The sequence below is a fragment of the Lissotriton vulgaris genome, chromosome 3_1 (assembly GCF_964263255.1).
Source record: "Lissotriton vulgaris chromosome 3_1, aLisVul1.2, whole genome shotgun sequence".
Taxonomy (NCBI): Eukaryota; Metazoa; Chordata; class Amphibia; order Caudata; family Salamandridae; genus Lissotriton; species Lissotriton vulgaris.
Genome location: NC_141689.1, coordinates 757,145,653 through 757,289,831, shown reverse-complemented (window position 1 = coordinate 757,289,831; position 144,179 = coordinate 757,145,653).

Below are 144,179 nucleotides of genomic sequence, written 5' to 3'. Positions count from 1 at the left end.
AATGCCCTTCAACAGTTTGAAATGTGTGAATAATTTTGTGGTCAAGACTCTGCCTTTAATATTGGATTTATGTTCTTGGATTACAAACTTAATTTTGCTAATGGCAATTCCCACATATCTCTGACCCTCACTTAGTCAGAACCTACCAGTTATTTTGTCTGTCTATAGTACTTTGGGAGGCAGTACTGTTGTAGGATCTATGGTTCCCGTTTACACCCTATTTCATTAATTCCTGCAGGATCTTTCCTGCCAATTACCTGTTACATTCCGTTACTTTGGAGCCTTATGTGCTTTTACATTAGCTAATCAAATGATTTTCAGGAGTCTTTGATTTACAGTGGTGCTAATTATAATGGACATTTTGTGTTAGCACATACAGTTGTGTGTTAAATTATTGCATGTAGTACCTCTGAACATGATATTTTCCAAACATGGTATATTCCCTTTACCTCTAAATTAGCTGAAAAATAATTTTCATGCAATATTTATGTTCCAATGATTTTTTAGAACAGCTACGCTAATAAATTAACTAAAGAACTAAGGGCTGGATTTAGAATTTGGTGAACAAGGTATTTTCGACAAACATGTCAGTTTTCCAATGGTAGTTGTCCCTTTGGTTCTGCCATCGGGAAAGTTACTCCAACCACCCCTACTAGGAGTCATGGCTTTTTTGTGTTTGTCTGGTGGTCACGCAGAGAAAATTGAAATAATAATCACCCCAAACCCAGATAAAAAACTCCAGGGTGTGGGAGTCATTAATAATTTCTTTTTTTCTTAAACAAATTCCCATTTCTGAAGTTTGTTTTTGGAAAATAAGCAATCTGGTTGACAACTATCAAAACTGAAGGCAACCATTCACCTATCTTTTTAAGTTCAGAGGAACCACCTTGATGGAGGTGATCTTTACATTTGACGGTTGGTATTGGCATGACAGATATCCTGTATACCTTACTATAAGTGCCATAGGATATAATATACTTAAAATTTGGTGGGAGGCATATCTGTCATGCTTGTAATAGAGTAGCCTGTACATCTAACTCTAGATCAGACCCTAATTATTTTATCAGGACATGTCTGTGTTACAGCATTATCATCTATGTCTTACCATAGCAGTAGCTATCATATTTACATAACCTTCTATGTGCTTGGAATCAACAGTAGACATCCTACACTTGATTTAGACCTTGGAGGATATACTGCGATGATCTGAAGTGTTCGCCTACAGACAAGGTGGCTGATGGGCAGAATTCAGAGAACCATTCTCCGCCATTTAAAATATTGGCTCAGATGTCACAGAGTGATCTAATAATATGGTACAAATGAATGTTCTATTAGCACACCTTTGGAAAAAAGGCATATTCACTTTCCAAACCACTTTATTGAAAGATTTTTCATACGAATCAGGTGTACTGATAAGGATAGACCATGACTCTAGGACTTACCATAGCAGTAAGTATTCCATAGAGTCTTTTCCCTACTTTCCTACTTTGATCAATACGTGGGGCGGGAAGACAGGAATCCCAAGCACCTCTCACCCTCCCGCTCTTACACATTGCTACTGCAGACAGCAAACTCAGGGGCCACCACAGGAAGCAAAAGGTCTCGCTACACCACTGACTATACTACAAGCTATGTTCTTTAGATCACCTGCTGACCAGCTGTTCCATGGTTTTATCTCTATTCAAGCTGTGACTTTGGTCTCATGCATTTCTGTAGTTCATTGGATGTCCCAGTTTCACCTTAGCCTTAGTTCTGATCATGGATATGTTCTGCAGCTGTCTTAGAGTATATTTAGGTGCCATATGCCAAGATCAGGTGTCTATAGGGATATCACAAATTCATGATGTCCAGCTCACTCGTGGTGTGCCTACACAGACCCTTTCTCTGAGAGGGTACACTTTTAGAATGCAAGTAGTTGGGGAGGAGAATGGGGAGAGCGAGTGAGATGCCACCTTTGTAGCCCTATCAACACCTTCAAGGTAATGAAGACTATTAGTACTATTACGATTTTGTAAGGAGCTTTTTCCCCAATTAGTGTAGCTACCCTCATCCCTTCATATCAGATGGGCACTAGGTATCTCGTGAATGATCTGTAGCCCTGGTTCTGCAGTGAGCTGCTTCCTCTCTGCATCATACTCGATGTGTGTATACTCCATTCATTGCTTTCATCATGAGGCAGTCATACTGACATTGCTCAATGTCACTAAGCCGGAGTACAGCTCCAATGCACAATTGCTTGGACAGTCTTGCACTCATGTTTCAGAGACCTATGAAAATCCCTCCAATTAAATCTGGCAAACAACACATGGCCTAGGTTAAGTTTCAGGTTCTGGCTCATCAGACATACACAGGCTCTCGTCTTTCATCATGGCAGTCTCACACTATGGCTTTCCGCCCTTGCACTTCTGGCACTACAGTCTTGTATTTGGCGCACTCTGGTTATGAGCTCTTGCACTTTGGCCTCAGCGTGTAACGACCTCTGGTTAAAGTCTAACACTCTGGCCTTCTGCAACTATCTGGGTCTGCACTAGATGGACACATCCAGTTCCCTATGGTACAAGTTAATAGTGGAGACAATGTGTGCACTGACCTTGTTTTGGTCAAACTTGCTTATAACTGTGTGTTTATGCTCTTCCACTTCCACCAGATGTTGCTGAACAACCACCACTCCTCACATCCTCACGTTCTGGAGTGGGAACGCCAGTGTTTCTAAAGGCGTCGCTGGCATACTCTGGATGAAAGCAACAAGACAAACAAGTCCTCTTTTGGAAACCTATTAATCACAAGAACGATTAGCAATATTGGCTCCCCCAGTCTCTGAATTATCCAGCTGTTACTGGGTGTTTAATGAAACGTGTGAGAGGCCAATGTTAGGGCATGCATGACTGTAATGTGTGTGCAGCCACTGGAGGACACCTGTTATCCATTTATTGGACGGGGATACCTTGCAAGTGCATGAGACTGTCTGCACCGGTAGGGAACTCTGCCTGTTGAGCAGCGAGAGCGCCATCGATGACCACAACCCCGTCCCAAACAAATGTCATGAAACCCTATACAGCGCTGACATCAGAATTATATTATGGCTGAGCTAGGCCCATACATTCCTACACTGCTTAGCATACTTCTGCGAATTGCCTTTGCCACTCAAGCCATCAGCTTTTAAATCCATAACTCATTATGTTTAAATCAAAAGGGGTCAAAAGGCCATTGAGATGACATGTGGGAAACAGGGCTTCACCAGGATGATTAACCTTGAGAGGACCACAGAACACACAAAACAGCTGCGCTGTGTTGCGTGACAGGAAGGAAGCAGGAAAGCACTATATCTACAGAGATATGTCTCTCTTGCTCCCTCTCACTAGGGCCAGAGCTTATTTAAGCTGCAATGTGCCAAGCACATACCTTAGCGCCATAATGCTAGGCTGCGTGCCTGTGTCTAAGATAGGTTTTGTACAGGAAGGGTACCTTTCCTGTACAAAATACTATGCTTAGACACCCTTTAGAACTGTTTCTACTTTGTATGTGTGCTGCCTAGTGTACCACGCATGCAAAGTTGGAAAAGAAAGGAGAAATAAAAACATTTCTCCCCTTAACACCTCATTTCAAATGGTGTTAACTTTTTGCGCTTTACCCTGTCTACTAGTGTTTGCAGATAGGGTTTTGCCTCAAAAGACATGGATGGCAGCATGGGGGCGACCATGTACCACCCACGACACGCCCTTGGCACTAAGTAACACACAGCAGTGCTTCGCGCTGCTTTGCGTTATTTTCAGGGTATTTTCTGGTACAAAACATGTTTTACATTAGAAAGTAAATGAAGGAAAACCCTTTTTGTTTTGGTTTGTGCCACTTTTGTTACGCTAATCCAGGGAAGAAAGTTTGTAAATCCACGCCTTTCAATGACAGCGTGACTGAATCCCGCAGCTGCGCACTGAAAGCATCACAGACGAAGACAGGTCCTATCACCACTGAGCTAAATTCCCAGGAGACGCTGACATTTCCGGTTCCTGCTCCTTGTGCAGTATTGGTTTCTTGTCTCTTCTGTGGTAGCGGTGGCAGAGAGGATATTCATGAATATCAGTAACATGTTGCTGCTATGTGGGATTTTGATGCACAACCTGCAGTGAAGATGGCTGTGGCGTTTTCCTTTCCTTAGACTGGTAGCATGTATGTATTGCTGCACTTTCCTCTATGTTGCCTTTTCGAGGCTGCTTTGGGACCGTGGCCAGATTACTTAGCATATCACAAACCAAGATAGTTGCCATTATTGGTTAATAAGGAAACTTACTAAGCTAAGCTAAGACAGTTCCTGTCTGTGAGCCTACCTCCAGTTCACCGAGGTTCCTTCTGTGGCGTGTGGAGTGCCTGCAGGGACCGAGGGGGCGGCCGGGCCTTGCTCCGCCGCAGCGCTTCAGCAAACAGCACTTCCGGCTGGCCGGGCTTGGCTCCGCCGGTCGGGAGACCCATCAACTACAACCCCCAGCAGCCCTGAGGTGAGAGCGCCTCCCCCAGCGTCAGCGCGTAGCGCCAGGAGGCGCATAAGGGGAGAGCTCCTGCCGAGGACCGTGTGGCAGTTCCTGTCTGTGAGCCTACCTCCAGTTCACCGAGGCTCCTTCTGTGACGTGTGGAGTGCCTGCAGGGACCGAGGGGGCGGCCGGGCCTTGCTCCGCCGCAGCGCTTCAGCAAACAGCACTTCCGGCTGGCCGGGCTTGGCTCCGCCGGTCGGGAGACCCATCAACTACAACCCCCAGCAGCCCTGAGGTGAGAGCGCCTCCCCCAGCGGCAGCGCGTAGCGCCAGGAGGCGCATAAGGGGAGAGCTCCTGCCGAGGACCGTGTGGCAGTTCCTGTCTGTGAGCCTACCTCCAGTTCACCGAGGCTCCTTCTGTGGCGTGTGGAGTGCCTGCAGGGACTGAGGGGGCGGCCGGGCCTTGCTCCGCCGCAGCGCTTCAGCAAACAGCACTTCCGGCTGGCCGGGCTTGGCTCCGCCAGTCGGGAGACCCATCAACTACAACCCCCAGCAGCCCTGAGGTGAGAGCGCCTCCCCCAGCGTCAGCGCGTAGCGCCAGGAGGCGCATAAGGGGAGAGCTCCTGCCGAGGACCGTGTGGCAGTTCCTGTCTGTGAGCCTACCTCCAGTTCACCGAGGCTCCTTCTGTGGCGTGTGGAGTGCCTGCATGGACCGAGGGGGCGGCCGGGCCTTGCTCCGCCGCAGCGCTTCAGCAAACAGCACTTCCGGCTGGCCGGGCTTGGCTCCGCCGGTCAGAAGACCCATCAACTACTACCCCCAGCAGCCCTGAGGTGAGAGTGCCTCCCCCAGCGTCAGCGCGTAGCGCCAGGAGGCGCATAAGGGGAGAACTCCTCCCTCGCCCCGCGAGGACGCGCGGGGGACGCGCCGGGCTAAGCCCGGGCAAAGGGCGGGCCCTCTGAGGCCCTCAGAGACCGCAGGAGACCGGACCGGGCTACCCCCCTGCCATTTGCCACTCCCCGCTTCTCCAAGGTAATCACTCCTTCTTGCGGACTTATAAAGATAATAGTTTGTAACCGGCCTGATGGAGGTCAAAAGTAAAAGTCAAAGCAGAGTGGGGGATAGAAAAACACCTATGCATACACGCTCAACCACAAGGAAACAAACATTGGCGCCAATCCCTCTACCCACTTTAACTGCAATTGATAGGATGCTGCAACAAACAATTGGAGTGGTTGTTAACGCTATCGAAAATACGGAAAGAAGACTTTCTTTACCTGCGAGTATGTGTTTAATAAGTCAAACGCCAGAAATTATTAATACACATGTTAGCGTTACAAATGAAACAACTATGTCCCATGATTCACTTTTGTTGGAATCATTTGCCGGTTTGCCAAGGTATGACTTAATTCAATCAGATGTACCACAACCTTTAGAACCTACTGTTTCTTGTACTAGGGAGAGTAGACTGTCTATAACACCTGACTTGTCAGCTAGCATATTACCACAGCCCACAACATATAGTGATGTGCCTGTAAACATCAGGGAATTAGATGGTCGTGATACCAATGCCGTCATTCCAACTGTACAAATCAGTGATTTCAGTTTGTCAAGTAGTGAAACTGACTGTGAGCCTGCACCTTCTAAAAGGAAAATTGCCCAAAGTCGTAAAAGGTTAATAGTTAACAAACAGGCTAAAACACATAGAAGGAAAAAGAAGAGGGCTATACAAATTTTAGAAACCAACGAAAGTGAGGGTGAGATACAGCAGAACAGTGGAGGGAGACATGTAAAGGATACACAATTATTGGAAATACTAACTCCAACAAATATTGAGGCACTTACAGCATGCCTCGAGAAAGTGGTAAAAACCTATATTGCACCAGTGATGGTATCTCTAGAAACTCTAAGTAAAAAAATAGAGAACCTAGAGAAACTGGGCATAGCCAACTTGGATGTCCTAGAACATCTGGGCACGCAAGTTAGATCCCACACAACTAATGTAGATCCTGGGAATCAGAGCAAAAACAAATTAAGTACAGTAAATCGTACTTCAAGTGTGCCCACTGTGGCGGAAAACCCGGTACCTTCTACAAGTGGAAGGCAGAGGCCAACAACCATCATCCCTAAGATAGTAGGTGGGCAAAAAGTAGTTGGGGGCCAAAGAAACACCAATGGCCCCGCCTATAATAATAAGAGCCTACCTATGCCGAGGCGCCATATTAATAACGTCATTCCAGCCACTATTAATTTGCCACCTGATTGTAGACCTTTTGTAGCGATACTCGCTAATGTCCCCAAGTTGTTGCCCAACCAATTTGAAAATCAAGAAACCCTAAAAAATAAAACCCTGCACTGGTTGGCGAAAAACTGTGGTTTTCCAAAACGAGGTGCAGAAGAGATTATAACCACACAGAGGGTAGGTTGGGTGGGACCAAATAAAAAGGAGATAGATGGGGACTGTATAGTCATAAACTTTAGGACTACAGAATGGTCGAGAGATTCGAGCCATGAATATAACATCACGCTATTCCCACTAGACTACTTTTATTGGAACCAGTCTGGAAGACAAATCATTACACAGAACTTCCAACATCCAAGAGCAGCTTTTATTAAGTATCCTAATGTTGTACCCATCTGTCCCCCTTTACTCCCTAATCTATATGACAACTTCCTGGTCCCAACTTCTAATAGATACCAGTTGCTTAATTCACTTGAGGAGAATGATTGACTGAATGATTTACCCTTGACCCCGTACTCTGAAAGCATTGAAATGGGTGATACACTAACTTTGGGAAAAGAGTTGGGTGATGAAAGTCGTGTAAAAACTATAACTGTGCCACATTTATTTTTGCCAAATAATATGCTATGTACAGGCAATGTTACAGATAATGATATAGATAATAATGCAACCGCAACAAATGTTAATGATGACGTTATTCCGATTGTAAGTTTAGAAGCCTCACTTTTGTCTAATCACCCTGAAAGTATAGGAACCAGTCATGCTGACTCCCTTATAATTGGTACCTGGAATATAGCGGGAATTGCTTCGAAATTATGCACCCCATTTTGGGATAATTTCATCACATGTGGTTATGATATCATATGTTTACAAGAGACATGGCATACAGAACAAATAGAAGTTGAAGGTTATACCTCCTACAGTGTGGCAGCAGTAGCCTCCAAAGCTGGTAGAGCTAAGGGAGGCCTACTGACTCTGGTTTCAACTAAATTAACGGAATTTAACGTTGGGGGACACACTGTAGTTTTTCAGCATGCGTCTGTATTGCGACTAACACACAGCCACGGCAGAGACTTAATTATTGTACATTTTTATAATAATATTGTGGGCCCCAAACGAGATGGGATTGTCCCCGATGTTGAATGTGCTATTGAAGCTGCAATTGTTCTCTCCAAGAACAATTTTGCAATATTGTGGACAGGCGACTTTAACATTCAAGCCTGCAGACATGCTCGGAAGGGGATTTGTGGTCACCACGAGGATCATGCAGGGGGTGACAGCGTTTACGTTAATCATTTCCCGCACAGTAATTATGGCAGTGCATTGAATAACTTAATAGCCAAATTTAATCTGGAACTGCTTGAATGTACAAAAAACTAAAATAATGAAATATGCTCAACATTTAGGGGGAGAGATGCCCATTCTAATATTGACCATATTTTGGTGTCTAATGGTTTGGTTTTCTGCAATGTTTGTGTAATAATGCAGCCTGTGAGTGATCACAACAGCATTTCAGTGGAGTTAATGGGTTGGGGCCCAAAAACTGTTGTGCACGGTAGATCTGTCCATGGGATTTCTGCTGTGAGACCAAATGGTACGAGAATTAAATGGACTAAAATTGATCCTTACAAATTAACGAAAGATATTATTTGTAAATGTACCAGAGAGGTTGAATACTGCCTTGCATCTAATGTGATAGCGTCAGCCGTTCTCTCTAATTTTATGAAAATTACATGTACAGTTGAAAACTCCTTGTTAAAAAGAAACAGAAGGATTAAAAGAAACAAAACTGTGTGGTTTGACAAACATTGTGCCAATACTCTGAAAAGGTTTAAACGTGTACTTGATGTTAAACCCAGAGATAAAGAAAGAGTTAGAGAAGAAAGTTTAAATTATAAATTGGCCCTGTCAACTAGGAAAAGGGAGTTACAGAATGATGCCTGGAATAAACTTGATATGGCCGTTGCAACTAAAAACCATAAACTCTTTTGGGAAACTATAAATGGCCCATTCTTAAAGAATGAAAATATTCCTGAGGTCAGTTCCCACGTCAGCTGTCTTGCATGGATTGCACATTTCTCTGAGATTTTTAATTCTTATTTTAATATAGATGGGTCTATTTTATGTTTTAAATGGAAGAAAATGCAGTTGTTTTTAACTTTAAATGAAGTGACAGAGGCAATTAAAAACAGTAAGGGGGGTAAAGCACCTGGGCCCGATGGGGTACCCATGGACTTTTATAAACATGAAATATTATTATGGGCCCCAATCTTAACTCGCTATTTTAATTCAGCGGTGGAAGATAATTTACCACTGACATGGGGCCAATCAATTATTTTACCCCTCTACAAAAAAGGATCCAGGTCAGAGGCAAGGAATTATCGTCCAATCTCACTTCTGGACTCGACAGTTAAAATCCTTAGTCGAGCCCTATTAGTGAGATTGGAAGCCTGGGCCGAGGAGAACAACATCCTGTCCCCTGTGCAGTATGGGTTCCGTAGGGGAATAGGTACAATGGAGCAGTGCGTGAACCTGGAACTCATAGTTGGCAAGTATACTAAAGCTAAACCTGGTAACCTTTACCTATGCTTTGCCGACTTGAGTTCCGCGTTCGATCTGGTGGAACATGCACTGCTCTGGCCCACATTACTGGCAATGGGCGCCCCTACTGAAATTATCCACCTGCTTGCCCGCTTGTATAATAATCTAACAAGCAAAGTAAGGTTTGGAACAGATGGTGAGTGCACCCCTTTCTTTAAAGTTAAGAGAGGCATCCGTCAAGGATGTGTACTCGCCCTCCTACTTTTCTCTCTTTTCATTAATCATGTTGATACAACTTTAAGAAAGATTAATGCAGATGCACCAACTATAAATGGTAACCCTATCCCAGTCCTCTTATACGCGGACAACGCGGTCCTCCTTTCCAGGACCCATAATGGACTGCAGTATTTAATCAATCAATTCCACGTATTTATTGGAAATAGGAAATTGAAAATTAATAAAGGGAAGACAGTTACCATGGTGTGTGGTAAGAAACCAAGAAAACAGAGTGCCAAAATTGTCCAGTGGACGGAAAATGTGTTTTTAAAAAGATTAATCAGTGCCCAAGCTACGGCTTCAAAGGAGTTAATACATAAGGAACTAGATTTGTATTATGTTAATGACCTAATTGCCCTCCGTCCCTTGTCCTTATGGCGTTCAATATGGGCAAAGGAGGAGACAAAGTTTACACAGGACGTAATAACTGACTGTATTAAACTTGATCGCCGATCGAATATTCCTTGGTTGAATCATATACACCATTGGTATAAAACATTGTATGGTCTGGACATTTTTAATGCTTCTATAATGGATCCTATATCATCAAAGCGGGAGTTGAAGGTCTCGTTTTTGAAGTATGTAGCAGAGACTAGGATGGAAAAATATAATAAACAGAGTACATTCAATCTCTACCAACAATATAACATCAACCCAGGTTTCCAATTTTACCTTGTAATAGTTAGTATTCCCTCCCATCGATTTGTGTTAACCCGTCTCCGCCTAGGAATTGTGCATCACCTTGTGGCCTTCCCTGTGCCTAAAAAACCTGGAACTTGCCTGTGCCCATGTGATGGCAAATCAAAACAGAGCAAGTGTCACTTTATGTTATCTTGCACCTTTTATACCTCTTTTAGGAAATATTATTTGAAACCCATCTTTTTAAAATATAATACGCATAATTTACAAACAGCAATGAAACTAGTGTTTAATCTAGAGTCCCCAGATATATGCTTTTATGTGGCCACTTATATCTTAAAATGTATTTTTGCAAGAAAATCAATTATTACATGAATTCTCCCAGCTGCTAATTGTACTGCACTTTAAAACAAGATGCTGTTGACATCATGTATTATTATGCTAAATTGCACATATATGTTTGTTGGATTAATTGCTGCTAATGTATAATATCTATTGTTGGAATGGCCTAGCACTTGCACGTTGTTACACTTATTATCATTCCTTGTGAATAGCCAGACAAGGCGCTGCTAACTGCATATTGCACTTTTAGGAAGGATGCTGTCAAATTCCTCTTTGGAATTGCCAAATTTGCACATATACTAATATAGAGACGATACTTAGCACTTTAACTGCATATTTGCACACAATCAAAGGTCGTATAATTGACATTATTACAGTTAAATGCACTTTTTGAATGTCCTAATGATTTTGTACTATTAATGCTGCTAAATGTCTTTATTTTTTTAGAGCTATCTTGCTACATTGTTTTTTTGGGTAGCCTGCCTTAGTATTGTGTAAACTTTTATGTCTGTTGCTATATGGTTGTATTTTCTTTACAAACCGAATAAAGCATCTTTGAATTGAATTGAATTGAATACTAAGCTAAAACGGCTCCTGCGGGTTGCCTGTGACCTCTCGTCTTGTTTTATCACATATTAGCGAGTTGATGCTGGAATCGATTAATCCATGTGGAGAATTTTTCACTGCATCCGATGCCTCCTCTGCTATAATTTTTATCACTGACATTTTAATTGTCTTTTCTGCAACCTGATTTCTGTTGAACTACAGGATTCCAGTGTTTCACTAACTCATTGGGTCATGGAGAGAATTCAGTACCAAGCAATTTTTTCCAATTCTCATCTCCAATTAAAATGTCATTGTTACTTATTAATGGGAAAGTATATGCTTACATCTCACCTACTTTAATTTACCTCTTTCAATGTGTACTGCATTGTAAAGTATGTATGGAAAGAGGAAAGCACCAAAATGGATTGTTTTTGTTCATTAAGGTGTCCCTTCTTGATCAAAAGCAATGCACACATGGAGCAGACATTTGTGCACTTTGGTACAAGGGTGTCAGTGCAGGGCTATGTCAGCCGATTGTGTGACAACGCAGGCGCAAGGAACAAAAAAATCAAAATAAATTTGCTGCATCACTGTGCTTTGAAGGTGACTCACTTCAGCACAGCCAAATGGCTTGCAGAACTTTCATAGTGAAATGGGCCTAGATGTGCCATGCACAATCATGGAAAGTATCTATCATACATAATAAGTACCTAGTATCCCTTACACATTGCATGACCTCACACATTTCAGTCACCAATTCATGCACTGCAATGCACCATCCCCATTACATGATACACAGCAATTTATGCACTGCAATGCACCATCCCCATTACATGATACACAGCAATTTAAATGACATGTGCCACAAACAATGTGCAACTCTATCTTAAACACCCAATCTAATTTACCAAGCAGTAATCTGACTGAAACTGTTGGCAAACATGACATACACCACATGCCATGTATACTCAAGTATGTTCCAGCGTTAATACAGTTCATTAACTTGCCACCTCCCGCTGATCAAGGATATGGCCTACAGACGTGGTTGATAACATCATTTGGACATCCCCAGACTGATCATTCTTAAAATATCACAACCCTGTGATGTGACAGTGTTGCAGCGTGGCAAAGCCAAAGGGCTTGTGGTGGCACACTGCAGTGCTTTATTGTTAATGATTCTTATTGGTCTGTAAATGACATGCTTATGTAATGTCAATGTCTTGTGCTCAATGCATACACTGTATACAGGTCCAGCATTCACAAGTCATTGTACCTCTTTTTACATCTCCACGGTGGACCCCAGCCATACACACGGGGAGGTGGACTCGTTTGAGGACCCCAATGCTACCAGTGAGTATGGAATCTCAATGATTGTCATCATGATGGCCAACGCAGAAAAATATCTATGGCTGTTAACAATTGCACATGTCACAACAGACAGCAGTATGTTTGTTTCAAATTATAAGAATGCACATGTCTGGGTCAAATGTTTCAATACACAGTGCTGAACTCTAACCCACAATGAACGCAAACATGCACATTGAGTCCATAATACATGACATCACTCTAGTAAAGGTTGTCCTGGCATTGACTAGGTCACATGAATCTAAAGTTTCCCAAAAATGCAACCTAGGTTGCAAAGTGCCACATTGTCGGTTATGCCCCCAGTCATGTGCCATTTGATGTCGTTTGTCTGTGCAATGACTGATACAGCTGAAAATCACATTTGACAAATGTTGCAGGTCTGATGCACAACCAATCAGAAATGTGTGGCTCGTGCTCCAAAATGTACTCTGAGTAATCATGCATTTCAACAGTTGTTACCGGAAGCTAGACTCACTTATCCTTCCACAATGCTATTGCAACATGTGCTGCATTGTGCAGCACACATATCAAAATTACAATGACACCACAGTTTGATCATGAGCTAGAGGGTGTACCTACCAGCACTGACACAAAGTTTAGTACAGTGCAGACATCAGTCCTACATAGTGCATGCTTGTCAGCATTGACCAATGTCAATATCTTGATAAACCGTAAAGTGGTAAATCTTAGATTTGATGGCCTCATGGGGCTTGTGACAGAGTAACCATGTATGATGGTTCTAGCTCAGACAATATTTTAGTGTAAATGGATGGGACTTTACCTGATCAGTATGTGAGAACACGTATGTAGTGTGAGCAGGGGCAGAAAGCTGTGTGAGTGCCAAACCCAAACCTAAAATCCATTTGAAAATGCCTCTATGTAGTCACCTACAGCTGGGTGCTGAGCAGATCATTGTGCACCTTGCTGCCAGTGTGTGTAGTGACTTGCAGGGACATGGCTGCTCAGGTAGTATGTCCAACAGAAAATGTATCATGTTTTTCCTTTGGAGCATTAGCTCTGGGATCATACTGTTACTAACAATCTTCATGTTCTTCCAATGTCATGATCTGTCAGTGCACTGTATGTGGGCCTTTATGCTGGGCAGTTAACTCTGTTCCACCAGCAACGTTTGCTGCGTTTTGGAACTCCGCACTCCATTTGGAGTATGAAGTTTTCCAGAACTCCACAATGGCAGCGGATCAGAGTTGACATCTTAGTTATTGTTATGACTTTTTACACTCCCTGTGGCTATATTGATAAGTGAACAAGGAAATATGCTTCAAATGGCAGTAGTTGTACATGGTCTTGCAGCATGCACACTGTGGTCCTTTCAAAACATATTGAGTCATTCATTACACAAATGGTCACAGGTGCTTAAATGTATTTACATGTCTCAGTAAAAGAACAACGGGTAAGTTGCCATACACAGAATGGGACATGGATCTTGGAGCAGGACTTTGTATGCTGCAGTCATGTTTCCAGGGGTGAGATAAGTGACAAATCATGTGGTCAAGTAGTGGTGTAGTGAGGAAGTCAATGCGAGTGGCACAATGTGATGAAATTGAACTCAGAAGGACAGCCATGTTGGAAAGTTAAATGTATTCAAAGTAAGAAGAGAACATTGACTCGTGGTTCCAATTCTACAAAATTGTGGCCCAACTCCTATGTGTGTGTAATGTAAATGTTTTTGAGCTTGTAAAGCGCACTGCTACCCGTCCATAGGTCTCCTGGCGCTGTATAACTCTGGGGAACCCGTCCTGGCTTTCCCTGTGGGATGGTCCCTTGCTGGGAGTCCCCAAGGTGGAGCCAGGCATCCCCGGAATTGGTAGGGCCGTTGTGGAGATTAGGCAAGCTAATTCCCAGAGTTGCCGAGTGGAACCCCTGATTAGAGTAAGCACCGAAGCGAGAATTATCGAGTCCACTGACCACGGTCCACGACCCTGCCGCGTCGGGAATTGAACCCTGGTCCCGGGCCTACTTCTGCTCTTGGGTCTGCCGCCTCTAACCAGTGAGCCACACTACTCCATACTATTGGGCCACATGTGACACAGTGAAATGTTAGTGTCCTGTCTTATGCTGGAATTGTGTCTCAAAATATTTATCTTCCTCAGATGTGTCTGTTTGGTGCTCTGTTGGCTCCATAGTTGCTAATTGTGTGGGACGAGTGACACTAACACCGAGGCTCGAGGATGTTTGAGCCATGGCTGCATCAGCATTCCCCTGTGACAACAGGTTGGGCATCAGTGCACTGATGATTTTTTGCTGGTTGCTTAGGACAGCTACTACATCCCTGTCATAGGCATCCATTGTGGCACGGTTGGTATCCTGCTTCTACTGCATTGTCCTTAGGATGTCTACAATGTCCTCCAGATGTTTCTCCACCTCCCTGGTGGCATTTAGTGGGGGCATTTGTTCATGCCACAGCCTCATTACACCTGAGATGGTGGCCGGGGATTGAACAAGGCCAGGGGTTTGATTGTAGTTGCGTGGTGCATCCTTAAGGTTGTTAGCGTCTGAGTTGAGGCTTCTGAGGATAACCTGTAGCGAACCTCCCACACTATCCACACCTGCATGCACCTCTTTAAGAAGCTTGCACATTAATCCAACAGCAGTTTGCTGGAAATGAAGATGTGTATCCTCAGACTCCTGGAGGGGATGTGTTCTGACAGATGCAGTAGTTGCACTGGTTTTGGGTTCATCTTGAGCAGCCACAACATTAGTGCCACTCTCAGCAGGCGGAGTAGGTGACCTTATGGTGGACAGAATTTGATTGAGAGTATTATGATCAATAGTGGACAGGTTCTCGTCAATGTCTTGAAAATCAGGTGTTTAAACAACCTGTTCGGATGTTGTAGGTGCATCCTCTGCAGGGATAGAAATGTGTTACTACTACTTGCATGTTGATTTAGGGAAGAGTTTTCTCTACAGCTTCACAAGTGGTTTTCCAAATTTGATTGCTGTGGGCCAAACAGAATATTATTTCATAAAAACAATGGCTTCCCACCATGAGGGCCAGGAAGCTATGTATGCAATCACAACGTGGCATGAGAAAGCGCAAATTCAGACATCCTCTGCATCAGGATGCAGCCTACCCATTGGTTCCACTAATAGAGTGGGTGATTCAGATCCTCACGAGGCAGTATTGGGCTCTCCTCCTTAATAAGAGAGTATTGTCCAAGACAAGGCAGTCTTCATCACCCCCCTGAGAGCTACTCACACAACACTGGCCCACATCTTCACAATGCCACAAGATTCGTGTCTGAGGTTCCAAGTTAGTCACTGATATCACAGAAACAAGGACTTTACTCCTCCCCTGCTTTATTTATTGCACCTGCATCAGAGCTCTCCACCTTGATCACAGTATGTGAGTGCATGAAGCTGGTCTCCTCTTCTAACACCAAAGATCACCACACACCAGTTGCACCAGCCTCACACAGGTCAGGAGAGTGAGGTGGGGTTTAAGGATGCTCAGATGCACTTCCACAAGGTCATCATCCTCAAAACGACTTCAGCAAGATACTGTTTCATTGGCATATATCTTGTCCCCGGGGGGCTCACATCATCCAGGAAGTGTGGGTGACAGAATAAGTGTTTCAGTGGGGGCACCGTAGCCTGCAGCCAGCTACCAAACTACAAGTTATCCTAGACATACTGGTTGTCATGTAGTTCCTACTAATCTGTGGTATCTGCTCAATGTTTGGACAACATAAACTAAGGGTTTGGTGTCAAGATTGATTCAAGACATCCTTGCAGGATATGTTGTCCTAGGGACCAGCTAGCTCACAGTGCCACCGTAAGCCCGCTGACCTACTTGGGAGCCAACAGTTTCTGGCAACCACTGAACATGACAACTCTGAACACTCTGGGATCATGGAAACAGTAAAGAATCTTTCACTCAGTTACTCGTGCTTACTTGTTCTCATAGAAATATACAAAGAATACACAGTGGGACATTTTCAATAATATTTATTGAACCAATGTTATACTTGCATAAAATATGTGTGCTGCAATGAGTAGGAGACAGAAGAAAATAAAGGAGATTACAAGAATCAAAATAGTAAACAATAGGTACATTTCTACCAGGGTGCTAAGCAATGAATACAGATCACTTTACCTAAAACTGAGGCATGGGACCCTACCGGTGAATGACTTTTCTTCTGGGTGGAAAGATTCAGGTGTTCTACAAAAAGCCTGTTCCGGTTGTGCAGCCCCCAACGAGTGTGTGGCTCATTTTTTCTTTGCCTTCCCGGCATACAGGGTTCCCAGGAATATATGGTTAAAACCATTATGTAAGGGGTTGGGCCTTAGATGTCACAAAATGGCCCTACGGGTCCTCTGCACTGATACGTCCTCCATTGCTATGGTGTGTGGGGTAGCTAAATATTTGGGTAGTGCGTGGCAGACACGTACAAGGAGGTCCAAGTCCACCCCCCACCCTACCTAATCGCCAGTTGGCCTCATGGCAGGATGTGCCTTTTAATGGTTCTCATGACAACTGTTTATTGTATATTTATGTAATTGTATAAATTGAGTAGTATGTGATGCTGTATGTTTACATAGGATTGGTGGGTCCTTGCATTTTTATCTTTTTAATGTGCTGGACATTTATATCTTAGTAATTTTAAACAAAATTGAGCAGTATGGGATGATGTATGTTTATATAAGATTGGTGGGCCCCTGCTCTTTTCTTTTTTCTTTTTTTTAATGTACTGTATAAATTGTACACTTTTATGATGAATTTTTTATCGAATAAAGTAACCATATGCAGGCATATAGGCAAAATGGTCATCTAGCGTACTTCTACAATGCGAACCCTACTGTAAGTGTACCTACAGTGTGTGTAGGTGTAGAGCCAAGAATACCTCCTAGGGACAATCCAACCCCATTACCTGATAGGAGAAAGTAAAGGAACCCATCTTGGGTTTGAGTTTGACACCCCTTGCGGAATGTCAGACCGGTGCTTGGTGACTTCTCAGCATGCAAGGACCTTCGGGGTCAGCAGAATGCCTCCTCTAGCAATCTATTGGGATGCCTTTTATTTATAATAAAAAGCATCCTTCACAATGTGCACACTAGAGTATTGATGTTATAGATATGTGAATAGTGCTGTTGCCTCGTGGATGAAGATAGGGCGACTTTTGCACTTAGGGTGTAGAGAGGCCTAGTAAAGATGTTCAAGGCATTGTGATAATGTTGTGCGAAGCTGAATGTGAAAACAAAGTAGTATCAGATAAACCAATCCAACATTGTTTTGTATGCAGATGTATGCAAAAGGTCACAGCTGAAATTTTATTTTCTAGGACAATGTAACGAATAAGCTGCCTCCCTACAAGGGCCTAACTCTGGAATATAACAGGGGGCTTGTCTGTTACAGTTCCCTTTTTTCTTTTGCGGTTTCCTGTAATTGTAGAATTTGTGACTGAAATAGGGCTTACTCTAACTCCTATTTCTTCATAGGAGATCGGTTCTGCAAAAGAACACAGGAGTTTATACAATTGCAACTATTGTGCACGTTCAATACAGTTTATAATGGCATAAATTCCCCATAAAAATGCAGCAATCAATTTTGCCATGAACATCAATGAGCCGTAGATCACAACCGCTCTAAATATAATCATATTTCCATATGCAGGTGTATTTAAAATAGTGTCATGAGAGCCAGTAAAGCAGTGCTCGCTGTGCATCATCCAGTGAATTATCTTCAGCAGTTAACGCAGCCACATGTGGTGTTGAGTTACACTTCATTAAATAAGGAGGGAGTCGGCACACCTACTTTATCACTCTGCACTGCAAGTGGCTTGAAACAAACAGTAAAAACGTATTAACAACATTCGATTGCTCGATCAATTTCAGGGAAAACGATTGCCTGAATGTTGGGCTGTATGATATTGACATGAACTGCAATTAATGTACATTACATATGAATTTGTACGTATGTTATAGTAAGGCTCATGACATCAATTCGGTTTGACCTAGATATCAGATAAGAAAAGCCACATTGCTATTTCATCAGTCATGCTGCCCTATCATTTAAGGAACGTGTTGTTAGTTCTGCTACACAAAGCGAATGAGTGATCTAACATCTACGCTATTTCCAACTGCGAGTAAATTGCTTACAAAGAAATCGGCATTAGCTTTAAAATATGTTTCCAATTTCCGGGAATCTCTTCCAACTGACTTCCTCCCTACCACATTCAATCTGTGCCATTGCGCTGTGAACGTTGAGCTCAGCACATTTCTGACACGTGCAGACACAGTAGTGTTATTTCCGAAGCGGCAAGGAGATGGGTAGGGAGCGCGGACGTTATAATGGAAATACGCTAATTACTATCACACACCAGACCTGCACCACACACTCTAACAGGACTGTGTTTCTGCTGCAAAGGCACGCGCCCCGTGCAAAGGCTTGGCCCCAGTGCTTACGCTGTAAAAAAAAGTGTGCGTTGCCTGCAGCTCTGATCAATTAAACCTTGGCGCGCCAAAAACCAAGGCTGGTAGTTTTAAATCCACGTCATGCCTCTTTAATCCACTACCCTACACTCCATGACCCTTTATTTCGTGCCGCCTGTCTCTGATTTCTCCCTTTATGACAGTTGTTGTCTTTCTTTTCCTTCAGCTTTCTGATCTACGGGCACATTTACAAGTCCCTGCGCCTCTTTGCACCGTCATTGCTATAATATTGTATAATTTAAATAATAATTGAGAAAGAAGTCGAGTTGAAAAGGCAGAGTGGATTTAATAAAAACCTCAGCCATAAGCATCCACAGATAACTGACAAGTTAAGAATCATGTGTGTAAGTACATTCTGAGAACATGGAATGCAGAGAAAGAATGACATATCTTAAAGGGGAAGAAAGGGGAAACAGGGGAAGGAAAGAACATCACACATCTCCCTTCTTTACAAGCAAGAGAAATAAACCAAGTGAAACAGCATAAGCAAAAAAGGAATGCAAGCTAAACATAATCTTTCAAGTGGTACGGAGCACTACGAATTCTTTGACTTCTTGTAGAAGAAGAAGTTAACCTGTCTAACGGAGAATTGGAAGGAAGAAGAAAATCATTGCACAATCTGGTATCATAACAAGAGGAGTCAACTGACAAGTTAGGATTAACAACCACAACACGACTCTTGTTCCAGATTCTTCCATCTTCAGTCTTTACAGCATTCCTGAAAACTTTGATGACAGCTCTAACATCAGTATATTTGGACCAGGGTTTGCGTCCAACAGGAGTCTTTATTTTTACTAGATCACCAACCTTGATCTCCTGAAAATTCACACTTTTCTTTTTGTCAAAATAAGACTTACGTGCATCCTGCTTAAACAGTTCTCTTGCCCTCCATTCGCCTATGTCATTATCAACAAGTCCTTTGTTTAAACACATCCACCCAGGACACAACAAAGTATTAGGAATCCTCCCTTTAAACAGTTCAAATGGGGACCTCCCAGTAGAGGAATGAGGTACAAAACGGTAGGTATTAATCCTGTCCTGGAGAGTGGATTTCCAATTTAAACCTGAGGCACGAGCAAGTTGAATTGACTCTTTCAGTGTTTTATTGACCCTCTCTACAGCACCGTTAGTCTCTGGGTGATATAGTGAACATTTCTTGTGGGTAACACCACACTTTTTTAGAAAGTCCACAAAAACTGAGGAACAGAACTGAGGGCCATTGTCAGAGAGAAGACTATTTGGAAAGCCTTCTTTATAAAATAGAGGTTCTTAGAACGTAATAATTGAATCAGAGGTAGTTTCTCTGACAGCAGAAACTTCAATCCACCTTGAGTAAAGATCAATTAATACAATGAGATAAGGAGTATCAGCAATACCAGATAAAGGACCCACAATGTCAATAGCCACCTCATCCCAAGGATGACCAGGTAAGGCCCTCTTAACCATTGGCATTTGTTTTGTCTTCAGGATCTTGTCGCTAGAGCAACACTCAGGACATTCCCTAACCATTCTTTCGATTTCAAGATTCATACCAGGTCACCAAAATTGCATACGTAGAAACTCTTTGGTTTTCACAATTCCCAGATGACCACAATGGGCATGAGCTAACAATTTTCCTCTAATGGAAGAGGGAGGAACAAGTTTAGTGCCACGAGTCAACAGACCGTTACTTACAGAGAGGTCATCTGAAACTAAAGACCAAGGTTTAGACAGATGGGATTTACTCATTAAAGACAGTATAACCTGAGAAATTTCTTCATCTTTTCCCAACTCCAACCTCCATTCAGTTTCCTCAATTGCACCATCAGTAATTTCACACACACTAGTACACTCATCAGGATCACAAAAATCTTCTTGATCTGCATTCTCACTGTCAACTAATCTAGATAGACAATCAGCCGATCTGTTAGCAATTCCAGGAATATATTCTACTTCGAACTCAAATTCCTGCAGAGAAACAATCCACTTCCTGATTCTTGAGGAAATGGCATCAAGACCCTTCTTTGAAAAGACCTCTTTCAAAGGCTTGTGATCAGATAACACACACACTTTCGTTCCCCAAACGAGATTCTTGAACTTCCTCAAGGCCCAGAAAATTGCAAGGGATTCCTTCTCTATTACGGAGTAATTAAACTCTGACCCTTTAAGGCAACGGGAGGAACAACAAATAAGAAAATCCTTACCATTTCTCTTCTGGACTAAAACAGCACCCAGTCCTTTATCACTAGCGTCAGTAAACAAGACAGTAGGTAGTCCAGGAACAAACGCATGAAGAGAAGGGGCCTTTCTCAACTCTTTCTTGACACACTCAAATTCAGCCTTGCATTCACCAGACCAATCAAACACAACATTTTTTGCAGTAAGCTTTCTTAAATTATGAGTTTTATCAGCGAAATTGGGAATGAATTTTCCATAAAACTCCACCATCCCTAGAAAAGAGAGAAGTTCCTCTTTACAAGTTGGATCCTTAACTTTTTCTATCGAATCAACAAGTTCTTTCTTTGGAAAGACACCATCGCCAGTGATACAATGACCTAAGTAGTTAACCTCTTGAACTCTAAACTTGCATTTTGATCTTTTTAAGGTCATACCCGCACCATCCAATCTTTTTAACACCTCTGACACACGACAATCATGCTCAGGAACACTTCCTCCATAAATTAAAAAATCATCCTGATAGCACTTAACACCTGACAAGCCTCTTAAGATCTTTGACATGATACGTTGGAAGACGGAGGCGGCAGAGACAAGGCCAAAGGGCATCCTCTTAAACTTAAATGTACCCATTGGTGTAATAAAGGCAGTCAGGTCTTGTGAAAAAGAGTCAAGCTCTACCTGATGGTATGCGGAGGCTAAATCGAGAGTGGTAAAATACTTTGCACCTTCCAAAGTGCTGACTATCTCATCTATATTAGGAAGGGGAAACCTGTCAACAACCACCTCCTTATTTAGTGCCCTTAAGTCAATGCAAAGACGAATCTCACCAGTAGGCTTCTTTGCGATAACCACAGGAGCAAGCCACTCTGTTGCCTCCACAGGTTCAATGATATCATTTCTCACAAGTTTATCAAGTTCTTCTTGGACCTTCGCTTGTTCTCCAAGAGGAATCCTCCTTACTTTGGCTACAACAGGAAGAGCATTGACCTTTAATTTAATATGGTGTTTGTAACCACGTAAACACCCTAATTCTTCTTTAAAAACATCTGGACATTTTTTTGCTAAAGACAAAGACAGACTTTCATCACTCTTGTTGTCACGCATTAGATTAGACACTTCATGAATTTGAACTTGTGGAGAAGCATTAGGATCAAGTGTCACTCCTAGATAGCGTTGGTGCAACCAACCTAACAGTGCATCACCTTTTTTTGACACGTAAACTTTACCAACAGTGATCCTTGAACCAAGTTCTATCTCAGCCATGAAGTAACCCACCATCCCAATGGGTTTCTCACTATATCCTAATGGAAGGATGTCACATTTGAACAGTTTTACCTTGCCTTTCAATAGATCATTATACAATGTTTCATCAATTATAGTTATCCTTGAGCAGGAATCAAATTTTAAATTAATCATATTGCCTTCCACACTAACTAAGTGAGAGGGATGATCAGATTTGTCATCTTTAACCTCAAAACAAATCGATCTTACATGAGGTTGAGACCATCTTTTCCGTGAGTTGTCATTATAATTTGTTTTGCTCCTGCACAATTTTGCAAAATGACCCTTCTTATTACATAAATTACATGTCACCTTTAACGCAGGACACCTAGGAGAATTAGCCAAATGACCAATTTGTCCACACCTAAAACAAGAAAAACTGTTACTGGAGGAAGAAAAAGAAGGATTAATTGATCTAACATTCTTCTCATCATTTGTGACATTTTCTACTTTCTTTACTTGATATACAGTCTCATCAATTTTTACTTCGTCTTTGGACTCAGAAGTGGATGGCTTTTCTTTTTCTTTTTTTAGTTCTCCGACACATCTTGTCATATGCTCCACTTGTTTAGCAATAGTCAAAACTTCTTCTAAAGGAGGTTCATCCTTCAGCCACAGTTCTTTTCTTATATCGTCATGTGCGCACCTCAAGACAAACTGATCACGTATGCGTTCGTCAAGCGTTTGACCAAAGTTGCAAGATGATGCAAGTTTTCTCAAAGAAGATACGTATTCTTCTACAGTTTCATCTTTTTTTTGTTCACGTAAACCACAATGGTACCTTTCCATGATGGTGCTAAGTCTAGGTAGGTAATGCCTATCAAGTTGTAGAATGGCTATTTCATATTCATTAAGGTTTCTTGCTTCTGCCGCTGATAAGTCTGGTAAATGTTCAAGAACATCTTGTCCTTCACCACCAAGACAGTGCAGAAGAAGAGAGTGTTTTCGTTCCACACTCAAGTTGGTTCCACAGACTCTGGCATAATTTGCGAATATTTTTTTCCATTTTTTCCATTTTACGTTAGGCTCTCCTGGACTTGTAAGGAAAAATGCAGGTTGTGTTACGTTTTGCATCTTTGAATTAAAAGGTGATCACCTTTTTTTTTTTAAAAAAAAAATATATATCCTGTAGTTTATTTAATTATTGTAAATCTTCTTCCTCTTTTTTTTTAATATAAATTTAATGAAAATTTTTTTTTTTTTTTATAAATGCAACTATCAGTCTTTGTGTAGAACAAAAGAAGAATGCAAGTAGATAATATGAGTGTTCCTCTTTCCAATGCTTGTTTGTAGGAGTAGAACGTGTTAGAACAATGAAAATTCTGATTTAGCACAGTATAATAAAGTCTTTGTTTTATCTCAACAATGAGTGGTTCTTTTACAGTGCTGCTTTGAATGGAGACAATGGGCGTTCTACTGGAACGTTGCACAGCCCTCTGAATTCGCAGCGTTAATAAACACACACGTCAGCGTCTTTAACACGTGACGCAAGTGTTAGACTTGGGAGATCGTCAACACGTTGCGCGTCCTTTTGCCAGCTGGAACGCACGCGTCTGAAACGCACGCGGATTGCCAGCTGGAACGCACGCGTCTGAAACGCACGCTGACGTCAGGAAGAACAGTGTCGAGCGCGAGCACCAAACGGCTTGATATCATTAACGCGCAAAATCTTCCTTATTTTTAAATATCCAAGTCCCTTATTTTACGAAAATAAAACCACCCGCTCTCCTCACCACCGTGACATCTTAGGAGCTGCCGCTGGGAAGGCTACGCTTCACTTCTATCTTCAAAGATCAGCCGCTGGAGGAGAGAACAGATCATGAGGTTTGTAGTGTTGCCATGTTGAGGTCGTTTCGTTTCCGATCGTCGCCAGTATAATATTGTATAATTTAAATAATAATTGAGAAAGAAGTCGAGTTGAAAAGGCAGAGTGGATTTAATAAAAACCTCAGCCATAAGCATCCACAGATAACTGACAAGTTAAGAATCATGTGTGTAAGTACATTCTGAGAACATGGAATGCAGAGAAAGAATGACATATCTTAAAGGGGAAGAAAGGGGAAACAGGGGAAGGAAAGAACATCACAATTGCGTCACTTTTTTTGTCGCAACGGCAGCGTAAACAATGCGCCCTATTTACTACGTGGCTCATCTAGGGAGATGTGTCACATTGTAAAGCCCTGCGTCACTTTATACCTGCGTCAAATATAATGTATGCAGGGGGGCGTTCCCACACAGGAAAGTCTTATAAAAGTGATGCAGTGAAATCTACAAGATTTCACTGCATCACTTTTAGGACGCCACAGTGTCTAAACCTTACGCCTGCTTGAAGCAGGTGTCTGGAGTGACGGAGTGTAGTGGGAATAGGCCACAAAATGCATTGCTGGAGTTGAGTTGGGTTTGTGACACGACTCCAGCAATGCGTGACTTTTGCCCCAACAGATGCGTCAGAATTTCTGACGCATCTGTCAATCCTTCCCCGATGGTGCGCTGTATTGTAAATACGGCACATCCATGGTGGTGCAAGCATTTTTTAGGGTGGCGCAAGGAAAGTGACCCATCTCCATGGATGCGTCACTTTCTTGTAAATCTGCCCCTGTGTTTTTTCTGTCTTGCTCTGTGTCAAGCCTGATGCAAATAAAATAATTGCCAGTACCCAAAAATAAGTGCTGGTGCCCCCCACCTGCTCAAATGAAGCATTGCTTGGCCAGAATAAGAGCTGGCTTTAGCCCTGTTGTTTAGCCCTGTTGTTTATTTCAGCTGTGTGCCATAGTAATGACTACAAGTGCCATCAATTCTTCCAGCAGTGTTGAGTAGAGTTACTATAGTGAATTATTGTGATTCCGGCCCAGCGTGCCCTCAATAATTCACAGCCACACTCTATTTTATTAATGACGCCAAATATGTATCCTAGCATGTTGGCGCCGAATGTCAATGCAATATCCCACAATGTCTTGAGCAAACACTCGTGCTGTGTATGAATGGCTCACAGTGCATCATTCCACAATAGCTCCTTGTCATTGGTATTGTGCCTTGGTAGCTGTGTAAGGCCAGCAGGTATCAGTCTTCACAGGTCTTGCATAATTGTATGAATGGCCTCCATTCAGTGCTTAATTTGAGCGGTAGATGCATGTGGGGCCCATCAGCACTTATGGTTTGGGACCAGCACTTATTTTTTCTCATCAGATATTGATCACTTGCACGAGAGAGAGAAACACGCTTACGAGAAAGATGGAGCAAGAGAAAGACGGAAAAAACAGGGGCAAAAGGACAAAGCACGGTTTGACAAGAGTGAGATGAAGGGGCAGCAGTCTCTGGTAGTGGTTTAAAGAGGCGTGAGTTAAATTCACCTTAGGCGCTCTTGATATTTACCGCACCAATTTTTAATAGCACCACTGGACAGCACTCATTGCATTAATAAATTAATAACTGCCTACTGGTTGCAGTGTGTGTTTGTTTTTGTGGACACATTTGCTAACCGTAATTTCTGCATACATCCTGACCCACATGAAGTAAATTAAATATTTAACAAGCAACTTTTTTAAATAGTACATTCTTTACAGTTGAATTTAATTCACTATAGAAGTTTCAGCTTGCCTCAGTAACACCATCCAAACTTCTTTCACAATTCCCTCATTCCATCCAATAAAATTGATTTCTAACTTAAATAAAGCTGCCAAATGTTATTCCTTGATACTTGACAAAAACACCTTTAGCCTCAGATCCCACCATGGATGGCGATTAATGATTGCAAAGTCCCTAAACCAGCGGCCTCTCTAGATCACACATTCTTGGTACACCTAAAAAACAGCTGATGGCTCTCCATTTCGGAAAGCTTCCCACAGTAGCAGATTACCCAAGCTGGAAAAATAAAGGGTCTAAAGCGTGGCGACTCTGTGACAGTCAAAAAAGAAGCATGTCGCTCCTGCCTCCCAGCTGATCACACCTCCAACCCCTACTTAAAGGCGCCACTGCGCAGCAAGCAGAGCAGGACCTCTGACTTTCTTGTCACAGTCACTGCTCGCCCCCAGCAACTCCACTACTGTGGGACTACCCTTAGCGCCACTTGAGCTCCCAGCCAGGGAGGTGTTCAAGGCCTTCCTCCACCCACCGGCTCCTGCCTTCACCTAATATCTGGTGGTCTAGTGGAAGAGCTTTGCTGTTCTGCTAGTCTGCTCTGATTGAATCCTCTTTGACTTTTTCCTGTTTGACTTCCTCTCTGTATTGCCTTTTTTCCTTTGCGTTTTCCCCATTTTTCCTTGCCTCTTGCTTTTTTCCTCTTTGTTTTTCCTTTTTCCTTGCCTCTTTCTCTTTGCCTCCTTTACCTCGCGCTCCCTGTTGCTGCTGCCCCGCCCCGAGCGTGCCGTTACCGCCTCCCGCCTGATCGCCCTTCCTGACCCCTTCCTAATGGCAGCTGCTGCGCAGAAAGAAGATCAAGACCTCTGACGTCCTGGTCAGAGCTACTGCTCTCCCCCTGCGCAGCTCCACCAATATGGGACTGACCTTCGCGCCGCTTGAGCTCCCTGCCGGGTAGGTGTTTGAGCCCCTCCTCGACCCGCAGGCTCCTGTCTGCGCCGCATCCCGGGTGGTCTAGTGGAAGAGCTTTGCTCTTCTGAAAGACAGTTCCGCTTATGTCCTCTTTGCCTTTTTCCTGTTTGCTTTTCTTTCTATATTTTGCCTTTCTTCCTCTTTGTTTTTCGATTTTCCTTGCCTTTTTCCTCTGTGTTCTTGCTTTTCATTGCCTCTTTCTCTTTGCCCTTCTCTTTGTCTGCTCTCTCTCGTGCTCCACGCTGCTGCTGCTCGTGCGGGCTGTCCCTCCCAGTGTGTCATTTCCACCTCCCGGCTTATCGCCCTCCTCCGACCTCAACTTGATGGCGGCAGCTGTTCTCTGTTCCAAGGTAAGCCCATCTGCCCCCGTCTGTGACCTAGGCGCGAGCAGCGCCAGGGACCCTGGTCCCCAGACCCCCCGCCGGTACGACCCCATCACTCTCGACGCACTCAACCCTGGACACAATGACAACTGCCAGGTCTAGATGCCAAGCAACACTCAATGCACGATCTCCTACTGACACTGCTGCCGCACCTTCACCCACCTCAGGACCCAGGCAGCTACCCCCAAGCTGCCGAATGCCACTGCACACAAGCCACTGATCTGCATCCTCCTTAATGTATGCTCCCCACACAGACATGCCATAGAAGTCTGGGACCTCCTAAACACTCACATGCCTGACGTTGCCTTCCTCAGACCTAGACCAGCTTCACACCCAACATCACAACCACCATCCCCAACAGATAAAAGATCCTGAGAAAAGACTGCCCCAACCGCCCAGTAGGAGACCTCACCATCATCTACAAGACCTCCCTCCGAGAAGGAAGGAAAGCTGTCGCGACCTGGATGAGCAACAGCTGCCTGAAGCTCAACTCAGAGAAAACATCCTTGGATCTACCCCCTCCACATGGGACAACAGCTGGTGGCCCGCCACCCTCGGACACCCACCCACCCCAACGGAGCATGCACTTAACCTCAGCATCATACTCAAATCTTCACTCACCATGAATCCCCAGATCAACGCCGTATCCTCCGCATGTTTCAGAGCCCTCCGCATACTTGCCAAAACGTTGAAGTAGATCCCCACCAACTCCAGGCAAACCATTACACATGCACTCATCACCAGCAGACTGAACTACGGCAATGCTCTCTACACCAGAATTAATAAAAAACTCCTTCTCAAACTCCAGACCTCCACAGTTGACTCGATTGTGTAACGCTGTGAATTAATGTGGCAATGAAAACTACGTGATAAGGCTCTGAGTGCCCTTAATTGAGGAGCGGTCCCAGTAATCAGGACTGTGTGTTTTGAAAAAAAAAATATATATATATATATATATATATATATATATATATATATATATATATATATATATATATATATATATATATATATATATATATATATTACCTACTGGCGGTCGCCAGTAGGTATATATAGTTAGGATTTTTTCTCTATGGGATTTTTGAAAATTCTATGTCTAATAACTTTGGCGTTTGTGGACGGAATTTTCAGGAAAATGGAACATTTGTAACATGTAGTTACTCACCAACCCATGCAGCCATTTATACACAAAGTGAAACACTAATTCATATATTTAAATATTTAAACATTACTCACTAATATTTATTTTTCAGAAAGACACACATTCACTGGATGGAGTCATCAGTGATGTCATGAGTGATGTCACTGACCATGTCATGAGTGATGTAATATGTGACTTCATCAGCAGTGCCTTGCACGCGCAAGTTATAGTGAGTCCAACTAACTATAACGTGGGAATTTCAATTGTTTTATGCGAGTAAAATTTCCAGATAACTATAACTGGTGTGAAACCTATGGTTTTTTCAGTGAATTTAATAGGTTTTTTAAATGCTAATTCCTAACTATAACTGGTGTGAAACCTATGGTTTTTTCAGTGAATTTCAATGTTTTTTTAATAGCAAATCTCTATAGGTATGAAAAGTAATATTTTTTATAACGAATTTTATATTGTATAATTATGTAATACTATTTTTTTTATTTTTCCTTTTTCTTTTTTTTGCCCCGGTGCGCTCCCGGGGCGCGTACCGGGGAGCGCCCCGGTCAGCGCAATTTTGCAGTGCACCCCGGGGCGCGCCCGGGGCGCTTAGCGTAAGCGCGTCAGGTCATGTGATCTGAAAATAACACTTTTCCTTGGTTCAGATCAGTTTTGGTTTACAAATGATGAAAGCCTGCGTCATGTGACTTGAAAATAACACTTTTCATTGGTCCAGAACAGTTTTGTTTTCCAAATGATGAAAGCCCCCACCTTTTTTCCTTATTCTGACTTTGTCTTTTGACTGAAAAGACCTTTTTGGAGTTCTATCTCTACTCTTTACTAGTTTGAAATGGCTACTTTAGCAGGAGCAGCTGGAGGATCTGCCCCACCACCACCATCTAAAAGACCACCAGAAGATTACATTGGTGGTCAAGAGGATGAGGAGGAGAATGATGAAGAGGAGGAACAGAGAAGGGAATTTCTGCCTGAAAATAAACAGCCCTACCAACCAAAAGAGCACTTTATTTGAAAGTTCTTCAAAATCCCAAGGGCTTTTAAAAAAGTCAACGCTGCAAAGGTGACTTGTTTAATTTGTGATGCTGAGTTGTCCAGGGGGAACCCTAACAAAAAGTATTCCTTCGGGAATCATACAATGATTTGCCACATGATGCGTTTGCATCCAAACAATTATTCTAATGCAGAGTTAAGGGACCTCTGCAGTAAGCTACCCCCATCAACGTCTAGACCCTCAACATCAAAACAACCCACTCCATCGGGTCCGGGGGCAAGACACACATTGGCTACTATTCAACCTAAGTTTGCCGATTACAAAATCGTGTGCAAAAAATTGTAATAAGACACTTTGCTATGGTGAGCAAAGTATTGAACTTATCATGGTTGCTGGTGATAACCATAAGTGTCCAAGAAAACCCTAAATGTTCCTGATTTTTTTTTGCTCCAGTTGAGCCATTTACAATTCCCTATTTTTTGTTTCTCCCCATAAAAAATACAAAAAAAATAAAAGTGTTCAGAAAAGCCAAAAAAAGTAAAAAATGTTCCCAAAAAAAATAAAAAAAATATAAAACAACAAAAAGAAGAAAAAAACCAGTTCTTTTTAGAACTACCTCCAATTTATAAAAAAAATGCTACATTTTTTGAAAACTCTGTCATTCTTTTTTCCCTATGGTACGCTCCCCGGTACGCTCCCCGGTGCGCGTACCGGGCGCTCCCCCCGTGCAAATCAAAAAAAATAAAAAAATGTTGCCCCGCGGGGCCCTTTTATGGCCCCCACATCAAACCTAGGAGGTCAGGGGGGGTCCACTCTGCCCCCTTATGGTCATTTCCCCCTTTGTTTTTGCCACCTCTTGTGTCTCGATTTTACCGAGACACAAGATGGCGGCCGCTCCGGACTGCTTGGAATGTTTACAGACACCCGAGAGCCAATCAGCTTTCCGTGCGCAAGTCGCGTAGCACGCCCGGTGCGCTCCCCGGTGCGCGTGCCGGGGCAAGCTTATAGATATATATATTTTTTTGAACCTAAATTACTCAAAATCCACTGGAGCACATATCTTGAGACATAGCAAAGGCACACCGGGCTACCAGTCCCTACAATTGTGCCAAGTTTGGTGGAAATCCATCCAGCCGTTCGGGCTAAAAGTGAGTTTGACCGCCCTATGGAAATTAACATTGAGAAAACACGTTTTGGGACCCCTCTTTTATCTCGGCCCCTGCTGACGAATCACCCCCACATTTTCAGGGAAGAAGCGGAGCGGAGCGGGCCACGAACTTTGAGAAATTCCCGAAGATTCGTCCACCAGCGCCAAAGTTATTCCCAATAGAATGTCGCACATTTCCAATGGAAAGTAGATCCTAACTATACCTACCTACTGGCGACCGCCAGTAGGTTATATATATATATATATATATATATATATATATGTATATATGTATATATGTATATGCCGAAAGGCGCCGAGGTCCCTCCAGTGAGCTGTCCATCATAGTGAGGAAAGGGTGGGAAGACGTTGCATACCCTAGTGTGTGGCAGGGCTTCTATGCAAGTTCACATGCCTCTGATTATTTGAGCTTTAACTCGGGCATGTGCAAAAATCCGCCCGCAAGTGAATTTGCAAATTATTCGGCAATTTCGCGTGATTCGCGAAATTGCAGACAATTCGCAAATTCCGCGAGCGGAACTGATTTTGCGCCCATACCTAATCAAATCTATCACAGTGGTAAAGCAACCTGGATGGCTCATAAAAGCCAGCTTTGGATTATAAAGCCAATTGCTTAAGGAGGAGCTCGATGACAACGTATTTGACTTTGAGATGCACTTACCAGCTTCAACCTTGAACCTTGCCCCACTGAAAGACTTTGACCTTCAAAAGCTAGACTAACGTTCCAAGGCAAAATCTTTGCACATGCCAGCCTCCACTCATTGCAGTCAGTCTATAATGATACCTAAGTCCTTGTCAACCTCAAATTGATACCTGACATTAGCACTTTACTTGTTCTTTGCCTTTAATCTTTGGAAATTTATAAATCTGGTTCCGCTTGTCTGAATTAGCTCATTATATTTCAGTTTGCTCATTAAATGTTTATTTTTCTAAATAGATTTGGAGATAATATTAGATTGTTTCGTGATTTAAATAGTTAGTACTGCTCGAATTTAACACAAAGAAATTCTTACATTCACCTTCAATTAGCTACTACTGGCACAGACAGGGCCCTCTCTGTTGAAAAACACATTCTCCTCACCCGTGATTTCAATGGGTGCTCTCCTACAGCTATGTCTAATGGGCAGATCAATATCTACTAACCTCTTAGAATGAGCCATTTTTAAGTTTAAGTGCAATTTTTATTTAAATCTAAAAAACAATATTATAAATAATAAAACATGCAATAATATTAGCAAATCAATATAGGGTGTTGATTAAATTACAAACAAGAAATGCAAAGCATACAACAATTTAGGAAAGGGAATATATAGAAAAGAGAAAAAAGAAACAAGTGAATAAGAAAAACAAGATTAGAAAGAGCGAACAAAACATCCTAAAATATTCTAAAATGATTTACTGAGCAGAACAATTGGATACAAAGGGGCCGATTCCGATCCAGTACAATCCGTATTCCGTCAATCTATCCGAACCGTCACGATCGGTACGTATTGCAAGGAAATAGTGAACAGTACGACTCGTACACATGCCGTACGATCCAACGAGTACGATCCGGACCGGGGTATTAGGGCGCGATTCGTACGGTCCACGTCAGGTAAGGGCGATTCGTACAGAAAAGCACACAATCACTTACACACCGGACGGTGTGTACACCACATGATCGCAGGGGTACGGTGCATACCCCTGCGATCTAGGGGTGTACGCACCGTACCCCGCGATCACAGGGTGTACGCACTGTACACCCAGCGAACATGGGGTATGGTGCGTACACCCCAAGATCGCGGGGCACGGTGCGTACACCCCGTGATCGCAGGGGTACGCACAGTACCCCTGTGATCATGGGGTGTACGCACCGTACCCGGGGGGGGCGTTCCGTACCTGTTTTGGGGCGAACTCTGCTTTTATGGACGGTTTTAGCTCCCGTAGAAAAAGGGTCATACGGTGCGTACCCGACACGAATCGTACTTGCCGGCTCAGAAAAAGCAGCTGCGAACCGTACAGAAGTCGTGAACATCGGGTTCCGAGAGAGATTCTTACGGGGACTTGATTCGTACGGTCTCTGTACGATTCGTACAGAGTCCAGCTCCTGGTATAAATTGTACTTCGTCGTAAGTATGGGGGACGTTGCAGGGTACGATTCGTACAGGAAAAACGCTCCGAATGGCTATTCGGAGCGGCTTTTCCCGAATCAGAATCAACCCCAAGATGTACTAAGAGGCAACCATAACACATCATTTCTAATTTTACTTTTAGTGTCCTAAGCTGGAGCAGTTTCTACTCTGTCCTAATCACATATAAGGGACCACTAACAATCATAAGACAATAAAACAAAATAGTTACAAAAAGAAGTTATTTGCCTAAAGGCAGTAACAATAAACAGGTTTAATAACTTGACATTAAAAGTCGAGTTACCAAGTGTCAATGAACCCAAAAATATGTTTTTTAACAAAAGGGAATTGCTGCATTGCAAAATTGTGACACACATAGGTCAAACTATGGTAAAAAATGGCTTAATAAATGTACCAAAAAAATATGAAGCAAAATGCCATCTTTACTTTTACATGACCAACACAAATGATAGAGAGAATTATTAATTTTACATGTACGCATAATAGTAACAAATATTCTACTAGAGATTTAGATTTAGCGATATTTGGTGATCATTAAATATATAAATAATAGCCACATATTATTTTTCCACAATTATGAAAAGCTTTTAGTGTATTATCGTTATCAATAAATGAAAATATATCTGAGGATTTAGACAGAATAGTGTTATATAGAAGACTGTAATAATCTTTCCTTATAAACATTCAGATAATGAAATAGAATTCTTGTATTATCTGTTTGATTCCGGAAATTCAATTTTCTCTCCAATGCTTCCAACAAAAGGATATATTATTAACTCTTAAACATGTGTTATTCTAGAGTGTAGATAGAGCAAAACATTTATTAGGAGGATTTGTATGAATAAAACATTTACAAACAGCAACATATGTATGCTTTATAATATTATAGATATGTAAGGTATACCAATTGGCCATGTCCGCAATTTCTTTTAAAGAAAAGTAAGAATGAATTTTACTTTAAAGTTTAACCCAAAGAGATGGATTTAAATTACTTTATCGGGGCAATATTGAAGATTCTTGTGTGATAATGGCGCAGCAATGGCATACTAAGATTACACCTCCTTGAATGTTGTACTTTTTCAGATCTGATGGAGCAATCTGAGAATTTTATTATTTCATGAAAATGTTGAACATAAATTATTTAAAAGCAAAATTTTGAAATGTAAAATGTAACATATAAAGAACACGAAGCATGTGATGGAGAGCCATTATTTTAATGGCATCCAATGTATCCTACAATGAAAGGTAAATGAGAGATCTAACTGATAGTAAATCTTGAATATTGGTTTTAAATTCAGAGACTTTAAACTGAACAGTTTTCCTGAGATAAAATGCAATCCAAATACCTGAATATTTAATCTTTGTTGTATTCTACATAAAGTTGGTATTCTCAAACATATATCTCATATACATTGCGTTCTTATTTAATTTAAGTTTATAACCAGAAACTTTTTAGTACAATGTCACTTCATTTAGAAGAGGTTCCAATGAGTTGGAGGGATTGCACAAATATGAAAATATGTCATCAGTGTTAGCTGAACTTTTAGTTTCCTAGTCACTGTATGTAAGACCATTAATAGAAGTATTACATCTCAAGTGTTCCATAAAGGGTTTTAAACATAACACAAGAAATAATGAGGATAGACTTATAAGATAAGCATATGAAAAATTAAAACAATTGTTCTTGAAAATACTGGCTCTAGGAGTAGAAAATAACAGAAGTACAAATGACATAAAATGACAACCAAAACAAAACCATTAGAGTCTTAAACATATATCGGCAAGTAATACAATTGTAAGCTTTCTCACCATCATAAGTTAAAGCTGCTATCTGAAACTTTTGAGGAATGTAAAATAACATTGGTAAAACGTGTGCATTATAATCCACCAATCTACCCTTAATAAGAACTGCTTGATCTTTGTATGTACTATATGCCATGGCCAATTCTAGACATATGGCTAATATCTTTGGATAGATTTCACAATCGTAATTAAGTAATGAGATGGGCCTATAGATTTTACTATATTTCACATCTTTTTGTGATGTAAAAAAGTTCCTTCAGATCTTGAACTATGAATGAATCAGTTATATAACTCCCATATTTAGAGGCAAAAAAGGCATAAAGTGAGAGGTAAGCTCAATTGAAAAACCATCTGGTCCCAATACTTTAGCATTTTGTTTAATTGTTAAAGGCTCACAAGACTTCATGTAAGGATATTTCTTTTTCAAGTTTCTCATGATCACTGTCCTTTAAGACAGGTTTAAGGGAATCTAAGAACAGATAATAAAAATGTTCAGACAAAAGAGTAACATCATATGTATATAGATGCTTCTAAATGTTTTCAAAAGAGGAGAAAAAGTCAATATTAGAAATAGCAATTGTTAGAAATAGGGTCTCTACTTGGCAGGACTTTCAACCCTTTCCAAGGAGGGACCATAATCCTAGTCAAGTTAAGCTAAATACAAACTTTAATGCAACCTGTGCTCCTTCTCCTGCAACTTGGCACAGAGCAGGCAGGCTTAACTTAAGAGGCAATGTGTAAAGCATTTGTGCAGCACACACACACACACAGTAACTCAATAAAAATTCCACAAATTACTCTAGACTAATTTAGAAAATAGAGAATATTGATCTGAGTAAAACAAGGAACATTCAATAGGAGTTACAGGGGGAATATAGGGGAGGATGCCCCCCATTCAAGCAAATTACAACAATATAGGGCCTCACCTCAATAGCACCTCTCTTTACCAACACAATGAAAGGATTTTATAGTAATTCTTCTCTTCGTCATCCTAGTGTGTTAAATAACACTACTATGATTGGTCACGGTGTGTTTTCACTACTTAAAAACGTCATAACAGGTCTATTCTCACTATTGCAAAAATATAGTGAGCAAAGAGAGAGTACCTCATGGTAGCTGCACCCGAGGGGGCTCCTGGCTAATGATTGCCAGTCTACCCACTTCTCATCATTGGGCGTTATCTCTTTGTTGTATGTGAAAAAGAAAGAATGTGCTTCCTTTACAAACAAAAATCTTATAGTGAAGAAGTAGTAGACACAACCAATATGCCCACTATTTGAAATGTGTACGTGCTCAATGAACCCCAGTGAAAACCACAGGATGAATTTGTGTATTTAGTTCTCACTCATTAAAACCGGGTACTGCTCGCTGGCCATCCAATTTTATTCCAGGCTGCAAGCACTTCCAATTAAAAATGGTTATCAATATACCATAATTACCGGAGTGAAAATTATCCTAAATAACTGGAAAGACACCAGCAAGGCCTCCTTTAAGTGCTGGCTAAACTCGATCACATACCTGAGAGGTGCTGACAACATCTCACTCCAGAACACCCCATGGCGACCCCCCCGCCGGCAAATGTGGACGTCTCAATTACTTCAGCCTGCACAAACCCCCATGACTCCCCGACTTGTAATTTCTGGTGGCCAGGCTTATGGGGTTGTGTTTACTCACCTCCAAACTCAGTCAGTAACCTCTTGTCAGCTCTGATTGGCCTTGTCCGGGGAGGGCTGATATGGGCACCAACACACAACACTCCTGGGAAGATACCCTGCACAAAACTAATGTCCGCTATCATATCACCTTCTCTTCTATTGCATATTTTTCTGTTGTTTTATATATTCTTTCTCGTTTTCTGTAATATTTCGAACCTCCCCATTTATTTAATGTACCCGGTAATATGATGATGTAATACCTCCATTTCCATTGTCTTCACTACCAGACCGTTTGAACTTAGTTTGTCGCCTATGTTTCACCTTTATTGTATGTTTTTGTATTTCTTGCTTTGTTCTGGAAACTACCAATAAAAATGTGTGAAATCGAAAACAGCTGCAGAACCCACTTCTCGACCTAGGACCAGAGGGGGCACTGCAGGCAAGGGTAGGACTCACAGATAGCAGAGCCCAGCAGCACCTGCAGGATTGTAGGAAATCTTTTGTGTCCCTGAGATGTCCGAAAACAGGAGGCAAGCCAGCACGCCCTAGGAGTCACGCTAGGTTCAAGTGAGATGGGTCCAGTCCTCAGCAGGACAGAGATCAGCAGGCAGCAGGGCACCTCAGTAAAGCAGAGAAGCAGTTTCCCAGAAGAGTCAGCAAAAGCAAAGTGGCAATCCTTACAGCACGTAGAGATATCAATATAGGACTAGCTATGTTGTGTTAGAGGAAACTCAGAAGGTATATCTGTGGGCAAACCCTTAGGTTTGGTCATGAAGCCCTCACACACCAACCTAGTTGGTGTCATGCTTCATCATCGGGCCCACCACAGTGACACCGAATGTGTCCCGGGTGTGCTGCGACTCCAGATTACTGAGGAGCTGGTATTCTTACTGAGTGTGCAGTGTTGGTGAGAATGAAGGTGAAAGGTTTTAAAAGCTATACAGGTGGTCCCAGTTCCCGAGGGTAAGAGGTAAATTTAATACCTGGGCCCCTGTTAGCAAGATAAAAAGGCTGTGGACGATGTGGAGTATATTAGGGGCTCCTACGTCCTTGTGGTCTACATGTTTCAGCCAGGCCTTTTGATTAAAACTGGCTTTCCTCAGGACCAATTCTCACCAACACTGCACACTCAGTAAGAATACCAGCTCCTCAGTAATCTGGAGTCGCAGCACACCCGGGACACATTCGGTGTCACTGTGGTGGGCCCGATGATGAAGCATGACACCAACTAGGTTGGTGTGTGAGGGCTTCATGACCAAACCTAAGGGTTTGCCCACAGATATACCTTCTGAGTTTCCTCTAACACAACATAGCTAGTCCTATATTGATATCTCTACATATAACCAGGGGACCCGGACTGGCTTACCTAGTCCTCTCTCTCCCTTTTGATTTGCTGATAATTGGCAGCGCGCAGCTGCGAGAGACACCTGACTGATACAAGATGGCACAAAACACAGGCCTAACATTCACCGAGGATGACGTCACTGAAATCCTCGATGACCCCACACTCTTGGCAGATTTTAACACAGCAACAACAATAGCGCAGACTACAGATTGGGACACTCTCACTGAGAAAAAGCGAAACAGGATACGCACTATTTTGCATGGCGTTATCCTCGCACAATACCTGAGGACCAACACAGCGCCTAAAGGCTTACTGGTTACCAACGCTCCCAGAATATTCCTTGATGATGTCACCTTCAGGAAAGACTGGGCTCAGATAGCCTGGCACTGCACCAGGGACTGGCTCATCTTGATAATAAAAACTGCCAAACGCCTTTCAGACGCAGTTATAATAGAGATCCAAGCAACTGAGACCCACTTCAAAACCACTCTGACAGGATACAAAAAGAAATTGGAAGATCAAAATCGGGAGATGAACGATTACAAAGAATACCTAACCCAAACCAAGATAAAGAAATTCGAGAAGGATCTAAAAAACTTCAGCTATCTAAAAACTTATCCCTATGCTGACGACACGTATACTGCACCCACAAGAGGCCAGAACACGGACAGCTCAGGAGATACTAGTTCCATTTCCAGCGGCTCCAGTAATGGATCCCACAAAGCCAGAGGGAGAGGCCGTGGAGGGAAACAACAAGCACAACCATGGCAAGGCCCCCCGCAATTCCAGAACTTCGGCCCTCCTCCATTTGGCCCAATGCCTCCTTATTATGGATACCCACCTTTATATCCGCCTGGCCAGGTACCATACTACCAGAACAACCCAAATCAACGATATCCTTTTTTAGGCCAAGGCCGCAGACCCCGTGGCAAGAGAAGGAATCCACCACAGCAAGTACAGTGGGCGCCTCAACCAGCACAGTGGTCCACAGAAGAGGATCCGGTCAGTGCCAACACGAGGAACAAAGCCAAAGAGCAAGCGGGCCCCAGCAAATAGCTGAACCAACCAATACCGGCACCCTGGTATTCAACCTCTCCGACGTACCCCTCACCAATGAAGAAACCAATGTCCTGAACAAAGGACTGTCATTTGTCCCGACCATCAGACTAGATACTTTCAAACTCCATGTCGAACTGGCCGAGTTTTTTAGAAAACTAAAGCTAAAAGCGTTTTTCGAAAACAAGGAGAAACCTCTTGACTCAGAAACCACTAATGAAACTGGGTTGAAACTCAAATCCAACTTCACTCCACCACCTGCCACCGTGCCAGTGGAGATCAGTACCTTCGAGTTGGCAGTATACTCAGAAGTCGAGAAATTGCAACCCCAAAACCATTTCAACAATCTGTCTTTTCAAGATAGGGAGATCATCAAAAAACTCCAAAATGACCCTACCCGCATAATCAAACCAGCAGATAAAGGTGGAGGGATAGTCATCATGAACAAAATCGACTACGACACCGAATGCCGCAGACTATTAAGCGACACTCGTAACTATAGAAAATTACTGAGAGACCCATCCAAAGATCTACAAAAAAAGATCACAGAACTAGTACAGGAGGCTTCTGACGCAGAATACATCTCAAAGCAAGAAGCTGAGTATCTCAACACACGTGATGCAAAAGTACCCTACTTTTACATCATGCCCAAGGTGCATAAAGGGGTCACCCCACCACCGGGCAGACCCATAGTGTCAGGGATAAAGTCCCTCCTAGAACCGTTATCACGGTTCTGCGATCACTACCTCAACCCATTGGTTCAGAAAACTCCATCCTACGTCAAAGACACGAAGCACCTCCTTAACATCATCAAGGATGTCAATTTCGATAGAGACAAACACCTCCTGGTGGGATTGGACGTGGAGAGCCTATATACGAGCCTCCCTCAGGATGCCACACTGAAGGTACTCCATGATGTCTTGATGGAGATTGACTGGCAACATCGTACACCCCGTCACTTCATCTTGGATTGCGCCACGCTGGCATTAAAAGAGAACTATTTCCAATACGAAGATACATTCTTCTTACAAACGAATGGTACCTCGATGGGCAGTGTCTTTGCGCCGAGCGTGGCGGGGCTATATGTCCACCACTTTGAGCAGACAAATATCGAAGCCCCCACGAACCCCTACTCAGCAAATATAACAATTTGGCGTCGATACATTGACGATATCCTCATTGTCTGGGAAGGCAATGAGGAGACATTGAAAGATTTTCTCACCTGGATCAATAGCCTTGATCCCTTTCTAAAGTTCACCTGCACTAGCAGTTCTACTGAACTGGCGTTTCTGGACCTCAACATAAAAGCTGATCAGGGGGGTCTGACCACAACGACTCATTACAAACCGACTTCCAGGAACTCGTTGTTGCGTTTTGACAGTTTCCACCCCAGACCTTTGAGAGAGAACCTGCCATTTGGACAGTTCCTGCGCATTCGCCGGAACTGCAGCAACCTCCATGACTTCAAACACCAGTCAAAAGCCTTGGTCCACAAGTTGGGAGACCGTGGCTACCCATCCAGAATCATCACAAAATCCTGTAAACGAGCACGCAACCAAAACAGGGAGGCCCTTCTTGAGACCGTGGTCAGACCACCAGAAACACCCATCATGACGTGTGTCACCACCTATAACACCGCCTCCAATCAGGTCTCCAGCATAATTCGCAAAAATTGGAAGATCATCAATTCAGGCGCGAGGAACTGGGACCTCCCCCGCTTTGCATACAAAAGAGCACAAAATCTGAAGGATCAGCTGGTAACCACGAGACCCAGAAAAACACAGCAAACCGGCCATACAATTTTAAACACTTGGGGCCTACCAGAACTAACAGGCCACCAACCATGTTACAACTGTAGCGTCTGCCACCTGACTACCCCTTCCAAAACATTGTCGTTGGAAGATGGAAAAACCTGGACACAACGACAATTCACGAACTGTAATTCATCTAACCTAGTATACCTAATCACCTGTCGCTGTGGCTTGAGATACATAGGCATGACGACCAGGAAGGTTAGAACCAGGATGACTGAACACAGGAGCACCATGCGCTGTGGTAAAAACATCAGCAAACTGACCCAGCACTTCATCGTGCAAAATCACACCCCGAATGATTTCACCTGGACGGTCATCGAACAATTCGCACTTTCAGCTTGTGATGAGAAGACTCTGCTCACCAAAGAGCAACGCTGGATTTACCGCCTTTCTACCCATATAGAGGGGCTCAATGATTCCATCCCGTGGAATACTCTGGCGAGATAAACACTCCTATGTAAAGTATTGGTCAGTATCCCTGTCTGCGCTCAGACTCGTGGTCTGTCCCTACTCTGTAATTGCCTTCTTTGCCTATATACCTTGCAATCGCTGTTGTTGCTTTTTAAACCTTAAAAGACCCACACGGGTTTCTTTCCCTTTTTGCTCCCGTTGCGCACGCACTCGCGCGCACATGCCACTACCTATGCTAACCTAGTCCTGGTACCATGGCGCATGCGCGAATGGATAGCGCTCGCACACACCTCTACCACGCATGCGCTGGAAACCTCACATCGCGCATGCGCAACACGCAGACCGCGAGCTCCCAGCGCCCGCGCTCTAAAAAGGAAACGCGACCGCGCCCTCTCCCCTCTCCAGGTGATAACAATCAAACCGGCTATTTAAGCCCATACCTGACTCTGGCAAAGCTCATTCGGGACACTGGAGCAGGACGATAGGTCGCAGGAACCGCTGATCGGAAATACCGTGAGTAAGCTTGATCTCTGCACAACGCTCTGGGTAAGCAACAATTTCTCTCCACAGGTACTATCCTAACTGTAATCCTCTACAAACATTTAGGATCTTCTTTCCCTCCCTGCCAAGTGACCCATGAGGCTTTAACAGCAAGTAGCAAGTGTGAGGAATTATGTACCATACTTACCTGTACCTCACGCTATGCCTGTTTCGCTGTGTAGCCCACCACTGCCACTGCGTTTAATATTTAACCGCCATAGTTCACCTTAGCCATGGCACACTCATGGTATTGTTACTTGCCGCTCTAGGTCGCTCACGCACACCAGAAGCCGGCTATTTGTTGTGTTTTGGTTAATACCATTCTCAATGACTCTTTTTGTATGTCTGTACTGTCTTTGTGTTTTATGTACAGTAAAGCAGAGGGAATCCCCCTCTTACACGTACGGCACCTTAGCGAGTGCAACACTTTTTTACCACACACTTTCACTTAATATAGTTTATTTTCACCCACACATACTCATTTGGTCCTGAGGAAAGCCAGTTTTAATCAAAAGGCCTGGCTGAAACATGTAGACCACAAGGACGTAGGAGCCCCTAATATACTCCACATCGTCCACAGCCTTTTTATCTTGCTAACAGGGGCCCAGGTATTAAATTTACCTCTTACCCTCGGGAACTGGGACCACCTGTATAGCTTTTAAAACCTTTCACCTTCATTCTCACCAACACTGCACACTCAGTAAGAATACCAGCTCCTCAGTAATCTGGAGTCGCAGCACACCCGGGACACATTCGGTGTCACTGTGGTGGGCCCGATGATGAAGCATGACACCAACTAGGTTGGTGTGTGAGGGCTTCATGACCAAACCTAAGGGTTTGCCCACAGATATACCTTCTGAGTTTCCTCTAACACAACATAGCTAGTCCTATATTGATATCTCTACATATAACCAGGGGACCCGGACTGGCTTACCTAGTCCTCTCTCTCCCTTTTGATTTGCTGCTAATCCTTACAGCACATCAGTCTTTACTCCAGCAGAGTTCTTCCCAGGTCGTGTAGTGTACTGAAATGGTAGGGTCAGAAGCCCTCTACATATACCCAAATGTGCCTTTGCCTTTGAAGTAGGGGGTGACTTCAAAGTAGCTCCTTGAAGTGCACAAGTCCCCTTTCATCAAAGTCCTGTCTGCCAGGCTATCAGTAGGGGTAATCAATCCTTTTTGTGGGGACAGGAAGCAGCCCATTCAGATTTAAGTTTGAGCTCCTTCTCCCTGTTCTGGCCCAGGAAGGCTATCAGATTACAGATGAATGCAGATGAGTCCTGTGTCACACCCATTCCTCCTGGATTTGTGGCTGTCTAGAGGAAATGTACAAAGTGTAGCTGTCACCCAGCCCAGACGTGTATTAGAGACAGGCTACGGGCAAACCGAGCTAGGTAAGAGCAGAGAAATGTCCACATTCTAAAAGTGATACTTCTAAAATAGCAATGTCATATCCAACTTTACCACTAAGGAAGATTGGTCATTACCATTCCAAAAATATGAAACATAATTTAGCTAATCCTTTCTAATCAGAAATTACACCTTAAAAGAGTTTTAAGGAATTCCTAATGCTAGCCGTGAGAGAAGTAGGCCTCACATTAGTGAAAAACAAATTTAGCTGTTTATCACTACTAGGACATGTAAAGTTTAGAAGTACATGTCCTACCTTCTAGTTACATAGCACCCTGCCCAAAATGGCTACCTAGGACCTACCATAGGGGTGACCTATGTGTAATAAAAGTGGAGTTTAACGCTTGGCAAGGGGTTTTAAATGCCAAGTCAAAGCGGCAGTAAATTCCACATATAGTTCTTGCAATGGCAGGCCTGAGACAGGTTTGAAAAGCTACTTGCGTCAGTGGCACAACCAGTGCTGCATGCCTACTAGTAACATTTAGATTACAGAACCTGGGTATATGGTATACCACTGTACAATGGACTTATAAGTAAACCGAAAATGCTAATCAGGTATATACCAATGTCACCATGTTTTGGGGGGAGGGACACCCACTTTTGCACTGGTTAGCAGTGGTAAAGTGAACAGAGTCCAAAGGCCCACAAAAGATACAGCAAAAAGTAGAGGTAAGCAGGCAAAAAGATTTGGAAAGACCACCCTAAAGATAAAACGTCTAACAGCAGTCGAGTTATCATGTTCATTAAAAATACTAACAACTAATTTGTCCTCACTTTTAAACTTTTAACTTTTGGCCAGCGGCATTTTGTCCTCGATGAAACTTAGATTTGATATATACTAGAACATTACAAGTATCCATGCTAGGTATTTTCTTTAGCTCCGTTTTAGTTTAAATAAGATCTTTCAGCACCTAGTTTGATTTTGAAGTAAAGTAAGTATGTTCAAGAGCTTCAATGCCAGTAGATGCTTATTTGAAGCATTTGCTTTGTTCTGTTTTCTAAGTCACAGACAGTATACCAAAAGCTCTGAGGGAAATCTTAAACATATCCCAATTATGGCCTACAGAAGTAGCATATGAAATATATTTAAATGAAAAAACACATAAAACACTATTCAAACAAGCAGGTCATTGCAGGCAGGGGGATGTACTACAAGGCCCAATCTGACTTGGGGCAGGGAGGCCGCTTTGAGCATTTTTGTGCCTTATGCGCTAGATAAAGGCTGATTGTGCTCCTGCTGTGCAGGAAGCGTGGGGCAAATGCCTGGGCAAAGACCAGGCCAAGAGCAGGCCCATCCGAGCCCGTTCACTGCCGGACGAGGTTGGGCTAAGCCCTGTCTCTTTGTACCGACATCAGGGGCTTCTGAGGCAACGTCTTGGCTGGGTGGCACATACTCCCCTGGAAGTGATACCTCTGCATATTGATAAATCTTTTTGGCCAGTATCTTCTATCCTTTTTTAATACTCTGTGGCTTATTATCCTACCCGTCCTAAAGGTGGTTGGTCTTCTCAATAAAATGGGTAAAAGGAAGGCAGAGAGCACTAAATCTTTGACAGGCCCCAACCACACTACCATTGACTCTTTTCTGGCCAGATCAATAGGCGTCATTTCAAAAGAAATACATTTGGCCAAACAAATGCCTGTCTCATTGGAACAGTTGCTGCCCAGGTAACGGATGAGGTTGACTATACAGAGTCAGTAACTGATCTGCTAGCCTTGGACGGGCCCGCCTCAACCCTTGCTTTGGAGCTTATTTCTCCTTGTGCCCCCATTCGTAGGCCCAGCAAGGATCTCCTATTCCCCCTTCACTTGTACGTTCCCCAGCAACCAAGCATAAGCAAAGGACCCGGAGGGCTGTTGACACCCCCTTAAATCCTTTTGACAATCATCCTTGGGCTCCCGTCATGCTCAAATTCACAGGCATTCTTAAGGATTGTGTTACCCTTTTGTAGAAGAAACTGGATGAGCTTGAGGTGAAAGTAGGGAATATTTTGACTTTATGCCTGTGCCAACAGAAAGCTACTATCACAGAGACAACCCTCTTGACCGCTATTGTAGGTGGCAGCGTCAAAGTGAATGTGTGTTGCTGTGAAACGCCCACCGCAACACTCACTGTAATCCCCTTCCACAATGAGTTTATCGTGAAAGGAGCCCTATTACCAAGGCAGCGATAAGTTAATTGACGTGGCTTTAAGCCACGTTCATTGACTTAACAATGCCTTGATAATAGGGCGATGCAAATATCGCTGTGTTATCGGCAGAAAAGTGCTGATAACGCAGGGAAAGGGTCTTGATAATATGCCCCTTTGTCCCTGTGATGAGAGGGCAGAGCAATCTCTGCTCCATTTTATATTTTTCTGCAAATTCCAGAGTAGATTTTGTCCACTCTACCTCAAGCACATCGGAAAATCACTGGCTTTTGAGAAGGGCAGTGAGGCTTAAGTGTACCTCCAGATGTTAGATAGCTACTACGTCTGTTTCAGTGTAAGTTGCTTCCTTAAAAATTCGATTCACAGTCGGAAAACGAAGGAGTGGTAATGAGTACAAAGGCAGCATAGTACTCTGTAAATGCACTTTATTGTCAGTATAATTAGCACCAAATTACGTTTAATATTGATTTTACATGGATGTTTTAACGCAATTTTTATTCATTATATGTTTTAATAATTTACTATGTTCTTTGTTGTGCTGTTTGCACTCTGTACTTTAATAATCTTTACTCAAAGATAGAATTAAGAGATTTTAAACCTGAAACAAAACTATTAGTAAATATATTAGCCGATAAAAGATGATCATTATGTCTATAGGTGGAAAAATACGAACATGGCATCCACCTCAGCTGATTCTAAATATTTTATTAGAGGTTTGGAAATGAAACTACAATCATTCTTTTAAAGGGAACCATGTGTATTAGAATAAAAAGAAAATCCAAACTAATCTGTGCTGTTGATTCTCCATAAGTCAAATAATGATCAGAAGGACACTGCTGCCTGAAAGTCTTAATGAGATTTATCAGAAATTAATTTGAATGTATATTTTCTGTCGAAAAATGGGTTAAAAAATGGGCCATAGCACAAGCCACAGTGTAAATTAGCATTTTCTGACTGCTACCATGGCAGTCATATCATAATTGGGCAGTTGGAACACCGACTGCTTGTCGGGGGTATCCTGACCTCTGCAACAGTAGATGGCTCTGACCACTCAATATCATAATGAGGCCCACAGTGTGGTTTGCCAGTGGGGAACATAGAACTCCGTATTACAATGGGTTTTCATCTGCTTCCTTTTGTTTGAGCCCACAGTTTGACACAGACCATATCTGATCTCCAGGTAGCGCAGAAATCGGCTCCTGGACAGTAGATAATGTTCCTTTAGTTCCCCAAAAGGCATGAGTCCCCCAGAGGTCCATATGTCTCTCAGTTTGGAGGGGCCCAGTAGGTCCCACAGCCTATAGCTGTCTATCTGTCTCAGACCCACCGAGTCCCAGAGCAGTGTTTGTACAGTCAGTTCCCCTACAAACCCTATTTTACAAAGTGCATTTCTTCAAATCCGAATGACCCTTGCTTTTGGGCACAGGAGAGCTGCAAGTTGTCCATTACAATATAAGTGTCTTGTGTATTCCCACGGGTCCATGACCTGATGGTCTGCCATCAGAAACAGCCCTCTTTGGCCTACGAATGACCAGTCTTTAACTGTCAGTAGTCGGGATGCCCAATAATATAACCTCATGTCCCGGAGTGTTATTATCGCCCTCTTACAGTTCCCCAGTGTTGAGAGGGATATCCTTGCTGTCCCATCATTTCCAAGTAACAGAGATTGATCTCTGTGTCTATCTGCGCAAAGATATAATCTGGTTTTGAAAGATAGATCATTTTATATTGTGTTGCTCATCCCAACAGTGACAAGAAAAGCTTTATGCCAATGCCCCACATCCCTTGTGAAATGCAAAAGTATTTGTCCCGAGTTGCGGTCATAGAACAGTAAAGGAGGGGATAACACTTCACTTGAATAGCCAGTGTCCTAAACCTGCACAAAGGACTGATTACCCCTCTCCCTACACAGATAGGCTGTCAGAAAGGACTGCGTTGAAAGGGATACGTGTGAGCTTCTGTCAACCCCACATCAAAGGTACTTTTGGGTATGAGTACTGGGTCTCTGTCTCCCTACAAATCAGACTCTTCAAGACTTGTAACTGAAGCTCTGCCAGAAGAACGTCTGTGCAGCTTAAAGGACTCAACTGGATTGCTTAGCTCGAAGGCCTGCTTTTCTGTTTGTTGCTCTGCTGCCAGCTGTTCTCTGACACTGCTGAAAGGGAGCTGGACACTGTCTTCACTCCTAGTAATTTTCATTGGCTCGTTGGCTTGCCTCCTGTTGCTTAAGGCTCAGAGATATACAAGTCTCTACCCCATCTCCTGTCAGGGCCAGCTTTAGTGCTGGAGGCACCTGGTAAGGCAAAGTTTGTTGGCACCCCCAATGACCACCTTCGCTATAGATTTCCTCACTAAAACCCTTTATCATTGTCCTTCAAGTCTCCATAACCACTCTCTTTCAGATGCATGTAATTAGTTATACAGCACAACGCAAACCAGTGCACTTGACAGCATAGACATTACACAGAGACAATCAATCATACATGTGTAAATCAGTGTATTGGACATTTTACATAAGCAGAGGACTACAAGGTGTAGGAGTCACACGACATTCATACTGGTAGGCAGTATAGTTTAAGAGTGCTTGGTTTGGAGAACCCCAAACAAAGAATTGAAAAAGGAAGACCATAGATAGGGGCTATTTTTAATTATAATAAGAATTGATTTCTACCCAAATAAACCCTTTTTGCAACATTAATCTATGCTCGTTTTTTTAAGTTTGAGTTTATTGAGAACAAAAAGGCAGGAACATAAATGAAGAAAACAGGTAAATGTTATGATCTTAAAAAATGTATGATAAAAACATAATAGTAAAAAACTTAGTAAAGTATAAAGAGACAGAAGAAAATCAGTCAAAAAATTCTACAAAGAGAAGGTAACATCGTAAGCATAATCAAGCAAAAGAGACAAGGAATCATCATTATGTCAAAAAGATAAAAACTGTCAACTAATTAGGGTAGTGATAAAAAAGGCAATGGGAAGAAATTCAAGGAGGTTTACGTACATCATCAGATTGGGATGTGGTTGAGGTGGGCGGGGAAGTAATTAGAGTTAGATAATTAGATAAAGGTAGCCACAATAGATCCCTTTTGATTGCTAAGGAGATGGGAGTGACATAAATGGTGTCTAGTCGATGGTGAAAACAAACTGCGTTTCAACCAAGAGCGAAAGGTGACATTCTTTGCATCTTTCCAGTTAGAGGTGATGAGGTTGGATGCAATAGCAATTAAGAGGTCAAGGAGCTTAATGTTTTGTGAAGATTGAGGCCATATAGGGGAGAGCGTACCGAGAAAGGCATGAGTGATGGAGAAGGGAATTTGGACATGGAAAATTAATTGAATTTGGGACCAAATGCATTTCCAGAACTGGGAAATGGGGGGACATTCAAAAAGCATGTGCTTTAAATCTGCAGAAGGATGTGCGCAAGACCAACAAGTGGAAGGGGTATCTGGTGAGAAGGTAGACAAAATTAGTGGAGTAAATAAAATCCGATTGTAAATGAAAGAAAGGGTTTGAGTAGTATTGGCAGCTCTGGAGGTCTTATGAATCTTAAACCATATTTTGTCCCAGTGAGGAATTGACCAATCCTGAGATAAGTCTTTTTCCCAGGTTAATTCAGTTTTAGTTTTAGGCCTATCTAAGAGAAATTGAAAGGACTTATAAAGAAAAGAGGCAGATGGAGATTGATCTAACGCGGAAGAAATGGATTGAGAAGTGACGAGAATAGCAAGGGACATGGGTAAAGATTGGATATATTGAACTAAGACAGGATAAAGCAAGTCATATTGTGTGCGAGAAGATAGGGGAAGGGAGAATTCAAGTTCAAGTTTGAGCATTTATATAGCGCACTACTCACCCAGAGGGTCTCAAGGCGCTTGGGGAAGGGGTTCATTGTTTGTCGAATAGCCAGGTTTTAAGTTTTTTTCTGAAGGAGATGTGGTTTTGAGTAAGGCGGAGGTGAGTGGGGAGTGAGTTCCAGGTCTTGGCAGCAATGAAGGAGAAGGATCTGCCACCCATGGTGGATTTTCGGATGCGCGGGACTGCGGCGAGGGCTTGATTGGACGATCTTAGTTGGCGGGTGGGTTAGTAGAAGGACAGTCGAGTGTTGAGGCGTTCGGGTCCTAGATTGTAGAGGGTATTGTGTGCGTGGGTGAGAAGGCGGAATGTAATTCTTTTGTTGACGGGAAGCCAGTGGAGGTCTTTTAGGTGTCCGGAGATGTGATCTTGGCGAGGGATGTCTAATATGAGTCTGGCTGATGCGTTTTGGATGCGTTGGAGTTTTTTCGGTAATTTTGCTGTGTTTCCGGCGTATAGTGTGTTACCGTAATCCAGTCGACTCGTGACCAGTGCGTGGGTGACAGTCTTTCTTGTCTCAAGGGGGATCCAGCGGAAGATCTTTTTGAGAATGCGAAGTACGTTGAAGCAGGAGGATGAGACAGTGTTGACTTGTCTGGTCATCGAGAGAGAGGAGTCTAGGATGAAGCCAAGGTTACGTGCATGTGGGTGCTGTGCCCAGAGCGGAAAGCCACCAAGAGTCGTCCCAGGCAGAGGGGGAAGATCCTAGGATGAGCACCTCCGTTTTGTCTGAGTTGAGTTTTAGGCGCCTATGTTTCATCCATTTGGCTACTTCTTTCATGCCTTTGTGAAGATTGGTTTTGGCGGTGTTGGGGTCTTTGGTGAGGGAAAGGATTAACTGGGTGTCGTCGGCGTAAGAGATGATGTTAAGGTTGTGTTGACGCGCGATGGAGGCGAGTGGACTCATGTAAACATTGAAGAGGGTGGGACTGAGTGAAGATCCTTGTGGTACGCCACAGATGACTTCAGTGGCCTCTGAGTTGAATGGGGGAAGTCGGACTCTTTGAGTTCTCCCAGCGAGGAATGAGATGATCCAGTCCAAGGCTTTTCCTTTTATGCCGATGTTGCTGAGGCGTTGTATAAGGGTGCTGTGGCAGACTGTGTCAAAAGCGGCGGAGAGGTCGAGTAGAATGAGGGCCACTGTTTCTCCGTTGTCCAGTAGTGTTCGGATGTCGTCAGTGAAGGACCGGGTTTTTCTAAGACCCAGCGGTGCCAGGGATAACACCTGAAACCTTCGTGGGTAACCTGTTCCGGCGTACAAATGACAGAGACACGGGACACTTCCTTCGGCGTCAAAGATTCGAGGTTTATTTACTGCAGGGAACACAGAAGTCACAGGAAGTACAAGACATGTAGGTTCGAGGAGTCTGCTTCAACTTGTATCTGTGGATCGCTCCTTTTATACAGTTTTCATGCATAGGATAACATGGTACACAAAGGTTTACAACTCGGTTCCCATCGTAAAGACCATAAGGGGTTGCTTTCATGTATTCAGGGCCCGGAACATAAGTACAGAAACGTTTGGTAGTTCCCAACTGTAAAAGCCCATCTTCCCACCATTAGTACATTCCAATCAGCAGTAAACAAATCGAAAGGGAACAGAAACAGGTGCAGAGGAAGACAGAAACAGTGAGAAGATCGAAAAGGGTGTAAAAGAGGTGGTGTCAGGAAACACGAGCTGCAGGCATCAAAGGGGACGTGCCTAATGGATGCAAAACTAAGACAATAGACCGGCACGGCAAGATGGGCCTCGAGCGGGGCCATCTGCCTTACAGTATCATCCCCCTCATCATAAAGACACTTTCAAAGGAAACGTGTCTTTCGCAGAAGTTTGGGAATCCCAGGGTCGCGAAGCGGACAGCGTCCGTTCGCTGGCTACTTGAGGGCAAGAAACAAAATGGATGCTGCATCTAAGATGGAACCTGTGGGCTCAGAGAAAGAAACCCACGAAACAAACGAACGGTTTAGGCTAGCACAGCGAAAACGCGTACACCCACTAAACTCGTCATTTGCGGTTCATAGATACCAGACTCGACCATATTCGTGCGAGTCAAAAACACCACTTACGATTGTCACAGAACCTCAGACGCTCCTTTTGCCCTCATGTAGGCAAGCACTAGTCGCCTACATGAGCTGCTTTTGTGCGCTATCTACTTGGAGTGCTTGTTGCTGCCCTCTCATCGCCTGCTGTCTGCCGCGTTGAGATAGCCAGGAGGAAGGCTATTTGCTTGTTTTCTAATACAACCGAGGCTTACCGACAGGGGCTGGGACTGCGAGACCCAGGGTGCAGCGCGAGGAGATCTGAGCGCACCTGGAGTCTCTTCCCGCCCCTGCTCCGCCTCTGCTACCTGGCTGCTGTTCCTGGATTGGTCGAAGGCGCTTTAACAGCTCGCGGCCCCCGCTTCGCGGGCGCCGCTCGTAGCTGCTTTTGTGCGCTATCTACTTGGAGTGCTTGTTGCTGCCCTCTCATCGCCTGCTGTCTGCCGCGTTGAGATAGCCAGGAGGAAGGCTATTTGCTTGTTTTCTAATACAACCGAGGCTTACCGACAGGGGCTGGGACTGCGAGACCCAGGGTGCAGCGCGAGGAGATCTGAGCGCACCTGGAGTCTCTTCCCGCCCCTGCTCCGCCTCTGCTACCTGGCTGCTGTTCCTGGATTGGTCGAAGGCGCTTTAACAGCTCGCGGCCCCCGCTTCGCGGGCGCCGCTCGTAGCTGCTTTTGTGCGCTATCTACTTGGAGTGCTTGTTGCTGCCCTCTCATCGCCTGCTGTCTGCCGCGTTGAGATAGCCAGGAGGAAGGCTATTTGCTTGTTTTCTAATACAACCGAGGCTTACCGACAGGGGCTGGGACTGCGAGACCCAGGGTGCAGCGCGAGGAGATCTGAGCGCACCTGGAGTCTCTTCCCGCCCCCTGCTCCTACTTAAGACACACCCTCCACGCTACGCGGGACGCGAGCGGGACGCCGGGCGAAGCCCGGGCAAAGGGCGGGCCGTCTGTGGCCGTCCGGGGACGTCTGAGGACGGGACGGGCCACCCCTTTAACATCCACGCCTAAATAAACACCAAAATATAGATCACCGTGGAGTTATAATTTCAGAGAAAGTCTACGGTCTCCATCTACGTCTCCCTACCTCCAGAGTTGCGATACTAGTGGCTGTTTCCTCAGAAAACAAAAATGGGTCTTAAGAAACTACGTTCGCGGACTATTTTTATGAAGCGAATGGGAACTGAGGAAGCCGTTAGAAAATCCACTGACAACGGAATCAAAGCTGGTCGCAGCAGCCTGACCCCAGCAATCAGTGTATATTTCTCTTCTTTATCGGCAAAAAAGAAACCGGAAAAAACCATGTCCGCTCTCGAAAATAAAACACCAGGAAGCATGGAGGATAGATCTTGCTTATCGGCATCCCCCCATCTGTCTCATAATGTCAGCGATACTGTGTTCACCAACAATAACAAGTTTACACATACAATGAGAGACCAACAATCTGAAAATTCCAATACTAGTGTGGTGAAATCATCAACGCCTATCAAAAACTATGAGGGTGTACCCAAATCAGACGACTTGAGTACTTTAATCCATACAACAGAACAAAATAGTCTAACCTCTGAAATCTTTATGACAAAGGACAATGGGAGCCCTCAAACACAACCACAAAAAGACTCATGTATACCCCACCAAAGAAACGGAGAAAACAGCCCAGAGCTTAAGTCTACAAACGCAGATGCAAAAAAACTTTCTATGCACGAACAAGATTCCTTTTTTGATCCACTTTTAATAGAAAGCAATAACCCTGAAAAATCGTCTATTCCCTTATCTAAGGCTTTCTTTACATTACAAGAAATTCTTGAATCAGTTCTTTCCTTCCTAGGAAATATCCTCGAAAACTCTGATCAAACTTTGGATGTGCAAATCGGCATTCTGAAGTTTTTAGTTGAAGAGAAAAGAAAAAAGGAGTCCTTAAAAAACACAGATGGAAAATCAGAGAATACCAATCAACTAACGAATAAAAACAAGCAAACCATCTGCCATACATCTACTCAGACATCAGAAGATAATCTCAAATCAACCGATAATAGGAGAAAGAAAGATAATCTCAACGAATCCACTCTTTTCTCTCTGAAACGTCTGTTTAGAGAAAATCCCCCAAAAAAAGAAAAACAATACCCGATATTCAATAAAAAAACGGGAAGTGAAAGACCAGACAAGGATTCTACAAATGTAGGTGAGGAATCAAAAATTGAAATCAAATCAGATATATCTGTAAGAGAAAAGACACCTAACGCTACTAAGGAAGTTTCGTTTAAGGAAAAAAATAAAAGGAAGAAAAGACCTATGAGAAGGATTCATAAAAAGCAAGCACGCAAATTAAAATTTCAACAACATATAATACCACAAAAAGAACCACAAGTGAAAAATGATGAGAAAAATACTCCGCAAAGTAGAAACAAAGAAGAATCCACTAAAAGAACAACAACAGACAGTAAGAAATCCTTGAACCCAAAGGCGGACGTATATCTCCCAGAAAACTTAGTTACTACGACAACAGAAGAAAACACTGTGAAACTCTCTTCTGAAAAAGAAAATTTCTGCTGGAATGCCACACAATCTAAGGTACTTCAATTTGAAGAACTATTCCCCACCGACAATAGCTCCCTTAACAGAAGTAGGATTTTACATCTCTTACAGAACGTAAAACCTCTCCAATTTATGACTAGCAGTGACATTGACCTAGTATCACAACCAATGCGAGGTCAAAGTAAAATTGCAATAGTCTCATTTTGGTCTCCAGTGATACCAAGTATCATTATGAAAGAAAAAGAGATAATATACCGATTTGGTTATGACATCATAGAGAAATCGGAGTACAAAGGTAACAAAAAACAACTAACCTTTAATAGTAACACGACTCTCTATTCAACACTACAATCGAAAGTGGGACAAAGATCCTCTGAGACCTTAAGACACCTTGAGGGTATCCAAAACAGAAATGCAGAACAGGGAGAAGAGATACTAAGAATTCGAGTAAAAAAAGGGGAAAGGGAAGTGTGGCATATGGAACCAAAGGAAGAATATGTAGAAAATAAGATGGAAAACTCATGGACCTGGCTACCAGGGATTCTAAACTATAAGAAAGGTTTTAACAATCTAAAGTATCCCGTTTAACCAAGGTCTAAAGATCATTTCGTGGAACATCGCTGGAAGAACAAACAAAAAAATGAAGGAAGTCCTCAGAAACCAACCCGACATATTGTCCCTGCAAGAAACCTGGGCAATAGACCCTTTTTTACAAAAAGGATACTATGTATACAATATTAATGCGAAAGCCTCGAATCGGGGCCATGCCAAAGGGGGACTGGCGTTTCTAATAAGAGAGGACTACTCGTGGGCCCAGGAGATAGTGGAAACCAGCAGTGAAAACGTGCAATGTATGAAACTGTCTCTGAAAGCCTCAAACCTGACTACAAATACACCAACATTGTTTTTCAACGTATATGCTCCTCCAGGAAAAAACCACGACAGCTTATATGACGAGACCTTGCAAACTATCATACAAATAATTGAAACCCATACATCTTTACCCTATATAATCATGGGAGATTTTAACGGGAAAATTTCTTGTACAGAAATAAAAAAATGGGGAAAAATCCTGGAAGAAGAAAACCTGGACCATGTAATCCCCCAATTCCCCAACGACATTCGATCTAATAAAAGAGGGAAAATGTTGTTGTCTGTATTGCTCACTATAAACGGAACAATTCTTAACGGGAATGTGGAAGGCGACATCCCGGCAGGGTATACACGACAAGGAAACGGGAGACCATCTATATTAGACTATATTATTTGTGGTAAAAACCAGCTTGAAACAATGACCCATCTGTGTTCAAATTTCACTTCAGAGAGCGATCATGCTGTTTTGCAACTTGTAACTAATTGTTCGGCTCTGTCTGATGAAGAAGGCTTGATGACCCTTGAGAGAAAGGAAACTTTGGTAAGCAGCGATCAGAGACGAATCTTCTGGAACCCCACCTCATTGAGTAAAATGACAAATCTGGTCGATCGACAACAGTTTTTAAGGAATCTATACTCAGAAGATCCTATTGAAAACTTCGAGACCATGCTCACTGAGCTTAAGGAGGCAATAATTGAAAGGAAACATCAAAGAACTGATATAACCCTAAAAAGAAAAAACAACAATAAAACAGGGAACTCATTGACAAAGAAAACCCTAAACAAATTAATACGTGCGCAATACCTACATTTCTCTCCCACTAAAAAGAAAGAAATAAATAAATTGAAAAACCAACTCAAGAGAGAAAAAATAAGCGAGAGAAAATCTGTTGAAGACCGAATCTGGGTAGAATTACATAACGCTGCGAAAGAACCAAACCAAAGAACGTATTGGTCTATAATAGCCAAGATATCTGGGACAAAAAAGAAATTACAAGCAGTACCTGTTCCTCCGAAAGAGTGGGAAATTTACCTGGCAGAACTGTACAAGAAAAACGGGGACAAACTACAGACAAACAGTCCAGAAAAGGTAAAGGAAAAATCTATTGAAAAAATAATCCCGAAAACTACTACTATAATGGTTGAAACTCATATTCGGAGGGCAAGAAGCTCAGGAGCCTTTGGTCCTGACCAAATCCCTATAAAGGCCCTACAAATAAACTCCAAGGAATGGAGCCTTCTTCTAACTCCACTCTTCAACCATATCTTTTCCTCTGGACTGGTCCCCAAGTCATGGCAAGGGAGTACAATAATCCCCATCCATAAAAAAGGTTGTAGAATGGTAGCAGGCAACTACCGTCAAATAGCCCTGATGGACGCGACCGGAAAAATCTTCGCGGCAGAGGTATTATTGCAATTAAAAAATTGGGCCTTTTCGAAGGGACTGATCCCTATGTTTCAGGCAGGTTTCAGACCCAAACATTCGGTCATGGACAATATTGCAATAATCCAATTTTTTCTGGACAAATACGTCACAATAAGAAAACAAACGGTCTATATGGCCTTCATAGATTATTCAACTGCATTTGATCGCGTGGATCGCCCTACCCTGTGGAAAAAATTGAGGAGCCTGGGAATTAACGAATACCTGTTACAGGCGATAATAAGTCTCCACACAATGACGTGGTGCCGTGTTCAAATGGGAGGCCAGAAAGGATTAACGAAATCAATAGACACCGAAAATGGACTTAAACAGGGCTGTCTACTAGCACCCATGTTGTTTTCGTTATATCTTAGCGATTTGCCAACACAACTGCAAAAGGGCTTAAGTCTGCCCCCGAAAATTAACCAACAAAGAGTGCACCTGCTGCTCTATGCGGACGATATAGTCCTTTTCGATCTCACTCCGTTTGGTCTCCAAAAATCTCTGGATATACTGTCTATATACTCAAACGACAACTATTTAATCCCGAATATAGGAAAAACCAAAGTCGTAGCTTTTTCCGGGAGGAAGAAAAGTGCCAAATATATCTGGAAGCTAGGTGAGGAAAAGGTCGATGAAGAGAAAGAATATATTTACCTGGGCAGGATTCTCTCCAAGAATCTAACAAATATACATCACATCGATAAGTTAACAAAAAAATCTGAAATACATGCTGGTGCTCTATCGAGATTCTATAACGCCACGGGGAGCAGACACTTTTCCTCACTACTAAAAATTTACAAAGCTAAAATTCCTGCGGTCTTGTCTTATGCCACGGAATGTATTCCAATTCAACAATGGGGCTTCATGGATCGTCAAGAAGGAAAAATCCTGAAAAAAATCATGAAGGTCCCTACTGCAACTCCAGTTCAAGTCCTTCGGCTGGAATTCGGAATCACCAGTGCCTTTGCCACGGCCGTGGCAAATATAATTAGATGGGCATACCAGCTACTACACGCTACGGAAGGAACTCTCCGGTTTATGCTACAAAAAGAGACTTTTGGCACAGATATCGTTAATCAAAGTTTTATAAAAAACATGTCTGCGGCGTTTCAAATGGCTGAAATCTCGAGTGAAATTTTACAGACTTGGTCCACTTCACAATTAAAACTATTTCTTAAAAACTTTACCCCAAGGTTAAGTTATGACTTGGACTATGCTCATAGCTATAGGCTAAAAACATTCAAGCCATTTATAACAGTCATTGAGTATAAACATATACAGCCATACATTTCTTACTGTCTCTCCCACAATGCAAGGAGGGTAATTTTTATGTATCGAGCAGGGATTTTACCTGTACAAGCCTATAAAACAAAATGGCTACCCGGAGATCACCCCAACTTATGCACGTTATGTCTAGGAGGTGAGCAGACTGTGGAGCACTTATTGTCCATTTGCCCTAACTCTAAGGTGGTAGCAGCTCGCGCCTATTACATTTTACCGATTTACAGATCCTGTAAGCTAACAAAGGAAAAAGAATTTTTAACAATGGCTATAAATCCCCCGAATGAATTTGTATGTTATAATTTGTACAAATTTTTTAAATCCATGTTAGCTTTATATTGATTATTGTTGTACTTATCTTACGTAATGTTATTTTATTATCTCATGTATATTTGTGGTCCTCGGTTGAGTACCAACACAAATAAAATCTTTTTGACTTTGACTTTTGACTAGTCGGAATCATAATCGATATTCCTCAGACCATCTAGATGCTGCTGTAACATAATTCTGTCCATCAGAGTTCCTTTGGTAACAGGTGGCTGTCTTATACACGTCATAGCACAGAGGCCACATAAGGCAGGACCACACTGCACACAAAGGCAACACCTGAACAGGAATGCTACAACCGCCCGATGATCATCAGAATTTTCCAACCCCAAGTCGACATTAGGCCCCAAAACCACCCAAGTAGCATCCAATCCCCTACGTCCACGTGTATGGACTCAGAGATCTTATGCAACTTTGAGATGGCTTGATAGACAGTCGGAGCGTTGTCTGGAATGAAAATACAACAGCTCGAATGGATCACCTTACATACTCCACCTTGATCTGCTAAGACAACGTCTAAAACCATACGGTTTTGTAACGTCATAAGCCTATCCGCCTGAAGCTCTGCTGTGATATTACCAAGGGCACTGGCAGTGATATTAGCTGTCGATTCCACCACTCGAGTCAACTGTCTCAGGTTCCTACTATTGACCATAGGTCCCCAAAACGGAAAAAAACCCTTGAAAAAGTCTCCTGCCTCTTGACCGGCAGTGTCCTCTTCGCTAATCACGCCCCTCACAACTCTGGTCTTGTGGTAATCGGAGGCGACTGTAAAAGTCGGTGGCAACAAGTTTGCAAATTAACATGTGCCCGCAAAGTCAAGGGGCAACCATGTATATGCACGGTCATAACAAACAAAGTACGTACCCTTGGCAGTCAGGAGAACAGGGAAAGAGAGCATTGGTAAGACATACGTCTCAGAGCAATCACTCTCTCCAAGGTGAGCTCTCGGGCTTCGGCCACGACCTTTTAGACAGAAATTACCAAGGTGGGGTACGATCCATATTGGAGACGAGCTTTTAAGCTGTCTTTTGCCTACGAGCGCACTATACTCAGCCTCACTCAGATCCCTATAGGCTCGCACCTCTTCCTCTGGGATGAGCGATGGCTCATAGATATCCCTATCTAAATCAGCAATCGCTATTGCCAAAGGCTTGTGGTACGGACCGGGACCAAAGTGTGGAGAACGTGGCTCTCGATTGGGGTAAGAATCTAGTGCGCTTCGAAACATTGTTTGGAATGCTCGAGCTGAACCCTGGGAACTATAAGGAAGGACCAAGTACGGAATTCCCTTATCGGTGGTATGTGGCATTAACCCACACACCCAACAATTGGTAGTGTTCACCACCAACTGATGCTGATGAAGGAGCTGAACGAAGGAATTGTTCATAAATTCCGCACGTCTAACCTGCTCGTGTTGGGGTAGGATGTGGAAGGAATGAGGAGAAACAGTGGAGGCAAGTTCAGGTTCAGAAGTAGTGGTAGGTGAGCAGACGGTAACAAGGACTGTATCATGTAATACACCCCACCCACCAATAACGAGGAAACAGTTAAGAACAGAAGGAACACCTGAAACATGAAGCATTTTGTACAAGCAATTTGCTGCAGCTTGAATCTTTGGGCTTGAGCTTTTTCCAAATCCAACAGCTTAGAGAATGCCATCCTCTAAAACCGTCCGCAACGTTTTTGACGCACTTCGTTCTGTGTAGCAGTAGTCAATCCCCAGGAGTTCCCAGGAACCGACGGTCTCCGACCTAGTGTCAAGACCTACTAACCAGAAGGAAGTACCCGCGCGGCCCTACGGTCCACCCGGATGTTAGGTATCTTTAATTTACAAATATATACAAAATTTCCTAGCTGTGGAAACAAAACACATATATGGAAAAAAACTCACAATATTACAAAAAATCACAAGTATACGAGTGTTCAGACTAAGTGGTGTCAATGGGGTAACGTGGATGTCAAAGGAGAAAGCAAAGCTTTTATTAGTCTTTGATATTGGATCGCAGAAAGTATCGGCTTCTCCCAGGACGTGTCTGTTCGTCAAACAACTGATCCGATGATATGGCAGAGTTCTGCCGATCAGGCAATTGTTCAGATCTTGAGTCTTTCGATGACAAATGTTCAACAATGTCGTCCTGCTGCACTGAGGATTCTCCAACAAGCTGGGCGTCGCTAAAAGGAACGAAAGTCGGCACAGCTTCCGCTTCAGATGAGGCGATGCCCTTCCTCACCCACGAGTCTGCTGGCAAAGGTATAGGTACCTTTTTAGTATGGGTGGCATGCACCCAGTTCTTGCGTCCTTCCAAACGAACAGCAGTCCTCGTGGCAAGAAGCACTTGGTAAGGTCCGGTGAAATGAGGCTCAAGGTTGCGCTTCCGAGCAAAGTTTCGTGTCACCACCCAGTCTCCGGGCTGGAGCTGGGGGCCTGGACCCTCCGTCTGCGTCGGCAGTGCTTCAAAGACCTGTTGGTGAATTAACCTCAGTTTAGCAGTCAGATCATGCAGATAGTCGATCAACATTGGATACTCAAGATCAGAATACACACTCGGTCTAGGGACCCCCCAAACATTTGCAGGGCGACCGAACACAATCTCGTAGGGACTAAGCCGTACTCGGGAGTGTACAGTCGCCCTTGTTGACAGAAGAGCTAAGGGCAAAGCGTCAGGCCACGAGAGACCAGTCGTAGCCTGAATCTTCGCTAACTTCAACTTAAGGGTGCCATTATACCCTTCAACCAAACCTGCTGACTGGGGATGATTGGCGCTGTGGAATTTCTGTGGAATTCCAAGGCCCTTACACACACTCTTCATCACACTCCCCACAAACTCACTTCCGTTATCAGACCATACAATCCGTGGCATTCCATACCGAGGAAAGTATTCCTTCAGTAGGATTTTCGCAGTGGACAAAGCAGTGTTATCTTTGAGAGGGTAGGCTTCGATCCATCGGGAAAATACGCAAACCACCACTAAAACGTACTTCAGGTTGTTGCATCGCTCCATATGGATGAAGTCTAACTGAATCACCTCAAAGGGACATGAAGGGGGAGCAAAATGGCCAGGAGGTGTAGGGGTTCCCTTACCAGGATTGTACATCATACATATCATACAATTCTTCACCAATCTCTCAGCACACTTAGTAATGCCATCATTCTTGGATACAGGGGACAACAACTTGCAGATACCTTTCGCACTAATATGTGCCAAGCCGTGTGCCATCGTCACAACAGCTAGTACATACGCATCCGGCAACATCCATCTCTTATTCTCCGACAAATCAGTCCAACAGCCATTCGCATCCAGCTTTGCCGTACTCTCTTTCCACTTCGTCTTTTCAGACTCCGTGGCCTCGTTCTGAATCACTTTCACACTCTCGATAGTGTCCTCACACATGCTAGTCTCTGTAGGCCACCTAACCGAACTCGTCACATACATTTTAGTGCTGAGATTCCGGGCAGTCTCCTTAGCAATCTCATCAGCAAATGCATTGCCACGACCAACATCATCCGTCACCTTACGGTGTGCACTACATTTAATAATCGCCACCTGCTTGGGCAATGTAAGTGCATCCAAAAGATCATTCACGAGCTGTCCGTGCTGAATCTTCGTACCATGCGATGTCATGAAACCTCTCTCTCTCCACAAACGTCCGAAGCTATGGGCCACGCCAAATGCGTATTGGCTGTCAGTAAACACATTCACCCGTTTCCCTTTCGACAACACGCACGCTCTAGTCAAGGCAATCAGCTCTGCCGCCTGAGCAGAGTTCTGATTCAATCTCGCTGTCTCCACAACAGTACTCAATGTCACCACAGCATACGCAGTCGTCACATCACCATTCGGCAACTTAAAACACGACCCATCCACATACAGGGTCCCTTCGGGATCTTCCAATGGAGTATTTTTCAGGTCTACTCGACCTTTTGTTTCTTCCTCCGTCCGTAAGTAGCAGTCGTGAGGTGCTACTTCGTCTGATTCCATACTGATTGGCAACAAAGTCGCCGGGTTCAGGACGTTGCAACGTTTTATTTGAATGTGACTTGCCAAAAGCGTCAACTCATAACCAGACAACCTTGCACTCGTCAGGTGTTGAGTTTTCGTATGATTCAAAAGAGTGTCAACTGCATGCGGAACCATTACCGTAAGCATATTATCCATGACCAATCCTGCAGATTGTCGGATGGACACCGCAGCTGCCGCTGTTGCTCTCAAACAACTCGGCAATGCTCTAGCTACTGGGTCCAAGGTCGAGGAAAAATATGCACATGGACGTTGCTTATCGCCGAATTGTTGCGTCAAAACACTCAACGCACAACCTTCCCTCTCGTGAACGTATAGTGTAAACGGCTTACTGTAGTCAGGGTACCTAAACAGGAGCCGAACACAACGCATCACGCAATTCAGAAAAACTTTTCTGACATTCTTCCGTCCATGGTAAAGGAGTTGGAACATCCTTGCACGTAAGGGCCACCAATGGTTTCGCTAGCAATGAAAAATTTGGAATCCACTGCCTGCAGTATGACGTGATACCTAAAAAGGCACGCACATCTCTCTGAGTTGTTGGCACAGTCATTCGAGCGATTGCAGCAATTCTCTCTGGGGTCAACCTCCTTCCCTCCTTTGACAATAAGTGACCTAGATAGGTTACTTCTTGACAACAATATTGCAGTTTAGAAGGTGACACCTTGTGATGTAAGTCACAGAGATGCTGCAACAACGATACCGTAGCAAGTTTGCAAATGTCCCGAGTATCTGCAGCCACCAATAAGTCGTCAACATATTGGATCAAGGCCGCACCGGCCGGCAACACAAACGCATCAAGTTGGCCCTTCAAGGCTTGGCTGTATATAGATGGACTCTCACAGTAGCCCTGAGGAGCGTGTTTAAACCTAAAGCTGCGGCCACCAAGAGAGAAACCGAAAAGGCCCCTACTCTCTTCAGCGATCGGAATGCTGAAGAAAGCATTCTTCAGATCGATTACTGAGAACCAAGATGCAGAAGCTGGAATCAGAGTCAGTAGAGCCGTAATGTCAGGCACCACAGGGAACTGAGGAAGCACAATTTTATTCACCTCCCGTAAATCGATAACAAAACGATAAACAGGGGGTTTAGATGGATCAGTGCGCTTCAAAATGGGCAGTACAGGGCTATTGCACACGTTTCCCCGGGTCTCCTCGATAACATCTTTCTCAATCAAATCGTAGATGATCGCTAACAGCGCTCGCTCTCCATCAAGAGAGATACGATACTGGGGAATACGTGGCAATCGCACATTAGATTTCAAGTGAACAACATAAGGGGAGATGTCAAACAGGCCCACGTCATTGGGACCCTTTGCCCACAAAGATGCAGGAAGAGAACTCAATTCCGGTGGAAGCTTATCGATGGATAAGTACATAGGTGAGATAACACTCTCACCCAACGTAAGCTTTACTCCCGCAGGAGAACAATACAAAGTCGCATACAGACGTTTCAGCAAATCCAGGCCCAGAAGATTTTCACCACAACCAGTAGTCAAAATCAAAGGAGCTTTCAGCTCACGACTGAGACTGCGATCGATTTCGTTGTTGTGAATCATTCTGATTCGAGCGTGGAGGATATGCTTGCTGCAACAACACCTTAGCTTTGAGTTCTTTTGTTTTCTTATCGGCACAATCAATTTCTTCTTTCTCTCAATTCTCATAATATTGGGCCGTGGCCAATATTTGAGCAGAAGTGGAAACAGCCCATGCACTTTCTGAATTTCGTAATTTGTTGCTTAAGTCTGGCAACAAATTCGAGACAAACTTGTCCACAAACAATCGCTGACCTCCCTCAGTACCCATATCTTGACCACTGTGATCAATGAATGCCTCCTCAAATCTCGTAAAGAAATCAGAGACACTCTCATCCTTCTTTTGTTTGCAAGCGGACAATTTATCCCAATTCACCTTCATAGCTGGCATAAGCGTTTTCATTAGAGTGATAATTCTCTGGGGCAAATCCGTAATTAGCTGTTCAGGCTTGGCCCCACCAACTTGCAAGGCATCTGCAGCAAGAAGTGCAGCCCAATCACCGCCTAATTCCGCCGCATGGTCTGTCTGACGAATCTTTGCCCATACCGGTTGTGGTACGACATTGAGGAACAACATATCGATATCGGCGAGATTCATTATCGTAGCATCCACTAGCTGCGATAATTCTTTATAATACCCTGCAGGATTCTTGCGAGGGTCAGGCAAAGATTGCTTCACCTGCAAAACTTCTGATCGCTTCCATGGAAGATGTATTCACACTCTCTGAAAGTGCGGCAAGACTGCAGGATTTTGAATAGCATCACCCGGCATCCACACTGGTGGAACTTCGCGCATGGGATACTGACCAGGCGCTGCAAGCGGTCCCTCGATGTCTTCTAAAACCAATGCCCGAGGCATCATAGAAGGACGAAAAGACAACAATTGCTCAACAGCACGTCGAACATTGGTGCCCACCAGCATTCCGCTCGCAAACTGGAGCTGAAGATTAGTCAGAGCAGTCAGTACATCGTCAGATGCATCAGCCGATATTAGGTCACGTAAAGCCTTGCACATTTCTTCAAACACGAACCTTTGTGTCCGTATGTTGAACTGGCAAAACGTATCAAGCACCACACGTGGAGGATTTCTAAAGGGGTATTTCATCCAACCCATAGCCATATTATACAGCGAGTCACGTTCCCTACTACCGGGAAGCTGACTTCGTCTTTGAGGACCGTCCGAACCAGCGGACTCAAGAATAGGTCCAAGAGAATTGAAGAAGTTAGCAGCAACAGAAGGGGTACGACGTCGAACAGATGGGGAAGAAGAGTAACACAACGGGTTAACAAGAGAAGAGTCAGGAACAGAAGAAACAGCAGGAGTAATCAGAACAGCAGGAGCAGCGGGAGCAGGAGTATGAGGAAGTACAAGCGGGGGAGCAGTACGGACAGGAGCAGGTAATTGAGCAGGAACAGGTTGATGAACGGGAACATGTTGAGGTACAGGAGCAGGTGGAGGAACAGGGACAGGGGGAACCACAGGAGCTACGGTACCCTGTGTGTACGGAGGTGGTGACTTCAAGAGATAGGACAACAAGGGGTCATCTGCTGATTCCTCCTTCTTATCTGTACCTGTCGGTAAAGCGGGGTAACACTTATCTATACTCATACGCTGCAATCTATCGAAAACTTCCTTTTCCTTTTCCTCCCCATTATCTCGCTGGAACTGCTCTGCATTTCTTACCGTGGTAACAACTCCTTCTCTCTTATTACGTTTAATCTGTTTGATTTCTCGCTGTTTGGCTTCTTTGCGCCACAACCGAAAGGAATCAAACATGGCCGGCCTTGATTTTCTCTGAAACAATTTAGCTTCAAGATTGTCTAAAATCTGGGTCTCGAAACTACCATGAGGTGGCCAACTAAGGACACCGTCCTTCTTCGTGTAACGAACCCAACACTCATTGAACGTAATGGGACCTAAACCATGTTTACTGTACAGCTCATAAGTTGGAGTTCCAACCGGAGGTATCGGACACGAGTCCTCCAGTCGGTAATCCGCACCACAACTTCTAAAGCAACTGAACAAAGTACTACGGCCAGGCATCGTGCACACTAACCGAGTTTCACAAACTTCAAGGGTTAAAGGATTTACAATGTCCCTGCAAAAGAGCAAAAACCCTCGGTTTTTGGCGACTGCAGACGTCAAATATCACAACAAAGAACAAAGTACTAAGAACCACAAATGCAATGGAACCATGCAACAATTAAGCACCCACAACAAAGGACTCTGGGAGCGACCCACAAATACTTAACTCAAAGATCAATGGCGTCACCAGGAAGGCCCGTCAATCGTCTCGCTGTACCAAGGTCTACGCCAGGCGCCCTAACAGGTCTACAGTCAGGGCAGCAGTCCGTCGCAGCCGTCAGGAGGCGGGGATCTTCGCGGGAAAAGTCGTCGGGCCACTTGTTTCGACAACAGGATCGATGAAGCGGGGTGCACCTTCCCTCGGAGATTTCACACGAAGTTCCTCACGATCGTCGGGCTTGGACCGGTACCACTGATGCAGCCCCACGTGTCGGGCGCCAACTGAAGGACCGGGTTTTTCTAAGACCCAGCGGTGCCATGGATAACACCTGAAACCTTCGTGGGTAACCTGTTCCGGCGTACAAATGACAGAGACACGGGACACTTCCTTCGGCGTCAAAGATTCAAGGTTTATTTACTGCAGGGAACACAGAAGTCACAGGAAGTATAAGACATGTAGGTTCGAGGAGTCTGCTTCAACTTGTATCTGTGGATCGCTCCTTTTATACAGTTTTCATGCATAGGATAACATGGTACACAAAGGTTTACAACTCGGTTCCCATCGTAAAGACCATAAGGGGTTGCTTTCATGTATTCAGGGCCCGGAACATAAGTACAGAAACGTTTGGTAGTTCCCAACTGTAAAAGCCCATCTTCCCACCATTAGTACATTCCAATCAGCAGTAAACAAATCGAAAGGGAACAGAAACAGGTGCAGAGGAAGACAGAAACAGTAAGAAGATCGAAAAGGGTGTAAAAGAGGTGGTGTCAGGAAACAGGAGCTGCAGGCATCAAAGGGGACGTGCCTAATGGATGCAAAACTAAGACAATAGACCGGCACGGCAAGATGAGCCTCGAGCGGGGCCATCTGCCTTACAGTATCATCCCCCTCATCATAAAGACACTTTCAAAGGAAACGTGTCTTCCGCAGAAGTTTGGGAATCCCAGGGTCGCGAAGTGGACAGCGTCCGTTCGCTGGCTACTTGAGGGCAAGAAACAAAATGGATGCTGCATCTAAGATGGAACCCGTGGGCTCAGAGGAAGAAACCCACGAAACAAACGAACGGTTTAGGCTAGCACAGCGAAAACGCGTACACCCACTAAACTCGTCATTTGCGGTTCATAGATACCAGACTCGACCATATTCGTGCGAGTCGAAAACACCACTTACGATTGTCACGGAACCTCATCAGTCGCTGCAATGAGGGTGGTTTCGGTGCTGTGTTTGGCTCGAAACTCGGATTGAGATGGATCGAGGGAGTTGTTGGATTCAAGGAAGGCGGCAAGCTGGCTGTTGTCGGCTTTCTCGATGACTTTGGCCGGGAATAGAAGGAGGGATATGGGTCGGTAGTTTTTAAGTTCAGAGGGGTCTGCAGTGGGTTTCTTCAGAAGTGCGCTGAGTTCGGCGTGTTTCCAGCTTTCTGGAAAGGTGGCAGAGTTGAACGAGCAGTTGATGACATCACGGAGATGAGGTGCGATGATGGAGTCCGCTTTATTGAAGATGTGGTGGGGGCAGGTGTCGGTTGGCGAGCCAGAGTGGATTGAGTTCATTAGGCGGATGGTGTCTTCAGTGGTGATTGGGTTCCAGGCGCTAAGGTTGTTAGTTGGCGGAGTAGGATCTGAGGGGGTGGGGAGGGTTGATCGCTGGGAGTATTCTCGAAGCTGTTGTGGATGTCGGCAATTTTGTTGTAGAAGAAGGAGGATAGCGCATCGCAGAGGTCTTGGTAGGGAGTTATGTCGTTCGAAGCTGCGGTGAGGTTGGTGAATTCTTTGACGATGTTGAAAAGTTCCTTGCTGTTGTGATTGTTGTTGTCGAGACGATCCTTGAATGCTGATTTCTTGGCGGATCGAATCAGTTGGTGGTGTTTGCGGGTGGCTGCCTTGAGGGTGGCCATGTTGTCGGTGGTTGGGTTTTTTCTCCATGTTTTCTCCAGGGTGCGGCATAGCTTCTTGGATTTTTTAAGGTCATCATTGAACCAGGGAGCCTTTTTGCTGGCTGAATTGATCTGGTGCTTTTTCAGGGGTGCTAATTCGTCAGCACTGTGGGTGATCCATTGCTTGAGTTTGGTGGCCGCTTGGTTTGGGTCCAATGAGAGGGTGGGAAGGTTTTGGTTGAGTGATGTGAGGAGTTGGTCAGAGGTGATTTTGTTCCAGTTTCTCCAAGGAATAGGTTGAGGGCGATTGTGGGTTAGGGAGGTTTTGTAGCTGAAGTGAACATAGCTGTGGTCCGTCCAGTGGAGAGCTGTGGTGCGATCGAAGGAGATGTGCTTGCTGGAGGTGAAGATAGGGTCGAGCGTGTGTCCGGCTACATGGGTGGGAGTGTCAACAAGTTGTTTGAGTCCGAGATTGGCCAGGTTGTCCGAAGGGTGGTGGTGTTGCTGTCGTGTTTGTTTTCAAGGTGGTAGTTGAGGTCTCCTAAAAGAATGTAGTTCTCGGAGGCGAGGGCATGTGGGCTGACAAAGTCTGTGATGTCATCGCTGAATTGAGTGCGGGTACCTGGAGGCCTGTAGATGAGGGTGCCTCTAAGTGTGGTCCTAGGGTCGGTGTGGATCTGAAAGTGGAGATGTTTGGCGGTTGCGAGATTATCGTCGGAGCTGGTTGTGATTTTGATGGTGTTCCTATGGATGATGGCGATGCCTCCTCCTGTTTAATTGTTGCGGTCTTTTCGGATGATCTTGTAAGCGCCCGGGATGGCTATGGCGATGTCGGGTGCTGATGATGTGTTCATCCATGTTTCTGTAAGGAAGGCGATGTCCGGTGACGCAGTGTCGAGTAGGTCCCAGAGTTCAGTTGCGTGTCTGTGGACCGAGCGGGTGTTAAGCAGGATGCACTTCAGGCGGTTAGAGTCGGAGCTGTGTATGGAGGAAGTGGATTTGGTGAGGGTTCTTAAGCAGTTGAACTTGCAGGAGAGGCAGGCGAATGGGCCGTGGGTACGTCCTGGACCTAAGGTCCGAGAAGGGAAGAGGTTGATTGTGAGAAAGAAGTTGAGAAATCCACCTTATACCTTTGGAATGCCAGGATTTCCAATAAATAGTGCGATTACGAATTTGAATATGTTTGTTATCCCAAATAGGCTGGAGATTAATGGAATGAAGAGATGGATAAGAGGAGGATAAAAAAGGTAAAAGTAGAGTACGAGAATGTGAGATAACAGGGTGGCGAAGAGAGGATAGTTTGGTAGAGAAGGAAAGATTTTCCTGAAAATCAAAGGGAGAGAAGAAGGAATGTTCTATTTTTAGCCATAAAGGGGGGTAAAACGAGAAGTCAGTGGTAATCCAACGGGCAGCTTGTTTCATTGAGAAAGCAGGATGATAAGTTGAAAAGTCAGGAAAGCGAAGACCGCCATAGGATTTATCTTTCTTCAGAGATGTCAGAGATATGCGAGAACGTTTATCTTTCCATAGAAATTTTTGTAGAGTAGCGTCAATTCTCTTAAAGTAATAACCAGGAATATGGACAGGTATCATAGATATAATTTATAGTACTATCGGAGACAACATCATTTTTTAATAAAATCAAGGCAACCCCACCAAGAAAGGAAGAGAGGATTCCAGCGGGATATAGCTGAGTCACGTTTTTTAGGTATAGAATCAAAATTTATTTTCAAAGTGTCCGACAAAAGAGGAGCAAACCAAATTCCTAAATATTTAATCTTAGAGGGTTGCCAAGAAAAACCATATTGTTCAAAAAGATGTTTTTGACATAAATTGTTTAAGGGGAGAATCTCACATTTATATACATTAAGTTGGTAACCAGAAACTTGAGAAAAAGAAGAAACCTGTGGAAGGAAGAAAGGAAGAGAAGATTGAGGGGAAGAACAATATAAAAGGATATTGTCGGCATAAACAGAGAGCTTAACTTGTTGAAAACCAAAGTGGAACCCAGAAATATTATCATCCAGTCGAATTTTGGTCAAAAAAGGTTCCAGGGCAAAACAAATAATAAAGGAGATAGTGGGCAGCCTTGCCGAACACCTCAATGCAAGGAAAAGTAATCGGACACCATAGCATTAGCAAAGATAGAGGGTCGGGGATCAGCGTAAAGCAAAGAAATAAGAGTAATGAATTTAGGAGGGAAACCAGCCCATTGCAAAGCATGAAACATGAAGTCCCAACTAATCCTACCGAATGCTTTTTCTGCATCAAGAGATATGGTGGCCAAAGGATGGTTAAGTGAAGAAGCTTTACTTAGGATATTAAAGAAGACGCGAGAATTGTCAGAAGAGAGTCTACCCTTGACAAAAACTGATTGTTCCCGGTCAATTAAGTCAGGTAACAGTGGATCCATTCAGAGAACCAACATCTTAACAAAAATTTTATAATCTTTAATAACCAAAGAAATAGGGCAGTAATTTTTGCAGAGAGTATGATCCTTGCCATCTTCAGGGATTAAACAGATCATAGCTTCTTGAAATGAACCTTGAGAGGAACCTTTGTCTAAAAAAGATTGAAACAAAAGAAGTAATTTTGGTAAAAGAAGTGAAGCAAAGTGACTGTAAAATTCAATGGTAAATCCATCGGGGCCAGGTCCTTTCCCCAGGCGTAAAACTGAGACAGCATGAGAAATCTCATTGAGAGAGATGTCCAAATCCAAGGAGGTAAAATCAATGTGAGCAGAAGGAGGGGAAAGAATAGATTGAAAATAAGACAGGAGATCAGATGAACTTGGGGTGGATTCAGGGGTGTATAGACTTTGATAAAAATTGACAAACTCATGGAGAATATCTTTATCTTTGAATAAAGCTTCACCAATAGGACTTTGAACAGAATCAATTTTAGTTCTTTCCTTCCTTACCTGCAAATAATTGGCGAGCAATTTCCCCATTTTATTTTGCCCTCAATAATAGCGGGAATTACATTTTAACAAGTAATTGGAGGATGCATCAGAAGTAAATGAATTGAATGTCATTTTGGCATCAATAAGTTCTTTGAGGGAAACTTCTCTGTTGGTTTGATAATACGTGTTCTCAAGGAGTTTTACTTTATTAAAGAGCTGAGTCGACTTAGCCTCCAAGGATTTCCTCCTCTGTGAGACAAAATTAATAATAAAACCTTGAGCAGCTGCCTTAAAAGAATCCCATATCATAACAAAGGAGGAATCTGGGGTATGATTGATCAGAAAAAATTCAGTGGCAAATTCAGTGAATTTAGTACAAACATTGGAATCAAGGGGAAGGCAGTTATTAAAATACCATCGACCAGGATGAGGAGAGAAGGGAAGGAAATCGATATCTACGTGGACAGGAGCATGGTCTGAAATTAAAATGGACCCAATGTCAGAGGAAGTGGCGTGTTGAGCTAGTGATTTGCTAAGGAAAGGGTAATCTATACGGGATTGGGTATGATGGGAAGGGGAATAGAAACTGTATTCTCTAAGGTCGGGATGACATAGTCTCCAAATATCGACTAGAGCTTTATGATGTATTGAATTGGTAAATTGAGTGTGCGTTTTGGATGTACAAAATTTAACTTTAGAATTACGGTCAAGGATAGGATCAATGACTTGATTACAATCACCACCAAGAATAAGATAATCATCATTAAGTGAATACAGTTTTTCAGAGATGGAAGGCCAGAAAGATTTATCAACACCAGTAGGAGCTTAAACATTGAAAATAACAATAGGAATCTTATCTAGAAGTAATTTAACAATCACCCATCGGCCATTATCATCAAATTCATGAGAAATAAGAGAAACATTCAACTTTTTATGGCATAAAATCACAACACCATTTTTCTTGCCCATAGCAGGGGAGTTAAATACATGACCCACCCAATATCTTTTAAGCTTAGAGGCTTCATTATCTGAAAGGTGGGATTCTTGAATCAGGGCAATATCAGTCTTAAGCTTGGCAAAATGAGACAATATCCGGTGCCTTTTAATTGGATTATTTAAACCTTTAACATTCCATGTTGTAACTCCGAATTTAAGTCACTAAGAGAATATGAACAAATAAATGTAGCTCACAAGAGCAACCAAGAAAGAATTTAAAGGAAGAAAATAATGAAGAGAATAATAGGGTAAAAGAAAAGAGAAGATGAAGGTAAAGAGAAGAAGAAAGAGAAAAGAGCATTAGGGTATAGAAATAAGAAAAAAGGATATAGAACAAGAAGACAGTACATGTCCAATACAGACGACTGAAAAATATACTTACAGGAACGAGCGGAAAATGAGGGTGACGACGTCAAAAGATGAAGACGGCAGAGAACGAGAGCGCACCAAACAACCGCTACGAAACTTCTGGAATTTACGAAACAGAAGGGGCACATGGGGTAAGGAAGGGTGACAATGACATCTGTACAAAAGAGAAATGAGGGTAGTAAATATGAGAAGGAAACATGGGATAAAAAAGGGGTATATGCATACAAAAGGGAATAATCAAGAACAGCATTGAAAGACCAACAAGACATAGAATATAACCACATAACCAACACTATGAAAAACCAGTTAAACCATTATAAAAAACAGTTAAGCAACTAAGCATTTTTAGAGGCGTCCATTGCATATGCTCCATGATGATGAAGGAACTCTTGTGGAGCAACTGGATCTTCAAACCTGGTAGTTTTGTCTTTGTAAGTGACCTTGAAGAGACATGGGTGGAGCAAGCCATATCTAGCGTTGAGGGCTCGTAGTTGAGGACGCATGTCTAGAATTTTTTGACAGATATAGGCGATGTCCCTCCCATATAATCTGCTTTTTAGCTTTGGCCGCTGAGAGAACCTGTAGAAGATCAGTGTATTGCAGAAACAACATGATGACACCTCGAGGCTTGTTAGACACTTTGGGGCCCAGTCTATGGGCTCTTTGGTTTTTGATGGTAAATGAGGCGGATAAGTCCAGAATCTTCGGGAGAAAAGTTTGAAAGAAGGCAGTAGGATTAGACCCCTCCGAAAGTTCTGGAAGACAATAAAGGCGAAGGTTGTGTCTGCGATTTCGATTTTCCAAATCCTCCGCTTAACGTTTGAGTTGAAGTATGTCCACTTCCATGTAAGAAATACGAGAGCAGGAAGTGTGAAGAGATTCTGTTAATTGTTCTAGGATCAGAACACGAGAATCCAGCGAAGACCATTCTTGGCGCCATCTTGGACTGGGGAAGGTGGCGGTCTAGCTGCTCGCTGGTCCCGCCCTCCCCGGATACAAAAGGGTGCTTGCCTCCACCCTCGAGGTATTTGTTTGTTTATTGAATTTTCACCCTTGAGGCAGAAGCCGGGGTTCTCTGCGCTACCTGCGCGCTTTTAAATCACTTTGCAGAGCATTTCGTTATTGAAAATAAAAATAACGATATTTTAATACATCAGCTTTTTTAAAAGCTAAATTATCTAACTTTGGCCCCCACCTTGGCGCGAGATTAGCGTCGCCCAAGGCTCCTTCACCATCGCCTTCTGGACATCGCCACGCCGATTCCAGGCGCATTTCAGGCGCCATCTTGGACTGGGCAAGGTGGCGGTCTAGCTGCTCGCTGGTACCGCCCTCTCTCCTCCCACTCTAATGACGGATATAAACAAGAGGCTCTCCCGTCCGCGCAGCGGGCGGGCGCAGTGGGTGCGCCGGCGGCGCGCCGAAGGCGCGCCAAAGGTGGGCCCGTCTGCGCCCGTCCGCGCCTGGCCCGGGCCGAGGGCCAGTCCCCCTGGTCTTTTTGACCCGTGTGACCCTGATCGTCCAGGTTCATACACGTCCAGTATGCTTAGGTGTCTACGGCCTGCAATACAACAGTCTTGTATTATGTTAGACCTGACACATCTTGATGTGGCCTCACCCCTAACCTGCCCTTGCTGCCAACTGCAGATACTTATTCCTCATAAACCCTATTTAAACAAACCCAAGACTCGCCCCTCCAAACCTTTTCAATTTGCACTCATGAATGTCCGTTCGTTGGGCAAACACCGCCAGGACATATCCGACCTAATGGAAGATAACAACTTAGATATGCTTTTCATGACAGAAACATGGATGGACAACTCATCTGACCCAGATATTGTCATCGCGGTCCCTAAGGGATTTTCTATCCACAGATTGGATAGACCACGAGGGAGAGGTGGGGGGATAGCTTTTGTTGTACGTGACTCTTTCACGGTTAGAACCAACACCATTCCCTTGCCATCATGTGAAGCTTTGCAATTTTCTGTCAAATTGACCCCCTCTGACAACTTCAAAGGGATCCTTCTGTACCGTCCTCCGGGATTAAGAACAGGATTTATCACTGAGCTAAGATCCATCTTGGAATCATGCGCTCTTGACAGCTCTTTTACTGTCCTTGGAGATTTTAATTTCCATTTTGATAAACCAGAAGATAAGGATACTGCTATGTTCCTTGGGGATATGACTACTTTTGGTCTATCTCTTATGGTTAAATCTCCTACACATGATAGGGGCCATACTCTGGATGGCATTTTTTCCAATTCCAATGACCTCTTTGTAACCCAAACCTTTCCGGTCACTTGGTCAGACCATTATGTCATCATGGCTTCATTTAACCCTCATCAATCAGCTGTCCCCCCGAAATTCATCAATACAAATCAAACTTTCAAGGCATGGAACGATATAGATAGCCTCAACTTTAAAACCTCTTTAGTAGCTTCCATGCCTTCCTTTTCACAGGACCCAAATACAGCTACTTCTCAATTCTATGACTGGGTTGATGCAGCTGCATCCTCGCTGGTTCCCACTAAGCAAATATCCCGTAACAGATCTACTCCCTCAGCCCCCTGGTACTCAGCTGCCTTAAGACAGCAGAAACAACGATGCAGGCAGAAAGAAAGGCTTTGGCGGAAAGATTATGCCGAAGAGGCTAAAACCAAATATAAGGAAACGGTGGCCAAATACAAACAAATGATTGACGAAGCCAAGAAATCATTTTTTAGTCTTAAAATTGAAACTGCAAAAAACTCTCATAAAATCCTGTATGAGACTGCAAAACAACTAGCCGGTCACTCCCCCAACTTGACCCCACCCCCATCGCAACTTCTTTGTGACACATTGGCCAATTTTTTCTTTAGCAAAGTTAATGGCATATATGCTGCATTTGCCACCAAAATTAAAAAATCTTCTAAGAGCACACTTAATACACAGGCTGGTCCCACGCTCACGCAATTTGTTGAAATTTCAGAAGCTCAGGCCATGGACATAATTATTACCATCAGATCAGGTTCAGCACTTGATCCCTGTCCTTTCAAAGTTCTAGTGCCAGTCTTAGAGGAGATTACCCCGGCCATAACCTCTATATGCAATGCCATGTTTAAAACAGGTATCTACCCTGAAAGTTTAAAAAAAACCATTATAAAACCTCTGTTAAAGAAATCACATTTGGATAAGGACGAACCCAAAAGCTACCGACCTATAGCCAACCTACCGGTCCTGGCCAAAATAGCTGAAAAAGCTATGAATAAACAGCTATCCGCGTTTTTGGAACAACACCAGCTACTTGACGAAACTCAGTTTGGGTTCCGCCAGTGTCATGGGACTGAGACAGCTCTGATTAAAGCAGCTGATGACATCAGACTCATCCGTGACACTGGGGGTACAGCAGTTCTGATACTACTTGATCTGTCTGCAGCCTTCGACACGGTCGATCATACCACCTTGATTGACCGTGTCGAGGGCCTGGGTGTACAAGGGACTGCCAGCAAACTTCTGGCCTCCTTTCTAGCGGATAGAACTCAGGTAGTTACAACGGGACCATTTCACTCGTCCACCATGTCATTGCCATGTGGAGTACCTCAAGGCTCATCCCTAAGCCCAACACTTTTTAACATCTACGTGTCGGGCTTAGCCAATGTCATTCGGGCTTATGGGATTAGACTCACGTCCTACGCTGATGATACCCAGCTGGTTCTAGCCATCAAGAACAATGGCTATAAAGTGGCAGGTGACCTTAGGGCTGGCATGATGGCAATAGGAAATTGGATGGCCTCCAATTGCCTTAAGTTAAACTCAGATAAAACAGAGGTAGTCATCTTTGGACAATTAACACCTGAGTGGTCATCCAATTGGTGTCCTTCCTCCTTAGGCTCTCCCCCCGAGCCTGTCAGTAAAGTGAGGAATCTGGGAGTCATCTTTGATGACCGCCTCACGTTCCACCCACATGCCAACCAGATTACTTCTTCAGCCTTTTATAAGCTGAAGCTAATCAAAAAAATCCTCCCTTTCCTTCCTGATAAAGCCGGAAAAACTCTTGTCACCTCCCTTGTGCTGTCCACCTTGGATTACTGCAATGCCCTGTTCCTCAACGCACAGGAAGGAGTCTTGAATAAATTACAAACCATACAAAACTCTGCTGCGAGGCTCTTGGGAAATATCCCTAAACATCACTCTGCCTCTAAAACCATCAAAGAGCTGCATTGGTTATCCATCAAAAACAGGATAAAGTTCAAGACCCTGTGCATTGTGTATAAAGCGTTGCACAACCAAGGACCAGCACATCTTGTCCGCAATCTGACCCCTTATCGTCCGCTTAGAATACTACGGTCATCTTGTTCAGGAGATCTTGTTATACCCCGGACAAAAACAGTCTCATGGGGCGATAGAAGATTCCTGGTGTCAGCCCCCAAGCTGTGGAACACTCTGCCACCAACGATTAAAGCCAGTCCATCTTTATGGTCTTTTCGTAAACAACTTAAGACCTGGCTCTTTAATCAATAAATCATCCATTATTTCCTAGGGTAAACACTCAGATACTTAGCGCCGAGACGCCCATGGGCCATTGCATGCGCTCTACAAATATCATAAATAACTAAATAAATAAAATAAATCATGCATAGTTTGTAAAGTTTCAGAGGTCATCTCCATAAATTGCTTAAGCGCACATATTTCTTGCAATATTAGATCCATAGAGGATGAGGAAGAAGAAGAGCTCGGAGAGGGTGGGTCTTTGTTTAGACGTTTGGTAGATACTGTTGTGTTGGAAGTTTGCTGGCAGAATGCATTTTGGAAGATGTTCCAGGTTGTAAATCAGTGCTTGGAGCAGGATTGTCTTCCATATCCTGAATAATAAAGTCAGAGTCTGAGCATATAATTAATGTTTTTGCCGCAGAAAGCTTGAGATTGCGCAATTTCCCCATATAGAAGTAGAAATAATGTAAAAAAGGGGGCTCAAATTAGCAATTCTTCACTGCATAAATAGATGTCCAGAGCTCCAAAAAAAAGAAATGAGGAAAAATATGAGAAATGTGTTCAAAATGGCGGCAAAAGTCAGTCAGATTGCATATTGAGGAGTAAAAATACAGGGAAAAAATCACCTAGGTAGTATTAGTGGGGAATGAGAGCCCAAAAATAGAAGAGTATTGTATTAAAAAATGCCAGCCATGAAAAGTGTGGGATGGGAGAAGCCTTTCATAAAGCCATGCAGTTGAGGGGAAAATCGCGTGAAAACGCGAAACAAAATGGCGGCCGGATCCAGAAAATCGATTCTCCCCGAATATTAGCCCAGGAGAGCCATTAGTAGTGCTGAAAACAAAGCGCCCTGCTCACCTCATGTTGTGCTGTCGAAATGTGGGCTTCGCTGCGTGTATCCCCCGATGTAGCCGCTGGAAAGTGTGCAGAAGCGGAGCATAGAGCATGAGCTCCGCCGTGAAGCCGCCATCCCAGACGGCGCGCAAGCCACACCCCTCAATAATCCATGCTCTAATCCAGTGCCTCCCAATCTGTGCGCCGAGGCCTGGTGCGCCATCAAAACATGCCAGGGGCACCATGAACACAGTTTGAGAACCACTGTCAAGGACTTTGACCCCTTCTTCAGAACTGCACTGCTCTCCTACCAAAGCTGCGAGATAATGACTTCGAGAGAAACATCAGAAACACCCAATAAGATTCTTTTCATGCACTGACAAAAGGCACACCATGGGCTGCAAAGCATTATTGCTTCAAGGGGAAAACAATCGGAGCTGCGCACAGAGCAGCCGATGATGTGTCCTAACCCTGCCACCTTCACCCCTGCGTCAGAACTGAGCCGGCATGAATATTTGGAAACCCTCTGTTCATCTTTCTGCATTCTTTTTCTCACTCCATGAACTACTGCCTGAGACGCGCATCTTGGAGCAAAAAAAGTCTTATGATGCAGGCTTTTTCCCCACCCAATTCTTCTAATAACTTTTTGGCTGCAACAATTGTTTTGAACCAATACTTGCACAATCTAGTCCCAAAAGGTACATTGTTTTCTCCCCTCACAGCACAGGCCTGTCATAAACACGATTAAAAAAAAAACAATACCAGTTTGTAGATATGTTTTTGGTGTAGCCCTTGATTTCTGTCACCGCCTTGAAGGCCAGGTATATCAAGCTGCTGCTGTAGCCAAGCGATATAGCAAGTTAAAAACCTGACCTTGCAGGCCAATCCAGAAATGTTCCATGTCATCCTCTAAAACGTCTTTTTATAACTTAAAATCATCTTAACCCTCTCAATTAAACACATTTACATGGAGCCGTTGGAATGTAGGATATCAAAGGAAGCAGTATTGCTATTGCACTTATAATGGCAAGATTTGAATCTGTTTGAAAACTATCACAATTCTGAGACGTAGGCAATTATTCCTATTTTCGTGCAAATTCTGATTCAGGCGTAAACTCCCCAGTATAAAAGTGGTATGGTACAAGTCCACGAGGGGGATACTTCTCTGCACAGTTTTCATCAGTGAACCTGTCCCATTCCTAAATGGTGCACAGAGAAGCTTTCCATTGGAACTTCTTATTCCTGGAGACATTTGGGGAAGCCCTGTATTTTCAATTACTATTCTGCGCATATTTGAACATAGCTCTTAAACATGAAAATCATGGTCACTCTGCACAGGAGGTCTGCATTTCTACAACATAAAAAGATGACAGAAATCTGAGGTGATTGATGTGAGCAATCTGAGATGATCAGGATTCCAATACTGAACATATTTCTAAATAATTGCTGAAATGTGAATCTCTTAATATAACTGGAAACTAGTCCCACCATATCCCACCATAGCATGCAAGAGATGACTGCGGTGTTCCCCTCTCTAGAGCAATGTTGAGAAAAGATCAACAACATTTGTGCTGTATGTAAAATATCCCATTCTTAACAGAAATCTGTAGGAAATTTTGAGTAGAACCACAAATGCAGTTTATTCCAAAAATTAAATATTTCTAGTAAACCAATTCAAAATGGGGGGCTCCAACTGTTCCAAGTGGTGGAAAATTAAATCTAAGAGTTGCAAGTGGGGCCCAGAAGTAGAGTGAAAGATTTTCTAATCTTTTTCTCTTTTTTACCTTCAATGTTTTGGCAATTTTGAGTAATGGCATGTATAGCGGATAATGTAGTCTTTGACACTAGAATGCAGTACAATTTTAAGAGGTCATTGACATGACTTTCCTCACCATCTTTTGAATTTAGGTATCCTCAGTCTTGAACTTTACCAGTTAAATACAAAGATTTAATATGATTAAATAACAAAGAGTTCAGGTTAATTGCCTGCCACCCATAAACAGTCAGGGTCGTACACTGTCTATTATTGAGCCACCTGTTGGGGCATTCATCACAATCCATTGCCTGCACTGGCCTGCAAGGTTAACTTTGTTTTGAATGCACTGTGACTAAACCAATAAAAGTATTTTATTAAACAACTGTTATATATTTTGTTTAATTGCATCTATGATTATAATACCTTCATCAGCTCATGGCAATTATTTTCAACGAGGAAAATTGAAGTCCTCTCGAGACATGGCTTACATAATGGGGAGCCGTTGCTTATGGCCCATAGGTCAAGGGAGCCGTGTGTCAAAAAAGTTTGGGAACCACTGCTCTAATCTATACTTTGTAGTGTGTATGCAGTTCTTTGATGAAAGACGATAGATACATCTCATTGTATGTAACCAGGAATTGTACTTTGTTCAATGGGGCCTTCATGGGGTTGGCCTGAACTGTAACTGTGACCCAGTCTAGCTCGACCTAAAGTAAAATTTTTGCGATACTTGCTTCTAAGTGCTTTACTGCATTTTTTCCTTTAAAATTCAATATCTCAACTTCTATTCATTGGATTCTTGTAGTTTTGGTCTTGCTTTATTCAGAATATAAGAAACTATTGTTCTAAACCTGTGTGGAGTCATTTTGTGGTGTATTCATTGTGTTATTGTGTGTGTTTATTGCACAAATACTTTACACATTGCCTCTTTAGATAAGCCTGACGGCCAACATTCTGTTTGCTGCTCCAAGTGCTGTCCAATGGCTTTGTTAGCTGCCTCCTGTGGCTTGAAACTCAGTGATACCAAAGTCTCTCCCCCTGGTTCTGTGCCGGCTTCACTATAAGTGAAGAGATATATCGGTATAAGTGGCCCAGACACTTTTAACATGCATCACATGTCCGTGTGTAGCAGAACTGGTACATTCACACATTTGCAGGAGTAAAATTGGTGCATTGCATCTGAACCAGTGCATTCAACCTCAATACATTGGATATTTGTCGTTTTGGTCTTATTGTATCCAGAATCAAATAATCTATTTTTCTAAACCTGTGTGGAGTCCTTCTGTGGTGTAGTCATTGTATCACTGTGTGTGTGGGTGTTGAACATGCACAAATACTTTTCACATTGTCTCTTTAGATACGACTGACTGCTCTGTGCCAAGCTACCACAGGGTGAGCACAGGTTATCTTTTAGTGTGTATCTAGCTTACCCTGTTCAGAGTGGTGGTTCCTGCCTGGCCTGGGTGCATACCTAAGGCAACCTGGAATCCCATTTCTATCAGGGAGATTATGTCCTCCAACTTTGGTTTCCAGCGGTGGCCTCTTATCCCTACTTCCCAGCAGAACCAACTAGCTAAAGGTACTATCACCAATGTAAAGAGCAGAGGAGACAGGGGACATACAAGTCAGGTGCCCCTTGGCAATCTAAACTTCTTCAGAAAGCATAGTATTCACCTGGGCAGTCAGGTTTCAGTATAGCTGCTGTATCCAAGCCTAGAAAGATGGGCCAATGCCATGCCTTTGGGGTACTGCCATGATGTATGGCCACTCTATAGAATCAAATGCCTTTTCAACTTCTAGCACCAGAAAGACAGCTGGCTCCGGTATGTCTCCTATGCGTGCCTGCAGCCAAACAATCTCTGGAGGTTGTGTCTTGTGGATCTACAGGGCATAAAGCCTGATTGATCCGGGGCTATCAGGCCATCAATTACTCACATTAGGCGGTTCACAAGAACCTTGGGTAGGATTTTGGTTTCAATGTTAAGAAGGGATATCGGGCAGTAGGACACACAGGAAATGTACCTGTTTTATGAATTTGGAGAATATAGTAGTGTTGGAGGCTGTACCACTCTTGTGTGGACGCCCTTAAAGTACTCCAATGGGAAGCCTTTGGGGTAAGGGAATTTCCTGCTCTGAAGTTGGGTAGGGGCCTCCGCAATCTCCTGACCCCATATATACTCCTCTAGGTTCTTCCTGCTGGTCTTGCCCAAAGAGGTGACAGGTATGTCCGTTACAAAGTTGTCCCGGTCTCTCTTCTCCCATTCTCTCTGATGGGGTGCACATCGTTTTTTCCATGAGTATTGTGCAAATACTTGGGCAATTTCCTGGGTGGTCTCTACTCTGGTGTTATCCTCAATGCGTATCTCATGTCCCCATCTCTGGCTTTCATCCCTCTGGTCAGCCACGCCAGCATTTACCCCCATTCTTCCCCATTTTATATAACCTAATGTTTTGACCCATAGAGTGTTCTGGCTTTGTTAAATTGCAAGCCACTGTATTCTTCTTGAATTCGTTCTAGTTTCCCCGCTCCCATATTGTCCCATTTTAGTATATATCAAGATTCACAGTTGGTCATTTGTCTCTAGATTGTGCAGTTTTTTCTCCCACTTATCCTGGCATTTTTCTCATCTGAATGAGAGCAATCAACAGGCGTATGGAACACCTCTGCTGAACTGGATCTAGGAAGAACCTGTTTCCTCACTCCATGCTCCACAAGAACATGCACATGAAAGGAGGAAGCACTTTCTTGTGATTGGAGGAGGAGTTTTACCTGTGCTATGGCAACACGTTGGTTGAGGGTTTCTCCGGTGCCTGATTCCTCTGTAAAACTAGTTATTTGTACATTGTTAGGCTTCCAGGTAAGAGCACATTGCTACAGGATGACCTTTCCCAGTGGGCTCTTGAAGGAAGTGACCCGTTTAGGGCCAAATGGGTCACTAATGACCACCTCTCAGCCTTCTGTACCAAACGAAGAGTCGGTTAGACAGTAGAGAATACAAACCAATAACTGTTTATTCATATGCACTCAGAGTCGAGCCTTGTCTGTACAGTCGCTAGGATTGCTACAGAGGGACCTGAAATTTACAAGCATAAAGAAAAATTATGTATGTTTCGTACCCGGGCAAAGACACGCCCACAGTGAAATTTTCCAGTCAGATGCAGCTGAACAGTGAAATACACAAAAAGGTTTCAACTCTTGTATCTTACACAAACTAGCATAGTCCATGTCATTCCATCCGGGCCTGCCACCAGACAAGTGGGAGAGGGCCTCTATCTAGAGGGAAAGGTATGCACTAATAAGAGTAGTGTATTCAGTACTGAAACAAAACCTAGCATTGCAGAAACGAAACTCAAGAGGGGGCATTTCTCGGAATTGAACAAGTTCAGTTTCGAGCAGCCAAAAATGGCACCTGAAGAGAAAATGGTGCAGCGAATTCTAACTTACATAAAGCACTGTGTAAGAGCAAACAGGTCTATTCTAACAAACCCTTCTTTTAGCATGAGTTTACATTTTCTGCTGGAGCGAAGGAAAACAAAATTACAAGCAATTATAATATAGTACATTTGGGTACAGTCATGAGCACTCCATACTATTAGCATCAGAGAGCGAAACAGCAAGGAGGGATGACTTCTCAAATATTCCCTCATCGATGTTCATCAAATCCTCATGACCTTTTTGAAGCATTATGGTGGCATTTATGTCTTTTTGGGTGCAAGTAAAGTGGTACAATAGGAACAGCAAAAGGGAAGACACTTGACAAGAACTCAGCAAAGCATCTATACCACAATACGATAAATTGCTTTTTCAAGAATCCAGCTTCAGTTACCAAAAAGGGACCAACTCCAATTCCGACTTCCCATTCCTGTAACATTTTCAAGAATATCCAAAATGTGTTTGGTAATATTCTTGTACATATTCTTGATCCCGACTACTCACTGATCACCAACTACTGTGCATTCACCACCACTCTTAGCTAGAATAAAATCCACTGCATATCTAGTCTGCTCCAAATATATCCGCACACTTTCCAACTGAGTGGTGATGTTACGCAAAGCTGCTACAGTAGTATTAGATAATAATAATAATAATAATAAAGAGCTTATAAAGCGCACAGTAACACCATCCCGGCGTGTCCCCGCGCTGAGAAGCTACTAACAACCACCATTATAGAGCCCCTAGCCCTACAAAGTGTAGAGTAAAGTTTTGAGCCTAGCCCTAAACACTGTTTCACTACTCTCCAATCTCAGGGCAGGAGGAAGTTTGTTCCAGTGCTGAGCTGCTTGGAGCGAAAAAGATCGTCCGCCCATTCTGGCCTTCCTTACCCTTGGGACTGTCAACAGCCCGGTGTCCTCCGACCGGAGGGCCCTTGGCGGTTCGTACCGGCTGACTAAGTCCCTAAGATAGGCGGGCGACCTGCCCCAGACGATACGGTGACAGAAGAGGAGGCATTTGAACAGCACGCGTTTCTTCACTGGCAACCAGTGAAGCGCATCCAGTGTCTGCTGGGAATTAGCTCTCCTGGGTCTCCTTAACACCAGTCTGGCGGCGGAATTCTGGATGACTTGCAGGCGGCCAAGACTGCCCTCGTTGGACCCAAGGAACAGAATGTTTCCATAGTCCAACCGAGAGGTCACCAACGCCTGCGTCAGCGTCCTTCTGGCCGCTAGAGGTAGCAGGTCTAAAGTTTTGTTTAGGGTCTTCAGTACCCCAAAACACTTGCCCACAAGACGCCTTATATGGCCTTCACAGGAGAGGGTGGGGTTAATCCATATTCCCAGATTCTTAACCTCCTCACAAGGTGTGGGAGTAGGGCCAAGGCACGAAGGCCACCACTCGGCTGACCAGCTTTTACTCTTTCCCCCCACTACCAGAACCTCTGTCTTGGAGCCGTTGAGCTTTAGGCAGTGGGAGTCCATCCACTCAGCTAGCGCCTGCATACAGGACTTAAAGTTGGTGGAGGCATTGGTGATGTTCTGCGATAGAGAGATCAGCAACTGGGTGTCGTTGGCATAAGATACCAATTCCACCCCGAAAGCCTGTACCACCTTCGCCAGGGAGGCCATGTACAGATTAAAAAGAGTTGGGCTCAAAGCTGAGCCCTGAGGCACTCCCTGGTCTAGTGGCATCTCTACCGATCGACATGCCCCTTGTTGTACCTGGAAGCATCTTCCTGTGAGAAACGACTGCAGCCAGTACAGCGCGGGACCAGCGACCCCAGCCTCACTAAGACACTGTAGCAGGATGGAATGAGCTACAGTGTCAAAAGCTGCGCTGAGGTCGAGCATGATCAGGGCCATTGTATGTCCTGCATCCGCTCCTGCTCTTAAAGTCTCAGTGGCACGTAGGAGAGCTGTCTCCGTCGAGAAGCCCGCTCTGAATCCTGATTGGGAGGGATGAAGTAGGTTTCCTCTCTCCAAGTGCTCAGTGAGCTGAGCATTGACCACCTTCTCAGCCACTTTCGCCACATACAGCAGTAATGAAATGGGTCTGAGGTTTTCCAACACCTCGATGCTTACATTTCATTTTTTCTTTATAGGGAGTACTATAGCCTTCTTCCACTCCTCTGGAACTGGTTGAGTGGAGAAAGAGGTCTGTAAGACATGTCTTATGTGTGGTTCCAGTCCAGCAAGACCCTCGACAGATCTTTATTAGCCTATCAGCGGAAGGGACCTTGAAGGTTTGCAGAGAAGCGTCAAGAGCCGTAGGCGGACCAACGGCTCTAAAGTCTATGCCCCTTCCCGGCTGTTGAGAGAAGGAGGCATAAATGGCTTTGACTTTATTTGAAAAAAAGTTAGCGACTCTGTTGCATCCCTCCATGGTGGCACTTACAGGGATATTTGAGCTGGAAACTAGCGATATTTCCTTGTAAATTTTAAACAATTTGCGTGAGGAGCTCTCGGCTGCCTCAATGCGTGTCTGGAAATATTTAGCTTTTGCTCTGCGTACCGCATACTGATAGCTTCTATGTGCTTAGCTATAGCTGTTTTTTCCCTGTTCGCTAGGGTTCCTTCTCCAGCTCCTTTCAAGTTTTTTACAGTTAGACTTGGTTTGCTGGAGTTCCTGAGTGAACCAAGGGGCAGTACGTTGTCTACCTTCCTTGGCTTTACCCTTACTCAGGGGTGCTAGCTCGTCCAAGGTGGCAGCCACAAGCTGATTGAATTCCTTATTGGCCTGGTCACTGTCAGTGGCAAGCGGTGGTTGCACTTTATGAATGGCTCGAACAAAGTTCTCTTGAGAATATTGTCTCCATTTACGTCTCATAACATTGCTAGGCCCAGTCTTAGTGGACTTATGTATCTGGTAGGAGAAATGGCAAGGGACCAAGAAATGGTCGGTCCAAGGGAGCTGAAGGGGGGTGAGTGCCTTTATCATATCCCAACTGGCGAACAAAGGATCCAAACAATGACCCCGCTCATGTGTGGCAGCTACACTTAACAAGTCCAGTTGCAGTTCTTTTAGGACTAGACGAACATCCGCTGCCTCCTTCTGTAGAGGATCCTCTAGATGTAAATTCAGATCCCCCAACACCAGTACTTTGTTGTGTTTGATCGCAGTCTGAGTAACCCCTTCCAGTAAACTACTTCGAAAGTTACCCAGAGACCCCGGAGGTCTGTATATTAGGATGCCCGAAATTGCCTCGTGCTGGGTCAATTTAATGTTGAATTCGCCAGCTTCACTGTTGTCCATTTTTACCGGTTTCAAGACACACTCAATAGGGTGTTTAACAATGATGGCAATACCACCTCCCCTTCCATTTTCTCTGTCAAGTCTATGGAGGGTGTATCCTGGCGGTATTGCATTCAAGATATCTGGATCAGAGTGTTCTCCTAACCAAGTTTCAGTTAGAAATAATATGTTCAGGGCCTCATCAAGTAAGAGATCCCACAGCTGGAGGGAGTGTTTGCTTAAGGATCTACAATATAAGAGCCCACCTTTTACTATAATCGCTTCAGGGTCAGGGGCATCCAACGGCAAAAACCTCCCTTTGAATGTACAATGAGGACATGGAACCAGGTCTAATGCCTCCATCATGTGGCGACAGGCAGTGAGAGGAGGGGGGCAGAGATCTCTCAACCTCTTACTAGTGTAGGAGAGCAAGTCGCGCGCAGGAGATGCAGGGGGCATGGATGGCCCCTGACCCCGGTCGGCCGCGGACGGGCGCAGACGGGCTTGGCTTTGGCACGGCTTCGGCGCGCATCCGGCGCGCCCGCTGCGCCAGCCCGCTGCGCCGTCTGGTCCCTACACACATTTTATAGGTGGGAGGAGGGCGTGAGGCCGGCGCGACTAGAGCGCAGCCCCAGCCCACACCCAAGATGGCGCCCGCCGCTGCCTCAACCGGAAAGTAAAACGGCTGGGCGAGGCTGTCACAGAAGGTATGTAGTGTGGGTAGGGGTGTTAGAGTGCCTGTAATAAATTTCCACTTGTCTTAGTGATTAAAAGCTCCCCCAGAATAAAAACACATCAAGGATACAATTTGCAGCTTGCATCCAAAATATTCTCTAGCCTTTTCACCCCTGGCCATGGAAGTACCACCCAATGTAAAGATAGAAGAAAGGATGGATCCAAAAGTGATCCCATTACTGTAGTTATTAACCTCTATATCGGTCACCCCCTCACACAGATCTTTCGATAATGTCCTTTTAACCCATCTTATGATAGGCTTGGCATATTTACATAGAACACCCAAAGGCAATACCATTCCAAGAGCTACTTCAATGGATATTAGAATACGTTAGATTTTAGAATACGCCCCATTGGACAAAAAAACCCTGTATGTGCAAAAATCAGTCCCTCATAATCCACTGCTGCATACCTGGAGTTCATGCTGAAAGTACTTGGATCCTTCTCATTCACCAAGGGGATTGTATTTTTGTACAACACTATTCCTGAGCAAAATATACACAGCAAAGTATCAGTGCTATATACAGTGGGGCAACAAGCAGGATAATAACCAGCCTCTTGGGGGACTATCTACTCCTTATAATGCCAACCCACCAATGTGATATTCTATTTCTCCACATAAAAATTGTCGCAATATGTATTGTAATCACAAACTGGATAACCCACCCCCAATGGCTTTCTATGGTATAGCGGTACAAAAGGGGATGGTGATGGACGGAGCATCTGAATCAATCAAACACACACACCCAGTCAAAAGATCTGGGTTTAATCCATCACCGTTCTTTAGCCCACTCTGCCACCCCAGTTCAGACATGGCTATATGCAAATCAGTCTGACCCTGTGCCTCATGGGAACAGTCCAGCCCGAACTGCCAAGCCAAGTTTTCCCTGGACTGGAAACTAGCTTCCGAGGACCGGTTTCTGGCATTCCAGCTGTCTTCAGCCCGGCTTGCCTGAATCCAGTGGCAAAGTGAGCAAGGGACTCACGTCTGAGCATACCCTGCCACACTTATGGCGGCCAAAAGTGGTACAAAAGGGGGTGGTGATGGACGGAGCATCTGAATCAATTAAACACTCACACCCAGTCAAAAGATCTGGGTTTAATCCATCACCGTTCTTTAGCCCACTCTGCCACCCCAGTTCAGACATGGCTATATGCAAATCAATCTGACCCTGTGCCTCATGGGAACAGTCCAGCCAGAACTGCCAAGCCAAGTCTTCCCTGGACCGGAAACAAGCTTCCAAGGACCGGTTTCTGTCATTCCAGCCGTCTTCAGCACGGCTTGCCTGAATCCAGTGGCAAAGTGAGCAAGAGACTCACGTCTGAGCATACCCTGCCACACTTATGGCGGCCAAAAGCGGTACAAAAGGGGGTGGTGATGGACATGGCCCCAGATAACCAAAACCAAACACTCCTTTCACTACTGTAAACTAAGGTGGTCGAGCATAAGTATAATATACAAGTGACAATGGATATGCAGTCCATAAACTAGTGACGGATTGGGTGGGGTAACAAGTGGTCCCTTCTCCGAAGACCCACTCATGTGTTTCAAAAATACATTACTCTGGCTGTTCTTTTATTTTGGCTCTGGGAAATGACCTTACCCTTGCTGCCTCAATCACACTTTGATCATTTTCCAAAACCCATGACACCCCAGACAGTATTATTATCAGCAGAATCAAAACAACACATATTATTTTGCTTTTCTGTGTCCACACCATATTATGCTGTGCAACAAGAACCATTGGCTGCTCCTCCTCAGCAACCTTTCTACCGAGGGGAGGCATAATGATTTCAAAGAAGTGAAAATGCAAGAAAATAGACAAGTTCCCAGTGTCTGTCAGAGTCTCACTGGTACAGGCTCCTATTGTCCATCAATGAGTTGGAGCTCTTGCGCACTGGCGGTGGAGCTTGCTCTGTCCTAAGTTCTTTTAATCTATCCCACGCCGATAAAGGGTGGTATACCCTCAAAGTATACTGTTTGCTTTCCCTAACTAATTTTCAAACAAAAAAGGCAAAATAAATGCAAGTTTTCCAAGGACTGGAACCAAGTCAGTCCGTGCCTGACACTACCATGCTTTTAAGTCAATCGGCTAAGATGTTATGATTAACAGTGTCAAACGCGGCACTGAGATCCAGGAGGTTGATTGTCGCTGTTCCTCCTTGGTCCAGTAACCTTCTTGCCTCCTCTGTTACTAATAATAAGGCAGTTTTCGTCCCATGCTGAGGACGAAAGCCTGTTTGAGAGTCATGAAACAGCCCATTGAACTCCAAATAATCAACCAATATGGTGTTGATGTGCTTCTCAACCAGCTTACTCAGCCAAGGGAGAAGGGAAATTGGGCGATAGTTGGCCAGATTGGATTGGTCCAAACTGGGTTTCTTCAGAAGGGCCCTAACCATTGCGCATTTACAAGCTGTGGGTACCATGTCAGAGTTGATGGAGGAATTCAGAGTATCAAGGATAACTGAGCAAATGGCATTAATGACTGAAGTGAGGTGTTGCGGGGGAGCGGGGTTCAATGGAGAGCCTAAGGTTACTCTTGTGATGATCGATAAGTGTGGCTCAGTGGTGGAGAAGTGTGGCTCAATGATTAGAGCGGCAGACCCTGGTGCAGAGGTCTAGCTCGGGACCAGGGTTCAATTCCCTGCCTCGGCGGGTCTTGGGCTCAAAATTCCACGGACCTGGAAATTCTCGCCTCGGTGCCTATTCCAATCATGGAGTCCCACTCTGCAACTCTGGGCAATAGCTTGCTTAATCTCCACAACGGCCCCCACAACGCTAAGGATGCCTGGCCTCCACCTTGGGGGTGCCCAGGAGTGGACGCCTCACAGGGAAAGCCAGGATGGGTTCCACAGCGGTATTCGTACAAGCGCCTTGAGACCCTTGCGGGTGAGTAGTGCGCTATACAAGTATCAATTTAAAACCCCATCTAGAGGGGGAAATTGCTCTAACGAGCATTTGGAAATGACGGTAGAGCTACTTGTAGTGGTCACCATGGACTCAGGTGTTGTGTTTGGGAAAGGACATATAGATATTTTGGATCTTTTGGTGAAAAAAGTTTGCCAAATTATTACACCGTGTAAGTGCTCCTTCCATTACTAAAGGTTTTTGAGGTAGGTTGATAAGAGATTTAGCAATGCGAAAAATCTCCTTTGGTCAGTTTGCAGCAGTACTTATTTTTTCTTCATAAAATGTGGTTTGGGCGATTTTAATTTCTGATTTATATAGCCTGATTGCTTTCCTGTATTCCACTTTTCTAGTCTCTGAGAAATTCTGTCTCCAACTTCTTTCCAGTCTCTGACATGATTGCTTTAAGTCCCTCAATTTGGGGGGAAACCATGGGACTATTTTCTGTCTGTTTTTCTTGTAGATGGGCTCCTTAGGGAAGACTAGGTCAAGGGAGCTTTAAATCGAAGCACTGAAGTTAATACTGGCCAGATTAGGTTTAGGATCTCTCAGCGGTCGTGTGTTATCAAGAGCTATGGTCCAACAATTGGGGGAGAGCCTCGACCACTTAATTTCCAGAGTTGGCCCTGCTCTCTGGGGGGGCAATAGCACAACAGTCTCCCAACTTAGGGGAATCAAAAAATGATCCGTCCAGGGGAGTGGGGTAGGAGTGCCTACAACAAGGTTGTGCAAATTGCTAAATACATGGTCAAGGTGACTCTTAACATGAGTGGAGGCAAATCCTTTTTGTTTGAGTTGGATCGCCAGGAGGCTAGATAAGAGTTCACTGGCTATATGTTTGGAGGGGTCATCTAGACGAATATTCAAGTCACAGAGTACCATAAAATTGGCTGGAGCCAGTGCTATATTGGCAACTAAATTAGAGAGATTAGGGAGAAATTGCCCTAAGGCTCCTGGGGGCGGTAGATCAGTAGACCGGAGAAGGTGCTCGTAGGCGAGAACTCTAGGGAGAAGGCCATGCTCTTGCAGTCTGATAGAGAGGTCAGTGTGGTACATCAATTAAAAGTGTCTTTAAATATAATAGCAAGGCCTCCAACTCTGCCAAACGTGCGATCGACTCTAAGTATTGAGTAACCATGTGGGAGGGTTTGAGTAATAGCAGGGTCCGTTTCAATCTGGAGTCAGGTTTCTGTTAGAAAAAGAGCATCTGGCTCAAGCTTGTCTATTAGTAACGCTAATTCCACAGAATGCTTAGGAAGCGATCTGCAATTTAAAAGAAACATCCTTATGGGTGTGCTAGTATGAAGCCTATAGTGTTTGTGGGGCATTAACTCAAAGTTACAGTGTGAGCAGTGGGAGGGGTTATTAGCAATATTCATAGTGTGTAAACAGTTGGAATTAGTAACCCCTCTCAGCTCCAGCAGGGAGTAAGAACTGTAGGTTATACAATTTTTGAGGTAATTGCCGCGAGTTGTGGCCTCTGGGCCTGGTTGGGCGCGGACAGGCGCGGACAGGCGCAGACGGGCTTGCCTTTGGCGCGCAGTGGCATGCCCACTGCTCGCGTCCGCTGCACGTTAGCGCCATTCTGTCCTAAAATAGATTGGATCAAAGAAAAACTGGCTTTAAAAACAATTTAGTGCAAATTTTAAAAACAGTTGGCAAACAGCTAGCGTAGGAACACGGGCCGAGCAAGCTCTACCTTCAATCAGCTGCTCGTCAGCGCCCTCCGCCCTAAATAGTCAGGCTCAAAGATAAACTGGAGCGTCACCCTCCCAAGATGGCTGCCCAATAATGTCCCAACCAGGAAGTGATGAGCTCGGTATCTCCCTCCACTCAACCAGCATAGGGATAGCTGTGGCGGACCGGGGAGTCGGTGAGCATAGAGCGACATGAAAAGGTGAGAGTCAATTTTAATGTGGCTTTAAAAACAATTTAGTGCAAATTTTAAAAACAGTTGGCAAAGTGCTAGCGTAGCCTGTTACATGATCTGCAAAGGCATTTCCTCTACCCACATCATTAGTAACCTTCCTTTGGGTGCTGCACATGATTATTGCCAAATTCTTGGCGCTCGTTCAAGCAGACAAAAGCTGCAATATAAGGTTGCCATTCTGAATTGCCTTGGTGTCTTGAGAGGTAAGAAACCATCTCTCTGCCCAGAGTTGCCCAAAACTATGCACAACCCCGAATGCGTACTGGCTGTCTGTATAAATATTGACAACCAACCCTTTACTCAATTCTCAAGATCGAATAAGGGCAGCAACCTCAACGGCTTGAGTCAACTGATAGGGAACCTGTGATGTCTCACTGTACACAATATAGTGATAGCATAAGCTGCAGTGGTGGTGCCATCTGCTAATTTGAAACAAGAACCATCAACATATAGTTCCCCTTGAGGATCAAATAAGGCACAGGTACTCATAGTACGGCACACGGGCCGCCAGCGGCCCGCGGACTTGCAGACATCGTACCTGTGCTTTAAAAAAAAAGTATTTATATAGTGTCAGCAAACACTCCCTGTTGCAGCAGCCCGTACTCTGCTGTATGGGGGCTGGAGGATTTCAGTGTTTGTCAGAATGGAGATGCAGGAGCCCTAAAAGATGAAATACAACAAAGCTTTATAAACATGTAAATGGTCTTTTAAAGACCTGTGAAGTACTCTGGTGCGGCTGGCTGTGTGTGTGCGCTGGGGAAGCTGTTTTAGCCCTGGATGACATACACACGGGGTGAGGTGACAGAGGGAGGGAGAGGGAGACAGAGAGAGAGGGAGACAGAGGGAGAGGGAGGAAGGGAGAGAGAGGTTGACAGAGGGAGGGAGACAGAGGGTGACAGAGAGACAGAGAAAGAGAGACAGAGAGAGCAGAGAGTTGCAGTCAGGGGGAAACGGAGGGAAACAGAGGGAGGGAGAGGGAGGGAGACAGAGGGTGACAGAGGGAGAGAGAGGAAGGAAGACAGATGGTGACAGAGGGAGGGATAGGAAGGGAGACAGAGAGGGAGACAGAGAGAGGGAGGCAGAAAGGGAGGGAGAGGGAGGGAGGGAGAGGGAGACAGAGAGGGAGACAGAGGGAGGAGGGCGACAGAGAGAGACAGACAGAGGGAGGAGGGCAACAGAGGGAGAAGGGCAACAGAGGGCGGAGTGTGACAGAGGAGGGAGGGGGAAACGGAGGGAAACAGAGGGAAACAGAGGGAGGGAGAGGGAGGGAGACAGAGGGTGACAGAGGGAGAGAGAGGAAGCAAGACAGATGGTGACAGAGGGAGGGATAGGAAGGGAGACAGAGAGGGAGACAGAGAGAGGGAGGCAGAAAGGGAGGGAGACGGAGGGAGGGAGAGGGAGACAGAGGGAGGAGGGCGACAGAGAGAGACAGACAGAGGGAGTAGGGCAACAGAGGGAGGAGGGCAACAGAGGGCGGAGTGTGACAGAGGAGGGAGGGAGACAGAGGGAGGGAGACAGAGAGGGAGGAGACACAGAGGGAGGGAGACACAGAGGGAGAGAGAGAGAGAGAGAGAGAGGGAGGCAGACAAAGGGGGACAGAGACAGAGAAGAGGGAGACAGAGAGAGAAAGACAGAGAGGGAGACAGAGGGAGGAGGGTGACAGAGGGAGACAGAGCAAAAGAGGTAGAAGGGGGACAGAGGGAGGAGGGCTACAGAGGAGGGAGGGAGACAGAGGGAGGGAGACAGATAGAGAGGGATACAGAGGGAGAGAGACAGAGGGAGGGAGACAGGGGGATGGAGACAGAGAGACGGAGACAGAGAGAGACACAGAGAGAGGGAGGGAGACAGAGGGACAGAGACAGAGAGAGGGAAAGAGACAGAGAGGGAGACAGAGAGAGAGAGGGAGACATACAGAGGGAGGATGACGACAGAGAGAGGGCGACAGAGGGAGGGTGACGGAGGGAGGGTGACGGAGGGAGGGCGATACAGGGAGGGCAACAGAGTGAGAGCAACGGAGGGAGACAGACAAAGGGAAGGTGAAGTGGTGAGGGCGACAGAGGGAGGGCGATGGAGGGAGGGAAATGGAGGGAAACAGACAGAGGAAGACAGACGGAGGGAGACAGATGGAGGGAGACAGACAAAGGGAGACAGACGGAGGGAGAGAGAGGCGAGGGAAACAGACAGAGACAGACAGAGGGAGACAGATGGAGGGAGAGAGAGTGAGGAAGAGAGAGAGAGGGAAGGAGACACGGAGGGAGACAAAGGGAGGGAGAGAAAGGGAGACAGAGAGCGGGGAGAGCGAAAGAGAGAGATTGAAACAGACCGAGTGAGTAAGACAGAGCGAGATAGAGAGGGGGAGGGAGACAGAGAGAGAGAGCGAGAGAGAGATGTGTGTATTCCGGGTCTGGTGGTAAAGTGCACGAAGGCGTCTGCTGCAGGGACCTGTGTTCAACCTCATGGTCACAATCTTTTTTTACTTTAGCCCCACCCCTCCCGTCTGACCCCGCCCCCACCGGTGCGGCCCTCAGCCTCAAACAACACTGTAAATTTGGCCCCTGAGAGAAGGTTTGTGAGTACCCATGAGATAAGGAAATATCAGTCAGGTCTACCTGTCCTTTCGTCTCTTCTTCCGTATGGAAAATACAGTCATGTTTTTCAACTGCATCATTCTCAGAAGTGAGGGGTAGTATCTTTTGATCGTAATATGCTTAGCAAACAATGTCAATTCATAACCAGTAAGATGTGCACTGGTGAGGTGCTGTGACTTTGTCTTATTCAAAAGTGTATCCACAGCATGGGGTACCATAACTGTGAGGTCTCAGTCAAGTACAAGTACAAGTCCACCGATTGCCTGATTGAAGTGGCCACAGCCACGACCGCTCTCAGACAGCTTGGAAAGGCACTTGCGACAGGGTCAAGCACAGCAGAAAAATAAGCACAAGGCCTCTGTTTGTCCCCAAACATTTCTGTTAACACAGAAAGTGTGCAACCAGCCATTTCATGTACATAGAGCACAAATGTTTTTTTATAATTCGGTGTGCCAAGCACCGGAGCCTAACAAAGTGCAGATTTTAATTGCTCAAAAGACTGCTGACATTCGGGCATCCAAGGCCAAGGCTCATACACTGCTTTCGTTGTTCGTTGTTTGATTTGTAATTAATAATTTGGGATCCACTGGCGACAGTAGGAAGTAATACCTATGAAAGCACGTACATCTTTTTGAGTTTGCGGAATGGGCATTTTATTAATCGTACTTATGCGCTCAGGGGTCAACCTCCTACGCTTCTTCGACAGTAGGTGACTTAAATAGGTGATCTCCTGTTGACAATACTGACTTTTGGAAAGAGAGACCTTATGTCCATGATGTGCCAAATGTAACAGCAATTTGACTGTACTATCTTTGCAACCTGAAAGATTGCAACATTGCAATCTTTGCAATCAGAAGCAATTAACAAATCACCAACATACTGCTGCAATACATTACCAGGAGAAAGTAAGAGTGACTCCAACTGACCTTTAAATGCCTGACTATAGATACTAGGATACTCTGTATAGCCTTGAGGAGCGCGACAGAACCGGCAGCTTCTGCCGGCCAGTGTAAACCCAAACAAATACCTACTGTCCCATTGTAAAGGTATGCTAAAGAATGAATTTTCAAAACAATAACAGAAAATAGCGTGGCAGTAGATGGGACAATTGTTAAAAGCGTATTAATATCAGGAACCACCAGAAATTGCAGAACTGCTATTTTATTAACCTTACGCAAATCAATCACAAAACGATAAAGATCATCAAGGTCCTCTTAAGGATCTGAAGAATAGTACTAATGCAAATGTTAGCAGACGTTTCTTCAACCATTCCCTTTCATATCAAATCCTGAATGATCTGTAGAAGGGCCTGTTCATCTGCCTGCTGTATTTTATATTGGGGAATACAAGGCAGAATAGCATTATCTTTAACTTGTATAGAAACTGGCAGTATATGCAATCAACCCACATATGTATCACTCGTGGCCCATAGTGGGGGGATACCTCAGCAAATTCAGCTGGGAGGGACGCATCCTCAGACAAGCACTGTTGAGTACTTACATCTGGACCCATAGTAATATAAACACCAGCAGTGGAGCAATAAATATTAGCATACAACTTTCTCAATAAGTCCAAACCCATCATATTTTCACCACAATTAGATGTTAACAAAAATGGAGCTTCCTATGTGAAAGGACCAACAGTTAGTGCAAGAGGGCGTGAAATTGGGCTGAGAACTGTTATACCTGAAAAACCTACCAAAACATTATTGTGGCCAGACAGGACCACCCCAGAGACCAAATTTGAGAAACATAGCTCTTTGTCGCACCTGCGTCTATCAAAAATTCCGTAGCTCACGGCAGGGATGTCCGTTGTCCCCCTTGCTGTTTGCCCTTGCTCTCAAACCGCTTGCAGCCTAGCTCCGTTGGGAGCCTTCGATAAAGGGCATCCGGTGGTCTCCCGATTTTGAAGATCATGTTTCGTTGTATGCCGACGATATCCTTCTGTACCTCACCTCCCCCCGTAAATCACTTACCGTCTTGTTTGATGTTCTCACTTTTTTTGGCAAGAACTGTGGGCTGATTATCAACTGGTCCAAATCGTGTGTGTATGTCATCTCAGGCGGCCTCCCCCCCTTGCCAAGTAGGTTCCCCATTCAAATCTCGCAATCCGGCTTCAAGTACCTGGGAGTCTACATATCGTTGGATCCAGTTGCCCACTACGAGCAAAATCTCCTCCCGCCGCTCCAACGACTGAAGCTGGACGTAGAGCGGTGGCGTAAGCTGCCATTGTCGCCACTTGGTCGAGCGGCACTCTTTAAAATGATGTCGCTGCCTCGCTTTCTCTATGCACTTCAAAATTCTTTTGATGCTATTCCGGCTGCGTACTTTAGGGAGGTGGAGGGTTTGCAGAGGAGGCTCGTGTCGGACTGTCGGGCTCGCATTGTGCTTGCAAAATTTACTCCCCCCTGGTATGACGGGGGCATCGCGCTCCCGGACATCAGGAGATATTATTGGGCTTCTCAATTGTCCGCCATTAACCATGCTACGTACGAACCCGGTCCGGCGCCTGCATTTGAGATGGACAAACATCAGTTGCCCGGTGGTAATTTCAATAGAGCACTTTACTCTCGGGCTGCGGGGAGGAACCTCACTGGACCCACCAGGGTTGCGGTGCGTGTGTGGAGAAATGCGAATGCGGCTATGGGATGGAATGACCGATTGACGCAAGCGACCTCACTGTATGCATCGGAACGCTTGGGATGCCTCTGGACAACGAAAGGTTTCGAGAACTGGGATATGATTGGTATCAGCAGAGTGGGTGATCTTTGGGTGAAGGGAGCGGTGAAGACCTTTGCGAAGCTTCAACATGAGTATGAGTTGGGACACCGAGAGTTCTTCCGGTATATACAGGTTCGCCACGCCCTGTTGTCTGTCTTTACGGCTGGTGCATCTGTTCCTGAGTCATTCCCACTCGAGGACCGCATACTTGACGGTCACCTGCCCGATAGTACGATCTCCTTGATCTACAAGAAACTCATTAACAATCGGGCAGACCTTCTTGTGCGTCTCAGAGAGGTCTGGTCCGGGGACGGGTTGGAGTTGGATGACGAGGACTGGCAGGCCGCCTTATCCTCCCCCAAAGAGGTCGCTATTCCGGCCCGTCTCCGACTTGTTCAGCTCAAGATTCTCCACGGTGTGTATGTTACGGGTCCTCGTCTGGTTGCGATGGGTTTTTCCCTGGATGGGCTGTGTAGGCGTGGATGTGGTATGAGTGCTACCTTCCTTCACATCCTCTGGGAGTGTCGGGAGGTGGTGGTGTATTGGCAGCGGGTGCATGCGGTCATGGAGAGTGTTACCGGGGTTGCTTTGCTGCCTGAGGCCCATAGATGTCTGTTGAATGTGTGGGAACCGAATGATTATACCATTGCCCAGGCCCGGTGGGCGGCACTGGGGAACATGATTGCGAAAAGAGATATTGCGCAGTTGTGGGGTTCCCCGCGGCCTCCCACTGTGTCGGCATGGAAGGAGAATATGGACTGGTGTATGTTTAGGGAGAAGACGGTATATGTGGCTAGGGGCAAGCCTGGGGCGTGGAGGAAGATCTGGGGTCAGTGGAACACCTACCGAGGGAATATTTGCACACCTCCCCTCGAAGACACTCTGGACATTCCATCCTCCCCCTGATCCGGTCGTTCCTGTACCGGTTTATTCTTCCTTTTACTAATATGTGTCCGACTTCCCCACTGCCTCCCCCCCTTCCCAACTGTACTTTATGCCCTCCTGATCGGTTGGTTTTATGCGGTGGGTCCCCCCACTCCAGAGCTTGACAATGTTTATATTATCTTACGCCTTGAGTTCTTTTTCTTTGTTTTCTTCTTTCTTTTTTCCAAAAATGTAAAAATGTCTACATCCTGCCTACATCCTGTGTTGCCGAAAAGGTATCCTGTGTTACTCCGAGCCACAGTGGAGCGGTCATTGCTCCGTGAACTACATAGATTGCTTTATATGTTCTAGCGGCCGGCCCCTGTGGTTGTAGGCCCGTACCTGTAATGCTATTTTTGCACAATAAAGTTAAAAAAAAAAATAATAATAATAATTCCGTAGCCGAACCCTGCAAATCGGCAGTGACATAAGGACCATGCTGATCTACAGGTATCTGAACTGGTCCCTCACCCTGTCCGTAGCCGTCCTAGCTATAAGACATGCCTGTCACATCATCAATATCATAATCATCATGATGATACTGTCCATCTCTGGGATCATCAAAATAATTATCAGAAAGGCCCTCAAGAGCTGCAGCATTTTGATTTCGGTCAGTCCCTCAGCCTCTACCACCAGTACCCCGTCCTCTAGAAGACAAAACCTTCTGGAAAAGTACTGGGCACTGGCTACGCAAATGTCCTTCCTCCTTACAATATACACACTGATTCTGCCCCAGAGGTGTTTTTAACAGCTGCCTAGTACATGGGAGTTGTCTCGAAGGACTTCCCCGTCCTCTGGTGTTACCCCAAAATGCCTGGTGTAACAACACCTTAGTCTTTAAAATCTTATGTTTTTTGTCAGTTTTATCCTTTTTTTCCTCATCACGATGTTCATCATATTGGTCCATATTCAAGATAACAGACGGAGAAGACGTAGACTAAGTATTTGCAGACGCCTGCAAACCAGTAATTATTTCAGGAAGAAGATTAGTAACGAACCTATCAACAAACAAACAAACCCCCCCTTAGGTGGATATATCTTGCCCACTTTAGTCCAAAAATATGTTTTCAAACCGAGTAAAAAAATCAGACATACACTCATCCTTCTTCTACTGACAGGCTGTTAATATGTCTCAACTCACCTTCTTAGGTAGAATAAGTGTATGCATATATGTAATAATATGACCAGGCAAAGAAAGTATGTCAGCACTGGGTTTGTCTCCTGGCTTCCTTTCCTGATCCCATGCCTTAATCACATCCCATGAACCACCCAACTCTGAAACATGATCTTGAGTATGGACCTGCCAACAAATATGAACGGGAACAATAAGACCAAAAAACATTTCAATATCTGCAAGAGTCATTACAGTAGAAGAGGCAGCCTCTGTTAGTTCCTTATAATAGGCAGTGGGATTTTTCCTGGGATCAGGAAACGTAGCCTTAAGGGCCACAACCTCACTTCTTTTCCACAGAGTATAAACCCATTGCTCCTGGAAACGTGCAGTTACGGCCGGTCTGGCGATAGCACTGTGCTGATCCGTCAATGCAGGTATTTCTGGATGATAAATTGGATGGACTTCATGCATTGGGAACTGAGTAAATTTAGTGGGACTCTTATCATATAATCAACCTTTATAATAGATTATAGTGGCAATAATAGTGAGCACCTTTTTTGGCACTAAATCAGCTACATAGATACAATCTCTAATATCAAATAACACTTGCGGGGCTTCTGATTTGATGTGCGTACGCCAAAGGTCTACAATTGTAGTAGAGATGTGTTGAAGAAGACAACTTGCCAAATATCCTCAGTGCTATCAACAACATTACTAGCCCACTTCATAGCCGGTCTTGCTAATACCTCTTTCTCATCCTCACCTACTCCGGAGCACACATAAGACCCACTCATTCACAGAATTTTACCCAATCCCTGACCTCAAACCCACATACAGGCGTGTCGGCATCCAAAAATATCGGAGGTTGAATAACCATAGGAGAAGACGCAACAGAAGTACTAGGTACAACTGTGGTCAATGTATGCACCGCTGGAGAAAGAACAGAGGACACAGGAGTCAAAACAGTAGATGTGCCAGAAGTCACAGTTGCCAAAGATGGCGAGGACAAAGAAGGAGCGGGGGCGCCGTAGCCAAAGCGGTTGAAATAGCAGCCGTTGATCCGGGGGCAAACAGGCTGCTGTGACTGTAAAGGAACAGTGGGATATATCCTCTGCGGCGCATAAGGAGGCGGGGTCTAGTATCTAACAACTCCTCTACAAAGGTATCATTTTCTCTTTTGCCAGATAGGACTTGTCAATGTGCAACCGAAATCTCCTATCCTCACATTCAAGTCCAGTCTTCTGTTTTTCTCTATAATATGCTACAGCTTTGTGTGTCAATGTCTGCATTCTTCCTTTCCGTGCCTCTTTTTCCATTTTAACCACCTATACTTAGCCTCCTTCTGCCAAGTTCAAAGAGTATTAAACATCAACAGTCTACTTCATCTCTTAAACAACTGTTCCTGTAAAAAACAATGTTTTGTTCATCAAAGGTGCCCGCCAAAGGTCACTGCAACGCGACACTGTCCCTCGTATATTTTTGCCATAGTGTAATAAACATAATAGGGTCAAGGCCATGTTTCACATACATATAAAATGTAGGACTGCCTTCAATAGGCGCCAGCTGAGCTTCTTCCAACCGGGCATCTGCAGAGCAACAACGACAACACAAAGTCCAAAATGTGCTTACTCAAGGCATGGCAAAGTAAACAAAGTTGTTCTTTCACCTAGCAGAGTATTTGCAAACACTTTTTACCAAAACTGTCCCTAGACCGTACCAAACTCAAACAACAATAGTACCATATCCACATAGAACCAAAACAAACTCACCTGATATCAGTTGTACAAACAAACCAGTTCTCCTCTACTGACTCTTCAAACCAAACAGTCAGAACAACGGTTTCTCTGCTCAGGACTCCAGTTGAGAAGACCACTGGGCGAAGCACCAACCGACAGGACAGAAGGAGCTTCTGCGAGTAACAGACACTCTTCTTGCAGGGATCCCTGAGCCATCAGTCCTCAACTTCTCCCCTTCTGCGGAAAGGGGATGGATCAATCACCCGAAGGAATCCCTGTTTGGGCGCCAACTGAAGGAAGTGACCCGTTTAGGGCCCCCCGGATCACTGATGATCACCTTCTGTATGTACCAAATAAAGAGTCGGTCAGACAGTAGCGAATACAAACCAATACCTGTTTATTCATATGAACTCAGAGTGGGTCCCCATCTGTACAGTCACTGGGAGTGCTACAGAGGAAACTGAAATTACCTGGCATAAAGATACATTGTGTATGCTTCATACTCGGTCAAAGACACACCAACAGTGGAATTTTCCAGGCAGATGCAGCTGAACAGTGAAATACAAAAAAGGCTTCAACTCTCATATCTCAAACAATCTAGCATAGTTCAAGGTCGTTCCATCCGGGCTCACTACCAGACAAGTGGGACAGGGCCTCTATCTAGAGGGAAAGGTTTGCACTAATTTGAACAGTGTATTCATTACTGAAAAAAAAACTATCATTGCAGAAACAAAACTCAAGAGGGGGCATTTCTCGGAATTGAACAAGATCAGTTTCAAGCTGCCTAAAATGGCAAGACATAGGTGATCCTTGAGCACCCTATTTTTGCTTTGGGTGAGGGCAGACAATACATATTTTTTACTCAAGGATTTTTATAAATATATCAATATTGTTTTATGCTAGATTCATGGTGCAACATATGTCCTGAGGATGGTCTCGTGGATTTACAGTTTGAGAGACCGAAACATCGTGCAACGACACTTCTTTTGTGTATACAATTACCAGTAAATGTTTTTGGAACTGCATGTATACTAATGAATTATTTCTAATATATGGCTAATTGTTAATATTGTCCATATATTTCCTGTGCAAGAGGTGTCAGACACTACTGTATATGGTGTAAATGATGAGGCAGTAGACATTTGGTTGCCATACATGATGTGATTAATAGATCATTATCCTATGCTCTGTTGTGAAAAGATACTTGAATTTGTTCTAAGATTAAGTCTAAGATAAAAAAAATAACTGTTCTGATAAACATTTCTTGAGTTTTGTGGAATTATGTTCACTGATGTGACGAATTCAAAACTTTAAACAAAGTTAAATGAGTTCTCAAGGATCACCTATGTTTTGGTATTGATTATACCCAGTTCCTTGGGCAATAGTGGGTTGTCCTATTGTTGTGTTGGATTATAAGCCCAGACATTGTCTTCAAGGGGTCTTTGTAAAACAAGTGGTTTGTTGTTTATGTATTAGTCTGTTTGTGTTTAGTAATACTCAGTGTCACTTTTCTGTAAACCGTGTTTAGCCTGTTTATAAAATTTCCAAATGTCAGAACAAGAAACTCTTACCTACACCGATGAATATACTGCTAGGATAGCTGGAGGGCTTTCCCTGTTAGGAGTGGACAATAAACCGGTAGCACAGGTCACAATACTCAACAAACAGCAATATGAAATACTTTAGAAAGATTACACAAAAAACTAATAGGAACGGAATTGCATGCCAAATTTCTGACAGACTGTATACATAATAATATCATATCAGTGGGGTTACAGGTGCGTAATATCCCAGTAATCTTTGTGAATGATGAGGACTTTAAAGTAGTTTTTAGCTTTGTTTCAAATAAATGCTCACAAAGCTGGATGATCCTGAGAATTGAGACTGCCCTAATACATAAAGACAGGTTAAAGAGGGAAATAGCTGACTTAGAGAAACAAATTCTAGAATGTACCACATCCACAGATAATCAGGAATTTCTAAAAAAATTAGAAACTACCAAAGCTGATTTCCAAAGTAATAACATATTAAAATAGACTGAGAAACTTCAGAAGGACATAAAGAACTACACTAAGGAACGTACATATCCCTATGTAAAGAAATATTTAATTGTACAAAATCCGAATCAATCTAATTGGGCACCTAAGCACACCACGTTCTCAGATACAGCGTCCTCAAGCTCTGACAAAACAATAGTAGAGGGAATATATCTAATTTTAGATTTGGTAGAGGACAGAACCCTTCTTTTTTAACGAGAGGCCAATTACCGTAGAGAGGCCGAACTCGGCACACTCGGGGGGTTGGTTCAGGAACCAATCTACTCCTGGGTTTCGCCAAATGAGGAACAGTTACTACGAATGGTAGAGTCTACATCTGGCGACAAGCTTTCCACAGGCTAGTCAGAATAATCCTACATTGGAAGTTGTACTTATTTTTAATTTATCAACTCATGAGCTAAGTAGTAAAGAGATTGAGGTGTTGAGTCATGGATTATTATTCGTGCCCACAAATAGAAATGATTTGTTCATTTCTCAGGTGGAAATGTATAGATTCTTTAGAACGATAAGCCTGAAATATTTCTTTAATAAGACCCCACTGGGAACACAAAAGAACACTACAGGATTGTGTTGCTCTTCTACATTCTATCCAGCAACGAACCTTAAGCCAAAGGAACTACTTACCTTTGAAAATGTTATGTTAACTGAAGTTGAACAAATGTTCTGTGAGAGAGAAAATATGCCAGATATAATTTTTCAAAAGATGAACATCAGACCCTTAAAACCCTTGCCAATCGGGATGAGATTGTTATCAAACCGGTCGACAAGGGTGGCAGCATCATTGTACAGGACAAGTCTGATTATGACTTTAAAGTTCTGAGACAGCATAACAATGCTTCGCAATATGTTAAACTACCCAGAGATCCAACTGATAAGATCAGAACAAGTATCCTTAGCCTTACCAGTTCAGGCCTTGATGGCCTGTGGTTAAGCCAAAAAGAATTTGACTACTTTAACAAAAAAGACTTCCCAAACCCGGCGTTTTATATGCTACCAAATATCCATAAGGATAATAAAAAAAACCCTGGTAGACCGATAGTTGCAGGGTCAGTCCATTTTACAACCATTGGCTGAATATGTGAATTTTTTTCATTAAAACTTATGTGGCCTTACAAAATCATACACCATAGACAGTACAAGTGTGATCAACCAACTAGAAGGACAATCATTTGATACATATATGAAATATCCTTGTGACGATGGACATGGAAAGCTTGTATACAATCATACCACAATCAGTAGCCCTAAATGTCATCAGAGAAGTTTTAGATCAAAGACCTTGTCCTCATCAAGTTCCGACAGACTTTATTGAAAAGTGTGTGAAAATTACATTTGAAAACAATTATTTCATTTTTGAGGGAGATTATGGCCAAATTAAAGGCGTGGCCATGGAAGCAATTTTTGCTCCTGATGTAGCAAACCTGTTTGTAACCTCTTTTGAAGAGAAAGCAATATATAACAACAATCCTTTTAAAGGCTGCATAAGAGAGTATCTACGTTATATTGATGAGGTTTGTCTGATATGGGAAGGGTCTTTCTCGAGGTTAAAGGAATTTCACGCATGGTTAAATGAGCATGATACCAACCTCCAATTCACAATAGAATATAACAAGCAGGCCATACATTTTTGGGACCTAAAAATCTGGAATGATGAAGGAAAACTTTTGACAAGCCTTTTTACTAAGCCCACAGCGAGGAATACTCTTTTAAAATATACAAGTCACCATCCACGCAATTTGCGTGGCAATCTCCCGTTTGGATAATTTTTGCGGATTAAAAGCAATTGTACCAAAAGGGAGGATTATTTTAAAGAGGCAAAGGTTTTGCAAACAAAACTGGTAATGAGAAACTACCCCTAAAGACTTGTGAAATGCTCCATGAAACAGGCCTGGTATTATGATCGACAGACCTTGTTAAAAACCAGACCTCATCATGAAAACAAACTTGAATCGATCACATGTGTTACCACGTTTGGTACGGAATAGAACACAATCAAAAAGATAGTGACTAAGAATTGGCACCTTATACAGAAAATTGAACCACAACTTAAGCTTCCACGTTCTGCCTTTAAAAGATCAAGAAACTTAAGGGATTAGCTTGTAAAAGCGTACAGAGAACCAATCCCTAATACATTACAAAATATGTGGGGATTAACGCCTATTGTTGGTCACTATCCTTGCGGACATTGTGCAGCCTGTCAAACAACATCAGTTGTTAAGTCCTGTGTTATAAATGGAAAAGATTGGGTATTGTGAGAACATTCAATTTGTTTAACCAAAAACGTCATCTACTGTATACAATGTCCATGTTCCTTGTACTATATAGGTAAGACAACGCAGGAAGTTAAAAAACGAATATTGCAACACCAGTCTCGTATCCGCTGTCAAGTTGAAACAGCACCATTGGTGTAACATTATCTTGAAAAGCACCATTCCCCGGGTGATGTGAAATGGTTTGTTTTAGAAACCGTCAAAAGTTCAAGAAGGAGATAAAATGTGGATTGTCTGTTTGCACTGAAAGAGAACAGGTGGATTTGGGCATCTAAAACTGTAGAGAAAGGATTGAACTTGATTGTGGAATGGCAAACCTTAGCCACCTTGTAGCTTGTACTGGATTGTGATATTATCATTCCTACTGGATGATATTATTGGAGCTGCAATAGGGGAGCCTTGGTGATTTTGATCACATGATGATATTGTGGAGAAAGCGCTGACCTTGGTTGTAGAGAGGCATATTTCAGTAACTGTGTAAAGCCCGTCATACAGAAATATGGCTGAATTATCACATGGCCACACTTCTAGTATGATGGACATGTGTGGTTACTTATGGTTAGTGTAGGTTTACCTACATATGGGTATGTGTGTTACGAACAAAGTATCTTTTGTATAAGTGACCAATGGTAAGACTTTATAAGACAGGAGATATAGTTTTGAAATAATGGACATTCTCCTTGAAGCAGATGGAGTTTTATTACCATAACTACTACCTGGCATCCTATAGAGTGGAGCAAAAGGATTTTATGTTTATAATTTGCAAGTAGATCGTAATTGGTACTTTGAGCTATGGACTCCCTTACTTAACTGCTGAATCATATGGCGAGTCAGGCATAATAGTAGTCCCAAAATGGCCGACATGTTGCGTGACGCCCAATCACATGGTTTTGGAGTGATCATAGCGCGTTAGAGATGCTGCGGCCGTACTCGGTCGGTTTGTCAAGCATGGGACAGATCGATACAGCATTCCAAAAGTATGTTGGCGGCACCTAATATAACGTAATATGTAGAATTTGGATGTAGCATTGAGGAACCCCGAGGGTAATTTAAGCTTTCCGCTTGTTGAATTCCCTTTGTAGATAAGTACTGGCAGATTCAAGTGCAGTCTTCTAGTGTGAGTATTGCGTGCATCTGTTGAACCGCCTACACTTTGATCAAAAGTTTGTCCGGAAATACTTAGAATATCAAAGGTTATTGTGACTTATGGGCATGTATGTGTTTTATTTGTAGACCTACTGATAAAGTGGTGGAAGGTAAGACAAGTGGACTATCATAGGTGGTGACTAATGAAGGTTTTAGTTATGTTAAACATGGAGTTGTTTATGGCTGGATGTGGTTGCCTTTTAGGACACTACGGTTGAGGTCTTAATTACCTGGCATCCCTGTGAGTAGAGGTGTTTACGCTTTTATGTCTTCTGTGCATGCCATCTATATACTAAGTAGCATGTTGCACCCATGGCAGAAAAATGAAAATATTCAAATTGCGTTAGTTGGTGATGGATTTCAGTTCAAAGGGCTTTGCACTTTTTAGTACACTGAGTTAGAGGTGTAGTTGATTAGTTGTGGTGTTTTGTACACTTATGAGCACCCTATTTTTGCTTTAGGCGAGGGCAGACAATACATATTTTGTACTCAAGGATTTTTATAAATATGTCTTCAGAATATGTATATATTGTTTTATGCTAGATTCATGGTGCAACATATGTCCTGAGAATGGTCTTGTGGATTTACAGTTTAAGAGACCGAAATATTGACACAACACTTCTTTTGTGTATACAATTACCAGGGAATGTTTTTTGAACTGCATGTATACTAATTAATTAATTCTAATATTTGGCTAAGTGTTAATATTGCCCATATATTTCCTTTGCAAGAGGTGTCGGACACTAATGTATATGTTGAAATGATGATTCAGTAGACATTTGGTTGCCATACATGATGTGATTAATGGATAATTATCCTATGGTCTGTAGTGAAAAGATATGTGCATTGTTCTAAGATTAAGTCTAAGATAAAAAATAAATGTTTTGATAAAAAAAATTCCTGAGTTTTGTGGAATTATGTTCATTGATGTGACAAATTTAAAACTTTAAACAAAGTTAAATGAGTCCTCAAGGATCACCTATGTCTTGTTATTGAATATACCCAGTTCCTTGGGGAATAGTGTGTTGCCCTATTGTTGTGATGAAGAGAAAATTGGGCAGCAAATGCTAACTTGCATAAAGCACTGCTTAAGCGCAAATGGGTCTATTCTAACACTCGGGTCCCAGTGACCCAGAGTACAGTGACTTTATCATGCTGCTTAGTTTACTCTTGGAATGTACAGATTGTAATGTGTTCATTGTTACAGTCAAGAACAAAAATTCCAAAAATGTGACTTTTCTGACAATGGCAAATTCAGAATCTGCTTTGGTGGTCATAATACCAGATGCAGTCGCAGAGAACTAAATGACCATTATGTTTTTTAGGTTGAGCCTTGAGCCAGCGCACAAGCGCTGCTGCCTTGCAAGGCCTGCTGTAGTCCTCTGTGGAGTTTGAATATACCCATCACACGCCCACCACTTTCATTGGTTGCTAGGCCTGCCTTTACAAATTCCATAGTTTTCCTTGGTGATTAGAGTACTCTTGTCAGACCTTGTGGCTGTTTAGTTTCTGCACAGGCAACTGGCTCTGCTACATGGAATCTTTTTGATATGGGCCATATGTTTTGGTACAGCGCACTACTTTTTTTGCCTCAGCTTATTTGGTAACTTTCCTGTTTCACTTTGCTCCTGCCCCCTCCCGTTATCCTATTCCCTTTGCTCCCGCCCCACTACCCGTTGTCCGTGTTGTCTTAGTTCCTGCACCCTCCTGTGCTTTTTTTGTTGCCTTTCTCCCCCACTACTGTGCGTGCCCGCACAGCTGTAACTGCCTGGGGAAGTGATGCTACATCTGTTTTAATTGTCTCTATTCAAGTCAGCTTTGCTTAATTGCAGCCACAGATTGATTTTTGTTTCCTATTGTTTTCTAGACTTGTTTTGTTTCCATGTTGTCTCTGTTCCGACCCCCTCCCATTGTCCGTGTTGTTTCTGTTCTCACCCCCCTCCCGCTGTCCATGTTGTCTCTGTTCCCACTCCCCACATGTTGTCCGTGTTGTCTCTGTTCCCACGAGAGTATAGGGGAGAAGCACACCTAATCTGTCAGATTTTAAGTGTAAGAAATGTTTTACTTTTATTTTTCAACTTTACTCATATGCGTGCAACGGTGGTAGCACGTTTGTCCTCACGTGCCTGCTACTGAACCTTCCTACCTCGAGTGAAGTCACACCCGACCACTGTGCATTGTTGTGAAACTATTTTAGTTTATTCTTCAATTCTGATTTAATATAATATTTTCAAAATCACATATAACATATACAATTTTGTTTTCAACAAATCAATACATTGTATTCATCATTCTGAATGATTGACTTTGTACATTCATTTGACAGCAGAACAAATATTTTGAAAAAGTTAACGGAAAACAAGCATGACAACTTTCGCAGTCATATATATTCTGTTGCTCTTTTTAAATGGAATAGGACCGCTCAATTGTAAACCTCAGAGAAAGATCTTACATGTCAAACAGAAGCCATCACGAAGGAAATCAGGATATTAAAGGGGAATGAGGTGTTTTTGAAAGAAAAGTTGGAATCACTAGAGAATGACATAAGAAGGAACAACCTCCGTATACTAAAAATCCCTGAGGGTTCGGAGGCTGAGGATCTGAAGGCCTTTGTAGCAAGACTACTGAAGTTGAGCACACAGATTGATTGTACAGTAGAAGACTTGGTGGGAGACAGACCAAGGACTCATAGAGACCCTTTAAGGCAAACCCGAATAAGTTGAAACCAAGGAAAACTCTAGTCAACTTTAAATCATATTAGGTCAAGGGAGAAATTCTTTTAAGAAGCCCTAAAAATGAAATCCTTAACAGTTGAATTTTAAATAAGATCTGATATCTCCCAACTTACGGTAAATAAGCAGTGGGAATTTGGTAACTTGATTGATCCTTTTAAAAATTGGGGGCCATGGCCCAGTTGAGATTTCCTGCCAGCCTTCGGGTGATGCCTAACATTAAGTTGTAGAACTTCCAAAGGGTAGAAGACGCTGCACAATTTCTAAAATCCTTATTAGACACAGGGGTGAGGTAGAGGCATGTGTGTTGGTATTTTTCGTTTCCGCATGGTATAAGAATTACTTAACTTTCTTGGCTGTTTCTAATTGCTATTTGGATTGAGCGGAAATCATTTTCAATGTTGTTAATGGTCTCGTAAACTTAGGGAGCCTCTTCAGGCTTAGGCCATAAAGAAGGAAGAGGAGGGTTTTCCAGGGGAGGGAGAGCTGGGGGGAGGGTCACGGGTTAATGTTAGTGCACGGGTGTGGGAGCAGTGGGTAAAAAAGACAAAACAAATGTGTCCTCATGATACACACCGAAATTTAGATCTCAATGAGATAGTGATTTTAAGAAATAAAATATGACTTCCAGCCAGAAAGCACAGATAGAAATCTTATCATGGAATGTCAAAGGGCTCAGAGTGAAACATTAGAAGGGAGAAGATTTTGTAATATCTAAAAGATGCCCCTGCCCAGATCATAATATTACAAGAGACCCAACTAACAAGTGAAGAGATGAAATAGGTGTTTAAATCAAGGAAATGGATACAGAAAGTGGTATTCATTGAGCAACAGCTTACCATTAGAGGGGTAGTGATTCTGGTGAAAACTAACCCCCAGATAATGGTAGAGCACAGTAAAGTGGATAGGGCGGATAGATGGGCAATTGCCAAGATAAGATGCTATAATCAGACCTATACAGTGGTTGGCTGTTATGGCCCTATCCTAGATTATCCCACGCCCTTCGGAAATTTGCTTTCAAAACTTTAAGATTTCCCTAATTCTGTCATTATGGCAGAGGATTTTAATGTGGGTCTAGATATTAATCTAGACTGGTCCATAAAAAGTAGAGCTGTATTAAACAATAAAATATGCTCCCTGATAAAAATCTCAATAAAAGAATCGAGGTTGGTGTGTTTTTTGAAGCGAGAGGAAGGGATCCCTTAAGAGTTATACCTTCAACAATAAAAAATGGGGGCACCAATCAAGAATAGACCTATTTTAAATCAGTCAACAAATAAAAGATTAGGTTGGAGCTGTTAATCATGTGGGATCACACCTATCAGATCATTTTGCTATCACGATGTCTCTTGCCCCCCTAAATAGTGAAATTAAAAAGAGAGCGTCTATGCATCGCACTATATTATTTGATGAGGGTATAGTAGGAAAACTAGGGAAGGAATCTCAAGTGTTTTTTGAGAATATTCTAGAATCAGTCTTAATAGGTATAGTCTGGGATGCCTATAAGGCTTCTTTAAGGGGAAAAATAATATCGATTCACTCTTAAAAAAATAAGCAACGGTGAGAACAGATAGCTAGTATTGAGAGTAAAAAACAACCTTGCAGAGGTGGTGGAAGGCAGATTACAAGAAAGGTGGCAAGCCAGTAAACTTGCACATTTTAATTATGGGGAAGGATGTGGAAAACTATTGGCGTGGAAGGTGAAAAATGATCAGATAAAATGTTTTATTAAAGAACTAAAGTAAAGAGGTATCGGGAGTCCAATTTTGACAAGAGTAGGTATAGAGGAGGCTTTCTTGAATTATTTTGGAGAAGTTTACTCGAATGATCTTACTATGAATGAGGGGAGGTGGAAGAATTAAGCATGGGCTAATTATGCGAATTCGCAATTCGCGAATTTGCAAATTCGCGATCCGCTAAATCCGCGAATTTGCGGATTCGCGGATTTTGCGGATTGTGTGGATAAAGGGCAGGCCGGGCGGGAAAATGGTGCACATCGCTAGTGTGAGGGGCAGGGCCAAATGGGCGAGGCTTATATGCGAGTTCACATGCCTCTTGTGTGTATAAAAGGACAGGCACGGATCAGAGAAGCTCGTGGTCACAGGAACTGCACAGGGATTGAGTTTGTGAAAGTCAATAATGCAAAGGCCTCCATCAAGCATCATAGGTAATTTCCGACGATAGATATGGGGAGAACGCACACCTGCCCAGCCTCGACAAAACTCACATTTTTTGGGGGGCTGATTAACTTTACCATCACACCGAAGAGCACCGGGGTCCCTCGAGTTCACATGCCTCTTGTGTGCATAAAAGGACAGGCACGGATCAGAGAAGCTCGTGGTCACAGGAACTGCGCAGGGATTGAGCTCGTGAAAGTCAATAATGCAAAGGCCTCCATCAAGCATCATAGGTAATTTCCGACGATAGATATGGGGAGAACGCACACCTGCCCAGCCTCGACAAAACTCACATTTTTGGGGGGGCTGATTAACTTTGCCATCACACCGAAGAGCACCTGGGTCCCTCGAGTTCACATGCCTCTTGTGTGCATAAAAGGACAGGCACGGATCAGAGAAGCTCGTGGTCACAGGAACTGCACAGGGATTGAGCTCGTGAAAGTCAATAATGCAAAGGCCTCCATCAAGCATCATAGGTAATTTCCGACGATAAATATGGGGAGAACGCACACCTGCCCAACCTCGACAAAACTCACATTAATGGGCTGCTGTAACTATTTTAGGATGGTGCCGGCAAGCTGCCAGCGCCATCCTAAAATAGTTACTAAATTAGCTTCATCAGGAAGCACTAATAGATAAAATAAAGCAGGTGCTCGAGCACCTGCTTTATTTTATCTATTAGTGCTTCCTGTTGAAGCTAACTTAGTAACTATTTTAGGATGGCGCTGGCAGCTTGCCAGCGCCATCCTAACATAGTTAAAAGTTCAACAGGCTTGAACTTTTGCCCGACAAATCCGCCGCTCGCGGATTTCGCGGATTTTCAGTAAATTCGTGGGAGTTCGCGGATCGCGGATTTATCGAAAATCCGCGAATTTCATTAGCGGAGCGGATTTCCCGCACATGCTTAGGAAGAATGGTTGGGTCAAGTGACCCTACATAAAGTTTCGGATGCCCAAAAGGAAGCTATCAATAGCTCAATAACAGAAGGTGAAATAAGAAACTCCATTAGAGCAGGGAAATCAAACAAATCAGCAGGTCCGGACGGTCTCCCAATGGAGATTTATAAAAAGTTAGAGAATTATCTAGCCCCGATTATGGCCAAGTTGCTGTTGAAAATGATAGGGAGAAAATTCACTGTCTTGGGATGAAGCCACTGTAATGTTGATACTAAAACTAGATAAACCACCTAATTGCTGTGATTCTTACTGGCCTATCTAACTACTGAACCCCTTCCGCGCTGATGACGAGCTCAGCTCATCATGAGGCTTACCTGCCGTGCGCTCATGACGAGCTGAGATCGTCATGTAACACGGTATTTACAAAACCGCCATGCACAGCGGAAAAAGCCGCCACAGCGATGCGGTTAATTCAGATTATAAAATCTTTATGAAAATATTGCCAGATAGGCTAAATAGGGTGGTAGGAGTTCTCCTTCATGAAGGTCAGAAGGGGTTTGTACGAGGTAGGGGTATTAAAGATCTTACCTATAATTAAATTTGAGCCATAAATATAGCCACCACATAAAAAGTACCATTGGCGGTGATCACAGTGGATACAACCAAGGCTTTTGATAGGGTAAATAAATCCTAGCGAAAGAAGATTCTAAGGCTATCTGACCATGGGGAGAATTTTTGCAGGGCAATAGATCTACTGTATAGAAATCCTACTGCTAGAATCTTAGTAAATGGAAATCTCTCAAAATCATTTAACATCTTTAGGGGGACAAGGCAAGGATGTCCATTATCTCCCCTCTTATTTAATATATATATTGAGCCCTTAGCCGAAAAGATAAGAATTCACCAGAGTATTTTGCCTTTTAATTTAAGAGACTGTGACAAAAAAGTTGGGCTATATGCCGATGACCTGGTGGTTTATTCCTCTGAGGTTGCCACCTCACTACAGGTGGTTTATGAATTGGCATCACGGTTTGGTGTTATCCCAGGGTATTAGATAAATTAAAGTAAAACGGTCATAATGACCTAGAACATTAACTCGGAACTGAATTGTATCAAGGAGGAGATGAGATACCTGGGCATTAAGATCATTTCAAAAGTACAACAAATACCGGAATCCAACTTCTATACAATTAATAAAGAAGTGGGAACATTATTACTAAGTTTGGCCCATCTTCCTTTGACATTATATGGCAGAAAAAACCTTTTAAAAATATCCATTCTTCCCAAATACACTTTTATGTTTCAGAATATTCCTATGGCTTTCAAGGAAGAATAGCTCAAAAAAGCTCAATCAAAAAAGGCCAGCTTTATTTGGGCATCAAAAAGGATCAATATCGCACGAAAAAAGCCAAGGAGGCGGTATGATAAAGGGGGGCTACAATTGCCGGCCTTATCATATTGTGCTTGGCTATTTCTTCTAAAAGGAGGTAAAATGTTTTTTAGTACATTACTTATCTGATGTCAGGAAAATGTTCAAGGCAATGCTGCAGGATGTGGAAGCGGGGGAACATGGTTTCATACAGAAATAGGGAGATCCGCTTTTCTTTAAAAAAGTGAGGCTAAAGATCCTACAGTCTTTTGCTGGGCCATGGTACAAGATCAGGAAAGAATTAAAACTAAATTGCTATAGTGGAATGGCTTCCATCTAGTACTCTCCTGGGTCTCTGGAGTGGTCCAGGGATAGCCTAGCTCTTTTGTTGAAAAATGCAGGAGTAAAAACCTGGGGACAACTGACAGTGGTAGGAGCCCTATTTCCTGGGACGAGGGACAAGCAATAGCTAACAATCAGCTATCAAAATTTGAATATCTGCAAATTAAAAGTTGGTACCCCACGGTCGGTCCCGGTGTTGGAATATCAAATGAAGTGGAATCTCAGTTGATGTCGAATGTGACCCGGAAAAAAGAGGTGGCGAGCTGGTACTGGCTTTTAATGGATTTAGCAGACTGAGACTTCAATCTACCATCGATATTGTGAGAGAAGATCTTGCCTGGAGAACAGATGGAAACTTTATGGCAAGTATCCTGTAACTTTTTATACTCCATGGTTCGTGCTGCAAATTTAATGTGGAACCACCTTTTCTGTCTTCACAGGGTTTTTTGGACTCTGCACAAACTGTTAGATTGGAAAAGGGTCCCACGCCGAGATGTCCAAGGAGTGGCAAGGAAAAAGGAGACAACACACACATGTTTCAGGGTTTTTGGCAGGACATGAGTTTTACTATTTCTATAATACTTGGGCAGACACTCCAGGTAAGCAAAATACTTGTTTTCTTTGGGATTCCGGAACATTATGAAGTCTTAATAAGCAACATTAAAACATTGATTTTCTATCTGAGACTTTTGGCCCGAAGAGAAATTTGTAAAAGTTGGGTAAAATCTACTCCTCCGAATAAAATAGAATGGATGATGTTAGTAAAGCATACTAACCGGCTGGATAGGGTAGCTAAGAATAAGCGTAATGAGTTCTGGCTTCCTTACGAGAATTAGGTGAAAATTTCTACATAAATCCAGTCCGATGATTAGGCCTCTATACTTTTTTTGCTTTATCACTCCTTTGGTGGCTTCACAGGTGGCTGTGTAAAACTAAGTTACCTTTGGTTGGAGAGTAAGCAAGGTGTAGAGTGATCCATTCTCAGTTCAGGAATAAAGATCTCTGGCCGGTGCTACTACAAGGGAGACCCCAGAGAAAAGTTTACCACTTCTGGTTAACCAAGGCATAAGGAGGACAAAAAAAAGGTGTAAGAGTTACATGACAACCATACTTGTAGGTAGTAAAGTTTAATAGGGATTAGTCTGGAGGAATACAAACTATGAATATAGAACATAATAATGTGGCTGCGGGTTTTCTTCAATAACCAGAATAGATTTCTATCCAAATGAACACATTTTGCAACATTAGGATAATCAAAGACTGGGGGAAAAAACCATAACGATCTAATTAATAACCCGCAGTTTGCATGCAGCTCTTAGATGGCAGTTAATAGCTCACTGTTCTATGGCAGGTAACAAAAGGATCTCACTGACAAAAGCAGTAACCCACTGACCTATTTACATTATGTGCACTGTGTGATCTGCATTGTACATGCTCTTTGTAGCAGGCACATTAACCCTCTGCGCTACCTTTCCACGAGTCAAAACTTCCACTTGACAAATTTTTATCTCTCTATAGGATAAAACATTAATCACTGGAGTTATCATGACATTTTTATTGTTACCGAAAATTGCTGGAGGCCAGGAAGGAGGCAGCAAGTGCTTTTAGAAACATAATATACGTGCAAACATGATGCCCCCACCCGAAGTCAGCTCCTGGTGGGATCGCATCAGTTGCACCTCCCTGCTCAAGGGTCCTGTAAACTTAGTGAAAGGGTGTGCTGCTTCACAAAACTGGAGGTGAACTTCAGCATGGATTGTGGTGGACAGGCCTTCAAGGTTAACCCACACTCACCACCTCTAGGGTACACATGCTGGTGCAAAGACACCAGGGTTCCAATGTCTTGAGGGTCCTTCTAAGGTCTAGCACAGGAATGTGCTCCCTGAGGAAAGTGGCTGGTGGACTGGTCATGAAGGCTGAACCTGGGTCCCCAATTCCAAATTTGACACATCTGACCATTGGGCAATATCCTCTCCACACTGGATCCATTGCATGTAGTATTTCACAAATAAACGAAAGGAGAGGAAAGAGGGAGTAATAACCATTTCTTGAATTTACAGTTTTCCTAAGTAAGGAGGAGCGATACAGAAAGAGAGGGAGGCAGAGTAAGAAGGGGGGGGCTGCCAGTCGCAGAGCAGGAGAAGTGGACACTGTCCTTGTTTTCTCTGGGCATGAAGAAAAAGACAGAGCCCTTTTCCTTTTCTGCCGCCCAGCCCGTCCTTGAATGGCCAAGCCTTATCTATAGGCCTCGGCTATTTCTGCCATCCTGGGATGTGTGTTTAAAATAAGAAAGTAGGGGAACACAATCTATTAAATTTAAAAAGATGGGGCACGCCTCCCCCTGCCAATTCCGTTCACTTCGACCACTGGCAGTGATGGACAGATTTTTAGGTATAGGCTAACGGTAGCAGGCATGCGCTGTTCACTGTGTGAGACTGCTGTATTAGAGTATTGGAGAGAAGCTGCGTCCACTCTCCTCCCATATTTTTCATTGGCTTGTGTCATTGTCTTTCATAAATGCCGCCTTCGGATTCATTAATAGGCTTGTTAGTCCCTCCTTAATACAGCCTTGTCTTCATTTGTACCCTCCCATGGCGACAGGCCCTTTTACTTTGGTTGTTACACAGGACCTGTTATTTAGTCTGTAAGCACTATCTACTTTATTGAGCTTCTCTTTCTGCAGGCAGGACATGCGCTGTTTCAGCTGAAACTGCTTGTGTTTTTTTTTAAGCAGCACGGCCACCCAACACGGGTGCCTGCTTTCAATCACTTTAACCTGCCATTATCTTGTATCTTTTCACCCCCCCCCCCAAGTAAAATAGATTTAGAAATGATTAGCGAATTAAGTCATGTGAATCCCAGGTAGCACATAATCCTGGGCTAATGGGCTGGAGCTGACAAACGCACATCTGTGTTACATGTAATCTGTACTAATGCCACCTGATGAGATGTTTTCAAAAGCCTTTTCATTAACAACACCACCACCAATACCATCACCACCAATACCACCAACACTAATACAATCACCATAACCAATACCACCACCTCCATTAATGCCACTACCACCATTACCACCAATACCACCACCACTAATCTCACCACCAATTCCACTGCCAATGCCACCACCAATACCACCACCACCACCACTACCACCAACATCCCCAACACTGCCACCATCAACACCACCAATACCACCTGCAATTCCACTACCACCAGCACCAATACCACCACCATCAATACCACCCCAATACCAACACCAATACCACCAATACCACCACCAATACCACCATCACCAATACCACCACCACTGCCATCAATACCACCACCTCCACTACCACCAATACCACCACTAGTACCACTACCACCAATACCACCACCACCAATGCCAATACCACCACCACCAATACCACCACCAGTACTACCAACACCAATACCATCACCAATACCACTAATACCACCACCACTAATACCACCAATACCACTACCAATGCCACCACCAATACCACCACCACCACCAATACCACCTCCACCAAAATTACCACCACAATACATCCACCACCACCAATACCACCACCACCAATACCACCACCACCAATACCATTGCTACCACCAGCACCATCACCAATACTACCACCACCAACACCAACACCACTACTACCACCACCACCACCACCAATACCACCATCACCAATACCAATACCACCAGCACTAATACCACCAATACCACCACTACCAATAGCACCACCACCAATACACCCACCAACAATACCACCACCAGTACCATCATCAATATCACCACTAATACCAATACCACCACCACCAATACCAACACAAATACCACAACCAATACCACAACCAATAACACCACCACCACTAAATCCACCATCCCAAATACCACCACGAATACCACCACCACCAATACCACCACCACCAATACCACCACCAATACCACCACCACCAATACCACCACCAATACTACCATTACCACCAATATCAACACCACCATCACCAATACCGCCACCAACACCACCAATAACACCACCACCACCACAATACAACCACCACCATAACTACCACCACAAATACCACCACCACCAATTGCACCAATACCACCACATCCAATACCACCAATTCCACCACCACCAGCACCAATACCGCCACCACCAATACCACAACCACAAATGGCGCCTTCAGTACCAATACTAATACAACCACCAATAACACCACCAATATCAATACCAAAACCAATACCACCACCAGCACCAATAACACCAATACAACCACCAATACCAGCACGAACACCACCACCACCAATAAAACCAGCACCAATACCACTACTACCACCAATACCACCACCACCAATACCACCTCCACCAATACCACACCACCACCAATACCACCAGTACTGCCACCACCAATACCAACACCACCACCACCAGTACCATCACCAATACCAGTACCGCCAATACCAATACCACTACCAATACTAATACCACCACCACCAATACCAATACCACCACCACCACTCCCACATATACCACCAATGTCACGACCACCACCAATACCACCACCATCACCACAAATACAAGCAACACTGATACCACCACCACCAATACCACCAATACCAATACCACCACCACAAATACCACCACCTCTGTGCCTTTTGCTCACTAATTATAGCAGGGGCACTGTACAAGACTGGAGCTGCAGCCGACACCATCTCTCCCTTCCGCCATACCTGCCATAAAGCACAACCTGCCCTGCCCCAGGAGGTGAAGCCAGGGCCCTATTACAGCTGGAGTGTTTGTTATCAGGCCCAAGATAGCAATAATAATAGGCAATGCCACATTGCACACTCAAATCACTGAGAGGATAGGAAATAGCCCCCCCCCGCCATTCCACCTAAGGCGTGACTGTGTAATCACAGAACGAAAGGTGTTGGAACGTTTTGTTAGTTTATATAGCCCGTTGCGGGCCCCCAAGGGGTGAGGGTTTCACTGGGTACCCCCCTCCATTCACATGCACAAGGTGGCAGGCACCACACGGTGCCTGCCACGTTGTGCATGGGAATGCACAACATGTATATTTGGCATTGAGGCGGGTACTGCAGCACCCGCCGCAATGTCAAATATGCGGAATGCGACAGCCAGGGTGGCAGTCACATCCTAATTAGCAGTTCTGGACAACTGCAAGCCTGGCGGCCTGTCCCAGCACCGCTACGCCATCCTAATAATCCCCTTTGTGTCTCTTTACTTTAACACTTACAAATGTTCTTTACTGCTCTATTTCCCACTACTTTGAGATGACGTAGGCCGGTCTCTTCCTCTGATATTTATAATCTAACCAGCGGTCGAGAAGGCCCATTATTGCAATGCAATAGGTCTTGCATTTGTGGGAGTTTAAGCTATTAGTATTGTAAATGACAATATCTTTTATTTATGTTTTAAAACTCAAAACATAAATTTAAGACATTGTCATTTACAATTCCAATAGGTCAAACTTGCGTGAATGCGGGACCTATTGCATTTGCAAATGCTTGTTTTAGTGGTGTATACTTCTGATAGGACTGTTCTTGTTTTACGTTTATCGTGGTTTACAGCTGAGAGGTAATGTTTTGTTTGCTTTCTCTAAAACAGTGAGGATTTAAAACTAAAGGAGAGGCTTTTATTTCAATAAAGTTGTTTTAATCGATCTGGTCGTTTTTAGATTGTAGGGTTCGGAAGCGTCGAGTATTAGAGGTCCTGGGGATAGTCTTTTTTTAAGTGTTTTGAAAGCTTGACAAGCAGAGTTATATGCTTGTGTCTGGTCTGTAGAAGGGAATGAAGAGTTCATTGTGTTGTGAGGATCTGCCAGCATCCGAACAAAGGCATCATGATTCCGAGTTTAAGCAATACTAGAGTTAATACATTGGTGGCTCCTGAACATCTGATTGGGTGTGATAAGTCCTTAAAGCTTAGCTCATACCCTCCATCATATATTTATCTCCTTTACTGGAGGCAGGGCCCCGGGCATCAGATTGTTTTCAAGTTTTCTTGCCCTGGGTTAGATTTGGGCTTTATGTCCAAGTGTGAGGATTTAGAATCACATGCCTCAGTGATATTAACTTCGTATACCTAAATTATAACTACAGATTTCTTGATATCTGTTAGGCGTTCTTCAGTAACCTCAGTAACACCTACTCTGGTTTCAATGTTAACAGCACTAGTCAATTACATCATCTGGAGGACTGCTGCTAGTACGTCCTCTATGATGTCAGACAAATGTAATTCCTCTCTTTTGACATGTCTTGTGTAACACTGAACACACCTCTGTAGTCCAGATTCTTGCTGCACTGTGGAACATGGGAGGCAATGGGTTATTAATTTAGGATGTGGCATATGGTGGCGTAGGCAGGGGCAGCAGCAGTGGGAACCGTCAATGAAATCTCACTGTTTTCACAGTGTACTTTTTACTGAAAACATTTGAATAGATGCTGTTTGTTTTTTACTATAACTTTTATAGCACTCGTTACTGCCCAAGTTCTTTTCTCTTTACACAAAGGGGCATATTCTCAAGAACCTATCACTGAGTTATCGGCACTTTATCGCAGCCAAAATGGTGATACATTTATCGCTCCATTCACAAGCTGGTTCTAACAGCCGATATCACCAGTTATCCTGCAATAGCAGCCGCAAAAAACATTGCCAAAGATGACCCCGGCAACTAACGCTAGTGATATGCAGAGTAGGCGTTCCCGTGCAAAAAGCAGCGACAACACCTATTCGCAACATTCTCAGCCTGATCAGCAATAAGATCCCAAAACAGGCGATAAGGCGTGTTAGCAGCAGCGATTTAACACCTTCTCTTACCTGATGTAAAGTCGGACGACAACCTGCACCATAAAAGGGAGCCCAGCCCAGAGCACATCAGAAGAACAACAGATGCCATGGAGCTACTAATCATGCAGCTCGGAGCCCCAAGAGGGCCACAACACCCACCGCCACCACACCCAGACCCGCCACCCACCCGAAGCCCCCCCACACCCCTCCCAGACGACCACGGAGGTAGCGAAGACAAAGACAGCGGACCTTCAGAAAACTCACCAGCCTCACAGACCTAACACCAGATGATGTCATTGCCCACTACAGACTCAAAAGGACAACCATCTTCCACATCCTGAACATCATATCCCATAGGCTGATGGTACAAACGTAGCGGACAACCAACATCTCTCCACAAACAAAGCTGCTAGCTGTGCTGCATCTGTTGGCCTCTGGTTACTTCCAACCAACAACTGCAAGAGTCGGAGGAGTCTCACAGTCAGCCCTATCAAAGTTCCTCACAACTGTCTTGGATGACATCATAAGCTTGGTACCCCAGCACCTTCACTTTCCGCACACTGTGCAGGAACAGCCGGAGACCAAGCAAGGCTTCTACGCCATAGCTGGCTTCCCACACATGTTGGGGGCAATTGACTGCACACATGTCCTACTTGTGCCCCCTGCCAACACTGCACACAATTACCGCAACAGAAAGCACACACATTCTATCAATGTGCAGTCAATAGTAGACCACCGGGGACTCTTCACCAATGTTGTTGCCAACTACCCAGGGAGTGTGCATAATTCCTACATCTTCCGACAGTCCATCATCAACTGGCGCTTCCAGAATGGCACCTCCGGAAATGCTTTGCTCGTTGGTAAGTACCAAATGAACTCACCACACACCCCCAACTCCGCAATCATGCAACTCACAACTCTGGGAATGCACATGTTACAAACTCACATACAACATGCCAAACAAGATGCCCATTCACCATACACGACAGCACAACTTACTGTGGTAACCTTGCTAGCCATGTACATGAGCCATTAATGGCATGGCTCCTCAGCCACACAATAGCAGATTGTGGGGAGAGGTAGGAAACAGGCATGTGCGAAGTAGGCAATGAACCATGAATGAGACTGTACACAATGCCATGTGTGGCTGGGATGTGCTGGCCATGTCTGAACTGGGGTGGCTTGGTGAGCAAAATAATGATGGACTAAACCCAGATCTGTGACTGGAGGTGAATGCTTTGCCATTGTGCAACATTCCGTCCATCATCTTGTGTGTTTTGCTGTTCACCCTATGAGGGAAGGGTATGCCCAGACGTGGATCCTGTGCTCACTACGCCACTGGAGTCAAGCTATCCTGGCTGATGATGGCTGATAGCCAGAAGCCGGTCCTAGGATGCTTGATTCCGGTCCAGGGAAGACATGGCTTGGCAGTTCAGGCTGGACTGTTCTCATGAGGCACAGGGTCAAGACTGAATTGCATATGGCCATGTCTGAACTGGGGTGGCTTGGTGAGCAAAATAACAATGGATGGATTAAACCCAGATCTGTGACTCGGGGTGAATGTTTTGCCATCGTGCAACATTCCGTCCATCATCTTGTGTGTTTTAGTATGAAGACCACAGACATATACATGTCGACATACACTGCTGGTGTTTTGGAGTGTAGTGGACAGTGCACGCAAGTTGTTACCTCAGCCAGTGGGGAAGATCACTGAAATGACGCTTGTTACATGCCCCCTGTAAGCGTGAGCGGAGTGGGCTGGCCCCGCATATGCCAGGCCAGCATAGGGTTGTGAATAAATAGCACATAGCTCTTGGCATGGTTCTCTTCCGGAATAGCCAACGTGTCTGCCAGGGAGGTTCCCCTCACCCCGTCACGAGGCTGATGCCATGAGCGGTGTTGCCTGTGATCCTGTGCGCCCACTGCACCCCGAGCCGCTGGTCCCCGAACCTGTCTTGCCTGCCCCTGCACACCCAGGACTCACTGCTCACCTGCCGACACCGGTGTGTGTCGAAGAGGGTCCACCACATGTCGGTGCAAGCTCCAAGCCCAAAGCCTGTGACCTTGGCAGCCTCTTCAAACCATCGCAGGCCATCGCTGGCCTCCGCGACACAGGCCCCCAGCACTCCTTACCTGTTGACGTACTCCACCGCTGCCTCCGGCCTACACTAGTAGGTCACACATTTGGAACTGAGTCTTGATATCCTGATGGCCGAGTTCATTTGTTAATGGTACGTTTGATACACTGTTCCCCATGGAGGTAAAGGGAAAGAAGTCACCAAGCGAAAAGGAGGGGGTAAGGGGAATCCCCCTTTCGGAACTAAAACCCTCACAAACCCAGCGAGCTAGGTGTCATGCTTCATCATCTGGGTTCTGCTCCTCATCAGACTGGCGCTGCAATGTCTGATGGGCACACGTAAAGGGGCTCTTTATCTGAGTTCTTTTGTTCCTGCCAGTTGGTGCATGCGGGTATGAGGGCTTTAGAAGGGGTGTAGACGGAAAAAAGGTGTAAAGTTAACAAAGGTCAGTGAATCCACTGCAATCTTTATTGTTGTGGTAGACTACCTTAATAAAAACAGTGAGGTGCAAAGATCCAGTAGTGTCTGTCTTACCTAAAGGTCGACATGGACATGTTTCATGCTATCAAAGCAATTCGTCAGGACCTACGATATAAAGAAATGGTTCTACACAGTCGAGAAGGGTGAATACTACCTTCCTCTGGAAGTGGGACAGCCGGCTAGGAGGTCCTGCTCAGTCCAAGTGGGATCTAGGAAAGGGGCGACAAACAGTAAACCCAAGAGAACGCTCTAAAGTCAAAATTAGGTCACCACAGCTTAGTTACAGTATCAGTGGCAAATGGCCTGGAGTGTATAGAAAACCCAGTGATTACTGAGAGATCCACAGGAAAAAAGTGGGGAAAGAGTTAAAAACAATTAAAAACAACAATAGGAATGGCATAGCAGAGGTACGGGTCACTACAATTGACCGTTTCAGGAATAGGCGATCAAGTTAAAATTTATGAAAATAGGGGGTTACATTGGAATTACTGTATAGCAATGCCTTACCCTATTGAGACCGACAATGGCATCTCCAGTCTTCTCAGGTAAAGGAGGCAACAGAAGTTGGTACCTTAGGGTGAAAATGAGACCTCGTAAGAGATGGTAAAGGGGATCAATGGGCTAAACAACAGACCCTCAAATCAAGTTCCCAGGTGTAATACCCTGGTTGTGGCTCGATAATTCCCACGGGCCGCTAGTCACGGGAATGGCGGATCACTCGTTAACAATGTGAACCTGGGGGACTTGGGCGATCGCGGGCACCTAATCGCCGAACAAGCCCAGTGATCGGGGAGGGTCAGCGGACTGCCGGGCTCAGGCAACCCGATGATCGCGCAGTCAGGCCCGGGAGTGACATCGAAGTCAGGAGCATCCTGGACTATGCAGTACATAGAGAACCAAGGAGCCCACAACACAGATGTGATTACGTAGGCACCCCGATAGTTGAGGGCCTGTGGTCAACAACAAAATAAGTTGTGTGAGATCAGCTGTAGTGAAGACTCTTACCAGTTCATAGTACGGATCACACCGATACACCTAAATGTCGGGATCAAAGAGAAGCCGGGGCACAGATGGTAGTGAACACGGTGCTTTAGAACTCATACTACCGGAAGTCTCAGGAAGATCCACGTGATGTAAGGGGTGGGGCCAAGGAGGTCGCGTATACGTCTAGGTGTAGTTCACGTAAGCATGGTGTGTGATTTGCAATCAGACTTGCCCTAGCAAAGAGCTAAATCTGTTGTTTAGCCCATTGATCCCCTTTACCATCTCTTACAAGGTCTCATTTCACCCTAAGGTACCAACTTCTGGTGCCTCCTTTACCTGAGAAGACCGGAGATGCCATTGTCGGTCTCAATAGGGTAAGGCATTGCTATACAGTAATTCCAATGTACCCCCCTATTTTCATTAATTTTAACTTGATCGCCTATTCCTGAAACAGTCAATTGTAGTGACCCGTACCTCTGCTATGCCATTCACATTGTTGTTTTTAATTGTTTTTAACTCTTTCCCCACTTTTTTCCTGTGTATCTCTCAGTAATCACTGGGTTATCTATACACTCCAGGCCATTTGCCACTGATACTGTAACCAAGCTGTGTTGACCTAATTTTGACTTGAGAGCGTTCTCTTGGGTTTACTGGTTTCCCATTTGTCACCCCTTTCCGAGGTCCCACTTGGACTGAGCAGGACCTCCTGGCCTGCTGTCCCACTTCCAGAGGAAAGTAGTATTCACCCTTCTAGACTGTGTAGAACCATTTATTTATATTGTAGGTCCTGGCAAATTGCTTTGATAGCATGAAACATGTCCATGTCGACCTTTAGGTAAGAAAGACACTACTGGATCTTTGCACCAACGTGTTCTGTCACCTCACTGTTTTTATTAAGGTAGTGTACCACACCAATAAAGATTGCCGTGGATTCACTGACCTTTGTTAACTTTACACCTTTTTTCCGTCTACACCGCTTCTAAAGCCCTCAAACCGCATGCACCAACTGGCAGGAACAAAAGAACTCCGATTAAGAGCCCCTTTACGGGTGCCCGTCAGACATTGCAGCGCCAGTCTGACGAGGAGCAGAACCCAGATGATGAAGCATGACACCTAGCTCGCTGGGTGTGTGAGGGTTTTAGTTCCGAGAGGGGGATTCCCCTTACCCCCTCCTTTCCGCTTGGTTACTTCTTTCCCTTTACCTCCCTGGAGAACAGTGTATCTCGTTTTGTTTGTACTTAGTATCTTAGGGCCGGTACACTGGACCCCGTTAAATATTGCCCTTCAAATCTCCCTCTTTTTGTTGATACAATGGTACATTTGATGTCACTGTACTCCAGTCAATGTGGTGCCACCAACTCTACGCATAGCATTCCAACCACACGTGTCTGTAATCCCTTGCTGGCTACTGCCTTCAGCCCACACTGCGGTACAGTAGGTCACACATTTGGAACTGAGTCTTGATTTCTCAATGGCAGAGTACATATCATTGTATGCAAGGAGAGGAGTAAGAGGAAGATGCGGTTCAGAGTAGATGAAAAAAGGATCATCGTTACAGAGGTGATTGATCACTACAGACACCTGCTTTGGTGCCACTAACTCTGTGTTTCGCAAGACACGTATCTGTGGTCCCTTGCTGAACACACCATTTGGCCTACACTGCGGCCAAGTAGGTCCCACATTTGGAACTGACTCTTGATTTATTTATGGCAGTGTTTATATCATTGTTCGGGCCTCATTGCAGACTGCATCCCCTTTCAGCCCTGGTACCACTGACTCTGGACACTCTCTGGCTGAACTTCAGTGGCATATCAGACTATGGACTGGGGGTTGTCTTCATCATCATGTAGCTGATACTGACTTGGTGGTAAAAATGAGGCTGTAGCATTCCACTTCTCCAGTTGCCTGTTTCGGCTTGCTTCTGCCCTCTGTATCATGCCCTGGAAGGACACCTTCCACTTTCCCCCGAAATGCTCTGCAACATTCTCCTTGGACATGAACGAGGACCCGCTCAGCTTGCGTGGCCCTACCTCAGTGCAGCGCAAATCACTGTCCCATGGTGGTGAACTTTGAACTTCTGATTGTCTGATCAATGTTGTAGTTGTTGCCAGCACCAACCACCCCCTGAGGGGTGGCTTACACTACCCAACACCCAGCCAGCACAGGCATCACTGGACATGTGACCTTGGCAATAAAAGGGGCTGGGCGCACAAGCCCATAGTCGGTCCCATTAACTATCTAAGTGTGTCCGTGTGGTCAGCATGTATGCATGAGGGTCCCGGGCCCTACCACATTACATTGTGCTGTGTACCGTGGACGCATTCATGTCACCTCAGGCAGTGGGGTAGACCTGGGCCATGTAGCTTTGTTGTACCACCCTGTGAGTGTAAGCTGAGTGGACTTGCGTACGACAGTCCAGCATAGGGGTGTGGTTAATCAACCCGGTGCTCCGGGTGTGGTTAAAGGTTGGCTTTGTCAAGGAGGCAACTAATGCATGTGTCTCTGTTGTAGTGTCGCCACCACCCATCCCGCAGTAGACAATGTTGCAATGTAGCATGCCCCGGAGTGCGGGCTCGGACAATGAGGAAGCATAAGCCTGCTCGGGATCTGGGATCATACATGGCAACTGTTGTGTGTCTATTACTGCAGCATAAGCCAAAGGTCTACCCTCAACCACATGGCGAGTGCAGCCAGCCATGAACTTCACACCTGTGTCCGCCCTATCCTTACCATAGCCCTACACACACATGGCCATCCACCTTCAGCGCACAACATCACTCTGTTGTTGTCAGGCTTGTGGACATGCGCAGAAAGGCATGACAATGGTGTGCCTTAGGGGTGCGATTGATGCAACTGCACTACGCATACTAGTAAATATGCCAAGGGGGATGGAGGAGCAGCAATGAGGCTACGTAATATACACTGATGGACCTCATTTGCTGCAAGCAGTACATGTCAAACAGGAATCACTAAGTCACACATATCACAAACCAATGAACCAGTAAGCCTTCCAACACGTCATGCATAACCAACTATTGACTCATGTCTCTCTGCACTGTCACAGGTGATCAAGGATATGCAGTCTGCTCATGAATGATGACACCCTCCGAGCCCCGAACACACAGGCCAAGAGGCAGTATAAAGTGGCTCACAAACGCACCCGGGGCATCGTGGAATGCACATTTGGCATGTTGAAGTCATGTTTCAGGTGCCTGGACATCACAAGTGGAAGGCTCCTGTACAGCCCAGACATTGTGTGCAAGGTGATCGTTGCTTGTTGTGTGTTGCACAACATATGTGCACACACCAATGCCCCATGGATACAAATGCCAGATGCACGCGACGATGATGAGGAAGATGAGGCAGGTGGACCCCAAACCACTGCAGCTGCAGCAGGAATAGCTCATAGGAACACGATCATTGACAATTTCTTCACATGAGCACGTCACATTGTGGCAGTCCTTAGGAATCATGGGACAGTACAAAATGACCACAGGCACAACATGTGCACATACATGCATTACAAGACACATTCCCTTCGTGCATGTCACTTATCTGTGCCAGCACGACATCACTCAGACAAGTGTAAGTGCAACATGTAGTGCTTCTAATTTCATGATTTGATAGTAGATGGTGGGTGTGCCACCTCTGTACAGAGAGGCTGTTTAGGGTGTCAGGTATTCGAAATTCCAGTTCTGTGTGTCACAGATAGTACGGAATCCCACTCTTCGGCGTTTCACATGTGTCCCACATCATTACATATAGGCTGTCATTTGTGACCTACAAGTGACAACAGGGCTTCGTTTGGGGTCAAATTTGTACCACCATGATGCAGGGATGCACCCTGTGTCTCAGGTCCCACAACATGAGCAACATGTATGTAAGGGGGAGTCACTGCCCCTACATTTGTCCATGCTTTCATACTTGATTGATCATAGACATGTCACATCTGTGTGAAGGAGATGTTGATTGTCCCTCTGCAATGTGAATTGGAGATATGGTTTCACAGTGTGTTCCATGTATGTTTACGCATTGGCACAGTTTACATACAGACTGCATGTCAATCGTACATTGTGACTGTTTGTGAGGAGATGCCTATTTGATGCTGGACAATTGACATTTGTTCTACATCACAGATGTGAGGTTGTACTCGTACATTGTCATCTCACCAGTTTTTTCTCTGCTTTTATGGCGCATTTCACCGCAGGACGCGTGGGAATTGCAGGCCTGTCGCTGGTTATTGCTGATTTTTGTATCGCTGATTGGGACATCGCCTCTTTTTTCACATTTGTGTTTCGCATTTTTGCGGCTCGCGTTGATTTTAACGCTGCCATTTGACAGGTTATCGTGAGACTATTGCATGGTACTGCCGTGTTGAGAATACAACGTTAACACAGCATTATTTTCCCGCAATAGACTGCAATGTGAAGAGTTGCGTTAAGCTAATTTTGCAATACTTATCACACGTTCTTGAGAATATTCTGCAAAGTCTTGGTTCTGGTCATTCTTCTATGCTCGCACCATCACCATTGGCTGAGTCCAGGCCAGGTCCCTCCTAACAACACAGCACAGACCACCCTTCTTACATGGGCTGTGGTTACAAACGCTTCTAAGCAGAGGTAGCTACCCCGAGCTGTGCTTCTTTCTCAATTTAGAATTAGGCAACAGATTTCCTTCACAACACGTTTCTGGATATATTTCTATTACACTAACTATAATGTCCCTCTTTTTATAGAGTAAAGTTACCATGAGTAGCAGAGGCTTGGAGTAGCCAACAGTCCCTGGAAAGAGATGCATGCAGCTCTCTTTTCAGAAGAGAAGGAGGTTGGGGAGAGTACAGTGAAAAGCAGACAAAGAAAATACTGCAGTACAAGGAGACACCAACCATATAATACATTTTTATCTTCAAAATTTTCATATAGCTTAAGTGTTTGCTTGTTTAAAAGAATTACAACAAACATCTAGACTTGTAGCTGGTCCCGGTCTGGCAGAGAAGGGAACCAAGGTAAAGGAAGGTAAAGTTAAGTGCACAAGATCACACAAATTCAACAAGACGTGATGCTGAGATTTGAACCTAGCTACCTGAGTGAACAAAGTGTGTACTTAGCTGGTGACGATTATCAGTGATTTAAATTCTCAATCAACTATAGAGAAAGTGTCAACTGACTGGGCTCACATACATAAAGAGACTGTTCATGATGATGATAGAAGCAGACAAGATTAATCCAGCCTTAATGAGCATGGGACAGATGAACAGGGGCCCAATATTACATACTCCAGGAGCCATTTAGGTGAATACAACTCGAGAACAAAAGGTTGTGTGCCTTCTTAACTGTTTTTGGGGCCCCTTTGACTTTAAAGTTCAAAGTTAGCACTAAAGCCACCTAGTTCAGGTCTTCAGCTCAAGTAAACATGGCCGGCTGAAGCCCAACAGGAAGCTCAGCTCTCTGGTTCACTAATGACATCTTGGGGAAATTCAGAAAACATCCCTGGGAATTCATTTTTTTTTGCTGGCGTTCTTTGTATTAGGCTTTCCAGTTTCAGTTTGTCCCGTCCGTGGTCCATACATTATTTACTGTATCCTTCCACCAGTGCTCATTTGTTATAGGCTGTCCAGTTCCAGTTTGTCCCTTCCCTGGCCAAAGCATTATTTACTGTATCCTTCCACCAGTGCTCAATTTCTATAAACAGTCCTTTAAATCTTCTTATTGTCTTGTCACGTTTGCTGTGCATTCAAAGACAAGAGTTTAAATGTCAGGCTATCTTTTAAGGAGCTTGGTGTTTACTTTTCTTTTTCTGACTTCAAAATTAGGCGATTTAAGTGACAATCATGCTGGCTTCTGGGGATGTGCTCGAGGAAGGCTAGCACACTACAAAATGGGAATGTCTGTAAATGAACTGTGCAGATGTTCCAAAATATATTAGAATTAGAAAAACACAAATCGAGCACATTCTTTGGCCATTCTGAGGTGTGGTGGAAACCAATATTTTTAAAGAACTAAAGCAAATCACTAGGTGAAGCCATTTCCACACATTATCAATTGTGCACTGTTCACTTCCATCAGTAAACTGTACATCTGTGCAAATGTAATGGTCATTTCAATTGCAGATGTATCTGTAAAGGCAGTATGCAACCATGCTATGCATACTTCACTTTACCCCACTCCACTCTACTCTGTACCACTCCACACCACTGCAGTCTACTCTGCACCACTCCACACTCCCCACCCTCACTCTACACCTCTCTACTCTACACCACTCTACTGTATGCCAAGGAACTCTACCCAACACTGCTCTACTATGCACGTCTGCACTCTTTGCCACTGGACTCTACACCAATCCACAACACTGCACTCTACATCTCTAAACTCTGCGTCACTATACTCTACTCTGTACCACTCCTTTCTGCGCATGTGCACTCCATCCAATCCACTCAAATCTACTCTGCACTCTACCCTACTCTATGTTATGCTACTCTACTCTACTGTGAACCATTCCACTCCACTCTACTCTGAAACAATCTATTCTGGCCCACTGCCTTCTACGCCAATGCACACTTCACCACTTTATTCAACACAAATGCACTCTACTCTGCACCACTGTAGTCTACATCACTACAGTCTATGCCACTCTATTCTACTCTGCACCACTAATCTCTATGTCACTCTACTCTGCATCACTTCACATCACTGCACTCCACATCAATGCACTCTACTGTGCACCTCACCACTCTACGCCAATGCACTCTACCCTGTACCATTCCATTTTCTGCCAATGCACTCTACGCCACTATTCTCTGTACTGCAGCTCTGTCTGCCACTGAACGCTACACCACTCTTCTTTAAACCACTGCACTCTATCCCATTGAACTCTACTCTGCACCACTCTACACCAATGCATTGGATGCCACACTACTCTGCATCTCTTCACTCTACATGACTTCAGTCTATTCAAATCCACTTTAAGCCACTGCACTCTACTCTGAAATAATCTACTCTACACCACTGCACTCTACTCCACACTGCACCTTTCCACTCTACGCCACTCCACACCACTACAAACTACTCTGCACCACTCCACTCTATTCTATGTCGCTGCACTGCACAAATATATGACGTATACTATTACAACGCATACTTTTACATCGCAGTTTTTACAACGCAAATACCATTACTATGCATGTTTTTACAATGCATACCATTACAACGCATGTTCATTGAGATATATTAAAACTACCATTACAACGCATTCCATTACAATGCATACTAATACAACACATACCATTACAACGCATAATATGTTTTCATTGTTTAATATTACATGTTCAGTTAGTACATTTTTTTGCATCCATTCCCTGGGACGGGATGCATGGAAAATAGGCTTTTGGGTGGGGAGAATATTAATACCCAGGAATTAATTTAAATACTTGGGTATTTTTAGAGTACCTGGGTGTTAATAATAAAATCTAAAAATATGTTTCTACAAACCGCAAAAATGACACATATATTTACAGCATTTTTCAAAAAAGACATACTAATGCCAGCGTCAAAACCAGATTATACATACCTTCTATTGGAAGCACAGAAAAAGGCAGTTCTTCAACTATTTTTATTACAGCCCCTGAGCCAACATCTACTCAAAATGGCTGATATTCAGAGAAGGAACGTTTAAACGAACATTTTTCCACATGACAAAATAAATATACATTCTGTCAGGTTGTGAATCACGTGAAAAAACTGTTTCCAAAACATATTTTCGTTTAAATTCTCGTTTACCCCCAAAAATCGTTTAAAATGAGCGAGCCATCTTTTTGTGCTCAGTGGCAAACTGACTTCCATGGTGACCACAAAAAGCAGGAGTAGCAGGATAATTTTGCTGACTTTCCATTTGAACACTGCCATCTACAGACCAAAGTAAGTGTACGTGTATAAGTAAACAGCTTCCAAATAATTACACCTAATTCTCAAATACTAACAATATTTTTTTTACTTATTTACAGCATTTACTGATTTTGAAAATCAGCCCCTAATCTACAGTGGATATTCATGAAATTATCTTTCCTTTGAAAAAGAAAGTGAATAAAAGAACAAAATGTATGTAAAAGTAAAAAACCATAAGCAAAAAAAAGATTATTACAATTTTCCGTTTGATTTTAACAGAAATTGGACACATAGCTACACCAAATACCTACCTAGGACAAAAAAACTCCTTTACAGAATCAAATGTAAGTAAACTGTAATGAGTGATATCAGAAATAATATATTAGCAGACCCTAATCAGTGACATGTTTTAAAATGACTATTTTTTCACCTTCATGACTTTGCCTCAATGAACATGCTCAGGAAAAGCTCTGGATGGTGGTGGAGGCAAATTTACTATTCCTACTCTGACAGGTCCTTGCCTCAGGGAAAGTGCTGGACGGTGGTGGGGGCAAATGTATTATTCCTACTCGACAGGTGCTTGCCTCAGGGAAAGTGTTGGATGGTGGTGGGGACAAATTTACTATTCCTACTCCAACAGGTGAATGCCTCAGGGAAAGTGCTGGATGGTGGTAGGGGCAAATTTACTATTCCTACTACGACCAGTGCTTGCCTCAGGAAAGGTTCTGGATGGAGGTACGGGCCCAAACTGTTTTTTTCTTTACAATTTTCAACATATTAAATCATATATACCAACCAGAGTAGAGGAATACATCCTCAACCACAATAATCAAAACAAGCACATCAACACTGAAGAAGCCATACTATACAAGGTAAAAATGTTCCAAAACCACAATTATAAAAATATTTTTTGCTGGTTTCAAGTAAAGAAGCAATTTATTTGAAAATGTATCATTGCATTAAAAATTTAAGCCTCACAAACAAAAGTAAAATTACCTTTTTTTAGTACATAAGCAGTAATCTATTTCTTTGCAGGCTATTTGCAAAACTGATTTTTTTCAAGCAATAAACTTATACCATATCTTCACTTTTTTCAGAACCAAAGAATCGAATGCTCCAAACACTGCATACAAAACAACTGAAAGAAAAATCCAACAAAAACCCTAACTACACCAGGACTTTCCAACCAAACAACAGAAAGACCTAAAAAAGGTAACTTTTTTATTCTCTCAAGTCCATCCAAAATTAACCTTTTTTTCATGAATGGTATCAAAGCAGCAAACAATTCCAAACCAACATTATCAAGCCAATGCAATGAAATCCTTGTACAATTGTGGTAAAAAAAAGCTGTTAAATAATTAATGTGAACTAACTTTTCAACTGCAGGCAAGATATTTTTAAAAGCAAGCATACAAAATATCACTAAAACATTTTTTTGCCATTTTTCTTTTTTCTACAGAGAATGGAAGCAAGAAAACAAGTCAAATATTAGCATTCACGCAGGGGAAATAGACTGTTAAGTTACAGTGGCTACATAAGGAGAGATTACCTGAGCCCAGGTGTCCTTGGAGGTGTGTGCATTATTACTCAGGTAGACATGGCTTGGCAGTTCGGGCAGGACTGTTATCATGAGGCACAGGGTCAAGCCTGATTTGCATATAGCTGTGTCGAAACTGGGGTGGAGAAGTGAGCTAAAAAACGATGAAGGATTTCACCCAGATCTGTGACTGGGGTTGAGTATCTGAAGAGTTTCAGCGCTCTGTCCATCATCTCCTGGTGTTTGCTTTGTTCACCCTAAGTTGTCAGGGTACGGCCAGACGTGGGTCCCTTACTCACTTTGCCACTGGATTCAAGCTAGGCTGGTTGATGTTTCCGGTCCAGGGAAGACATGGCTTGGCGGTTTTGGGCTGGACTGTTCCCAAGAGGCACAGAGTCAACACTGATTTGCAAATAGCTGTGTCTTAACTGGGGTGGCAAAGTGAGCTAAAGAATGATGATGGATTCAACCCAGATCTGTGACTGGGAGTGAGTGCCTGAAAAGTGTCAGCGCTCCGTCCATCATCTCCTTCTGTTCGAATTATTGCACAGGCAGAGTGGTTACTCTTCTTGACACAGTTGAAAGGACCACCGAGCATAACCACACGGCCTCTGCATTGGAAATAGAGGTAAGAGAAAATATAAATGAAATGAAAGCCCTGGCCTCCACCTCCAATGAACCCTGTAGCTCAGTTTTGAGGGAGGTATCAAAAAACATTCCTACACATGTAGCAAATTTTATGCCCACAATTCCCAACTTATGCAGAATTATTCAGCATAAAAAACAGGCAAGTAACCCCCTATGTGTAACACACCAAACCGTCTCTGATATTAACATTCACCCTGAACCTTCTGTAACCATTACTAATAAAACCTTTTTTTGCTTGACAACAAAAACCCTCTTAAAAGAATTCTAATCTATAGCATTCCTCATAATCTTAAGTTAGAGAGTTGTGCTATTTGTATGATGGATGGGACATTTAAATCCACACCCCATCCATTCACTAAAAATATACACTATTCATGCCTACAATATTAATACCGATGTGCCCTTAGTGTACAGTTTACTCCCTGATAAACAAACCTCAACATACATTGAATTTTTGTCAGTGATAAAAGCTAAAACCATGAACAAAAGTCATTGAACATGTTAATTGACTTTGAATTACCTATAATTAACAAAATTACAAAAATGTACATGGATACCCAAATTCAAGGATGTTTTTTTCCCTTTTCACAGGCTTATTGGAGAAAAATTTAAAAAAAACATTCATAGTTGAGGATTACATATCAGACAGTAACCTGCAATTTGAATTGAAGAAACTAACAGCACTTTGCTATGTTCCTCCTGCACAGTGTAGATGAATACTACTCATCTATTACTGAATCTGACTATTTTACTGCAAACAAGTACAAATTGCCACCCCTTCTAACTTATTTTGAATACACATGGATTGGCCATCTAAGCAGGACAGGTCGCAGGAAGAAGCCACGTTTCCATGTGAAGTGGTGTAACTGCTATTCGACCTGCTTAGAGGGAGGACCAAAAAAAATGCCATAGAGGGACGGCACAGCCCCTTCAAAAAAACTATAGGTAAACCACATTCAAACTTCTATCATTTTTTGGAAATTTTGAAGAAGGAGCAAAGTTTCCAAGAAATGAGAATTGTGCATTCATTAAGTGTTAGTCTGAACCCAAATTTTCTAAAAGAACAAAAGAAATGTCCAAGCTGCTATTGGGTGCAATTCAACAATTTTCGTTGATGGGGGCTTCAGACTACCTTTTATAATATTGCACACATTCAAAATTTCTAATCTACACTAACTCCTAAACCACCTTACTTGCCTGTTTTGACAATGAATTTCACTAATTCAATTGGCATTTAAAAAAAATGCAATTATAAATTAAAAGTCAGGTTTCTTACCTTCAGTTGTCTTCTTTTTTCAACTCTTGGACTTACGTACAATCCCACATTTCACTAAAAGTCTTGAGTAGTCCTTTAATCCATAGTAAATAATCCTTAGTCCGTGATGTGAGCCATGACCGGAGTTAAACTAACCAAAATAGACACAGTGTGGCAAAGCTATTTTTTACTGCAAAATTGTGCTGAAAACTGTACTGTGCTCACCTACAAAAAAACTTATCCCCCCAAAAAATCCTGAAAAAAGAATACTTGTTTGGCAAAAAATGCAACAAGAAATCCATTATTACAATCCCCACTGCGTCAAATTCAGGTTAAAAGGACACGAAAATTTTAAATTGTTTCGAAAAAATCGCTAGAAAAAAATCCATCGATGAAATCCTCTATCAACCGAAATCCAGCATAAGTCCCAGCAAACCATATATCTATGTTTTAAAAACGTCCCAAAAAGTATTTCTGCAATCCATGAAGTCTGTGTCCATGTTCCTTCAACCTATCCATACAACCGGGACGACACAATAACTTAATTTCAAAACCTGTTGCATCAAAAACATTATTAAAAATATTGCTTTTATAAGGTGCTGAGGCAGAATATTGAGTTGGAAATGTGTACTCACACAAATATCGATTTTGAAATATTGTGGTCATCGACAGCAAGAACATCGCCCGCCCGCCGGGAGCCCCAGCCAAATTCCCTGGCGCTCTTGCTGACACAGTCACCCAGATGGCATCTGTGGAGAAGTGTGGCTCAGGGGTTAGAGGCGGCAGACCTGGAGCTTGAGTTCGGCCCTGGACCAGGGTTCAATTCCCCGCCTCGGCGGGTCTTGGGCTCAATAATTCCACGGACTCGATAATTCTCGCTCCGGTGCCTTCTCGACTCACGGGTTCACACTCTGCGACTCTGGGCAATAGCTTGCTTAATCTCCACATCGGCCCCTCGCGGTGGGATGCCTGGCTTTCACCTTGTGGATACCCTGCCAGGGTTATCTCACAGGGGAATACCAGGACGGGTTCCCTAAGCAAGCGCGGAGATGCCCCAGGGTAAGTCATGCGCTATATAAGCTTCATACATTTATATTTACATCTACTACTCCCAACTTTCTAATCCTGGGGGACTTGAACCTCCATCTACTAGACCCCAAGGACATAACTGCCTCCGAACTTCTCCCTGACCTCATGTCCTTTGGCATCCGACTAGAGAATTTAGAGCCCACCCTTGACAAAGGACACCTCCTGGATCCCATTTTCACCAACATCTCTGACCTCAAAACCCACACTCTTTTTCCTCTACCCTGGACAGACCATTTCCTGATACCCATTCACTGGCATCTCTTTGTCCCACCTACCCTTCCGTCTAAAACCCGGGTCACCGAGCGACGCTGGCACAAACTTTCGCCAGAAGAATGGGCCGCCACACTCAGGGTCACTCCCCCCCCTCCGGCCTCCGACCCAGTCACTGCGGATAGTCAGTTCAACTCCTGGCTCACCCACTCACTGGACGATCTTCTCCCTAGAACTACCACCTTAAAACGAGTCAAAAGAGGGAACCCAGCTCCCTGGTACACTCTCGATCTTAACCTCTTACGTAAGGAGTGCAAAAGAACAGACCGCTCATGGAGAAAGGATAAATCCATAGGTAAAAAAGTCGCTTTCCGCACCTCCTTAAAAAACTACAAACTTGCCCTACGCAATACCAAAAGCACATTCTTTGATGAAAGGATAAAAAACTCATCCTGCTCCGCCAGGGAAACCTTTATCATTTTAAAAGAATTACCCAAAGTTCCAGATCCGCGACCAGAGAAACTTCCAGACTCCAACACCTCGGAAGAGAAATGCCTCAATTTGGCCAAATTCTTTGACGAGAAAATCCAGAAAATTCTCGCCTCCCTACCTCCTGTCGACCTCAGTCTCATTGATGAGGGCTGCACTAATCTGGACCAAACTACCACCCACCTTAACTCTCTCGGCCCGGTAACTATTGAAGAGGTTCTAACTACGCTAGCAACAATCAAAAGCGGCTCCCCTAGCGACCCGGTACCCTTACGCATTCTAAAAAAAGTGGCCCCTACGATCGCCCCTCCTCTAACTGACCTCATCAATTCAACACTGCTCCAGGGAAAAGTCCCCCCAAGCTGGAAAGCGGCCGTTGTCAAGGCGCTCCTTAAAAAACCTTCACTTGACCCCCTGGACATGGCCAACTATAGGCCAATCTCCCTCCTCCCCGGAATCAGTAAAATCACTGAAAAGCTAGTCAACAAAAAGCTCTTGCAGTTTCTAGAGTCTAACAACTTGCTCAGAAGCGCGCAAACCGGATTCCGCCCAGGTCAGGGCACGGACATCGCCCTGCTTGCGGCAGTGGAGGAGGCCAGAGTCATTTTGGACGCATAAGGATCAGTGGCAGTGATCCTCCTGGACCTCAGTGCGGCCTTCGACACTGTTAACCACCGGGTCTTAATCCAGCGACTCAAAAACATCGGTGTGGATGGCACTGCCCTGGCCTGGTTCGCATCATTCTTAGACCATCGCTCCTTCCAGGTCTGGGAGAACGACACCCGCTCCCCCGCAACCCCCCTCCAATGTGGAGTGCCCCAGGGCTCGTCATTAAGCCCGACATTATTTAATCTCTACATGTCCCCATTGGAGGAGGTGGTCATCCCGTTCGGAGTGAAAATCATCAGCTACGCGGATGACACTCAATTAGTGGTGACTCTATCTCATCCCAACCAGGAACCTTCTAACCTCCATAGCTGCCTCTCAGAAATTCAGGGATGGATGAATAGTTTGTCGTTGAAACTCAACGGATCAAAGACAGATATCCTACTCCTCGGCCAAAAGGGGCTTTCCCTTCCCCCTAACATCTGGCCCCCCTGTTTAGGTGAACCTCCAGTCCCCAAGACCGAGATCAAGAGCCTGGGAATCTGGCTAGAAAAAGACCTGTCCTTCAAGACCCAAGCCAAAAAAATCGCTGGGACTTGCTTCGGGCTCCTTAAATCTATCAGGAAAATGTTGCCCCTGCTCCCTCCTGTCTCCCAGAAATTGCTCATCCAAGGCCTCATCCTTTCAAGGCTGGACTATAGCAATGCCATCCATCTGGGTGCCCCCGAAGCAACCCTCAACAAACTGCAAAGAATCCAGAACGCCGCGGCCCGGATTCTTACCAACACTCCGGCTAGTTGCTTGGCCAAACCAGCTCTGAAGTATCTTCACTGGCTCCCAGTGAGAGAGCGAGTCAAATTTAAGGCCCTCTGCCTGTCCCATAAACTCCTGCAGGATAAAGGCCCCCCCCTTCCTCAAAAAATTCATCAGGCCCTACAAAGTCACAAGATCCTTTCGCTCTGACCACAAACACCTTATCACTACTTTCAGAGTGAAGAGGGCACGCACTGGCGGACGGCGTTTTTCTGTGAACGCAGCCCGCCTGTGGAATGCCCTCCCCAGTACTCTAAGGATGGAACCAGATTACCTCCGGTTCAGAAAACTTCTGAAAACTCACCTGTTCCCCTGATCTCCTCCCTTACGTCACCCTCTTGACTGTCCTGATCTTAGCGCTGGGATGCTTACGGGTTACTACGCGCTTTACAAAACCCTAATAATAATAATAATAATAAGTATATCTAGGGCACGAATATCGAATTTATGGTAAAAAATATTGTTTTTAAAAATGTAGAGGTCATTAATATTGTTTGCGAAAATATAGATGTTTAAAATATCGATTTTAAATTAGTGTTATGGATTTTAGTTTATATTTTAAATGTATGTGAAGTATTGTTTCTGTTTTTTGATATATTTGTTACATTTTCTACTAGTTGTGAGTTTTATTTTAATTACATTTTGCATTTTTTATTTCTGTAGCAGGTTGTGGGTTTATAGGGGAGTAGGGTGGGAAGTAGTTTATTTGTAATTAATTGGTTCTTACTTAATATTCGTTAATTAATTGATAATTAATTATGGTAATTGTGTAATTATTTTTAGGTGTGAGTTGTGGGGTTTATAGGGGTAAAGGGTAGGAAATAAAGTATTTTTGATTAATGTATAATTAGTTGTTAATTTATATTAACTAATTAATTGATAAATAATTATGGTAATTGTGTGATATTTTTAGGTGTGGGTCATGGGGTTTATGGGGTAAACGGTGGGAAGTAATTTACTTTTAATTAATTAATAATTCGTTCTTAATTCATATTAATTAATTGATAGAAAATGAATTATGGAAATTGTGTAATTAATTTTAGGTGCAGGTTGTGGGGTTTATAGGGTTAAAGGGAGAGAAGTAATTTATGTTTCATTAATTAATAATTCGTTGTTAATTTATATTAACTAATTCATTCATAATTAACTATTTTGTAATTATGCTTTTTTTTAGGTGTAGGTTGTGGGGTTTATGGGGTAAAGGGTGGGACGTAATTTATGTTTAATTAATTGTTAATTAAGATCAATTAATTGGATATTAAATATGGAATTTGTGTAATTAATTTTAGGTGGGGTTTGTGGGATTTATAGGGCTAATGGGTAAGAAGTCTTTTTTGTTTAAATAATTAACAAATTAGTTGATCAATAATATTAATTAATTTATATTTAATTTGGGTTTTTCTTTATATTTTTTTGTATGTGGGTTTGATTATTATAGAGGTACAGTGTGGGGAGTAAATTAATTTTATTTACTTTATAACTAGTTGTTAAATACTATTAGTTTTGTAATTGAAAATATGTTTTAATTGTGCAATTAATGTTTTTGTAGTTTAATTTTAACTATGGATTGTGGGGATTATAGGGGTACAGTGTGGGAAGTTAAATATTTGGTGAGGTACTGGGTTTTTCAGAACCGGTACTGATCCGGTAACCCAGCGGTGTCAGGGCAACACCCAAAGACCTCGAGTCCTTTCCTGATTCAGACCACAGAAACACGAGTCTTCTAGGTGAAGTCAAAGATCGACTTTATTGGCTGCAACCAAGTAACAGGCGTCCTAGAAGTACAACAACACGGTGTGTATATTCTCAGGAGACTGCTCGTTTTTACAGAGCCGGTCTTCTCTTTTTATACACGATATTACACTTCATGCAAAAATTCTTGGTTTTACAATTCAACCATAAACATATTTTCACAATAAAGAAAAGGCAAAGTCATGATGGCAAGCCCATATTTTCGTTTGTCCAGTTCGTGATAGATTACCTGGCCAGGCCCAGAACTTCCATCAGATATCGATGAAACCCCAATAAAATCGGGCACCTCCTCCTTGTAAAACTAGCCATAAAGAAGAAACAGGGACAGGTGTGTGCATGATAAAGTGTGGTTTGTATGCGGTAAATGGTTTATGACATGTTGTGCCTTGATGCCAATCTTGCTCGGCCACTGGGTTGGGGACTGCACGAACAGGTTTGGCTGGAGGCAGTGAAGGCAGCTCGCCCAGGTCAGAGAGGAGTCAGGAAAGGTGGACGTGTCCTTTCAGCTCGAATTCGGCCTGGGTCAATTGACTATGTAAGGGCAACAACAAGATGGATGCCGCTCACAAAATGGAACCCGAGGGTTCAACACAGGAAGTGCGATTTAGGGGTGTTCCCGTCACTCAATCGTGACGCAAATACACAGTTATAATGTCCTAATCATTACCGGTCTGCCAATACCAAATTCGTCATGGTATGATGATATTTTCTGACACGAGTGTTGGGCTTCGGTATTATAATATAGCAGGGTCCAAAATTTTCAGAACCACAGACCCTCCTTTTGCCCTTATATAGGCAATAACTCATGCTAATCTGAGTCCAAATCTGTATTCATGAAGTCATGGAGATGCTGCTGTAGCATCATCCTGTGTCTTAGTTCGTCCCTTGACACAGGCTTCCTTACACATGATGTGGCACAGAGGCCACATATTGCAGGAGCGCACTGCACACACAGGCAGAACAGAAACAGGATGGCTAAGACCATTCCAATAAATATCAGAATTTTCCATCCCCATGCAGATATCAGTTCCCGGAACCACCCCAGCAAGGACCAGTCTCCTTTGTCCACATGAATGGACTCAGAGATCTTGTGCAGTTTGGAGCTGGCCTGGTATACTGTTGGAGCATTGTCAGGGATGAAAATGCAGCAACTGGATTGGATCACTTTACATACCCCACCACGGTCTGCAAGTATGACATCTAGGGCAACCCTATTTTGAAGAGTCATAAGGCGGTCCGACTGGAGCTCTGCAGTCAAGTTACTAAGGGCACCAGCCGTTTCAATCGCGGTGGATTCAACTTCCCTCGTCAGTTGGCGAATGTTCCTGCTGTTCACCATAGGCCCCCAAAACGGTAGAAAACCCTTTGCGAAATCTCCAAACTCCTGTTCCGCAGTGTCGTCTTTACTCACAACACCTCTAACTGTCCTTGTCCGATGGTAGTCTGCCTCGGCCGTGTAGGTGGGTGGCAGCAGGAATGAGACAAAACATGTGCCCGAGAAGTCAGGGGGCAACCATGTATATGCTCTGTCGTGGCAGACAAAGTAGGTACCCTTAGATGCTAGAAATGAGGGAGAGATCTGAGACGAGAAAACGTAAGTCTCAGTACAAACACTCTTCCCTAACTGAGCTCTGGGGTTTTTGCCATTTCCCTGCAGACATAGGTGACCTTGATGGGGTACTATCCAGATTGGGGAGGATTTCTTTGCTTTCTGGCTCTCAGTTAAGGAAATCCCATATTTAGTTATGCTCCATTTACTGTAAGGCTCTAATTCGTCTCTGGGAATCGTCCTATATTTTTCAATATCCCTGCTCATATTTCTGATTCCTGTCACTAGTGCCTTGTTGCTTGAATTTCTTCCTGCGGGACTCGGGGGATACGGTTCTATGGCAAACAGGAACATTGTCTGGAAAGCCCACAGAGAACCATAGCAACTAAATGGCAGGACAAAATATGGGATACCCTTGTCTGTCGTGTGTGGCATAAGTCCACATACCCAACAATTTGTTGTGTTCATTACAGACTGGTGCTGGTGTAGGAGCTGAACGAATGAGTTGTTTACAAATTCTAATCTTCTGGCAGACTCGTGTTCAGGTAGAGGGTGAAAGGAATGCGGGGAAACAGTAGGAGGAGGTGTGGGCTGAGTGTCGTGTACAAATGTAACTCGAAAGGTGAACAAAGTATAGCCCACCAAAAACATCATTATGCTACACAACATCAAAATGCATATTATCAAAAATTGTTTTCTTGCCATCACAGTGCATATTGTCTTTTCAAAGTTTGCTGGTCTAGCAGGTCTCTCCATCTTAGAAAACTCCATCCTCTAAGTTGCTGCCCGCGGTGGGAGATTGATTCTGCTAAGGAGTGCTTCTGTTCAGTCCAGGGTAACTCCCTTAGACCAACCAGAACTGTTGACCTAATCGTCTCCAGCTGCACTCCAAAGACTGTGGCAACCGCGACCCTAGCAGCAGAACCGGATGGCGGTTCGAAAATCAAAAATGGGCAAGTATCCCAGATGAGAGAGCTGCACAATCAAAAAGAGGGGAAAAAAAAAACTTTTTATTTGTCCTTAATCATAGGTCTTGGCCTCAAGTTATAGCGGTTTCGACCCGGTGCTGTGTTGTCTTGAAACAAAGTTCAGGCTCAGTAGTGTCCAATTGCATTGACAGTGGCACAGATCCTTGCAGAATGTTATCGCTCTCCTTCTCTGTAGTAATTCCTTTCAAACGTGCATCACTGAAGGATAAGAACCGTGGCACCGTTTCGGTCTCAGAGTCAGCAATTCCTTCCTGGACCCACCGGTCATAAGGCAGAGGTAATGGGACCCTCTTGCAGTGGGTCCCGTGGATCCAGTTTTTCTTTCCTTCCACACGAACGGCTGATCTAGTGGAAAGAAGGACGAGGTGTGGTCCGGTCCACCTGGGCTGTTTGTTCTTTGTTCGCTGGAAGTTTTTTATCAGCACATAAGATCCAGGATCGATAGGATGTCCTGGAGCTTCAGAGGCCTGAGGTAGACTGTCGTGGACCTGTTGGTGTAAAACACGCAATTTAGCCGTCAATTCATACAAGTAGTCAAGCAAAACAGGGTGCTCTACCTCACTGAGCCTGGTGGGTCTGGGCACCCCCCATATGTTGGCCTGGCGGCCGAAAACATTTTCATAGGGACTAAGTTTCACTCTCGAATGCACGGTCATTCTGGTGGATAGGAGTGCTAAGGGCAGAGCGTCAGGCCATTTAAGACCAGTGCTCGCTTGAATCTTAGCCAATTTTAGTTTTAGGGTACCATTGTAGCATTTTACTAATCCAGCTGATTGGGGGTGGTTTGCAGCGTGGAACTTCTGTTGTATGCCTAGACTCTCACACACTCTCTTCATCACTCATCCCACAAATTCACTCCCATTATCACTCCAGACCATTCTAGGCTTTCCGAACCTGGGGAAGAATCCTTTGACAAGGGCTTTTGCTGTGGACAAGGCAGTATTGTCCTTGAGGGGATATGCTTCTACCCATCTCGAGAAGGCACAGACAACAACGAGTACGTATTTTAAATTGTTGCACCTCTCCATGTGTATGAAATCTACCTGCAAAACCTCAAACGGATACGTAGGAGGTGCAAAATGACCAGCTGGAGTTGGGGTTCCCCTACCAGGGTTGTGTTTCAAACACACCATGCAGTTCTTGACCACATTCTCTGCCCATTTAGGTATTCCAGCATTTTGCCAAACTGGAGCCAACAACTTGCAAATCCCTTTCACGCTGATATGGGCCATTCCATGAGCCATTGTAACCACTGCAAGCACAGACGTATTGGGTAGCAGCCATCTCTGATGTTCTGATAATTCGACCCAAAAGCCATTCGCATCCAATCTACCCTTGCTTTCTCTCCATTCATTCACCTCTTTCTCAGTGGCCTCGGATTGTATAGAGTTCACACTCTCAATCGTGTCTTCACACATACCAACATCACCAATCCATCTCGCAGGGCCTGCAACATACATTCGGCTCATTACATTCCTTGCAGGTTCTTTTGCAACTTCATCCGCAAATGCATTCCCACGACCAACATCATCAGTCACCTTCTTGTGAGCACTACATTTTACAATCGCAACTTGTAGAGGCAAGGTCAGTGATTCAAGAAGCTCATTAACTAGCTGACCATGTTGTATCTTTGCACCATGCGAAGTCAGGAACCCACGTTCACGCCACCAACGTCCAAAACTATGAGCCACGCAAAACGCATACTGACTGTCAGTGTACACATTCACTTTCATTCCTTTTGACAACACACACGCTCTTGTAAGTGCGATCAATTCTGCTGCCTGAGCTGAGTTATGTGGAATACGTGCAGTTTCAACAACTGTATGCAAAGTAGTGACAGCATATGCTGCCGTCGTGTCACCATTCGGGAGCTTGAAGCATGAACCATCCACCCATAAGGTACCATCGCATTCAACAAGAGGAGTATCTTGAAGGTCTATTCTCCCTTTTGTTTCTTCTTCTGTTCTAAGAAAACAATCGTGTTGTTCTTCAGCACTCTCTGCCTCAACCGGAATTGGCAACAATGTGGCTAGGTTTAGTGTGCTGCATCGTTTGATGTGCACATGGCTCGCTAACAAAGTTAGTTCGTAACCTGACAATCGAGCACTAGTTAAGTGCTGTGTCTTGGTTCTATTCAATATTGTGTCCACTGCATGCGGAACCATGACCACTAGCGTGTTATTCATCACTAACCCAGCAGACTGTCGAATAGAAACAGCTGCTGCTGCTGTTGCTCTTAAACAACTTGGCAATGCTTTAGCTACTGGGTCCAAAGTCGACGAAAAATATGCACATGGACGCTGCTTGTCTCCAAACAATTGTGTAAACACTGATAATGCACAACCTTCTCGCTCATGGACATACAATGTAAAGGGCTTACTGTAGTCAGGGGTACCCAACACAGGAGCCAAACATAATGCTGTGCGCAATTTAGAAAAACTTTTCTGACATTCTTCAGACCAAGGCACAGGATTGGGTATACCTTTAC